The sequence below is a fragment of the Malus domestica genome, chromosome 07, assembly GCF_042453785.1.
Source record: "Malus domestica chromosome 07, GDT2T_hap1".
NCBI classification, from domain to species: domain Eukaryota; kingdom Viridiplantae; phylum Streptophyta; class Magnoliopsida; order Rosales; family Rosaceae; genus Malus; species Malus domestica.
This window is the reverse complement of record NC_091667.1, coordinates 10960934-11104610: the sequence shown is the minus strand read 5'-3', so window position 1 is coordinate 11104610 and position 143677 is coordinate 10960934. Positions and strand designations below refer to the sequence as shown.

The window sequence follows — 143677 nt, the reverse complement described above, 5'->3', positions numbered from 1 at the left end:
TACATTGCAGATACAAACTGCTCAGCCTCTTGTGAACCTTTCAGTGTTAAAATGGCCATAACTTCTTCTAGAAAAATGATATTAACAATCTGCGAAATGTTCCAGAAAATAGATATCCGTAGCTTTCCAAGCATATAAGGTTCATTCTCTAATTCATTCTGAGCTGTTCGCAAATTGCTTCCAAAGTCGGCTGATCTGCACAGGCAGTTTTGACGAATTTGTTACTTAAAATCCCACTTGTGCTATTTTTCTTTTCTTTGATTGACAAATCCTAAAAAACACAAAAACAAGGTAAATAGCTCAAAAATATAAGGAACTAAGTAAGAAAAGACAAGTGAATTTGATGTAAAATATATATAAATATGAGCTTATCATCAGTCTGGTAGGTTCCAGTAGCCTCAAGGGGGACAAGTTACAGAGAAAAGGAAAAGTTGCAGAAAGATAAGTTTTTCATTCATAACTCAAAAGGGGATCATAATGGGGATTGTATACCCACATCAGTCACTACAGACAAAAGAGTTAGGTACACTAGTGTTGAGTTACTATCTTCTATTACTCCACTACTAGACAAGGAATTAAGCAAAGGAAATAGCTGAGGTGGATTAGAATCCTAACAGGGCACCCCCCGTAGAAGAAGCTTGTCCTCAGGCATTGAATTCTAGAAAATGACTCACGATGGAGTCGGCATCTTCCCAAGTGGCGTCGTGTTCTGGTAGGCCTTGCCATTTGATCAACCAGCGAGTGACAACTTTGTTACCCTGTTTGAACATACCACGTTGCAGGATCAGTTCGGGGAACCACATGAAGGATCCATCTGCGGCGACTGGTGGCAGTGTTGTGGAGGCCACTGTATATGTACCCAGTTTAGGCTTGAGCATCGACACGTGAAAAGTGGTATGAATGCGGGATTGAGGGGGAAGGTCCAAGGTGTAGGCAACCGAGTCGACGGGGGCTAACACCTAGAAGGGGCCATAATAGCAAGGCGCGAGCTTGGGGCAGTGATTCTTGGACACTGAGGTTTGTCGATATGGTTGGAGCTTGATGAGGAAGACCCAATCCCCGACATTAAAAGCTCTATCCGATCTATGCTTGTCGGCCTGCTGACGCATTCGATGTTTGGCCACTTGCATGTTCTCCCACAGGTGCTGGATGAGAGTGTCTCTATCTTTGAGAGTGACATCAACTAGGTGTACCGGTAAGGAACCTGGAAGATACGACGATACCGTCGAAGGAGGATAACCATAGACGGCCTAGAATGGCGTCATCTTGATGGTCGATTGAAAGGTAGTATTATACCACCATTCTGCCCATGGAAGCCAACGAACCCAAGTATTCGTCTTGTCCATGACAAAGCTGCGTATATAATGCTCTAGTGTACAATTAAGAACCTTGGTTTGTCCATCCGATTGTGGATGATAGGCCGAGCTTTTGCAAAGGGATGTTTGTTGGTTTTTGAAGAAGGCAGTCCAAAATTCACTAAGGAAAATCTGGTCACGGTCACTAACAATGGACGCCGGCATCCTGTGTAACCGAAAAACTTCTTGAATGAACACTTCGGCAATTTAGGGGGTGATAAGCTCATATTTATATATACTTTACATCAAATTCACTTGTATTTTCTTAGTTAGTTCCTTAAATTTTTGAGCTATTTACTTTGTTTTTGTGTTTTCTAGGATTTGTCAAGCAAAGAAAAGAAAAATAGCACAAGTTGGATTTTAAGTAACAAATTCGTCAAAATTGCCTGTGCAGGTCAGCTGACTTTGGAAGCAAGTTGTGAATAGCTCAAAATGAATTAGAGAATGAGCCTCATATTCTTGGAAAGCTACGGATGTCTATTTTTTGGAACATTTCACGGATTGTTAATATCATTTTTGTAGAAGAAGTTATCGCCATTTTAACACTGAAAGGTTCACAAGAGACTGGGCAGTTTGTAACTGCAATGAAAGCAATAAACCCAATAAATCTAGCAGCTAAAACTGATGCAGCCAAGAACAAGCCAGCTGATACCTATTCAAATATTAGAGGAAATGAAAATAAAGATGAGGATTAAGTGGGAGTAATTGGCATAACGGGTATTGTTCGTCTAGGGAAATTTCTGTAGGGGACGTTTCCTGGCCGACGAGCACATAGCTCCCCGAGAGGTTGGTGCCGATTGATATTGTCTGTCGGTCTTCTGCTTATTGGCGAGCTGTAAGAGAAGGACAAAGTTAATTCTGAAAAGTGCCTTTGTGGGGCCTTAGGTGTAGGCCTTGAGGCTCATAATCAAAATTAACTTTAGGTGTTCAGGCGTGCCACAACCATCTTAAGCATGACAGATGTAAAACCGATGTTTAAGTTGATTATATATGCCTGAGAGACCAAGTTAGCTATGAAAGGTGCCTTTGTAAGGCCTTAGATGTAGGCCCTGAGGCTCGCAATCAAAACTAACCAAGAACTCGAACATATAGTGGTTGTGTCATTGTTGCAGAAGTATTACAACTATTATACTTTAATCACCCGAGCCCGCAGAGCAGAACGAACCCAGATATGTGCCTTTGTAGGGCCTTATATATAGGCCTTGAGGCTTGCTATCAGAATTAATTCTATACTCAAACGTCCTATGACAACCATAATATAACCGGAGTAAAACTGAGAAATAGGTCGATTACTTGCGTCCCAAGTAACTTCGGACTTCTTGTTATCAAGGATTGTCGTGGATGGGTTAAGTCCACATGAAGTTCTTTTTTATGCCTTGAGACCAAGGACTTTTGATTGATCAATCTTGGCCAACCACATACTGCTTTTGTTATGGCTTTTAAAACGGGTACAATGTTGGCCAACCACTCTACATATTTGGCTGGTCTAATGAATCTAGCTTTTACTAGTCTTTCAATTTCTTCTTTGACATTTTCTTCTATTTCTTTTGACATCCTTCGTGGCGCTTGCTTAACAGGTTTATACCCCTCCTTGATGGGCATTATGTGTTCCACCAAGATTGAATCTAAACCTGGCATCTCAGTATAATGCCAAGCAAAACAATCTTTAAATTCTTGCAAAAGACAGACAATCTTTGCCCTATCATTAGTGTCTAACAAGCCACTGATTTGTATAGGTCTTAGATCTTCTTCCGTCCCCAAATCAATGACTTCCAAAGGATCTTGAACTTCTGGTGGTGGCTTGTCAGGTTCTGTGCATAAAAATTCAACTAACTCCGGGCTTTCGGGTAAATCGTCTGTCTCATCCAAGTCATATATGCATTCAGCCATTCGTATGGCCGCATCCAGTTCCTCTCCGCAAAGCTCTTCTCTGCTTTTATACTGGCTAGTCGGAGTTCCTAGCTGCCATTCCTGCTCTTCCTTTTCTAAGAGCTCTCTTTCTTGCTTTCTTCCTCTCCCATACACTAACAATCTTTTGATTAGGGACCTGACTGCCATTACCTGATCCTTTCTCTTTTGTTCTGTCATTGATGGTGTTGAGGTGTTAGGACGATGCAGGGTCTATCGTATTCTTCTCTAGTGAGGAGCATTCCTTGTTCTAAGAGCTTTTGGGCCGTCACCTTGGTAGGGCGGCCGTTCTCATCTGTTCCTGAACATTGCAGAATCCCTACATTGGGATTGTAGAAACTTGCCTCCGCAACATTGGCTATAGGAAGAAATGGCCGTGATTCGGCCTCTACCATCTCCCAAAAGCCTGGTCCCTCTGTGCCCGCCTCATGGTAGACATCAACTTGCTGATGTAGAGTGGAGGGTATGGAGAGACTTTGGTGGATCCAGTCCATTCCGAGTAATACACCATAGGTTGAAGTGCAATCCACCACAAAGAATGCCAGCATGATCTGTTTAGACCCCAAGTTCACTTCCAAGGGCAATATCCCATGAGTTTTGGTGATAACGCCCGAGAAGCTCGAAACTGTGATGTCTGTGGGAATGAGATCTTCTACACCTCTCCCCATCTTCTTCATTTGCTTGGCTGGTAATACATTCACAGTCGCTCCACCATCAATCAAAACCCTTTTGAAAGACACCCCTTCTAAATGAGCTGCAACATATATCAGTTTAAGATGGTTGGCTAGCAACATGTTTGGGCGGCTGAACACCATTTTATCTGTGTAGATCCTGAACGGACCATCCTTGGATGTCTCAGATGATTCAGCTTTTCCCAACTCTCCGTCTCCAGCTACTCCAACACTGACATGGGCCATCATTAGCTCCGTTGTTAAATAGTCACCTTTCATAGTGGCGGGCTGATCAGGCTCGGCACCAAACATGGCGGATAACACATACGCCATGTTAACATGAAAATTGCTAGGCTCTGGAAAATCTTCTTTCTTGCTCCCGATTTGGCCCATAAATTTATTTAACCAGGCCATCGCATCTTCGGGGAGTAATGGTTCCGGTGCCACCTCCTGTTGATTTATGCCCGAATCTGGTATCCGCTTTGGCACATCGCCGAAAGGATCCACCATTGACATAGAAGGGAATCTCATTTCGGGCGAAACAGTTCCAAAGAAAATAGGTTATATCCTCCATCTGGGAGTGGGCATCATTATCATATCTTCTTGAGCTCTCCTCAAGATCATGTACTTCCCAGGGTGTAGGTTTTGTGGTACATGGTTTCTTTCGCCTTCCATTTTGCTGTTAGCCCTCTCCACCTCTTTTTTACTCCTCCAGTGAAACTGGCTACTTCCCCCCGATGATGTTCTTTCGAGCTTTTGATTTTTGGAGGCTTCAGATATTGCGGGAGTTTTTAAAGAGTTCATGTAGGCTTTATGCTGTCTCTGGTTCTAATCATGAAGGCTCCCATTTGTTTGACGGGTTGCCCATTTTTTCCCACCACATACCATTTTCGCCCGAGACGGGCAGGATTATCTTTTTTGACAGGATTTGTTATCCTATCATTCCTTCTAACTTCTTTTCCTGTATGGCCATATCGATGATGCCATGTTTCCCTCTCTTTTGAACCTTTGGCCTCCTTGTCTTCCGCCTCCTTAGAAGCTTCATGATTTCGAAATACTTCTGATAAAGCTTTAGGTTGGGAATCCCCTCCCAATCGCTGAAAAACACTTCGGCAAGTTTCCCTTCCTGCTGTTCGCCTAGCTTTCTCGCGGGCCTCTTTTCTTTATTCTTCTTCTTTCCTCCTGATCAGCTCATGATCAATGAGGACTCCAGCTGGTGGTATTTCGAGCTCACACTCGCATTGGCATCTACTACATAGAACCATCCATTTGATTATGGCCGCTTTTGGATGTTCGGGCAATCTGGTCACCCATTTTGTGGATTTGTCAACCGGCATTCCTTCTTCTGTCTTCCTTGCAACCTTTCCCTTCCCCTTCTCGGCCCATGTTAAATTAATCATATTGATTGGGGCATCTGAAAAGAGATCTGCATGTTTGTCCAAGGTCATTTCTTCATCTGGCTGGCTGGCTTCAAGTGTTTTTTGTTCTTCTTCCTCATCATCTTTTTCCCCAAGTAGGGGTAAAGATATGGGAGTAGTTGGTTCTATAACCAGGTCTGTTTTCTTTCTGAAGTCTGCGGAGGCGTTTTCCAATCTCAGCAGCATTTGCAACAAGGTTGTTTGCAAGTCTTCAGGTATTTTCGACATATTTCTGTGACAGGTAAGATTTGATCAAGTGGTCCCACTGGGCATGCCAAAACTATGTTCGTCTAGGGAAATTTCTGTTGGGGACGTTTCCTGGCCGACGAGCACACAGCTCCCAGAGAGGTTGGCGCCGGTTGATATTGTCTGTCGGTCTTCTGCTTATTGGCGAGCTGTAAGAGAAGGACATAATTAATTCTGAAAAGTGCCTTTGTGGGGCCTTAGGTGTAGGCCTTGAGGCTCATAATCAAAATTAACTTTAGGTGTTCAGGCGTGCTACTGTCATCTTAAGCATGACAGATGTAAAATCGATGTTTAAGTTGATTATATATGCCCGAAAGACCAAGTTAGCTATGAAATGTGCCTTTGTAAGGCCTTAGATGTAGGCCCTGAGGCTCGCAATCAAAACTAACCAAGAACTCGAACATATAATGGTTGTGTCATTGTTGCAGAAGTATTACAACTATTATACTTTAATCACCCGAGCCCGCAAAGCAGAACGAACCCAGATATGTGCCTTTGTAGGGCCTTATATATAGGCCTTGAGGCTTACTATCAGAATTAATTCTATACTCAAACGTTCTATGGCAACCATAATATAACCGGAGTAAAACTGAGAAATAGGTTGATTACTTGTGCCCCAAGTAACTTCAGACTTCTTGTTATCAAGGATTGTCGTGGATGGGTTAAGTCCACATGAAGTTCTTTTTTATGCCTTAAGACCAAGGACTTTTGATTGATCAATCTTGTATGCCCGCAAAGTTAGAACTTAGAAGTCTTTTACTCATAAACTTGCTAGAAATAACTTGGATACAGGTGGTAGTATACATCATATTACTAGATTTATGAATGAAAAGACAGAACAAAGAGGGTCGGGCAAGGTTTTCACCTTGTCGGGCAAGGCTGATCGTCTTGCAACTTCCTCTCTTTGTGGTTTACAAAAGGGTTTGAGTGCTAGAAGGGGAGATTGGGGGATGAGTTTACAGGAGAAATCGATACTACAGCAAGATTCAAACAAGGTAGCAGAGCTTTTACAAAGGTTTTTTGGTAAAGGTTGATCTCGAAAATGATGAAGGCTTGGTGCTGACTACAGCTTCGTATGCAAATCTGGCTTGAGCAGAGTTTGTGTATTTGTTTGTTTGATTGAGTGTCCTTATCTCTGATTTCTCTTTCTTCTTTCATAGACGATTTGGCTTGGCTACCTGGAGCACCAGTCTTGCCCGAATGCAGTTGAAGGGTAGTGACTCATCAGGTTTTTACTTGTACTGCTATTATAAAGTACTTTTGGGCTGCTTAGCTGGCTGGTCTACACCACTTGACCTCTAGGTAGGTGAGCAAGTGGCTCAAGTGGTCTGCACTTAGTCGGAAAAAGGGCTCTCTCATTCTTCTGGGCCTTGGCTGAGCCTTGGGCTTCTTTCTTTCTGGACCTCCTTTTGGGCTAACTTCCTTTCGAGCCCAAAGTTCAGGTTTTAACCCAAACAGGTACCCAAAGAGTTACAATTGTTTTACCATTTCCTCTCACTTATTGCCATCACTAAATGACTGTTAGTGGGTGAGTTAAGGAGAAGAAAATGGGGCAGCAAGTTAAAAAGGGGAAAGGGTGCAGGTTGCAGGGTCGGAAAAAAGAAGAGAAATGAAGAAAAAATAGAAAAGAAAGAGGATAAGGCAGGTTTGCCGAAAGGAAGGAAAGAATGGAGGAAATCTTGGCATTCTCTCCTCTCTGTTTTATCTTCTCAAACTCATGTCTTTCTTTTGGTTTTATTTGATAATAATGTGTAACTAAATTCTTAGTAGTTAGGGGCTGTTTTGAAGCCCCAAATATGATTGCAAGTTTGTTATGACATTTTGTTTGAATTACTTTTATGAATGGATGAAAATTGATTCACTACTTGTCTCATTGATGAATTCTTTATTTGTTTTCTGTGGATGCATACTTAGTAAGCATATATAGAATTCTAACGCTATGAATATGTGTGTGCCTGCCCTTGTCGAATGAGGACCTACATATGTTCTAGAGTAGTACTTGTTAATTGTGATTAACATGTGAACCAATTTCTAAGATAAGTAAGACAACGCCAGTACTTACGATGCCTTGTGATGACTCAAACTCTTTTCGTTCTTAATGATTTTTACTTGTTAAATCCATGAACACGCCATTCTAGATTGCATGCTAGGGACTAAGTTAAGTTGAAAACGCCGTTCTCTTAACATACTACATAAGAAAGAGTAATAGGTTGAGTTCTAACATTGAGCCAACTTGAGCATCTTCATCCGGAAATAAAAGGAATTTGAATGAAACATAACATGTTTGCATGATTATTTGGTGGTGGATAGCAATTCCCCTAACTCATTTTTCTTAATTTGTGAACTACTTAAAATTTGTTTCTGTCCTGTTTTTGTTCAATTTAATTTAAATAGCAAATCAACTCCACGGGGACATTTGTGTGCTACTTTGTCGTGTGCTTTTAATCTTATCAAATTTTTGGCGCCGTTGCCGGGGATTGTTATGTCTAATTACTTATTTTTCTATTGTTTTCTTTTCTTGCCTAATTAGTGTTTTTGTTTTTATTTCAGGTACCCTTTGTAGTATATGCATACTCGAAGGTCCAAGAGCATTGATCTTGCTTCCTACGATCCTGAACTTGAACGAACACTTCGAAAGCTTCAGAGAAAAATCAAGCAGAAGCGTGAATCGGTGTCTTTACCACCATCTTCTCCACCACATTTGAGTTCAGAAGAGGAGGAAGAACCACAAGAAGGCATGGCTGATAACCGTACTTTGAGGGAATTGGCAACGCCAAATACGGATCAACAACCATTGTGCATCACATATCCAAATGCAGAAGGAGAATTTGAGCTCAAGTCCGGCATGATTCACTACTTGCCTAAGTTCCATGGCTTCTCAACAGAGGATGCCAACAAGCATCTCGTGGAGTTTCACGTGGTATGCTCGGGAATGAGACCATCAAATGTTGATGAGGAGCAAGTCAAGTTGAGGGCATTCCCATTTACATTAGAACATAAGGAAAAAGAGTGGCTTTACAATTTACCTCTGGGATCAATGAACACATGGAACCAGGTGAAGCAAGCATTCTTGGAGCAATATTTTCTGGCCACAAAAGCTGCAAGCATAAGGAAGGACATATGTGCAATCCGACAACAACATGGAGAACCCTTTGGAGATTACTATGAGGGATTCACACATTTGGTTGCATCTTGTACTAATCATCAAATTTCAGAGCATCTTTTAATACAGTATTTTTATGAAGGATTGTGTGGTACTGATCGTGTAATGCTTGATGCAGCAAGTGGAAGAGCATTCATAGACAAGACACCAACAAATGATAAGGCATTATTAAAGAACATTGTTGGCAATACACGACAATTTGGAGGGAGAGATGAGCTACCTCTTGAGAAAGTTAATGAGGTAAGTGCTAATTCTAGTATTGAATTACAATTAGCTAACTTCACTAATCTTGTGCAACAGGTTATGGTGGCTCCAAAACAGGTGTGTGGTGTATGTTCAATGATAGGACATGCCACGGACATGTGCCCTTCATTGATGGATCAAGGTGGTTTTGAGCAAGCTAATGCGTTAGGAGGGTTTCAGGGGCAACAAAGGCAAAAGTATGATCCATACTCCAACAACTATAACGCGGGGTGGCGCGATCATCCACACTTAAAGTGGAACAATCAAGACAACGGACAACAATCTGTTCCCAACAACTATAACCGTCCACCTGGCTTCTTTCAAGCAAGATCGCAGGCACCAGTTTAGCCTCAACAACATCAAGCTCCAAGTAAGTCTCTTGAGGATTTAATTGCTTCTTTAGCTAACTAAACTCAATCTCATCAACAGAAAACAGACAAAGCAATTGAAAACCTTGAGCGCCAAATGAGTCAGTTAGCAAGTTTGATGGGGCAACAACACCAACCAGGAAGGTTGCCTAGCCAGACCGTGGTGAATCCAAATGAGGAGCAGATGAATGTTGTGACTTTAAAGAGTGGAAAAGAAGTCTTTGAGCAATCAAGGATGCAAAAGAGGACTAGAAAAGATACAAATGAGCAAGAGGAGCTACAAACCAAGAATCTTGAGCAAGATGAGGCTTCAATAGAAACGGAAAAGTCTTCTAAAGCTACAGAATTGAACACAAAAGATTCTGATAAGGTAAGTAAAGAAGTTCAAAATTCATTTAACTCATGTGTCCCTATTCCTTTTCCTCGTAGGTTTATGAAGTCTAAGAAAGAGCAAACTGATAAGGAAATCTTGGATACTTTCCGGAAAGTCCAAGTGAACTTACCTCTTTTAGATGCCATAAAACAAGTGCCCAAGTATGCAAAGTTCCTTAAAGAGCTTTGTACGAACAAGAGGAGATTCAATGATCAAGAAATTGTGGCATTAAGCGAGGAAGTATCAGCTGTTTTGCAGAGGAAGCTGCCACCGAAGTTGAAAGATTCTGGTAGCTTTACCATTCCATGTGTAATCGGAGGGAAAGAGTTTGGGAGAGCATTGTGTGATTTGGGTGCATCCATCAATTTGATGCCATATTCAGTGTATGAATCATTGAACCTTGGAGACTTGAAGAAAACAAAGGTAGTAATCCAGTTGGCAGATCGTTCAAATAGATATCCCAAAGGCCTATTGGAGGATGTACTTGTGCAAGTGAATGAGCTCATTTTTCCCGCTGACTTTTTTGTTCTTGAGATGGAACATGACCCTATGCCTACTACACTTCCTCTTATATTGGGAAGACCATTCCTTAGAACGGCACGTACGAAGATTGATGTCTACGATAGTACCTTAACCATGGAAATTGATGGGGAAAGCGTCAAGTTCAAAATCTTCAATGCTATGAGGTACCCTAGTGATTTTGAATCTTGTTTGTCTATTGATGTGTTTGACTATTTTGTGCAGGATTGTTTTAATGATGGTGTGAGACAAAATAATTTAGAGAAGGCATTAGTGCATAGCATTACACATGGAAATTTTAATTATTCAGAGCACATTGAAGAAGAATTCATCCAAACAGTGGCCGCTCTTGAGTCTCTTTCACCAATTCGTGGTAAGTCTTCTTCCTATTTTATTTCTTTTCCTACTTCTAACGAAAAAACTCTTCCTTCTATGATTCAGGCACCCAAATTGGAGCTTAAACCGATTCTTGAACATTTGAAGTATGCATTTTTGGGAGAGGATGAAACATTACCGATCATCATATCATCACAACTCACAGCAGAAGAGATGGAGAAACTGATTCGGGTATTGAAGGATCACAAAACTGCCATAGCTTGGAGTATTGCAGATATCAAAGGTATAAATCCAGCTACATGTATGCATAGGATTATGTTGAAGGAAGGTGTACAACCAACAAGGGAAGCTCAACGCCATTTGAACCCACTTATGATGAAGGTTGTCAAGAAAGAGGTTATCAAACTTTTTGATGTTGGCATCATATATCCTATCTCGGACAGCAAGTGGGTGAGCCCCGTTCAAGTAGTTCCAAAGCGATCCAGAGTCACAGTTGTTAAGAATGAAGCTAATGAGCTAGTGCCTACACGTGTGCAAAATAGTTGGAGAGTCTGTACAGACTATCGAAAGATAAACAGCACCACATGCAAGGATCACTTTCCAGTCCCATTCATTGATCAAATGTTAGAAAGGTTAGCTAGTCATTCTCATTATTGCTTTCTTGATGGCTATTCTGGATATAATCAGATTGCAGTTGCTCCGGAGGATCAAGAAAAAACGACTTTCACATGCCCATTTGGCACATTTGCATACCGGAGGATGCCGTTTGGACTTTGCAATGCTCCCGCCACATTTCAAAGGTGTATGGTAAGTATCTTTTCTGATATGATTGAGAAAATAATTGAAGTGTTCATGGATGATTTTTCAGTTTATGGTGATTCTTTTGATACATGTCTACATAATTTGTCTCTAGTTTTAAAATGTTGCCAAGAAACTAATCTAGTCTTAAATTGGGAAAAATGTCATTTCATGGTTTCACATGGATTAGTTCTAGGGCATATCATATCTGAAAATGAAATTGAAGTTGATAAATCTAAAGTAGAACTTGTTAGTTCTTTACCCCTCCCTACTACTGTCAGGGAGGTTCGTTCTTTTCTTGGACATGCAGGTTTCTACCGTAGGTTTATGAAGGACTTCTCAATGATTTTTAGACCTTTGTGCCGTTTGCTTCAAAAAGATGTAACATTTGATATGAATGAAGAGTGTGTGGTAGCATTCAACAAGCTTCAGGAGTTATTATCCACAGCTCCTGTGATCATACCACCAGATTGGAGTTTACCTTTTGAGTTGATGTGCGATGCTTCAGACTATGCTGTCGGTGCAGTTCTAGGGCAGCATGTCAACAAAGTGCCACATGTCATTTATTATGCATCTCGAACACTCAATGATGCACAGTTGAATTATTCAACAACAGAAAAGAAGCTTTTAGTTGTTGTATTTTCTTTAGAAAAATTTAGATCTTATCTGATTGGGACAAAAGTTATTGTGTTTTCTGACCATGCAGCTTTGAAGTATCTACTCACAAAAAAAGATGCAAAACCGTGACTCATTCGATGGATACTTCTACTTCAAGAGTTTGACTTGGAGATCAAGGATAAGAAAGGAAGTGAGAATGTTGTAGCAGATCATCTTAGCAGACTTGTGCATTCAAACACAGAGGAAGATCTCATCCCTTTACGTGAGAGTTTTCCGGATGAGCAATTGTTTTCATTAAAGGCTACTGACCCTTGGTATGCAGATATTATCAATTACAAGGTCACCAAAAAGATTCCGGATGATTTTACATGTGCTCAGAAAGATAAGCTTGTCAAAATCGCCAAATACTACGAGTGGTATGATCCTTATTTGTGGAAATATTGCACTGATCAATTGATTAGAAGGTGTGTCCCCGAATCTGAGTTTAAATCTATTCTAACTTTTTGTCATTCTTATGCATGTGGCGGCCATTTTGGAGCAAAGAGGATAGCTCTTAAGGTGTTAGAGAGTGGTTTTTATTGGCCTAGTTTGTTTAAGGATGCGTACGAGTTTTGAGCAACATGTGATCGTTGTCAACGAATAGGTAACTTGGGCCCAAGAAATCAAATGCCACAAACCCCTATTTTGATTGTTGAGATCTTTGATGTGTGGGGCATTGATTTCATGGGACCTTTTCCATCTTCTAATGGTTTTCTTTACATTTTATTGGCTGTGGATTATGTTTCTAAATGGGTGGAAGCAAAAGGCACCAAAACTAATGATTCAAGAGTTGTTTCAGATTTTATTAAGACTAACATCTTTGCAAGATTTGGAATACCTAGAACAATCATCAGCGATGGAGGGAGTCACTTTTGCAATAGAACATTTGAAGCGTTGCTTCGGAAGTACAATGTCACACATAAGGTGTCTACACCTTATCATCCACAAACTAGTGGTCAAGCAAAAGTATCAAACGTTGAGGTGAAGCAAATTTTGGAGAAAACTGTGAGTCCTAGTAGGAAGGATTGGAGCATGCGCTTGAACGATGCATTGTGGGCGTATAGGACTGCTTATAAGACTCCTATTGGAATGTCCCCATTTCGGTTAGTTTATGGGAAACCATGTCGTCTTCCAGTAGAGTTAGAACACAAAGCTTATTGGGCGATCAAAGCCTACAACATGGACATGAGTGTTGCCGGACAGCATAGAAAGCTCCAATTGAATGAGTTAGACGAAATCTGAAATGATGCATACGAGTCTAGTCGAATATACAAGGAGAAATCAAAGGCATTTCATGACAAGATGATATCAAGGAATAGCTTTTCCATTGGACAAAAAGTTCTTCTATTTAATTCTCGCCTTCGGTTATTTCCAGGTAAGCTTCGTTCTCGATGGGTTGGTCCATTTGTTATAACTAATATTTTTCCTCATGGTGCAGTGGAAATCCAAAGTGCAAAGACCGAAAACGTGTTCAAAGTGAATGGACATAGACTCAAGCCATATTACGAGTCTTTTGCAGAGCATGATGTGGAGGTTGTACCCCTCCAAGAACCATCTCCCCTTGGGTGATAACTCTTGGTACCGTCCGGCTGCGGACGTAAAAGCAAGCGTTTATTGGGAGGCAACCCAATATTTCTATTCATTGTCTTTTTATGTCATTTTCAATTTTCCGTTTGTTTTTGTTTTCTGAATTTTCTTCCATGCTAAACTGAATTATTTCTTTTCTTTGTAGGAAAATTTGATCGTGCCCACCATTAGAGTTGATTGCAGAATTGGAGTTTGGGGGTCATCGCTTGATTTTACTATAAATTGGGGAAGTTTTCAGTCCAAATACTTTATTTTGTTTTTTTTACTATTTTATTTTATTTTTAATTATTGTGTTTTTTTTTACATTGGGGACAATGTCCAGTTTAAGTTTGGGGGTAAGGATTGAAAAAAAAATGACCAAATTGAAAATTTGAACTGGTTTGATTTGTTTTCATGTTGTTTCTTTTTGTTTTCTTAGTTAGTTTTATTTACTTTAAACAAAAACTCAAAAACATTCAGAAAATTTGAAAATCCAAAAATAGTCTTATTTTCTTTATTGTTTTGAATTAGATTTTTGTTAGTTTCCTGACCCAATGATATAATTGGATTGAATTTGAACCACAGTGATCAAGAACTTAGTAAGCATGTGTTGTGTGAAATTCCTTATTCTCTTGTTAGCCTTGTACATGTTTAATCATCTGTGAAAAACCAAATCCACATAGCCTTGTTGATGTGAAACTAAAGTATGACTTAAAGTTTCGCATGTGAATATAGTGACCATATACAACCTATGTGAGTTTTTGATCCTATTGAAAGTGTGTGCATTTTTCATACACTCATATTCTTTCATGTGTGATGAACTTATGTGACTTACATCTCTAGAACTTGTGTAACGATCTTTCAAAATGTTTGTCATTTGATTGCATGAACTTGAAAAGGATAGAGGTATTAGGTTTATCACCATGGCCCAAATAAGCATGTTTCCTAAAGAGAAATGATATCATTAGATTGCCAATTTGAGCCGTATATATTGAGCCTTTTATTTCTTATCACCAGATATGTCTACCCTTACACCTTAAACATTTTTCCTTACCCTTTCCAAGCTAGCTAGTGAGCAATGTGAGATTGTCTTATGAGAAATGTTTGTGAAGTACTTTGAAGGAGTTTGGAAAAAGAATAAGTGTGGGGGTATTTCATGTTTGTATTTAGTTATGTGCAAAATTAGTTCCAAAAAAAAAAGAAAGAAAAAAAAGTATACAAAGCAAATAAAAAGTTTTTTAAAGTTTCAGTTTAGGGGTGTGGTTGGAGGTATTAGTAGAGTGGTTGGAGAGCTTGAGTTCTTGTAAATCTCAACAAGAGAATTGCTTGCAATGTAGCTTGGAACTTGTGTTTACCTATCCTTTCATTTCTATAACCCTCTTCCTAAGCCTCATTACAACCAATAAAAGTCCTCTTGATTTAAGTTTTGCATTTATGATTGTGAAGATGAGATCTTTATGCAAGCTTATGGTAGATTTTTCACATTTGATTCTTTGAGCGAAACACGTTAAACTAAACATATGTGTGATTGAGTGTATGTCCCGTGAGAAGGTCACTAGTTAGCATGTGGTGTTTTAAAAAAAATAACTTGAAATTGCATTAGCATGGCTATTACACACACTACACTTCATGGATGATTAAAAGGTTACTGCTAACATTTGAATAAGGAAGATGAGCTTGGATTAGCTTGTTTGGTGCTAGCTAAGGTTCTTGATGATTTGTTTTCTTGAATGAAATTCTATGAGGGTCACATAGGGGGAAGCTATTGTTTTTCATGTTGCTACTTTTTCATATTTTCTTCGTTTTGCTCGAGGACTAGCAAAAGCTAAGTGTGGGGGTATTTGATAAGCTCATATTTATATATACTTTACATCAAATTCACTTGTCTTTCTTAGTTAGTTCCTTATATTTTTGAGCTATTTACTTTGTTTTTGTGTTTTCTAGGATTTGTCAAGCAAAGAAAAGAAAAATAGCACAAGTTGGATTTTAAGTAACAAATTCGTCAAAACTGCCTGTGCAGGTCAGCTGACTTTGGAAGCAAGTTGTGAATATCTCAAAATGAATTACAGAATGAGCCTTATATTCTTGGAAAGCTACGGATGTCTATTTTCTGGAGCATTTCGCGGATTGTTAATATCATGTTTGTAGAACAAGTTATGGCTGTTTTAACACTGAAAGGTTCACAAGAGACTGGGCAGTTTGTAACTGCAATGAAAGCAATAAACCCAATAAATCTAGCAGCCAAAACTGATGCAGCCAAGAACAAGCCAGCTGATACCTATTCAAATATCAGAGGAAATGAAAATAAAGATGAGCATTAAGTGGGAGTAATTGGCATAAAGGGTACCCAAAGAGTTACAATTGTTTTACCATTTCCTCTCACTTATTGCCATCACTAAATGGCTGTTAGTGGGTGAGTTAAGGAGAAGAAAATGGGGTAGCAAGTTAAAAAGGGGAAAGGGTGCAGGTCGCAGGGTCGGAAAAAAAGAAGAGAAAGGAAGAAAAAATAGAAAAGAAAGAGGATAAGGCAGCATTGCGGAAAGGAAGGAAAGAAAGGAGGAAATCTTGGCATTCTCTCCTCTCTGTTTTATCTTCTCAAACTCATGTCTTTCTTTTGGTTTTATTTGATAATAATGTGTAACTAAATTCTTAGTAGTTAGGGGCTGTTTTGAAGCCCCGAATATGATTGCAAGTTTGTTATGACATTTTGTTTGAATTACTTTTATGAATGGATGAAAATTGATTCACTACTTGTCTCATTGATGAATTCTTTATTTGTTTTCTATGGATGCATACTTAGTAAGCATATATAGAATTCTAACGCTCTGAATATGTGTGTGCCTGCCCTTGTCGAATGAGGACCTACATATGTTCTAGAGTAGTACTTGTTAATTGCGATTAACATGTGAACAAATTTATAGGATAAGTAAGACAACGCCAGTACTTACGATGCCTTGTGATGACTCAAACTCTTTTCGTTCTTAATGATTTTTACTTGTTAAATCTATGAACACGCCATTCTAGATTGCATGCTAGGGACTAAGTTAAGTTGAAAACGCCATTCTCTTAACATACTACATAAGAAAGAGTAATAGGTTGAGTTCTAACATTAAGCCAACTTGAGCATCTTCATCTAGAAATAAAAGGAATTTGAATGAAACATAACATGTTTGCATGATTATTTGGAGGTGGGTAGCAATTCCCCTAACTCGTTTTTCTTAATTTGTGAACTACTTAAAATTTGTTTCTGTCCTGTTTTTGTTCAATTTAATTTAAATAGCAAATCAACTCCAAAAATCCCAAACATTTGTACAAGTGTAGCTCTGTGTGTCTAGTGTCTGCATATAAAATTTCGTAGAATTTAGATAAGTGTAAGTCGGTCTAATAATTATTTTTCGGTGGCTGGTCAGTAGGGACAGCAACCAGTTTTTGTGACATTTTAAGTAGTTAGATAAAACAATCTTCTGCGGGAAATACCCTTATTTTCATATGCTACAATTGACAAATCTTAGTGTTAATAAGGAAAATCAATAGGACATTTGTGTGCTACTTTGTGGTGTGCTTTTAATCTTATCAGGGGGCTGAATAAGGATGCTTGATAGGGATGAAGTGCTCGTACTTGGAGAGACGATCCACTACTACCAATATAGCATTTCGACCATGAGCCGAGGGAAGACCTTCGCCAAGGCGATATTTGTCCAGACTTGGGTTGGAATGGATAGTGGCTGCAAAGGACCTGGTGGCTTAATGGTTTCATAATGGGTGCGTTGGCACACATCACAAGCAGCTACAAAGCTCTTAACATCCTTTTTGAGGTCGGGCCAATTGAAGTTATGCGTGAGGCGCTTGTAGGTGAGCAAGAATCCGGAGTGGCCCAAAGAAGGCGAAGTGTGGAACTCCTGGAGGAGTTGGGAGCGCCACGGGGACGTAGCGGGGACAAATATACCTGACTTGTAATATAAAAGGTCTCCCTGTAGCCGGAATGAGCCTTTATTGTTTGGATCATGTTGCAACACCTTAATCACCTCGATGGTATAGGAGGCCTAAATTTCAGCCACACAATCAAAGAGCGGTTACGAGAGTCCCATCAAGGATAGGAGCTCGGGCCAATGGGATAAGGCATTAGCTACGGCATTGGAAGCTTTGGATCGGTAGGCCAAAGTGTAGTTGTACCCAAGGAGTTTCAGCAACCATTTTTGTTATGACGGAGTGGTGATGCGTTGGTCCAAGAAGTACTTAAGAGTTTGGTGGTCCGTGAGAATGGTGAAGTGGTGTCCAATTAAATAAGAACGCCACTTTTGGACGGCAAACACCACGGCTAGCATTTCTTTGTCATACACCGAAAGTGATTGGTGTTTGGGTGCCAATGGCTTGCTAAGGAACTCAATTGGGTGATTATCTTGGGACAACACTGCCACAATGCCGACGTTGGATGCGTTGCACTCCAAGGTGAAGGACTTGGTGAAATTGGGGAGCGCCAGGACCAGAGTTGTGGATAATGCCACCTTGAGGGCCGAAAAAGCTGTGTCTGCTGTGGGGGACCAAAAGAAGCTGTCCTTCTTGAGTAAGTCCGTGAGGGGCTTGGCAATTAGACCAAAATGACGGATGAACTTGCGGTAATAGCTGGCGAGGCCCAAGAACCCGCGGAGAGTATAGACGCTCGAATGAGTGGCCATTCTACAATCGCTACTATCTTGGAGGGATCTATGGTCACTCCACAATCTGAAATGATATGGCCCAAGTAAGCAATATAATTCTACTTAATGATGCACTTCGACGGTTTCAAACGGAGGCGGTGCTGTTGGAGAATATCAAAGACAGTAGTCAAATGTGAGACATGGTTATCCAAGGAGTCACTGAAGACTAATATATCATAAAAAAAACAAGAAACAAATTTTCGTAGCAGTGGCTTTAAGATGGAGTTCATCAAGGCTTGGAAGGTTGTCGGCGCGTTGGTGAGACCGAAGGGCATGACGGTGAATTCGTAGTGGCCCTCATGTGTGCGGAACGCTGTCTTATGGATGTCCGGTTTGTACATGCGGATTTGGTGGTAACCGAAGCGGAGGTCCAGTTTAGAAAATATCATCGCTCCCTGCAATTCTGCCAAGAGTTCGTCAATAATAGGAACGGGAAAGTAATCTTTAATGGTAACTGCATTGATCGCTCGATAGTCCACACAAAAACGCCATGTTGAGTCGCTCTTGGCCACTAATAATGCTGGAGAAGAAAAAAGACTCATGCTAGGGCGGATGATGCCGGCTGCAAGCATCTTGTCGACTTGGCGCTCAAGTTCGGCCTTTTGGGCATGCCCGTAACGATATGGTCGAACATTTATTGGTCCCATGCCTGGAAGTAATGGGATTCTATGATCGATCTCCCGGTGTGGGGGTAAAGATGTTGGTGGTTAAAAGAGCTCGTGATTCATGGTGATGAGTGACTGAATGCTAGTTGGTGGGAAAGAGAGCTTACCGTTGTGGTGAGCGTGGCCAGCTGTGGTACGGCTTGTAGAAGAGAACCACCCAAAGTAGTGACATTTGGCTGCACTGTGGAAGGAAGCGCAGACGAAGTGGAAGAACACACCAAACGATAGTTCATTCCTTGCATTGAGAACTCCATAATCTTAAGTAAAAAGTTCCAACCAATGAGACCCAAGGTCTCTAACCAATCCACACCCAATACCATATCGCAACCCGTCACTGCGAGAAGGTGGAAATCGCTAGTAAAAGTAAATTCCTGGAGGCACACCGGAACTTGGTGAGCCACCCCTTTGGTGCAGAAACAGCACCTCGTAGCTACCATAACTGCCTCGGTTCTAGAAGTGTCGACTTATAATCCCAAGCGAGCCGCCACTTATGGATTGAGGAAACTTTGATCAACCCCGGAGTCAATAAACACTTGAATTGGAGTGTGGATAATGAAGCCCTCCAAGCGCATAGCGCGGCCTCGGACACGTTTAGTGGCGGAGATAGTGTTGAGAGCGATGGGGTGCTCCATCTATTCTACCACGGGGGGAAGATGCAGAGTGGGGTCCCCAGGTTCTGGAATAGGTGCCTGTTTGTCATCATCCGCCAACAACATGATAATGTGGGTGTGGCGGCACCGGTGGCCCGGATGATATTGTTCGTCACAGTTGAAACAGAGCCATTTGCTCTCGACGGTTGCGCATCTCTGCTTGTGTGAGCCGTCAAATAGGTTCAGTGGGTGTAGGATTGGTGGCGGTGGGAGTGGGCCGAGAGGTAGTGGATGGTGTAGTGGGGTTGGGTAGGGAGGAAAATTATGGTTTAGAGTTATAGGTTGAGGAACGGAAACTCCCAGCAAGAGGTACCGGCCGACGACCCTGTTTGTGCTCGTAGATTCGAGCTAGTTCGATGGCACGCGCCAGAAAGGACGACTCTTGGACCACGACATCATCCTGTAACTCGTCTTTGAGACCGCCTAAGAACGCTCCCAGAAGTTGAGCATCGGTCCAGTCCGGAGTACGGCATAAAAAGTGAATGAACTGACCGACATACGCCTCCACAATGGTGGTTTGGGTGATGTGCGACAGGGCCATGTTGAAGTTCAATGAGTCGGCCGGTCCAAATCGCTGCAGTAGTTGGCCCAAAAAGAGAGGGGGAACCTCATTTTGTACCAACGGAGCCAATGGGCTGTGTCGCCACCAAGATGTAGTCCAGCCATTGTGACTCGTCGGTGCTCGGCTATCTCATGATAGTCTAAAAACTCTTCTGCCATTGCAAGCCAATCATAAGGATCTTCCCCAAAAAATCGAGGGAGGTCGATTTTGAATGTTTTGGGTCCCAAGAGGGTCGGTGAAGTGGGTGGGTATGGGTGACCAGAGTAGAGGTCGTGGGTCAAGGAAGAGGGGTTAGGTCCGGAAAAGGGTGGGGGAAGGTAACGGGAGGTGAAGGGTTGGCCCAATGAGTGAGTCGTGGTGGAAATTGGTGGTGTGAAGGGGAGGGACGAAGGGCCGATGACCATGCGTGATGCTAGAGGTTAGGTTATGGGTACGGAAGAGGAGGTGGAGAAACCCCATGTGGACGGTGGGATGAGAGTGTAGGCGGCAGAGAAAGAGGTGGGTCTGAGAGAGATGGGGATAGAGCCGATTGGGATTTGGGGGTTAGGTTAGGTGGGTTGTTTTAGGGCGCGAATCGCGTCAAGAATCATCTGTTGCACTTGGTCTTGACAGATCCGGTGGACAGAGGTCGGCGATGGCTTGTTGGAGGTCATCCTGGCGGACGGTCATCATGGAGAAAGACTCTTGAAAGTCTTGAAGCTGAGTGAGGATTTGGTGTTGCTGAAACTCACGGTCCAGCCTCAGTCACGTCGGCCACCGTGACCGACGCCTTACTTTTGCCCATGGATGCACATCTGGGCTCTGGATACCAAATGGTAGGTTCCAGTTGCCTCAAGGGGGACAAGTTACAAGAAAAGGAAAAGTTGCAGAGAAAAGGAAAATAATGCAGAAAGATAAGTTTTTCATTCATAACTCAAAAGGGGAGGCAGATTCTCTGCCCTCCCACTTCCTGTGCCCTCCTGTTTTGTGTAGTCACGGTTAAGCCACGTCAACATTTTATATTGTTTTTTTTATAGAGATAATAAGACAAAAAAGAATAGTAATATAAAATATTGACGTGGCTTAACCGTAACTACACAAACAGAATGACACAGGAGGGCACGGGAAGATCTGCCCTCCCACACAAGGGGATCACAATGGGGATTGTATACCCACATCAGTCACTACAGACAAAAGAGTTTTGTCTCTTCTTTTTGTTAATTTGGGGACTAGATGTTTAATTTTGAACTAATTTTGTGTGAGGTTGACTGGGTAGGAGTTCGTATGCTGAAACCTTGCTTAGGAGGTTTTGGGTTTCTAAGAAAGCTAAGGAAGAGATCTCCAACATCGCTCAAGATCTCTCTGTATGGAATTCTACCACCCTGCTAATTTCCACACTCTGTCTCTTTGTTGCATGCATTGTTCTTGATCTTGATCATATTGTTTTCTTTTGTTGGAATTAATCTTAGATTAATGCTGCTTAATAGGGAAGACCCATCCCATTTGATCACTTCCCCAATTTAATAATTTCTCTTAAAGTAGAAAGCTAACATGTTATATATGTACATAGCACTTAATTAGGTTTTGTTTTAGGATTGATTTTGTGGGTTTAGGATTTGATTGGTTAATGTCCTGCTTAGTCACTGAGCATTTGAAAATTTCAATTTTTCCAAAGCTTTGAATTGGAAAGGAAAATTCTTCTTATGTTTAATTGAAATGGGTATTTCAAAGATTGCATATTTTTTGGAATTTTTAGGCTTGGAAGCTCAAAAGGCTATGCCACTGGTATTTCAAATGGTAATTTTGAATTTTCTGCAAGTGATGGAGTAATTTCTTATGGATTTATTGGGTTTGGATACAATTGTTTTGGAAATTGACATACTTTTTTGTTTGTGATCAGTCCTTGAATTCTACTGCCAGAACGTATCGTCTGGCCACAATTATAGGACAGGTGTGTAATTCTTATTTTGATAATTTTTCTCCTTTCTCTCTTTGATACTTGGCATGTGTATTCACTTAGGAAAAATACTTAAGTCTAAATGATATTAATGGTGCAGGATAAATTTTCTTCTGGAGCTATAAAATCCGCAACAGATTTCCAAGTATACAAGGAGGTTGCTGGCCTTTCACCGCTTGACTTTGGTTACACAGATAACACTGCAGTTACCATACAAAGGTTTTTTTCCTTCCCTTTTGCCCCTTTTTTGGGATATTAGTTACAAAATCTGTTTAGAGCATAGGTGTGAAATTTACAGGAGGGGTTAGTAAGTTAATTAGTTAATTTGATTCTCAATGGATATGAGTTATTGCGATTTGCAGAGATAGACTAAAGACTTAAAGAAAACAATGTCTGTTTTGAGTACTTCTCACGTCATTGAGGCACAAATGTTGTTCCTGCATTAATTAATTTTCTTTATATCGAAATTGAATAAATTTAATTTTCCTTGATATCTAAATGTATTAAAGTAATTTTGATTGAAGTTTGTTTGTCTGCTTTCCAAAATTCATTTTTTGGTTACCAGATATCTCACTCCGTTTATAGTGTGCTTTTTTTAGTTAACTGAAAAAAAGGCTTTTTATTCTTTGGTTTTCAGGACTTCATTTACCGTTTACAGGTCAACCCTGCAATACCAAAGTACAAGAGAAACAAAGATTAGAGGTAGTTTTTTATCTAACTTCTTTGGATTTTAACTGAGAATAGTTTCTAAGATATGTATTGTGCATTTGGCCAGTGTTAACTACTGAATCGATTAAAAAACATTCCGTAGGGGCTGCGCCGCCATTCAATTACTCGGCCACCTGAGGAGGGTTTGATCATATGCTTCACTTCGGGTACGAGCTCTATCTACTCTGTTTATTTGATCTAAAAGATTTGTAATTGATGTTGCAGCAATGTCATTGTAGTACTAATCCCTAAATGTATTTTGTTAATGTAAAGTTTATAGAATACAAATGCAAACTGAAACACTTATTTTACCATGTGTATTCAGCTGCTTTGATTGGTTCCTAAATTATTTAGAGATTCGTATGTTCAATTGTGGTTTTGCAGAATTTTCTGAAGTAAAATATGCATTAAATGTTTTGTGAAATAGGCATTTTTGAATAGGGTAGTTATGCTACTGGTTTTTGATGATGTGCCTAATGTTTATTTTGGATTGAATTTCAACTTCTACATAGTTTATGATTAGTAATCTCTCATGGCAGTTTGGAAATGATAATTTGTTTACGAGCTTCTGTGTGTTGTAATTGAGTGTGTGTAGCGTCATTTTTCGTTCAGATGTCAAGAAAAAATTCCTCAACTGTACAAGGAATGGGGAAAGATAAATATACTAATACACTTCGTTTTCTCTTCAATATCAGTGATGAAAACATTTCGTTTACATCTTTCTTGATAATAGTTTCCCACTTTTCCTTTAAAATATTTGAAAGCGCTGCTGATTTTGCTTTTGCATTTATTTTGTTAGGAATTTATATTGGGAGGTGTTAAATGGACTGTTAAGGATTGGGTTTCAAGTCTCTGAGGGAAAGAATGAGATGGGTTTTTTATAAAAGGGTTAGGAGGAGAAGGTAGACAAGAAACCAGTATATTGGATGCACAATATCAGTGACCACTTTTCCTTTTCTTCTTTTAGAAAAAATTTGAAAGAGCTACTGGTTTTGAACGTGCCTAAATCGTATCCAACGTACAGGATTAGGGGGCATTTTAGTCATTTTGTAACTTGGGTTAGGGGTAGGTCGATTTGATGGCTCAGAGGGTTTTCTGCAACTTGGTCTGTTGCAGAGAGAGAGAGAGAGAGAGATGGGGGGAGTATGGGGTAGGGTAGAGGATTTTCGGGAGGGAGGTATGGGTTTATGGAGAAAAAGTTAGGGAGAAGTATGCGGGTAGGCTGTGCCATTTGGGGGGGGTAGGTTTAAGGGGAACGCATGTGCCATTCTTAAAACAAGGGTTGTTTTGTTCTCTTAGCTGCTCTCACAGGCTGCCCAGCTGCCGAGGTCGACTCTTCCAGGCTCCATGTTTGCCCATTCTTCTCACGATTTTTATTTATTTTCTGCCAAGAAGATCCTTCTGGGTCTCTCACATTTGACTAACTTGTGTGACTTTTTGGTTTTTTGAATTACTTTATGTATTTATGCATCTGGTTTTGCAGCTTTTTTCTGTTGTTTTCAAGAATTCAATTCACAAATCTCTCTCTCTCTCTCTCTCTCTCTTTCTCGCTAGATAAATTGCTTTGCTTTTTCCCCCTTTCCCTTTCCAAGTAATTTGATTTTGTTTTTCAATTGTTTTTGTGTTCATCTGGACTATATACCAACTGTGTTTGATAACTTAAGTGCAAATGTGGTTGTTGAAGGCGAAGCAAGAGGCGAAGAAAGCTGTGAGAGAAGCTAAGTTAGCGGCTTATGACGATATGTATAAGCGACTAGATACCAAAGAAGGAGAGTTGGATATCTATAAACTAGCTAGAGCAAGGGAAAAGAAGACAAGGAACCTAAACCAAGTGAGGTGCATCAAGGATGAGGATGGAAATGTTCTTGCTACAGAGAACGCGGTTAAAGACAGATGGAAAGGTTATTTTCATAATCTTTTCAATGAAGGACATGAAAGGAGTGCTTCTTTAGGGGAGTTGAGTAACTCAGAAGAGTGTAGAAACTACTCTTTTTATCGTAGAATCCGGAAGGAAGAAGTGGTTGTAGCTTTGAAGAAGATGAAGCATAGAAAAGCAGTAGGCCCAGACGATATACCAATTGAAGTGTGGAAAGTTTTGGGAGAGACAGGTATAACATGGCTCACTGACCTTTTCAATAGGATTTTGAAAACGAAGAAGATGCCAAATGAGTGGCGAATGAGCACTTTGGTGCCTATCTACAAGAATAAGGGCGATGTACAAAATTGCATGAACTATAGGGGTATTAAGCTAATGAGTCATACAATGAAGCTTTGGGAGAGAGTCATTGAGCATAGATTGAGGCAAGAGACACGGGTTTCGGACAACCAATTCGGGTTCATGCCAGGACGGTCAACCATGGAGGCAATCTATCTCTTACGAAGATTGATGGAAAGATATAGAGATGGGAAAAAGGATTTACACATGGTCTTTATAGATTTGGAAAAAGCGTATGATATGGTCCCAAGAGACATTCTTTGGAGGATTTTAGAGAAGAAAGGATTACGAGTAGCATATATCCAAGCTATACAGGATATGTATGAAGGAGCAAAGACTGCCGTAAGAACTCATGAAGGACAAACCGAAAGCTTTCCCATAACTGTAGGATTACATCAAGGCTCATCCTTAAGTCCTTACCTTTTTGCGTTGGTAATGGATGAGTTAACAGGACATATTCAAGATGATATTCCTTGGTGTATGCTTTTCGCAGACGATATAGTGTTGATAGATGAAACTCAGGAAGGGGTAAATGCAAAGCTTAACCTTTGGAGAGAAGTGTTGGAATCTAAAGGTCTTCGCCAAAGTCGATCAAAGACAGAATATATGGAGTGCAAGTTCAGTGCAAATGGAGGCCAAAACGAGTTAGGGGTGAGGATCGGAGATCAAGAAATACCAAAGAGCGACCGTTTTCGTTACCTAGGATTTATCTTGCAAAAGAACGGAGAATTAGATGGAGATCTCAACCATAGAATACAAGCTGGATGGATGAAGTGGAAAAGTGCATCCGGCGTGTTGTGTGACCGCCGTATGCCACTGAAGCTCAAGGGAAAATTTTATAGGACGGCAATAAGGCCGGCGATGCTGTATGGCACAGAATGTTGGGCGGTGAAGCATCAACACGTACACAAAATGGGTGTAGCGGAGATGAGGATGCTTCGTTGGATGTGTGGGCACACGAGAAAGGATAAGATTAGGAATGAGGATATCCGGGGTAAAGTAGGAGTAGCCGAAATTGAAGGAAAGATGAGAGAAAATCGGTTACGGTGGTTTGGACATGTGCAAAGAAGGCCTACTGACGTTCCGATTAGAAGATGCGACTATAGGACAGAGGTTCAGGGCCGAAGGGGTAGAGGAAGACCTAGGAAAACTTTGGAAGAGACCCTAAGAAAAGACTTAGAGTACTTGGATCTAACGGAGAACATGACACAGGACAGAACACAATGGCGTTCTAAGATTCATATAGCCGATCCCACTCAGTGACTTGGATTTTCCAAGTCTCCAACCGAGAAGTTTTCCTCACTCGGGAAATTAAGGGAACACTACCTCAACCTACATGCTACACTCACAAAGCTTCAACATACAAGCTTCAACAAAAGAAAATTCAAAGAACTTAGCGAAGAAGGCTTTGGTGTATTTAACACAATACGTTGAAATGAAGGAAAGCTTATTTATTGATATCCCCGATAAGTTACAAATATGTACATATACTTGAGTCAAAATAAACAAACAAGAGGGAGCCTTCACAAAGGTTGCTTAGGAGAAGTCTCAGCAGTCGATAGAGCCCCAGAAAGAGAAAGCACCGGAGGGGGATCATTCGGAGCCTCAGTACTGGACAAAACCCTAGAAGGAGGAGGCATCAGAGGTTAATCATTTGGAGCTTCATTACGCGGTACAGCCCCAGAAGACGAAGGCAATAAATGCCTTTGGAACAAACCCACAAATCTCTGATGATCAAGTAAAACCTGACCATCAGATTCTTTCATCTGGTCAAGCTTCCTCTTCATGTTTGTAGCATAGTCATGTGCGAGCCGGTGCAACTGTTTATTCTCATGCTTGAGCCCTCTAATCTCCTGTTTGAGACTCATCACTTCAGCCGCCAATGATTCAACTTGGCGGGTTCGAGCAAATAGGCGTTGGGCCCATATTAGACACATAACCTGCACACTGAACACTGAGAGCCAGAGAATCCTTAACAGCCAACTCATCAGACCGTTTGGAAAGAGAGGGTAAAGGAACAGTACCACTGCTGGATAATTGGAAAGTCCCTGTGTGTCAACCTTTGTGCTTCGTGGCAAGGTAGACTAGCATACATGCCCAACCTTTACTCACATTCGAGAAAACACTCCCAACAAGATTCATTGCTCCAAAATCGAAGAGGCACCGCCCTCCGAATCTCGAGAGCCAGACTCCCAACATGATTACTTTCTCAAAAATCGAAGAGAAGGTAAAGGAACAGTACCACTGCTGGATAATTGGAAAGTCCCTGTGTGTCAACCTCTGTGCTTCGTGGCAAGGTAGACTAGCAAACATGCCCAACCTTTACTCACATTCAAGAAAACACTCCCAACAAGATTGCTTGCTCCAAAATCGAAGAGGCACCGCCCTCCAAATCTCGAGAGCCAGACTCCCAACATGATTACTTTCTCAAAAATCGAAGAGACACCGCTCTCCGAATCTCGAGAGCCAGACCCCCAGCAGGATTGCTTTCTCAAAAATCGAAGAGGCATCGTTCTCCGAATCTCGAGAGCCAGATCCCCGACAGGATTGCTTGTTCGAAAACTGAAGAGGCACCACTTTCCCAACTTCAAGAGCTGGATCTCCTTGGATAAAGCTTGTCTGTAATCTTCACATGCAACATCAGCTTTCCAGATACCACAGACCACTTTTTCAAAGTGCTCTGACAGAGTTAAAACATGTGAAGCTGGCAGCTTCCACTACCGTGTTATGACCAAGCAGGGTAAAGGAATAACATTATTACTTGATGTTAGGGAGACTCCTATATATGTCGACCTCCATCCCTAACGGACAGGCAGACCTGCAAAAATGCTCAACCCTTTCTCTTATCTGAGAGAGCACTCCCAACGAAGCCTTTCGAAATATTCAGCTTTCTTTCCCCCGATAATACCTCTGTAAACAAGCTATACTAGAGCAAGAATATCTCATATCACCAGGGTTAAAAGCAAGAGTATCCCATATCATGCTTTTTCCCTGTCTTTTCCTTTGGCCTTGTTCTTACCTGCAAGACAAGGAGAACGAGAGCAATCAGTCAGCACTTGGAATCAAGCTTCCAGCCAGGAACTGACTGCCTGGAACCCCTTACCTGATTACTTACCTAGCATTGCTCTCGAGTACTCATCTTCAACATCTTATGCTTCCAGGGAAGATACCGCATCTGCCTGAGGAACAGATAGGGCAAGTGAGAAGGATACAAGGAAGCATGTGGAGACAAGCGTAACAGCACACGTGCCGATACATCCACTACTCTGTCAAAAGAAAAAGTATCCCATATCAGCAGGGTCGAACATACTCTAGATTTGATGGACTTGTTTTGACCCTCAAATTCTTCAGTCGGCCTTATACTCTGGAGGAAACCAGAAAACCCTGCAGCCCGGTTCAAGAATAAGCCTGTGGAAAGTTACTTCTTCAAAAGCAAAAGTATCCCATATCATCTCTTCTCATTTTTCTTCTCTTTATCCTTCATGCTGCCTGCAAGATAGGGAGAATGTGAACAATCAGCTGGAGCTCTGATTGCTTACCTTGTCTGTCACCTCTTTCAGCAGATCCCCTAGCCCGGTGACTTGGGGGACTCCTACTACATGGTTTGTATCGCGCTTGACCAAGCCTGAAACTACAAGTAAGCTTCAAGTGAAATTGATACATTACCTTGTGCATCTCCACCAGTTACAGATACCACCCCTGGATGGAGGAAGAGTACTTCCAGAGAAGATGCCACATCTACCTATGAGACAGATAAGGCAAGTCAAGACGATACCACACTCCGGTACTTAGAAGTTTCGTGGTTACGAGATCATTCTCCCACAATATTTCCTAATGTCATTTGTACTAAATCATTCACTTGTACTCACTAAAGGAGAGCTTGAACCTATGTACTTGTGTAAACCCTTCACAATTAATGAGAACTCCTCTATTCCGTGGACGTAGCCAATCTGGGTGAACCACGTACATCTTGTGTTTGCTTTCCTAATTCTATCCATTTATATACTTATCCACACTAATGACCGGAGCAATCTAGCGAAGATCACAAAAAGTGACCGTTTTCGCTACCTAGGATCTATCTTGCAAGAGAACGGAGAATTAGATGGAGATCTCAACCATAGAATACAAGCTGGATGGATGAAGTGTAAGAGTGCATCCGGCGTGTTGTGTGACCGTCGTAGGCCACTGAAGCTCAAGGGAAAATTTTATAGGACGGCAATAAGGCCAGCGATGTTGTATGGCACAGAATGTTGGGCGGTGAAGCATCAACACGTACACAAAATGGGTGTAGCGGAGAGGAGGATGTTTCGTGGGATGTATGGGCACATGATAAAGGATAAGATTGGGAATGAGGATATCCGAGGTAAAGTAGGAGTAGCCAAAATTGAAGGAAATATGAGAGAAAATCGGTTCCGGGTGGTTTGGACATGTGCAAAGAAGGCCTACTGACGCTCCGGTTCGAAAATGTGACTACGGGACAAAGGTTCAGGGCCGAAGGGGTAGAGGAAGACCTAGGAAAACTTTGGAAGAGACCCTAAGAAAAGACTTGAGTACTTGGATCTAACGGAGGACATGACACAAAACCGAGCGCAATGGCGTTCTAGGATTCATATAGCTGACCCCACTTAGTGGGAAAAAGCTTTGTTGTTGTTGTTGTTGAAGTGTTTTGCTAAAACACAAACACTTAGACTTGGTGGTGGCCTGCACTTTGCAGCCACAACTAAGACCAAGGGGTTGATTTTTATTTTCCTTTCCTTACCAATAGGAAGAAAAGTGCAACCCACCAGATAAGTAGTTATTGGGTTATACCACTAAAGTTACATAATGCCACTTAGCAGCTGGAAATTAACGAACTAGATTTCTTGAAATATTTTTACATTCCATGTTTTTTTGTGTGACAACTTTTTAGGTGCTGCAGTTTTGTTCTGGTTTTTCATTCTTTCTGTGAATTTCAATTGTAGTAGGATTGAATCATTTAAATTGTGGGATTGTTTTGTTTGATGGGTTTCAATTGTGTTTTCATTTATATAGTACTAATGGATTTACTGTGTTGGAAATTTCAGGAATTTGAAACGTTGGAGAGGGAAGTTGGTTCCTAGGCATTTTGAGGTATATAATTATATACTCTATTTTTATCCAAAGCCTATTTTAAATGTATGATTGGTTTGTGAGAAATGAATGAAAAAGAGAGTTAGAATACCCTATTTTGGATTTCGAAAAAGAAAGTTAGAAATGTAGCATTTTATATACCCTGTTTTGGATCAGAGTGTATGTTATTTGAAAAAGAGAGTTAGAGATGTATGATCAGTGTGTGTGTGTGTGTGTGTGAGTTGTTCATTGAGGTGGTTTTTGCCACTAGACTTGCATTATTGTTCAGGACTGACAACTGTGATAGTAGCATGTGGCATTCTCTTATTTACGTCTAGATTTGAACAGTTTATTGTATTATATAGGAAAAATGAAAAGGGAATATGAGACGATATTGAAGAAGGCCTTGCAAAGCATCTGCTTGATTCAAAAACGACAACCTCGGTTATTGTTTTGGTGAGGTGTTCTATTTCTATGAAAATCTTTGAGTCTTGAATATTTTAGGCATTGTGTCAGCAACTTGAGACAATTGTAAGCATCACATGTAGCGTTGATGCCTTTAACTTTGCACGCATATTTGTTTCTTTGGAATTAAACTTGCAATGTATAGATTTATGCCAAGGAAAAGTCATGGCCTTTGGAGCCTGATATTCTTTGTTAGAGTTTCTATTACAAAATTAGGGAGCTATCCAGTCCATTTATGCTTCTATTTAGTAAGATTGGGGTGAGAAAGATTTCTAAGGTGTTTTCTAAGTTGTTTTTGAGCTGCATTCATTTCTTGGAAGACCACATCAAGAAGCATTTTGTCAATTGATGCTTTATAAAAAAAAATTCGATTTTTAATCCTCCTTTTGTTTTAGTTTCGTGTTAGCAGCACATGGTGTATTTTGCTTTGCTTGATGGTTATTCAATGTGCCGTCAAATTTGAGTATCTTTATATGGAAATGATTCATAGCTGTTGTGGATTGTAGCAGCACTTCGTTTTGATTTGTAAACAAACTATATACTTTATCTTTGTCTTGGGTTACAGTATAACGTTTAACGATTGAATTTGTAAAACGGTTTAGCAATTTTTTCAGGAATTTACTATTCTTGCTAGATGCTCAAGTATTATGTTTCTACTTTTCTAGTTTCCCTATTTTGTGTTTTTCCTCCATGTAGTAGGCTGATTACTTGAAACTATGATATTGATGACACAATACGATCTACAAATGGATGTTTCTTATAGCATGCATATTCATATATAGCAAGCAAAATTTGATTTCGATGGTTACGTTGTCTTTTTAGTTGCTTTGTGGGGAAACTATTCAGCCTGTTGCGACGAATACATCAACGCCCACAGCAAAGCGCGGGCACATTTTCTAGTTTAATCTAATATCTGTTGCACTGATATTTATGTAATTTACACAATTTTTCAATGGGAGCCGAGTCTTTAAGAAGCATGATTTTGTTGTAAATGACAATTAATATCTGTAAATTTGACATTTATAAGCAGATAGGATGTTTTTGCTTTCCCCAATGCCAAAATATTTTCCCCCAATTCGAAGAAGAGGAAGATTGTTGACATCATTTTATTCCTTGAAAAAGTTGCATGCTAAGAAGAGGAAGATTGTTGACAGAAGAGCCTCTAATAGTCGCAAGATAAGGTATCAATAGATTCTTCGGTTCCCTATGTGAAACTGCTGTGATTTTGTTTTGGAATATCTTGGAGCATCTGTTGAGCAAACTAGACTACATTGTTCAAGGCTTATTGCATTATGCTTTTGCGTGGATAATGTTTATGAGAAGATAGTAAATTTCATGGCTCCAGAGACCATGGTCGTTTCTCCTATGCTTCTTGACGTCAATAATTTGTTCGGGTTGAAGAAGCAGAAACCAGCTTCCATAGTGTAGTAGCGATGCAAGGTTGAATCAGCTGTATAGTCCTTGAATCTCAGGCTAAGAAATTGTTTGCTGTTAATTTATTTGATATATTATTCAATCTAATATCTGTTGCACTGATATTTATGTAAGTTACACAATTTTTCAATGGGAGCCGAGTCTTTTAGAAGTATGATTTTGTTGTAAATGACAATTAATATCTGTAAATTTGGCATTTATAAGCAGATAGGATGTTTTTGCTTTCCTTGATGCCGAAATATTTTCCCCCAATTCGAAGAATTGATTCTTGCCTGGTATTGCTAAAGATACCTATGTCAAAGTCCTTCCCTTGTATGTTTAGAATCATTTTTTTTTTCACCCTAAACCCTATACCCATTGTTTATCTTCTCTAGTACGGGATTGTATGCAATCAGTGGCATGGAAGAAAAATTCGTAAGTATCGCTAATGTTGGATGTATTTTATGCAATATTTGATGATGTTGAACGCATCTGGAAACTTCGATATTTTGAAGGCAGAAAACATCTTGAAAACAAGGAGGGAACCCAAAGATGTCTGTATCGAATAAAATTACAAACTCATGGATGGCTTGTGGACTATTGTCGCTTCTCTTTCTGGGAGATGGAGGACCGAACTACAAGAGCAAGCGTGAAAAATAATCCGGCAGCTGTGACGAGCACCTTCCAGCCTCTGAGGCCACAGTTGTTACTGGCAGCCCTTGTCCTTAAAACTGTGTAATCAGGTTCATCCTCCTGCCCTTCTTTCTCTGAAAAACAAACAAATAACATAATATTTATGTTTTTTAATTGAATACAGAAGGACTTGGAAGTGTTTGGATGGAGTATAATTCATTGCATACCTGTGTCTCCTTCATCAACGTCCATGATGAGGTGATTAAACCATTTCACTTCAACAATTTTGTCATCGAAACCAAGGAAGTATATTCCTGGTATATGCTCCCACATGGACAAATCTCCACCGAAGACATTTGGATAATTAGGATCTGATTTGGTGTTATGTTGAGTACTTATCATCATATTATTCTGGTGCTCTTGCATAAGCTCGACACCAAACTCCTTTATACGAAACAACTTCTCTGGTCCGGCCATTACTGAAACCACCACTTGATCTCCACATTGTAATATTGTTTCGTTCTCCATCTTCCAATGGCTCAACCATATCATATCTTCTCCGTCACCTGGGATACCATAGAATAATGGGAAATAGATCCACTTCAAACCCTTGCTCTTGTTACTCACTTTGATTATTATTGGAAAATCATCATTATCAGAATCCTCCTCGTTTGCATAGGTAGCAAAGATGTTCAAGCCTCGGATTCTATGACTAGAAGGGAGTAAAGGGACACTAAAAGATATGGAGGACTTGGTACTTTTATAGCTGAACCGGCCTGGAACCTCCTTCCCAACAAAAAATGTGCTGAATATACCAAATTGATACAGTCCCTACGCATTTTCCATGATCATCACAACATTACTAAGTCATTTATTTCCCATTATATATATGACTTATGAGAGAGAGAGAGAGAGAGAGAGAGAGAGAGAGAGATAGGCGCACCTGGACAGGACTCACTTTTGAACATGAGAATAGATCGCTGTTCATTCGTATTGCAGGCATGGATTCCAAGTTGCACAAGCCCAAAAGTTTGATCATTTCCACATCAACTCTATCAATAAGCTCTAATTTGAAATAGTACTCCCACTCAACCATGTTGTAGTTGTCTTCCACAAAGGCCTCTTCTTGGAACCATAACGATTGATATGTTACTTTTTTTAATAATTTGCAAAAGGATACATTCATATTTTTGTGTATTCTCGGTAACCCCACAAGCGATTTGAGCCTCGTACAACTCTGGAAAGAGAGAGAATCGAGCCTCCTCAAACCTTTGATGAAAACTGGTAGGCTACAAATTGGATTCTTATCTAGATATAGTCTTCGTATTGAGGATAGATTACTTAAATCCGTAGGAAAGGCATCTTCAGAAAGATTGCACCTACTAAGATTCAACTCTACTAAAGAGCATGGAAAAGAACTCAAGATAGTTGAACTTCTTTCTGGCCATAATTCTCTTATTGGAATTTTATCTATTTCAAGAACTTTTAGAGACTCCATCTTCTTCATCATCTCCACTGGAAACTCATCAAGATTTGAGCAACCAGATAAAATGAGTGTTTCAAGTGATTTAAGAAAACACACGTTCTTCGGAAGCATCCTAAGATTCTTGCAATCCTTCATATTCAAGTACACGAGTCTCTCCAGGTTTCCAATGGATTCATGAACATCAATCAGGCTGGTGCAATCAACAAGAATCAATTCTTCTAGACTGGGGCAAAGTGAGAAGTCCATGATTTCAGTGAGGGCATGGGAATGGCTGAGGTCAAGGATCTTCAACGATGGAAGAAACTGTGTAAAATAAAAACAAAGAAGAAAAAAAAATGTGTAGGAGTTAATTTTAACAAATGCAATTGGTCAAAAAATAAAATAAAAACTGAATTGAAATGCCTAGAGTAACGTACTTTTTTTCCTTTCCAGACTTGTCTCAATCTACTGTATTGCATTTCAAGAACAATTAGACACCCCAAAGGAAACTCAATAGGTATAGAATCCAAAGGAAATTGAAGCCAACACAACCATCTTAATCCTGTAGGCAAATCTGCATAACATCCATCCAGTCGTACATGACTAAGATGTAGTAGTTGTAATTTGCGCATCTTTTCAAATGCATTGGTTTCCAAGACTGTCTCAGTTGTGTTTATTGGACTGTTTGCAGGATGCATACGCATATTCAGGACAAGACCTTGGATTTTTTTTGTACCCTAAAGGACAAAAACGAAAATGTTAGTATGGATAATTTTTACAAGAAGAAATACATATATAGACATAAAAGACATGTTTCTTACATTCTTTTCCCTCATTACTTCGAAAGAATCCTTATGGCGCCATAATCTACTACGTTTTCCAGGATCTTCTGATTCGCGACGAACAATTTCTCTTCCCATGTCACGGATCATGTCATGCATTTGCACGTTGTTGCATCCATCAATTGTCACCAAGCATCTATCAATGAGATTTTGAATGCCAACAATTGTATAGAAATCACATCCATCGAATATTCTAACAATGTGGCTTTTGTTCCTTCCTATTAGGAAACAAGCAATGTGGAGGAATAATTCCCGGTCATGGTCATCTTGTAAACTGTCATAGCTTATTCGTAGTTTATTCATGATTTCACCATTAGGGATAACTTTTAGCTTCTCCAATGCACTTTTCCATACATCTATACTTTCCCCTGATAAAGAAGAGCCCAAAACTTTTAGAGCTAATGGAAGTCCGTCGCAGTAGTGTACAACCTTTTCTGAATATTCCATGTAACCTCTAAGGGGATGATCCTGGCGAAAAGCATGCCAACTGAAAAGCTCTAATGACTCACTGTAATACAAAGTTCCAACTTTGTGCACCTTTGTAACTTGATGTGCCTTTAGCAACCTTTCACGCCTAGTTGTTATAAGTATCTTACTTCCTGAATAAAATCGATCTTTCATCTCTAGTACTGCATCTAACTGGTCCATATGGTCCACATCATCAAGAACAAGAAGCACTCTTCTAGAGCTTATGGCTCTTTCAATCTTTCTTAGTCCCTCACTAACACCATGTATTTTCACTTCTATGTCGTTCAAAATATCAAAAAGAAGTTGCTTTTGTATTTGAACCAAGCCATTTGGTTGATTTGCTGTTTCTCTGATATTTTCAATGAAACTACTTCGTTCAAAGCTTCTAAAGTTTGAATTGTAAACATGTTTTGCAATGGTTGTCTTCCCTATTCCAGACATGCCATACACAACCAGTATACCGACATCGGTTGATCCATCTTGTAACCACAAATTGATGTCCTTGACTTGAGATTTGACTCCAATCAATTTTGGTTCAACGCTCAATGGTGTGCGACCTAACTTGCCTCCAATCACTTTAACAATTTTTTCGATAAACTTTGACTCATACCTAAGAATTTACAAACAAAATGAAAAATAAATCAAACATGTTATGTCTCACAGAAGTATTGGATGAATGAATAATGAATTGGGGAATTTAGAGTGAATAATGAATTGGGGAATTTAGATAATTAATAAATCAACCAACTTTTTTCCACACCTGCTTTTGAAACATTTTAAGCAACTGGAAACCAGTAGACTAACATGGAAAATGACTAATCCTTAAGTTGAGTCAAGTGTGATTTCTTTAAGTTGACCTAAATTGGGATTATTATTCACTACTGAGGTTGAATAAAAAAAATATAAAAATCAAGGTCCCTACGGATCATATTATCAAATTAACAGAAGAAAGAGAGAAATGGAGAAAATGAAAGGTACCCATCAGCTTGATTTTGTAAGACCATGCCTGCTAGATCTGCAACCTCTGCAACTGCCTCCCTCCATCCCTTCACCTTTTTCGGCGACTGAGTTTTCTCGTGTCTAGCAAATGCTTTTCCAATACTTCCCGTCTGCTTCCTCACGTCGGACGGATCGACATCGTAGAAGACTGGTAAAACTACATGGTTCGAGGTGGTCCTCTTGCGTTCAAGGATCAGCACAAGCTCATCAAGGCACCATCTGGATGACGCGTAATCTTTCGAAAACACGACAACAGAAGCTCGTGACAGCTGGATCGCTTTCTGCAGTCCTGGCTTTATATCTTCTCCTCTCTCAAGTTCATCGTCGTCTCGGAACGTGTTAAATCCTGCGTTGTTCAAGGCTGTGTAGAGGTGGTCGGTAAAAGTCTTGCGAGTGTCGCCTCTGAAGCTCAAGAACACGTCGTGGCGATAACCCCGAATTTTTTTGGAATCAGAGGAGGTTCCTTGAGATGTTCTCACAAGAGCCATTGATGTGGATCGATGGACAAACAACTCTTTGATAGGTGCAATGCAAATGTCTGTGTGCAGGGGAAATATTTAATTGGGTCATTCCTAATTTCCTATCTACTTCCAGGAAAATTTACCAACAATTATAAAATGGGGCGTTCACATGCATTGACCCAAAAAGCGTTTCTTTCAGTCATGGTCGGCCACTAGTGGCAGAGACGAAAAGAAAAAGGAAAAAGCACTTCTTGTTTTATATGTGATTTTATAAATTACAAATTATGTTGATCGTTCGTTGCTCACCTTTTTGTGATAAAATGCACTTTTAATTGCATCCGGATTTTTTGTGATAGAATACAGCACGTTTTGATCGGTGCTCCATACTCACTTCTCATCCTTGAAATGTTGAAGCCATTTCTACCAATCGTCAATCCACCAACTAGTGTTACCAATCATCTTAAAGATGACGTGATTATAAGATAAAAATTAAAACTTGATAAAACCGCATAATAATGTGACAGTAATATTTAGTTACTTTTATAAGGTAAGTTTGGAATAACCTGAATCTGGGTACATGTATAGTTGAACTTGAGGTGGTTGATCGAATTGTTTTGCAATTATATGCTTTTTTTTTTATATAATTATAGGCTGGACCAAAAGAGAACACTTGAGGCAGTGGTTGGTCCATAATTCAAATCTTAGGGTCTCAGTATTAGGTCCAAGTTTTTAGATAGAAACAGAGAAGGAAGCATGTAAAGAAAAAAAAAATTCAGTTTGTTCACTAAGGCATTTTGTCGAACACTTGATAGACTTGTTGTCGTCAACCAAACCATGTTGCGCACATGTAGATTTTGTAAATATTGTTCTTCTGTTAGTGTTTGAGCTACACGTAAGGATCTTGTTGGAACATATGTTGCACATATATACGAAATATATAAGATGACGAGAAATGTATATAAGACTAGGGGTGGAATTTTTTCCCGAAAATCCCAAACAGTCCCGAACCCGTCCCGAAATTTGACCGAAAAATGCCCGAACCGAATTTCCCGAAAAATTAAGTACCCGAAACCGAACCGATCCCGAAAGTTTCGGTTTGGGATTCGGCCACACCTTTGAAAGTGTTCGGTAATCCCGAACCGAACCGAATATTTTATATATATATATATTTATTTATTTATTTATTTATTTTTAATTTTTAATTAGAAATCACTTGGACCGTTGGATTGGTTAAGATCTAATCCAACCGTCCATTGTGAGTTAGGTCTTTTGTTGTATTCCTCACTTCCTCAGACTCTCAGTCGCTTACTCCAACTCTCCCGAACACTGCTCCCACCGCTCCTCCATCTAAGTCACCGTGAAACTGCAACTTTTCTCTCTCTTCCTGGTGTTGCTGCAAAGTTTTTGTTTTGGGAATTTGGAGGGGAAGCTTGAGATTAGCATCCGGAACTGGGTTTCTGAGAAAAACTTTTTCTGCGTGGTTGATGCACATCATGGGCGTGGCAGCTGCATCATGGGCAGCAAGGATTCCTTTTGTTTTATATTTGATTATTGCATGCGTGCTGTAAGTGTATGTATATGTATATAATTTAGGTTTTTATTCAACTTTCTCACTCTTCCTCTTCCATGGCTGAGGAGAGAGAGAACTCTCTTGAACTTTAACATTGTCGCCTCAGTCTCCACCTGCAAGTTTTTCCATGGTTTTGGTTTGCACAAGAGATTGAGAACTCTGTGGCAGCTCCCACCCAATACCGACCCGAAATCCCGAAACAGTTTCGGGTATCCCGAATTTCGGGAATTGCATATTTTCGGTTCGATGTTGGGATATAAAATCTCATCCCGAAATGTTTTGGTTTGGGATTCGGATTGAGCGTTTCGGTTCGAGATCCCGACCCGAACTAGCCCTATATAAGACACAATATTGACGGGGTTTGACAAGTTGTGCCAACGTCCTCGGAGTAGCAATACTGATTTCTCTTTACACAAAATATAATTTACAAAGCAAGAAACAAGGGAAATTGGGAGCAATTTGCTCTTTGGCGTATTTGTATATTTTTTGAATGTTTGGCCATGTGTTTTTCTTTTCTTGTTTTTCCGTCTCTCACTCCCATTTGTAAGAAAATGGGAAACAGTTAGTAGACATAATGATGGATGTGACTTTCCTTTCCTTTTTCCCTCTTTTCCTTTTCCCTTCTCCTGTTCTTTTCTTCTTTTCCCTTCTCCTTTTTCTCTATTCTCCGAAATTTCCTCTCTTCTTTTCCCTTCTTTTCTCTATTATCCGGAATTTTCTCTCATTCCCACCCCTTCCTTTTCTACATTTCCCTTCTCCTTTTCCTTCTCTCTACTCTCCAGAGTTTCCTTCTCATTTTCCCCTCTCCTTTGACGTCATTGTATTAGTTCTAAGATGTGGACATGTTATGTTTTGGAGAGGTGAAAATTATGGTCCCACATATCTATTTTTCAAAGAATTAGCTTTTGATTTATTACACCAACTTCAGCCCATAGACCCAAACTCAAATATTTGAGTTTAAACTCAAAATTTTGCCACCTAAAAAATTGGGGTTTGGATCCAAATCTAAATCTAAATTTGGGTTCAAATTTAGCTGATCTAAGAGTTAGTGGCCAACAACTAGCCCCCACATGGCAGGAACTCAACTATCCAACAATAACTGTGGCCATTCGATTTCTGGACCATTGGTTATCAATGGTCCAGATCAAACTCCCTTTTTTGGGCAATCCCTTGAAATTGATCAAATAATCCATATTTGTTTTTGTCAAATCCAATGGTAAAAACGATCCAACGCTGAAATTTAAATTCAACGGTCAAAATAATATGCATATTTGGTATTGTGTATTGAAGTTTAGTTGGTTGATGTGTACATTGAGGTTTGGTCAGTTAGTGGTTGGTTGGTGTAGTTTGTTTCGTTTTGGAAATTTTGTTGGAATTAAAATTTTTTTAGGTTAAAACAATCGTAAAACTAAATTAAGATAACATAACTCAAAGTTTCTCTAAAACAATTAATACATTTTAAGTTCTGAAACTTAGGTCTGGAGAGTTGGGTGACTTTCACTATCTACATAGCTAAATTATGTCTTCAGAATTCTAATTTTAGCATCGGAGATTCTTCGATCAAAAACCCCCCTCATTAATCGTGGGCGCGTAAGACTTTTGACCTTAATCTGAAGCGTTATTACTTTACAAATGCATTTTTTTTAAAAGGAAGAGACGGTGAAAATTTGCATCCACAACAATCTTCACTCAAGTTCTGTCATAAAGTTACACATAAAGCCAAGGAACTTTAAGAAAATCTCAATTTTGACAAAAATTGATTGGAATTGAACACAACCGATCTTTCTCTTTATTGTGCATTGAGTCGTCAACGTGCCCATCGGCCTCTTCTTCTTTTCCCTTTTGTCCGTTACCAACCTTCAACATCACAATTGTCTCATTGTGAACTGAGACAATTAATTCCACCACATGAGTATTCTTAGATCTTTCAGATTATTTTGAGACATCTCTCTACAATCACATGAATTATCTGTGCAATTCCACTTAAAATAACGAATTTCGACTGCTTGGTGACATGATGGTCAAGAATTTATAGTCACTTCCTTTCAAATTTATGGGTGGTCGCTTGGAAAGATTTGTCAATATAAAAGATCGTTGTCCTAACCAGACACACACTTCTCTCAATCATTTGATACTCTCTCGTTTCTTCGTTTTCAATCTTTTACACGATCCTCACGCGCCACTCCATTACCTTGATGAAGACCACTGGCTTATCTCATGGTTCAAATCAAAGAGCTAAATCATTAGAAATTGGAAAATGTTCTTCACACACCCATTTTTACTTCTTACACACTCTTGTTAATTTTTTGTCATTGTTCTTCTTCAACTCATTCAAACCGACGTCCGAAAATTGAGAGTGGTGTGTGAGAAGTAAAAATGAGTGTGTGATAGCACTACCCTAGAAATTTTTATGTGTACTCCAAGGACGACAAGATTAATATGTCTCATTTTATGGGTAAATCTTCATTAGTTTGAATTGTTGGGTAGTCCGATATAGGTAAGTCTTCAATAATTCATATAATTGGGTAATCCGATTTTATGTCCATTAGATTGGAAAGTAAATAAAAATAGTATTTTCTCAGTTCAATCTTGATCGTTCATTTCTCAATTCAATCTTGATCGTTCAATTCAATCTTGACCACCTTATATTTCGAGCACACTAAGCATCTCCAATGCACCAAAAAAATTTGGACTCAAATCTTATATTTGAGTCTAAACACGAGTCTAAAGGTTCTTCAATGCACCGGAGACTTAAAACTCATATTTATGTCTCTGGCGGAAATGAGATCCAATTTGAGTTTTAGTATGAGATTTGAGTTGTGAAGCCCATGCCAACTAAGAAAATTGTTACTCAACCAAGAATAATGAAATTTGAGTCCAATCATCTTCAATACACAACAACCAAATGGTTAAAATTCAAATATGAATTTTGAGTCCAATATCTTCTTCTGCAGTGCAAGGACTCAAATTTTGAAACACAAAATGAGTTCTAGAATTTGAGTTTTTAAGATCCAAATACATCACCTTTTAAGATCCCAATATAAAAATATTGTCTAAAATCGAGTCTTTACATTAGAAATACTCTGATAGGTCTCTCTTAAAACCAAGTTGGTCATGAAATGTTTAAGCACTATGATTAGCACATGAGGGTCTTGGTCGGCTATTATTAAGCTTCCCCACGTGCATGTTAGCTGCCGCATGTGTAATCGTCCAATTGTGAATTCCACTATGATCCATCTATGATTTGGTTTTGTCTTTGTATTTCATGGGATTTGTTTCTTTTTATTTATTTTGTTTGTGTTGGAGAATATTAGTATATTTAGGTTTATTTGAATGCTTAGTTTTCTGGGCTTAGCCCGTTAGTATTAGGGTTTCGTTTTCTTGTTTATTAGGATTAGGTTAGTTCTCTATATATATGATGCTTTGTAGCTCATAGAATATCAAGTTATTCACAATGTAGTCTCTTAGGGTTTTGTAGCCGTTCCGGCATTCTAGTTTGTTTAATAATATTCCTATTATTTTGTTAGTCTTGTTCGTTGCCCACTCTGATATTCAACTTGGTATCAGAGCAGGTTTTATTCTTTGGGATTGAATCTGTTCTTGGTAGCTAGTTTGTTTTCTAGTTAGGTTTTGTTTTTAGAAAAAGGTTTGCGTCTATTTGCCCAGCCTGCTAGTACCATCGATGCTGCTCAACCCGCACCAGCCTGTCCACTACCAGATAGACCCACACCAGTTTTTGATTGCCGTTGCCATCCCCGACTCCAGATGTTTCGTTCCCTGCACCGTTACTGCTCGACCCGAGAACCACAAACTCGAATTGAGTTTGTCCTCGCCCTATCTTCGCACCGCCACTGCATCCCCTCTCTACCTCATCAGATCACCACCACGCTACCACTGGAACCACCCGCTACAGATCCACTGCATCTGCACTAGTTCGACTCGCCCTGCACGCCTGCAAAAACCCAACCAAATCCCCTGCAGTCTCCCACCGCCGCACCAAACCACGATCGAGTCGCTACTCACTGCACTCTCTCGGCCTCACTAATCTTCTGCACCATCCCGTCGTCTGCTGTGCTTGTTTTGCAGGTATGAAGAAGACCAGACCTCCTGAAAGGGAGTAAGAAAAAAAAAAGAAAAAAAAAAGGAAAATAGAAGCAAAGGAAGTGAAGGAAAAAAATATATATATTGGTTGTTTACTGTTGCTTTAGGCCCACTCGGGCAAAGACAAAAAATGGTTAAGTTTGTTTTAGGTCCACACTGAGTTGTTGGCTGTTTGGAATTGTGTTTGTGACGGTCACTCGAGTGCTTGAAGTTGTGATCATTCGAGTGGTAGTTCGTTGCTAGAATTGAGATATGAAAATCTTGTTCGTTTAGTGACGGGTTCTTCCATACTCTCAACACTAGCCAGTCAAGAATCAAGAACCAGTTTGTCAGTTGTTAGTTTGCAATCAAGAATCAAGTCAAGTCAAGTCAAGTAATCAAGAACCAGTTCGCCAGTCAAGTCAAGTTTGCATGCCTGCCAGTCCGCCTAACGGAGTCAGTCCGCATCTGCTTGTTTGCAAACCCATGTCGTATACCGCCATGAGTTTGACGGGGGGTGTTGGAAAATATTAGTATATTTAGGTTTATTTGAATGCTTAGTTTTCTGGGCTTAGCCCGTTAGTATTAGGATTTCGTTTTCTTGTTTATTAGGATTAGGTTAGTTCTCTATATATATGATGCTTTGTAGCTCATAGAATATCAAGTTATTCACAATGTAGTCTCTTAGGGTTTTATAGCCGTTCCGGCATTCTAGTTTGTTTAATAATATTCCTATTATTTTGTTAGTCTTGTTCGTTGCGCACTCTGATATTCAAGTGTTTGTCCAAAGTAAATGCAATGCTACTTAATTAATCAAATATAGGGAGGTTAACTAAGTCTCTAATCCTTAATAATCAACTCGCAAAACATATTAGATAAATTAAATCATCCATCGCTAAAGGTTGATAATCATCACATGACCCACATGTCATTATGCACTTTTTTATTTTATTTATAGTTCTATTGAGAGTAATGTTCAGAATATCGCATCACACGTATTTTTATTATAAACGGGGGGCTTATTAGCTATACAAGTAGAGTTTTTAAATTTTTTTCCTCAAGTAAATGTTTGAGCTACACGTTAAGAATCTCTTTATCAAAAGAATTAGCTTTTGGTCTATTAACACTTATCTTTTCAATTTTGGGAGAGATCTTCAATTTTAATTTAACATTTTTGTTAATATTAAAAGAATAAAATACTATCTCAAACCGGGTCAAATACAAGGAGAGGACATGTAAAAATGTATGGGGGTTGATACTAAAAGACTACATAAATATGTGTTGAAATATCAGTAAAAGAAAAAGAAAAAGAAATCTAGTCTCTCAAATTCATATTGACATGGAGATGATTGGTAAATTGGGTCGAAAAGTTTTCTAATTTCACTCGTTTAGTAAAAAAAAATTATATTAAAGTATTACGTTACGAAATCCTCATTCATTCTAGTTTTAAGCATCAATTTGCAGAATGAAGACTTTGGTGTAAGGAGTGACATACAAAGATGTATAAGGTTGGAACAACTCTTTTCCTTTTCCATTTTCGCTCTTCTTTTAACATCATTTGCATAAAGAAAAACTAATGAAAAGAACCTCAAATTTTTATCCTAAAACAAACAATGAGTTTTCTTTAAGGGGTCTTTTGAAACAGGTCCAATTGGACTAAAAATTGGACCTATTTCAAAAGTCAACATCACACAAAAATTGGACCTGTTTCAAAAGTAGGTTAGAAAATTGAACCTATTTCAAATTATCCCTTTCTTTAATTACAAAGACAAAAGACAATGACAATATTGTAAATAAGTTAAAGTTTAGGTGTAATGATAGTATCACAATTAAGTTAAAGTTGACACCAACAATCATTTCTTCGTAAAACCGACAACCGCTTTTTCAAAATTTTCATTAAAAATCATTAATGTGTTTTTCATTGAAGATTTTGTTGGGTGAAATTTTCCCATTAAAACTCACTTATATAAAATCAAAGAGTAGTTATTTGATCTAAAAGAATTGAGTAGAACCAGAAAAATGCAAAGAACAAGCTCCAGCAAGACCCACGTCTGCAGGTGTGCTTGCGTGTGCGCAAATCAAAATCAAATTGCTGCTTAAATTCCAGCTCTATTTCTCCTGCATACGTCAATGATAGCTTGGGTGGTCGTGTTTGTGTGCTAGTCTTGGAAACAATACTATACTATATTCAACTCCTTATGTAACGTATAATCATAGTATTAATACCACGTTCCATTGGGTCGTCTTGAAACGAACAAGTCGAGCTTGAACCAAGTTCGAGCTATCTCACAAAATATATGAGCTGAATATATCAAAGTTCCGTATCGACTCTTTTTTTATTTTATTTTATTTTTTTATGAGGTCGACTCATTTCACTAAAAAATTGAGGATAATTCCAATTAGTTCGAGCATGTTTAAACCCCTACATATGTGCTCACTATATAAAAACTAGGGAACTTTAATGAAAAGATTTTGGGCCAACAAATATTTAACCAAAAACCATCCAAAATGTTATTTAACGAAAAGGGCTCAAAGTTTAATAAAAAAATCATCCAAAACTATTGTCCACAGATCAAACTTACAAGTCCAACCCACTACAAATCTACACTTCCGTAAATACCCCTAAATGATTTGATATTGTCTTGACTCTTCACCAACCTCAACCCAGCACGAAACTGCCATAATAACTCCATGTCTTCCTATCAAATCGAATTCCCCCCATTTCAAAAACAACCAAATCAAAGTTGAAAAAGGAAGCATTCATCGGAACAAAGTCACCGAAACAAGTTCAAAGAAGTTTAATGGCAGAAATCAGCGAAAAAATGTCTGGAAAAAAAAAAGAACCAAAACATAAAACTGTCTCTGAATAACCCAAAACATAACACTGTTTCTGGAAAAAAAATTAGATACAATGTTTGTTTTGTCTGTGCACAAACAAACACTGTATCTGGAAAGAAAAGAACCAAAATCCAGAAACAGTGACTTAAATTCCAGAAACAGTGACTTAGTTCCAGAAATAGTCTATGTTTTAACCTTTGACTGTTTCTTTTCTTTCATACATCAGTTGATTATATTTAAGAAACATGGTGCTTATTTTGCTTTGAATCCAAATACAGTGAATTTCACTATTTCCTTTCTAGCTTACATTTAAGAAACAATGTGTCTATTTCACTTGGATCCAGAAATAGTGACTTAGATTCCAGAAACAGTAACTTAGATTCCAAAAACAACGACTTATATTCCAGAAACAGTGTTACTTAAAATCCAGAAACAGCGACTTATATTCCAGAAACAGGGTTACTTAAAATCCAGAAACAGTTTATTTTTATAGTCCAGAAACAGTGACCCGTCGTTATTATTAAATATCATGCAGATCTCAAATTTATTTTCTGGAGAAACAAACGATGAACTCCACTGACGATGAAAAATTGAAAAACAATACCTCGAATACACTATGAATAATAACGACAATCACATTTCAACAAAATAATACAAAATATAAATAAAATAGCATGATGATCTATATTTTTGTTTCAAAGAAAAAGAAGAAGGTCTGCAAAACAACGATGAATTCCATTAACGACGAAAATCTGGAACTCAACATAAAAAAGTTAGGGGTAAAATCGATAAATCATAATTTATTATAGTTGAGCCATTTTTAGTTGGACTACTTTAATATGGGTATTGTACTAATCATTAAACAAAACTTATAACATGGTTTTTTTTTTATTAAAACTAAAACTTTTCAAGCCATTTTCATTAGTTTTCCTTAAAAACTAAGGTACTTTGTTTTGAATGCGAGAAAGACTAGCATGAAACAAGCGTGTTAGGTCAAATGCATTCTAAATCCACAATAAAAGACATCTTGCCATGGTTGAGGGATTGGAGGGAAACTATTAAAATTGGCTTGTAATACATCTGGCAATCTGTCACCCCTATTTTAGATTAGTCTTTATCATTTCTTTACAGGTGTGGGGTTTGGGTTAGTCGCACAATGAGCCAAACATCATAATTTAGTATTGAATTAGCCATTTACATGAGTCGAACCTACAAACTATCATTACAAATAAAAAGAAATATCACTATATTGTAGTAGTAAATAAGTCGTTCTCGTTGAATGTGCAACAAAATAGTAATCAAATAAGATAGGTCTGGCTCAATCTCATATTGGCCTTACTAGCTCATGAAACCATTTAAGGCCCAAATGTTTTTGGTCTACGAAGGGGAAATTAGTTGATAGATTTCGGGACTTGTTTTAGCAGACGGCTTGAAAGAAAACAAGGAAACAATATCAATTTTAGAATCCTAGTGGAATTAAATTGTATAAATATTTGGGTGTTTGATCAGACGTCACAATAATATAATAGTCCGCGAGTGTAGCTATAGAAATTGAATACTAGTGCCATTTCCATCTTAGCTCGAGGCTAATTTTCAGTATCTATTTAATTTAGTTACTATGAAAGCACCAAATGGAGTTATATATGCATATGCAATTCTTCAGTTCGAGATAATAAATTAATTAATTAATTATAAAAAAAAAAAGAATATACATCTATATATAGATATAGGCTGACATATGAAGTTAATTTTGTTCTTCGTTTATTCACTCTTCCCATGCAGAGACATTTTAAAGAATCTAAGGCATCATAAGGATGAAGATCTAATTTCATAGGCCTTCTTGATGAGGATAGAGTGTAATTACATACTGCCCTTTCCTACGAGCAGCCCAGCAGGTGTGTGGGCATTTGTGAAGCTAAAAACAATCCAAAAGATCATAGAGGTGACACGTGGACTTTTGAGTAAAAAGACAAAACTATCCTCAAAGCACACTGAGATTTCCAAGCGCATGTAACGGACAATAAGGGCTCAATCTAGGAAGAGTCAAAGGTGATCAATATGGATTTATTTCATATTCCTCTCATCACTCCTAATCAATCCCTTATTGATTTTATTCAAAAGGTAACTTCCAAAACTTCCTATTTAATTTAGAAATAATTGTCATGTTAATTGCAATATATTATTTCACATAATATCTTGCAATTATTCTCCAATATCTTGCAATTATTCTCCAATCACCACCATATATGGCCGGCCACTCTCCCACCCAAAGGGCCGGACACCCTCCTATAAGAGTAGTTCCACCCCTAAAAAAATATGCCAGCACCCAGCCCATTTAATTCACTCAGTGAACAGTGATAGACCCTGGTGAACAGTGATAGACCCCAATGCATCTCCACCCCAAAAACTAAAGGGTAAATAGTCAAAATGGTCCCTGAGATTTGCATAACTCATCACTTTGGTCCCTAACATTTCAAATCAATCAAAGTGGTCCCTGAGATTGTCCACCATCCATTATTTTGGTCATTCCATTAAAAACTTCGTTAAGTGTCCCGGAGCTCTTGGCCGGAAGTTTGGGCAATTTTCAAAGCTTCGTAACTCCATCGTTTCTTAACCAAATTCGACCCATAATATATCAAAATGAAGATAGGAAAGTGTAGAATAAGATTATAACTATTTGGAAGCCCAATGGCTGCCGGAGATGGCCGGAAAATAGCCTCAAAGTTGACTGGTCTGAGGGAAAATTGGAAAACTCGCTGGAAACTGGGTAAATTAGCCATAAAAAAAGGCATCATTCTCTTTGTCTCGTCGAGAAGTATGATTTTTGTTTTTGAATCACTTGATTTCGTTGAGTATTGAAGAAGTTATGAACGTTTAAAGTTTACCCAGTTTCAGGCGAGTTTTCCAGTTTTCCCTCGGACCAGCCAACTTTGAGGCTATTTTCTGGCCATCTCTGGCAACCATTGGGCTTCCAAATAGGTATAATCTTATTCTACACTTTCCTATCTTCATTTTGATATATTATGGGTCGAATTTGGTTAAGAAACGATGAAGTTACGAAGCTTTGAAAATTGTCCAAACTTCCGGCCAAGAGCTCCGGGACACTTAACGGAGTTTTTAACGGAAGGACCAAACTGATGGATAGTGAACAATCTCAGGGACCACTTTGATTGATTTGAAATGTTAGGGACCAAAGTGATGAGTTATGCAAATCTCAGGGACCATTTTGGCTGTTTAGCCAAAACTAAATAGCCTAGTCAATTTTATTAAAATATTATTAATTTTTATTATAAAATAATAATTTGACTTTTATTTTCTAACTCGGTCTCTCTCCATTTCTCTCTATCTCTCTCTCGGTTTCTTTCTCTCTCTCGCTTGTCCGACTGCTGCATCTGCATTGCACATGCCTCTACCTCAAGGTCAAGGTAAGAAACTGCACCTTCCTGTTCGAATTGGGATTAGGGGTTGAGATTTCGAATTCAAAATCAAAGGTAAAGTTAAGGATTGTGATTTTGAATTCGAATTGGGATTAGGGATTCTAAATTGGCATTAATCAGTATATGTTATCAGTTTTAATTGGCATAGGTTTTGGCATTTTTTCAATCGTTCATTCATCCCTTAATTCTAGGATCTGTTTGTACATCATGCATGCTTTCCCGAATGCTTTCGGTTCAATTTTCAGATGGCCCTTTCATTAGAAACACAATCACACAACCAGCTCCTGTCCTTCTCCCTCTGTGGCTCCTTCCCTCCCGACACCCTATCTCGCCTCGACCAGCTTCGCTCCTTAGCCTCCACAACAACTCCTTCTCTGGCGCAAAAAAAAAAAAAAAAAGAATAAAAGAAAAGAAGAAGGTGGTTGACGTCATGTAGGCCGGGCCATGGTTCTTTCCATTATGGGCTGGCCTGGAGACCAGCTTGGTCTGGGTGCCGGCCTAAAGAGTCCCCGGTGGAACTGCTTTTAATACCCCTCTCATCCCACTAAAATGCTAAGTCATTTGATACCCACAAACTTCTAAATACATTCATTTCATAATTTTAACTTTGGATCGGAGATTCTTCAACCAAACCCGCCCCTCATTCATTGTGGGCGCGTAAGACTTTTTGCCTTAATCTTAGGCATTATTATTTTACAGGTGCATTTTCATAAAAGAAATAGATAGCGAAAATTTGCATCCATAACAATCTTCACTCAAGTTCTGTCAGAAAGTTACACATAAAGCCAAGGAACTTTAAGAATATCTCAATTTTGACAAAAAATTTGATTGGAATTGAACACAACCGATCTTTCTCTTTATTGTGCATTGAGTCGTCGACGTGCTCATCGGCCTCTCCTTCTTTTCCCTTTTGTCCGTTACCAACCTTCAACATCACAATTGTCTCAATTTGAACTGAGAAAATTAATTCCACCACATGAGTATTCTTAAATCTTTCAGATTATTTTGAGACATCTCTCTACAATCACATGAATTATCTGTGCAATTCCATTTAAAATAACGAATTTCGATTGCTTGGTGACATGATGGTCAAGAATTTATAGTCACTTCCCCTCAAATTTATGGGTGGTCGCTTGGAAAGATTTGTCAATATAAAAGATCGTTGTCCTAATCAGACACGCACTTCTCTCAATCATTTGATACTTTCTCGTTTCTTCATTCTCAATCTTTTACACGATCCTCGCGCGACACTCCATTACCTTGATGGAGACCATGGGCTTATCTCATGGTTCAAATCAAAGAGCTAAATCATTAGAAATTGGAAAGTGTTATTCACACACCTATTTTTACTTCTTACACACCATTGTTAGTTTTTTGCTATTGTTCTTCTTCAACTTATTTAATATGACAGCCGAAAATTGAGAGGGGTGTGTGAGAAGTAAAAATGGATGTGTGATAGCACTACCTTAGAAATTTTTACGTGTACTTCAAGGACGACAAGATTAATATGTCTCATTTTATGGGTAAATCTTCATTAGTTTGAATTACTGGGTAGTCTGATATAGGTAAGTCTTCAATAATTCATATAATTGGGTAATCCGATTTTATGTCCATTAGATTGGAAAGTAAATAAAAATAGTATTTTCTCAGTTCAATCTTGATCGTTCATTTCTCAATTCAATCTTGATCGTTCAATTCAATCTTGACCACCTTATATTTCGAGCACACTAAGCATCTCCAATGCACCAAAAAAATTTGGACTCAAATCTTATATTTGAGTCTAAACACGAGTCTAAAGGTTCTTCAATGCACCGGAGACTTAAAACTCATATTTATGTCTCTGGCGGAAATGAGATCCAATTTGAGTTTTAGTGTGAGATTTGAGTTGAAAGTGAAGCCCATGCCAACTAAGAAAATTGTTACTCAACCAAGAATAATGAAATTTGAGTCCAATCATCTTCAATACACAACAACCAAATTGTTAAAATTCAAATATGAATTTTGAGTCCAATATCTTCTTCTGCAGTGCAAGGACTCAAATTTTGAAACACAAAATGAGTTCTAGAATTTGAGTTTTTAAGATCCAAATACATCACCTTTTAAGATCTCAATATAAAAATATTGTCTAAAATTGAGTCTTTACATTAGAGATACTCTGATAGGTCTCTCGTAAAACCAAGTTGGTCATGAAATGTTTAAGCACTATGATTAGCACATGAGGGTCTTGGTCTGCTATTATTAAGCTTCCCCACGTGCATGTTAGCTGACGCACGTGTAATCGTCCAATTGTGAATTCCACTTTGATCCATCTATGATTTGGTTTTGTCTTTGTATTTCATGGGATTTGTTTCTTTTTATTTATTTTGTTTGTCCAAAGTAAATGCAATGCTACTTAATTAATATACGGAGGTTAACTAAGTCTCTAATCCTTAATAATCAACTCGTAAACATATTAGATAAATTAAATCATCCATCTCTAAATGTTGATAATCATCACATGACCCGCATGTCATTATGCACCTTTTTATTTTATTTATAGTTCTATTGAGAGTAATGTTCAGAAGATCGCATCACGCGTAAACCTTTATGTTAAAAATATGCGTGATGCTATCTTCTCTTAGGAGCTACACGTTAAGAATTTCTTTATCAAAAGAATTAGCTTTTGGTCTATTAACACTTATCTTTTCAATTTTGGCAGAGATCTTCAATTTTAATTTCACATTTTTGTTAATATTAAAAGAATAAAATACTGTCTCAAACCGGGTCAAGTACTAGGAGAGGACATGTAAAAATGTATTGGGGTTGATACTAAAAGACTACATAATGTACATATATATGTGTTGAAATATCAGTAAAAAAAAAAAAAAAAAAAAAAATCTAGACTCTCAAATTCATATTGATGTGGAGATAATCGGTAAATTGGGTCGAAAAATTTTCTAATTTCACTCGTTTGGTAAAACGAATTATATTAAAGTATTACGTTACGAAGTCCTCATTCATTCTAGTTTTAAGCATCAATTTGCAAAAGGAAGACTTTGGTGTAAGGAGTGGCATACAAAGATGTATAAGGCTGGAACAACTCTTTTCCTTTTCCATTTTCGCTCTTCTTTTAACATCATTTGCATAAAGAAAAACTAATAAAAAGAACCTAAAATTTTTATCCAAAAACATACAATGAATTTTCTTTAATTCCAAAGACAAAAGACGATGACAATATTGTAAATAAGTTAAAGTTTAGGTGTAGTGACAGTATCACAATTAAGTTAAAGTTAACACCAACAATCCTTTCTTCATAAAAGCGACAACTGCTTTTTCAAAATTTTCATTAAAAATCATTAATGTGTTTTTCATTGAAGATTTTGTTGTGTGAAAATTTTCCATTAAAACTCACTTAAATAAAATCAAAGAGTAGTTATTTGATCTAAAAGAATTGAGTAGAAACAGAAAAATGCAAAGAAGAAGCTCCAGCAAGACCCACGTGTGCAGGGGTGTTTGCATGTGCGCAAATCAAAATCAAATTGCTGCTTAAATTCCAGCTCTATTTCTCCTGTATATTTCAATGATAGGTTGGGTGGTTGTGTTCGTGTGCTAGTCTTGGAAACAATACTATACTATATTCAACTCCTTATGTAACATATAATCATAGTATTAATACCACATTCCATTAGGTTGTCTTGAAACGAACAAGTCGAGCTTGAACCATTTCGAGCTATCTCACAAAATATATGAGCTGAATATATCAAAGTTCCGTATCGACTTTATTTTATTTTATTTTATTTTTTTATGAGGTCAACTCATTGCACTAAAAAATTGAGGTTAATTCCAATTATTTCGAGCATGTTTAAACCCCTACATATGTGCTAACCATATAAAAATTAAGGTAGTTTGTTTTGAATGCGAGAAAGACTAACATGAAACAAGCGTGTTAGGTCAAATGCATTCCAAATCCACAATAAAAGACATCTTGCCATGGTTGAGGGATTGGAGGGAAACTATTAAAATTGGCTTGTAATCAGTGTTCTAAAAAACGGCCTAGGCGGCCGCCTAGGCGCTCCACGGCTGGTTGCTGTTCCGATTAAGGCCTAATCGGTAGAAAAATCGGATCACCCACTAGCCGGCGTTAGGCGGGACACTAGGCGGTGCAAGGCGCTAGGCGGGACAAGGCGGCGTTGGGAGGCAGCAGATCAACTAAGTTTTTGGAGCTGCACCATTTCATCTTCTCTGCCATATGGGTAAAAACAAGGTTGCGCAGGTCGAAGAGAAGTAGAAGACAATGAATAGTAACCTTTTAAAATAACCTAAGGTGTCGTCGGTTTGTTGTTTTTTTAAGTGGGAATTTAATGGGCTTTCCGCTCACTTTAATGGACTTGTCCACCCAAATAGTAAAGTCCAAAATAAATCTAGTCGATATGTTAATGAGAGTTGTCCATTAATTGTTTATTATACTACCTATTAATTAAAGAACATTCTTTGTGAACTAAAAACTAATGAAAATGGAAGTATAGTTTTTTTATGAGTAAATATGTACATATTTATAATAATAAATACTAAATTTACTTAAATCTGCCTAGGCTCCGCCTAGCCGCCTAGGCGCTAGGCCCCAGTCCACCGCCCGACTAGCGCTTAGCGTTTTTTAGAACCTTGCTTGTAATACATCTGGCAATCTGTCTCCCCTATTTTAGATTAGTCTTTATCATTTCTTTACAGGTGTGGGGTTTGGGTTAGCCGTACAATGAGCCAAACATCATAATTTAGTATTGAATTAGCCATTTACATGAGTTGAACCTACAAACTATCATTACAAATGAAAAGAAATATCACTATATTGTAGTAGTAAATAAGTCATTCTCGTTAAATGTGCAACAAAATAGTAATCAAATAAGATAGGTCTGGCTCAATCTCATATTGGCCTTACTAGCCCATGAAACCGATTTAAGGCCCAAATGTTTTTGGTCTACGAAGGGGAAATTAGTTGATAGATTTCGGGACTTGTTTTAGCAGACGGCTTGAAAGAAAACAAGGAAACAACATCAATTTTAGAATCCTTGTGGAATTAAATTGTATAAATATTTGGGTGTTTGATCAGACGTCGCAATGGAGAGAAAGGCTCGTGACAGTGACAGTGAGTTCAAGGACGATGGCGATTTCGACAGCGATGAGCTGAGTGTTAGTTTGATTTGTAAATTCTGGTATTGGGTTTCGGTAATTATTCGGTTTTGTTTTGGTGATTTTGTTGTTAGTTGATGATTTGTGATGTAGATGGAGCAGGAAGAGGATGACTCTTTCTTCTCCTCATTTCCTCCTTATGGAAAGAACCAATGCCATAGCACCGCGAATGCAATGCACTCACTGAAGCTTTTTCATTCGACGGTTTTGGTGGTGATGATGCAAATCCTGAAGGAGAAGAAGACCCTTGAGAATGAGGACTCTTTCTTTTCTTCACATTCTCCACCTTCGAGTTAAGCACCTCCGAAGACATGGAGTGCGTGAAAGAGTCTTCTTTTGGGGAAGAAGACATAGAACTAGTTTGAGAAGAAGACTCGGAAGTAAAGGACAATGTGGACTGGAAAGACCGAGTTTTCATTGATTCAAACTGAGTTTCATCAACTGAGAGTGGCCTCAAACGCGAAGGATGAGCATTACTACCTACTCTATTCCCCCTTTCCATCCTTGCAGAACGCGAACGCCAATGAACCGGGGATGGTGATGCAGCAGCTTCATTGAACTTCTGTTCTAAATTTATAGCACCCAAATCACCAAAATCCCCATTCCTAACCCTATCAGAGCTATTAAAAGAGCCCTTAGAACCTAAACTGAACTCACTCCTAGCAACAAACTCAAAACTATCCCGGTTTTTCACCCTCGATTTCAAACTCCGAATCAGCAATCCTAAAGGCTGATTATCAACCATTGATCTGGGTTTTAGCCATTCATCAAGACCATAATTTGGTTGAGCCACAAACACCATTGATTCACCCTGAAAATACTGAGAATTCCAAGCTTGAGTAACATTTTTCTCTTTATACCCACATGAATTTTCAGCCCCACTTTCACAAATCCCCAAACTGGGTTTGCATTGGGCATAAGAAACATTGCTTTGATGACAAGATTGAGCCACAGCAGCAACATGGTTACCCACAAAATACCCAGAATTCCAACTGTCACCCTCTCCTTTCTCACCATACCCACATGGGTATTCACACCCGCCGTCGAAATTTGACGAAACGGGAAATATTTCTTCTGCTGAACAAGCCGTAGGACACGGCAATGCCGACGAAGATAACGTGAATGAGCTCTAGAACTTGCTGAGTATCGTATGGTTGATAAATTCGGGAGCTTGTGAGGGGAAAAGTGGAAGAACGAAAATGAAAACGGCAAAGATTAGAGCTTTAAGGAGAAAGTGCATAGTGTAGGACTTACCGTGTGGAATCGGGTTTCGGTGAGCTTCTGGGTTTGGATCAGAGAATGGGAAGTGGGGTTTTCTGTAGGGGATGGAGTCCGCCATTGATGAGCAGGTGAGCTTCTGCGGAGGTTTTGGATTTTGTGTGAAGCAAGGAAGACTTTGAAGGCAAGGAAGAAAAAAGAGTGGAAAAGAGTGTGAGGGGAAAGGAATTCAAGAAGTGGAGTGTCGATAATTATGACCGTTTGGTTAGAATAACGATATTAACCTTGTGTTTTATTTTGATTTACGGGATTTTGTGTGTTTGGTGATCTTATCTGTTGGGGCTTGGAGGTCATTTGACCAAAGGACAAAACAAAAGCAATTTGGTGGAACAGAAACAATGTAAACGACAGCGTATGATTGAAACAAAAGCAATTTGGTGCAACAGAGCTCATTGAGCACCTAAGCAAATAGCAATGCAAACTACATTAGTCGTGGGCATACAAATTTGATCATACCCATCTAGGAAGATTTTTTCTCATGTTTTTTAAGGGTTTTTTTTTTTTTTTTTTTTCCCGATGAAAGATAAGCTATTTTCCATATTCTGTTTTTCCTTTAATACTCATCCTGTTATTTCAAGTCGTATGATTGAATAAATAAAAAACAAATCAACAGACAAAAACAAATCACTGCATAGAGTGTAACATCCCACATTGCCAAGGGGAGTGATTCTTAAATGTATATTCACATCCCTACCTAGCACGAGGTCTTTTGGGAGCTCACTGGCTTCGGGTTCCGTCGGAACTCCGAAGTTAAGCGAGAAGGTGGCCAGAGCACTCCCATGATGGGTGACCTACTGGGAAGTTGCTCGTGAGTTCCCAAAAACAAAACCGTGAGGGAATGGTAAGTCCAAAGCGGACAATATTGTGCTACGGTGGTGGACCCGGGCCAGGATGTGACATAGTGAAATTGGAATCTTAGCATGTATATATGAACCAAAATCATTTAATATTGAATTGTTATTTAGTTTCATTGGTCGTTTTTTTTAGATTTGAGCGTAACAACATTGATCAAAGTATATGTGTTTTATAATTTTACTGACTATTTGAGGGATATTTTTACTGTATAAAAATGTTCCTATTGATAAAGTATTTTTAATTTTTTATGGAGATTTTTATTTGTATATTTATATAATTTTTTTTTTGTCAAACGATAGATTTTGTTAGATTAGATGATAGATATTATTTTAATATCTTTTGATTCAAATTATAAGAGTAAAAGTGTCACAGCCCGTCCCAGAATTATTAATTCCGAGGACGTGAGATGACCAATGTGACCTTAAACGGGATTAAGGTGTGTAAATGTATGACATTTGTTTTACTTTAAGATCCTAAACTAGGGTTAGATTTATATTTGTATGTGTTAATTTGTGCTTGGACTTAGGTAGGGCCTCCTACCCTGAATTCCCTCCCTAAAACCCGTAACATTTCTTCTCTCTTCTTCTTTCATTCCAGACTCTCTCTCTCTCTTATTCTTTTCTGAAAACTCTCTCATTCTCTCTCTTACTCTCGAACTCACGGCAACCACCAAGAACCACCACAATCTTGTACCAACGTTCCATTTAAGACCACCATCGTGATCCTGGGGACTTCATGAGCACGGGGATACCAATTTCAGGTGAGTTTCACTTCGAAAACCCTAGTTCTAAAGTTGCCGTGAGATGACACTGTTCATGAGCTTTGAATTGGTTACGTTTTAGGCTAAAACAAGATCACAGCGAGTTTAGTAAGGTCCCAAGGAAGCTCGGAGTGCTTCGTTGGAAGTTTTTGGACGTAAGAACACGGAGATCGACAAGTTCAAAGTTTGGCCGGAGCTTTCGAGGCGTTTTCCGGCGAATACCCGGCGAGTTAGGAGTCGAGGTAGGTATCAATCTCTTCGTCTCGTCAAGTACTACAACTTTACTTTTTGTTTCACTCAATTTCGTTGAGTATTGAAGAAGTTATACTCATTTGAAAAATACCCAGTTTCCGGCGACCTCCGAGACTTTCGAGGCAGTTTCCGGCCAAACCACGGCGAACTAGGTGTTTTGCAAGGTACCATTCTCTTTTTCTCTTCAAGGGCTACAACTTTCGTTTTTGAATCACTTGATTTCGTTGAGAAATGACAAAGTTATGGCAATTTGAAAAACTGCCCGGAAAACGGCCGCCGGAAAAACCAGTCCGGCGACCCAAGGAAGAAGAAGGTGCTACAGTAAAAATAAAAAATAAAAATAAAATTATTTTAAAAATATGTCGACGTCCGTGACGTCGAGTAGATCACTGTGGTATATTCATATACCTAAATTGAACACCGTATGAGAAAGTTATGGAGGATTGTTGGTTAGGTGTTCAAATAACGTTTTATAGTTTTCACATTTAGGTGAAAATGTGAATTGATGATCCGACCGTTGGATGGTAATGAAATTTTAGGGTGTTGTCCTAGAGGTATAATGTGGACCTCTGGAAGTTATGGATTTAAAATCTGAGTGGCAGATCTTCCGGATCGATCAACGTAGTGACGTATTTTATATAAGTTATGTATTCTATCGATATGAATTCTGAGCCTGGATTTGATTACTATTCTAGGCGGCGATCGTCATGACGCCTTGATGTGTGGTGCTAGGGAGTTGTTGGACGAACTCCAGGTGAGTGGGCAGTTTTGTTTTCCGTATATATATATACTTGACGTTTCCCAGAAATTGAATTGAAATGAAAATATGTTTAAAATGAAATGCATATGAGTTATGTGGAAAAACGGGAAGTGAAATACCATGCATAGAATTGATATGAAAAGTATATAGAAATGTGAGTTGAAATGCCATGCATGAATTAATATATGATGCATATGTATGAATTGGTGCGGTGGACGCACATGTAAGAATTGATTTATGATGCATATGTATGAATTGGTGCGGTGGACGCACAGGTAAGAATTGATTTATGATGCATATGTATGAATTGGTGCGGTGGACGCACAGATGAGTATTTAATTACTGTTATGATGATGATGATATATATTGAGCTCAAATCCTGCACCATGGTTTAGTGCTTATAGTATTCACTGCATCGCACGCTCGCCTTGGATCCAAGTAGATGCTAGTCGTACAGTCCACGCGGAGTGGGTACGACAGACCAGTCGCGAGAGTGTTAGTGAGATTCCGACTGGTGGGTGACCTTAGATTATGTGCACAGATGATTTATGAGAAGCACTAGAGCGTAACTTGCGTGCAGAAGGCCGGACGGGTCACAGAGGTGACTCCGGTAGAGTGATAATGATAGATTTTGAGCTCTAGGTTCAACCGTACAGGGCTATTAGAGGGCCTACGGTTGATTACTTTCTTGCACCTGATATGATTATGTTGATGCATTCATACCTTATTACTGTTGAGATGATGTGGCATGGCATAATTAATATGAGAAATGTTGAGATGATGTGGCATGGCATAATTGTTATGAAAATGTTGAGTTAACGACTTGAAGTCTTGAGAATATATATGTATATTTATATTTTACATTTCTGGGAAAGTATACAGGTTTTACGGAGAGGGGTTACAACGTTTTGAGAAATGTTTGGATTTGGAAAAAGAATTGTTTTACTGACCCACTCAATTTTGGTTTTGCGCCCCTCCAGGTTCAGGAATCACAAAGGTGTGGTGACTACGAGGAATTCGACGGTGTTCTGACAGATTGGACAAAATTAGGACTCACCTTCGGGTGTATCAACTTATAAATTGTATCTTAAAGCTTCCGTACTGTGCAAATGGTTACGTCACTCTCACGTGACGGCCAGCATGCCCTCCTTCGGGACGGGGTGTGTCAGTTGGTATCAGAGCATGGTTGCAATCTTGGACATCTTGAGAAGTTTCTAGTGAATTCTGTCAGAACTACACCGCCTCGTAGCAAACCACGTAGTTAGAGGAACTTAGTCTCCCCGATTTAGCGGGTTGGGGGAAACTATTCTTATGGTGATTCAGTATATTAGAAAAATGGACATTTTAAGACGGGTTATGAGTTGAATTTGAATCACTTAAGAGAAATGATGAACCTGAGGGAACAAAGTGACGGATTAACCAATTGGAAAAGATGTTTCGGAATATGCAAGTCAAAGGAATCTTCCTTCTGACAAGGGGTCGAGACGACTACCTGGTTTTGGTTATGAATTTGTATCCTGGTGGAAACAGGAGTATGAATTGTTGTCACCAGAGGAATCAGTCGATTGAGAATTGTTTAAGGACTTGTTTAAAGGAAAAGTTTATCCCTCCGGCATTTATCGATGGTAGTAAACAAGAGTTTACAAATATGAGACAAGGAAGGTGATGATCGAGGGATATTATAGAAAGTTTTCAGACTAGCCTCGTTCCATCCAGATATTGTTGTTAATTTGGTGGAGGTGTTATGTTGTTTTAAGCTGGGTGACAAAAGGGAAGTGGTATTTTGGGTGACCACTATCCATTGTAGTTCTTATCATGAGTATGCTAGATGTTGTTGAATCTTGAGGACTCTGAGAACATGAGCAACGAGAATAAAGAAGAATAAGAAATGAATGGGAATTAAAGGAAGACGATAAAGTTAATGATTCGTCATAACAAGGATATAGAAAGATTTAGAGCTTCGAAAGAAGTGAAGCTAGAGTTAATTCTTCTAGCTGAGGTTTTAATGTCGCTGGTCAGAATAAAAGTGATGGATATACTGGTAATCCCAGATATTTGAGACAAGGTGTCTCGAGTAAAGGAAATGTACCTTGTGCAGCAGGTACAAAAAAAAAAAAAAAAAATTAACACTTTGGGAAGTGTGAAATTAATGCATGTGTTTATGTGAACAGAAGGGACACAGAGTTGTGAATCGTCCCTAGAATCAGTTGTACTCAACAATTTTCCATGATATCATAGTGTCGATTCAGCAGAGTTATGGACTTAGTAGTTTGGTCGGATTGACCGTGAGTACAAAGAGATTTGATGAGTTATATGTTCAGCTGTACAGACCATGAGAAGTGGATTCGACTGACACATGAGAAATTGGTGAGTTATAGGCTCGGCCGTACCGACCACGCGGAGTGGATCCGGCCGACGTACTATTGAGATAAGAGTTGAATCAGTCGTATTGATCATTCTAGTTGACTTCGGCTGATATATTTCTTATTATGTATGTTATTACCTTGAGAGTAGTAAATAAATGTAGTTGAGACGAGTGTATGTATTTTGCATTGAGTGACAAAATAGTAATGTTATATCTTTGTGAGTGGTTGCCTACTTATCGAGACAACGATGATTTATCAGTATTGCGGGCTGCAGACCGTAATATTAATAACTCATTCGTGGATTCGTTAAGCAAGCAAACCGGTAGGTTATTTTATGTTAATGTTGTACTTATTTAGAATGTTCAGTATTAATAAAGTATGTATTGTGTCGGTTAAATTATTTCCATTAGAGTGGTTGGTTATAATTGTGACTAAATGGATTGTTACGGGAAACCAGTCACTTTCCATCGATCTGGATGACCAGAGATTACTTTTGTAAGTATGCAAAGTGAAGTGAGTTCAGCCATTATTTATGCTGTGAAAGCAAAGAGATTGTTTTGAAAGGCTGTCAAAAATACTTAGCTCATGTGGTGCTAAATGATGTTGTTTGGAGTAGTGTGAATAATGTCGAAAGAGTTAGACTTTTCTTGATGTCTTCCTTGAAAGTATACCTGGATTGCCTTCAGGCAGAGATATGAGGTTCATTATTGATTTGTTGCCAGGTATAAATTTATATTGGAGATTGGTTCAGGATGAGTTAAGGGAATTGGAAATTCAGTTGAGAGAATTGGTTGATAAAAGTTTTATTCAACCTAGTACAACACTTTTGAGGAGCCCAGTTTGTTGGTGAGGAAGAAAAATGGATCTTGAGACTGTTCATTGATTATAGACAATGGAGTCGGGTAACGATTGAGAACCGTTATCCATGGTGATGTACTGATGTTTATTTAACCAGCTCAGAAGTAAATTGCGAAGATTCAAAGATTGAATTGAGATCTGGTTACTACCAATTGAATATTTTAAGTGACGTTGATCATAAGATGGTTTTCTGGACTTGTTATAGTCTTTATGAAGTTTGGTGATGCTATATGGATACTCATGCTGTTTTATGAGTTGATGGATGAAGTATTCCAATAATGCCTTGATAAATTGATATCATTTTCATTGACGATATTCTGGTATACTCTAAGCTAGAGCAGAGCATGTAAATGTATTAAGTCGATGAAGCAAAGATTGAGAGAACGTTGGTTGTATGCTAAGTTTAGCAAAGGCTAAAGTTAAACGAATCAAGTGGCATTCTGAGAATTGTTATATATTCTTAAGGTATTCAAGTGAATCCTTAAAAGATAGCAGAAATTGAGAAATTGGAACAACCACAAGCCATAATTGAGATTCGGAAATTCTTAACTTATCAGGCTATTTTGTATGGTTGTGAAAGAATTTTTAGTCATTGTTTTGTCATTGATGAGACTGTTGAGAAAGGAGGTTATGTATGAGTGGGAAGGAAATTGTGAGCAAAGGATTCAACAACTGAAGTATTTCCTCACTCATGCACGTATTTTAGTAATCCCAGAGAATAATGGTAATCATAAATTTTTAGTGATGTTTCTTGAATGGTATTGGATGCATGTTGATGCAAATGTTAGGGTGATTGCATACGTTTCACGATAAATGGAACCTCATGAGATGAATTACCCTACGGGTGACTTGGAAGTCATGATTACCATTCTTGCTGTGAAGTTATGGAGACATTATATTTTAGTGAGAATGCAAGATTTTACAAATCAAAAGAGTCTTCAATATCCATTACTTGGAAGGATTTTGATATGAGGCAGCGAAAGTGAATTGTATTGCTTAATGAACATGATTGTACGATCAGGGTGATCGTAAAGTTTGTTCTAGCTCAAGCACTTGGCGAGAAGACTACAGTAAGATTAATGTCTGGCACGTTTTCCAAGATTATCTTCTTGTGGATTGGAAATCAACTGAAGTAAAGTTGAGAATTGGAGATCGAGAAGAAGCTCTACTTGCTAATTTTCAAGTTAGGCCTGTTTGGTAAGGTCGTACTCGAGACTCAAATGGTATATGGATACAAGCAAACGAAAACGTATGTGCCTAATGCTGAGGATTTAAAGCAAGCAAATTTGGATGAAGTACATTGTTTAGCTTCTGCAATATTCCGGAAGTAATAAGATTTATTATACCATCCGACGTTGTATCGGTCAGCAGATTGAGGCAGAAAGAGATAAACCTTTGGATTGAGATAATTATTTTCTGTTTCGCAATGGAAATGGAAAGATATTACTTTGGATTATGTGTACAAGCTTCCTTGTACACAAGATGGTTATGATCGAATTTGAAGTGATAGTTGGTCAATGTACCAAGTTAGTACAATTACTCCAGTGCTGAGTAATAACTTTTTCCCAGACAGGGCAACGGTACTTAATGTATTTTGTGTTCGATGCGTTGTCGCTAGGTGGCAGAGTCGTCACATGAGATTCTAGTGCAACTATTGAGAATTAAATTGGATTCGACTTGATAAGGAACCAAGGACGACTTTGGATTGGAAAAAAGAAGGTCCTAAGAATTAAGACAGAGTAAGTAGTAAAAGCTTTGTGAAGGAAATCATTCAGTAGAAAATTACATGGGAGACAGAAGAACGGATGAGAGTTATGTATCCGAGACTATTTTATGAGTTTTGATGTTCTGGTTGGTGATTGGAATTTCGGGGACGAAATTCTATAAGGAGGGGAGATTGTCACAGCCCGTCCCAGAATTATTAATTCCGAGGACGTGAGATGACCAATGTGACCTTAAACGGGATTAAGGTGTGTAAATGTATGACATTTGTTTTACTTTAAGATCCTAAACTAGGGTTAGATTTATATTTGTATGTGTTAATTTGTGCTTGGACTTAGGTAGGGCCTCCTACCCTGAATTCCCTCCCTAAAACCCGTAACATTTCTTCTCTCTTCTTCTTTCATTCCAGACTCTCTCTCTCTCTTATTCTTTTCTGAAAACTCTCTCATTCTCTCTCTTACTCTCGAACTCACGGCAACCACCAAGAACCACCACAATCTTGTACCAACGTTCCATTTAAGACCACCATCGTGATCCTGGGGACTTCATGAGCACGGGGATACCAATTTCAGGTGAGTTTCACTTCGAAAACCCTAGTTCTAAAGTTGCCGTGAGATGACACTGTTCATGAGCTTTGAATTGGTTACGTTTTAGGCTAAAACAAGATCACAGCGAGTTTAGTAAGGTCCCAAGGAAGCTCGGAGTGCTTCGTTGGAAGTTTTTGGACGTAAGAACACGGAGATCGACAAGTTCAAAGTTTGGCCGGAGCTTTCGAGGCGTTTTCCGGCGAATACCCGGCGAGTTAGGAGTCGAGGTAGGTATCAATCTCTTCGTCTCGTCAAGTACTACAACTTTACTTTTTGTTTCACTCAATTTCGTTGAGTATTGAAGAAGTTATACTCATTTGAAAAATACCCAGTTTCCGGCGACCTCCGAGACTTTCGAGGCAGTTTCCGGCCAAACCACGGCGAACTAGGTGTTTTGCAAGGTACCATTCTCTTTTTCTCTTCAAGGGCTACAACTTTCGTTTTTGAATCACTTGATTTCGTTGAGAAATGACAAAGTTATGGCAATTTGAAAAACTGCCCGGAAAACGGCCGCCGGAAAAACCAGTCCGGCGACCCAAGGAAGAAGAAGGTGCTACAGTAAAAATAAAAAATAAAAATAAAATTATTTTAAAAATATGTCGACGTCCGTGACGTCGAGTAGATCACTGTGGTATATTCATATACCTAAATTGAACACCGTATGAGAAAGTTATGGAGGATTGTTGGTTAGGTGTTCAAATAACGTTTTATAGTTTTCACATTTAGGTGAAAATGTGAATTGATGATCCGACCGTTGGATGGTAATGAAATTTTAGGGTGTTGTCCTAGAGGTATAATGTGGACCTCTGGAAGTTATGGATTTAAAATCTGAGTGGCAGATCTTCCGGATCGATCAACGTAGTGACGTATTTTATATAAGTTATGTATTCTATCGATATGAATTCTGAGCCTGGATTTGATTACTATTCTAGGCGGCGATCGTCATGACGCCTTGATGTGTGGTGCTAGGGAGTTGTTGGACGAACTCCAGGTGAGTGGGCAGTTTTGTTTTCCGTATATATATATACTTGACGTTTCCCAGAAATTGAATTGAAATGAAAATATGTTTAAAATGAAATGCATATGAGTTATGTGGAAAAACGGGAAGTGAAATACCATGCATAGAATTGATATGAAAAGTATATAGAAATGTGAGTTGAAATGCCATGCATGAATTAATATATGATGCATATGTATGAATTGGTGCGGTGGACGCACATGTAAGAATTGATTTATGATGCATATGTATGAATTGGTGCGGTGGACGCACAGGTAAGAATTGATTTATGATGCATATGTATGAATTGGTGCGGTGGACGCACAGATGAGTATTTAATTACTGTTATGATGATGATGATATATATTGAGCTCAAATCCTGCACCATGGTTTAGTGCTTATAGTATTCACTGCATCGCACGCTCGCCTTGGATCCAAGTAGATGCTAGTCGTACAGTCCACGCGGAGTGGGTACGACAGACCAGTCGCGAGAGTGTTAGTGAGATTCCGACTGGTGGGTGACCTTAGATTATGTGCACAGATGATTTATGAGAAGCACTAGAGCGTAACTTGCGTGCAGAAGGCCGGACGGGTCACAGAGGTGACTCCGGTAGAGTGATAATGATAGATTTTGAGCTCTAGGTTCAACCGTACAGGGCTATTAGAGGGCCTACGGTTGATTACTTTCTTGCACCTGATATGATTATGTTGATGCATTCATACCTTATTACTGTTGAGATGATGTGGCATGGCATAATTAATATGAGAAATGTTGAGATGATGTGGCATGGCATAATTGTTATGAAAATGTTGAGTTAACGACTTGAAGTCTTGAGAATATATATGTATATTTATATTTTACATTTCTGGGAAAGTATACAGGTTTTACGGAGAGGGGTTACAACGTTTTGAGAAATGTTTGGATTTGGAAAAAGAATTGTTTTACTGACCCACTCAATTTTGGTTTTGCGCCCCTCCAGGTTCAGGAATCACAAAGGTGTGGTGACTACGAGGAATTCGACGGTGTTCTGACAGATTGGACAAAATTAGGACTCACCTTCGGGTGTATCAACTTATAAATTGTATCTTAAAGCTTCCGTACTGTGCAAATGGTTACGTCACTCTCACGTGACGGCCAGCATGCCCTCCTTCGGGACGGGGTGTGTCAAAAAGAATGCATAAAATTAGGAAATTAATTTTGTACATAAGGGCAAAATCGAAAAAAAAAATGAAAATTTAAATTCTTCGAGTTGGTGACATGGATAAGTAGGTTTTTTTTTCCCAACATTTTTTATAATTGATTGATTCTATATTAAAACACCCCTCTAAAAAAGACCAAGCTACTTAAGCCAAATTCACTTTAAGTTACTAAGAGCATTTTTGTTTCAGGAGATACAGTAAAATAACAAAATTCTATTTTAAATAGTCAAATTAAAAAAAAACACATCTCCAACAAACTCTATAAAAGAGTTTCTATTACAGCAAAATGAACAGTCACTTTTTAAATTTACAGAGCAACAATTTATCAGCTAAATATTAACAAAATAATAAAACTCAAGGGTGGAACCTTGAGCAAGAAGAAAATGAAGATAGTTAAGACTTTTTTAGAAAATGAGTTGGTTGAGTTTGAATTGTTAATAATAAAATATTTAAAATTTGATAAAATAAAGAGAGTTATTGGAGATAAAAAAAAAAAATTAAACTAGGTAGCTAAATAGTTTTTTTTTTTTTTTTTTTGTAATTTACCCTTACTAATTTAACAAAACTTTAGACAATCAAATGGTCTGAATTGAAGGCTATCTTTGGGCCGACCTAGGATCCAGCCCAATATACAGTTTGGTCCACCTGCCGTGTCACTTTCTCGGGAATATGTTTCCTCAGGTCTTTTCCAATTACCAGGTGAGAAAATCACAGTGAAACAGAGGGAGAGAGGGAGAGAGAGAGAGAGAAATGGCAGGAACAGAGGAATTTGTGGAAGCAGATAATGCAGAGGCCATAACTAATAAAATCGAACAAAAATCTCGAAAGATCGAGAGCTTACTCAAACAGTATTACTCCAAATCCTTTCCCCATTTTTACATGCAATTTTCTGTAAAACCCCTTTATGATTTGAAAATTCCCCAAAAACCTTAACTGTTTAATCCGTTTTTCATCTAGGTGCAAGACAGTCGAAGCTCTAAAAACTGCTCTTGAAGGCTCGCCTCTCAACACCAAAGACGAGCGCTGCAAGGTTTATCTTTTCTCTTTTCCTAATCTTCTGTTTGGTTGCCGAGAAAATCAATCGATGGAATAGAAATTGAATTGCAAGTTTAGAACGTTATTCTCCTTTTCTTATTGTGTTTCCAGTGGTTTTCTTGGGTACCAATCAGAATTGTCCCCCTGTGTTTAATTATAATTCAAATGGTCTGTTTGGTGTGGAATGAAAGAAAGTGATGAGATTTATTATTTTGAGTTTTGCAGTCTGCAAATTGGATAATGGTGCATACAGCTATCATGGCTATAAACGATGTGGATGCAATGTTTTCTTCTTTGGATCCCGAGTAATATGACATTCTCATGAAGTAAGTAGTTATACCTTATGAATGCTATCTGATTTTGGATTCGAGTATTTTACGTAATCTATTGATTTGAAATTTGAAATTTATATAGATAATGAACTGTGTTTTGCTTGAAGGTGGTTTTGTATATCTTTGTTTTCTGTATATAACACGGATCTCGTTAACGGTTGGTAGTAGCTGCATGATTCAATGCGCTTAAAACTATTGGAAGTTCTTTAACCAAATATAGAGTACACATGAGTCTACTAGAGGGTTCTCAGTTAAACTGGTCGAGAATTTTCCCAAACGGAGAACCAAAGTAAGTATCTTGATTTATAGAAACGAACTTGAATTTGACTGGTTACGTAGGTCTGGCTCTTTCTTTGCGTGCATTCTGTATCTTTATCTTTTTAGATGGTGTTATTATAGGCAAGTTACCGAGACTTGTGCTTTGTTAGGGTGCGAAGAAACAGTGGCCTTCACTATCCATTGTTCAGGCCTTAGACAGATTTATTTGAATCAAATATGGCAGTTGAGTATCTTATATTCCTGAAGGAATCCAATTTGTATGATTAGTGTGGGATTTTGGGAATATAGAACATGATTCCCTTGTAAGTTCGGGACAGCATTGCCTCCTGGCAAGGCCTAATCCTTATGGTCTTACTGGGCACTTAAACACACTAATGAGATTGCCATCTAGTGTGAAACAAATAGTTGCATTCTTGGGCAATCATAGTATTGGCTCGATGAATATGTAGGCTCCATTATTCTGTAAGCTCCACAAATGTGTAGAAAGTAATCTATCAAAATAGGCTTCAACGTAGAAACATGGATGTATTTTATGTAGTATAGTTCTTATGAATATCACTATATACGAAACATTTGTATGTTTCTTCTTATTTCGTTTCTTATCCAAGATGTCATTAGAGCATTTTTTATGTGTACGGCTTTGGTGCAGTGTCATATATGCAAATATTCTACCCCAAAGTTTTAGAAAATATTAGTTATGCATATTTTTTCTTCTAAGTTTGTGATTTCGATTTCTTGATGTTTTTCTCCTAAGTTATCTTTATTATTCTTCCTTTTTCCTATAAGAAAAGTTCTCCTGCCTTTCTTTTCCCCATCTTTGGTATATGCTATTGTTTAGGACATTTTACAATTTGGGGGTTTCTCTCATTGAAAGTACTTGTAAAGAGGATTGTCTACTGGAGACTGGCCCACATGCGACCAGTGCCTTCGAATTCATGAAAAACTGACAGAGAGAGCTGGTTTGGGATGCATATTGCGGTACCTTGCAGACACTGTGAATACAGTTTGATCTCAATACAATGTGGATATCCTCACTTTGCAAACTACAGCATGCAGTGCCCTTTCAGTGATTATTGAAACTTTACCGAAAATTCTACTGCAGATCTTTTTGTGACTCAATTTCAAATTTGGCCTTGGAGGCATTCTTGATTCCTGAGGACCTCGTCTTTCAAGCGTCTTGATTTTTTACTTCAGGTTAACATTTTCCTTTGGTGTTGTTTGTGTGTTTTTTTTGGGTGACTTGAATGATTATATCAAAAGAGAACAAAAGAAGCAACAAACTACAACACAACAATGGCAACAAAGGCCAAGCTACACACAAACAAAAAAACAGAAGGCTGTAAAAAACAGAAACAACCCAACCTAACAACCAACATAAAGGGAGACCTACATAGGAATTCTCCATTCTTGAAATATTTGCAGTAGAAAGCGGAATCTGCAAAGAACATAACTGTAAGCGTATAGAGTTCACAATGGCTTTAAAGACAGCAACAGAGTGGAGGTGCTCCTTTCTAAATTTACGGTTATTCCTTTCTTTCCAAAAAACATAGATAACAACTTGGAGGCACAACTTCTTAATGCTAATATCTAACGACTTACTCGTCCAATTATTAGCAGCCCAAATGATAAACTCATGCCAATCCAAAGGAGGAGGATCACAACCACACTTAGAAAGCATATGAGACCAACTATTGGCACTATACACACACTTAAAGAACAAGTGATTGTGAGACTCATTATCAGTCAAGCAAAGAGCAAATAAGCGAGGCATGAGGGGTAAAGACCATTACCCGACCTATAGTAGATAACTTACCTCTTATAGCTAGCCAAAGAATGAAGCTCCACCTTGGGACATGTGCCAAACCACAAGAGACCAACCCATGGGACCTTCGGATGGGACTCCCTAATAGCATTCCAAGCGGATGAGGTAGAGTAGCTTCCATTGGGTGGCAACATCCAAGTAACATAATCATGCCTAAACTGGTTCGGAGAAAGCTGAAACATAAAAACTCGAATTTCCAATAAATCATTAGAGGAAGAAAAAGGTCACCTCCATCTAGAACCATTCTCATCAATAATCTCTCTGACCAAAGAATTTGGTTGGAGCCTTGATTCCTCGTTGATACTAGAAGGCCATCTAAGGCTAAGGGACCCGAGTGGGTGCCAATTGTCAAACCATAGAGAGGTGGAGTGCCCATCACCAATGACATGAAAGAAGATGAGTCTAACCAGCTCTCTGAGATGAAGGAATTTCCTCCAATTCCAAGAGCAAATAGAAGGAAAAGGGGCAATCCAAAAACGAATTACCTTGAAGTAAATAAGCCTTCACGCAATTAGACCATAAATTAGAAGCACAAGAAATTAAGCTCCAAATATGGCGGATCATAAGAGCTTTATTCTAACATTGTAATCACTTTGAGCTAAGACCCCCCTCAACCTTAGGGAGACAAATGTCAGACCAAGACACTTTAGCTGCATAACGCCCTAAGCAAGTACCAGACCATAAGAAAGAGCAGAGTCTTCTCTCAACATCTAAAAGGCACTTTTTGGGGCGGATCAGATGTGAGCACCAAAAAACTTGGATACTGGAAAGCACAAATTGGATGAGTTGCAATCTCCCAGCAAAAGAGAGAACATTATTCTCCCAGCTTGTAATCCTTCAATCTTGTCAATTAAATGAGAGCAATCACAAAGCCTAAGCTTGGAAGTGATTAGTGGAACTCCTAAGTAACGGACCGGCAAAAAATTTGGCTCTTAGAGGCGCCAGAGGCTAACCTGGAAAGCAATTGAAAATTGCATAGAGATTGATAGAGAACCTGAGTAAATTCTTCATCCTCAAAGTAGACCATAAGAATATCATCCGCAAAGCAAAGGTGAGTTAACCCAATTATCTCACACCACCAATGAAACCGAAAAAGAGTAGAGGATCTTACTTTAACATTAATAATATGGGACAACATCTCCATAGCAATGACAAATAAGTAGGGAGACAATGGATCCCCTTGCCTAAGGCCACGCATACTCCCAAAGTAACCTACAAGCTCACCATTTACAACAATCGAGAACATAGGAGACGAGATGCAACTCTTAATCCAATTAATCATTGTAGGCGGGATAGCAAATGCAGCAAGAGTAGAAAGTATAAAATCCCACTCCACAGTATCATAAGCTTTCATAAGGTCAACCTTCAGAGCACACCTTGGAGATCCCTCAACTTCGTGGTAGTCACCAAGGATTTCTTGAGCGAGAAGGATACTATCCCCAATTTTTCTTCCCGGAATAAAGGCCAATTGATTAAGACTTACCATAGGAGATAAAACTTCCTTGAGCCGATTAGCCACCGACTTAGCTATAATTTTATAAAGCGTGTTGCAACAAGATATAGGTCTAAAATCTCTCATTGTAGCAGGAACAGAGACCTTAGGGGACAAGGGTAATGATAGTAGAATTGAACTCCTTAAGAAGATGACCTGAGTGAAAAAATTCTTGAACAGCATCGATGACATCATTTCCAATGACGGACCACGCTATTTGAAAAAAAAAACCATTAAAGCCATCTGGTCCAGGAGACTTATTGGGATGCATAGAGAAGCAAATAGACTTAACGTCATCCGGAGTGAAATCAGCACAAAGAGAATCAGTAAGAACATAATCCAAAGGATTGGACACTAGCCTGTTCAAACCATCAAGCCTAGAAGAGTCCTCGCCAACATAACATCCAAGGAGTGATTGAAAGAAATTGATAACTTACTGCTTGACTTCCTCCTCCGAATTGACAATAGATCCATCAATACTAGTAATAGAAACCAAACGATTCCTACTTCTATTCTTCGATATAGACTTGAAGAAAATGAAGAATTTCTATCCCCTGCCCTTAGCCATTGAACTCTAGATTTTTGCCTCAAGAAGATTTCTTCCATAGTCAAAGTTGAAGCATGAGCATTATAAAGGATTTTTTTTCTTATGCTCACAAAGAGTTGTCTAAAGGGTTAGAGTCAAGAAGCCTTTGGCACATATCTAAATCAGCCTTGGACTTAACAACAATATGGTATCACGTGAATCATAACCTTTAATGTGAGTGAAATTTCAACCAATCTCCATAGAAAAAGAAACGTAATTTGTCTTTGTTACGTTTTTAATGTAGAGAAAATAAGGTGAAGTTAAGTTTTGATCAACTTTCTTTTTGGTTCACCTTTTGGTCTAGTGGTACATGTATCTGACCAATGTTGAAAGATACCAATTATATGTATCCCTCCCTTGTTAGAAATAGAATTGCATTAAAACTCTTACCATCAGTTCACTCTGTTATTTTGTCAATAGAAGATTGCATCAAGTCCTAAGTGAAAAGTTGCCACCCTTTTAACACGATATATATTTTTTGTTACGTATATGACTGTGATTTGCAAGTGATAGCTGCTTCTTACATGTAAAGAGTTTGTGAAAGTATACCGTTTTATTTTTAACCATCATTTTATTGGTTGCTATTATTCATAATCAAGCCCCATCACCGAATACATAGCAAGAAGAAAGGGAGAGATTATAAGAGTCAAAATCTAATGAAATAAGTTAACAAATTGACATTCAAAAGGTTAACTTTTCCAGTTAGATTATATTAACAAATTCACATTCTCCTCTGTTAATTACCTTTGAAATTGTCCTACCGTTCTGGCAAAGATTTCTCTGGAGAAGGCCTGTGGACCTCAGCATAGCTCCCCAAGGGATTGGCACTTTGATGATTAGTAGTCGGGCTCTTACTTGTCGGTGTGCTACAAGAAGAGTATAAAGTTAATTTTAAAATGTGCCTTTGTAGGGCCTTAGGTGTAGGTCTTGAGGCTCGCAATCAAAATTAACAAAGTGCTAGGTGTGCCACTGCTATCTCAGTATAGCAGATGTATAACAAGTGTGTTTTAAGTTGAATACTTGCGCCCCAAGTTACTCAAACTTCTTGTCATCAAAGGATTGTCGCAGATGAGTTAAGTTTTCATTAAGTTCTTTTCATTGCCTTGTAAACAAGGACTTTTAGTTCATGATCTTGTATGTTCGATGGAGTTTAGAGCCCTTTAAGTCATTTGCTTGGTTCCAAGTTGCTCTTAATGAAAGCAGATCTATTAAGTTAACCAGATCCATATGCAAATAGGACTCTTTAAAATAGAAAACAAGTGGAAATAACTTGAATACATGCTGAAGAGCGTATTAAGCAATAGATCTACTAATTTAGAGGACAAATAGAAAGACTCGGGCAAGATTTCACCTTGTCTAGCATGGTTGAACCTCTTGCAGTCACTTCTCTTTGAGTTTATAGAGGTTGTATGCTAAAAAGAGATGGATGGAAAACAGGTTTACATGAGGGAATCGATACTACAACACTGGGAAGGTAGCAGAGCTTTTATACTAGACAAAAGATAGTTTTTCTAAGGAAACTATTGCTAAAAGAATCGAATCTGGGTTAATTTCAGCTTTTTGGATGCAAATCTGGCTTGAGAGCAGAGTTTGTATGTTTGTTTGTTTGATTGTTTAAGTGTTTAAGTGTTTGAGTGTCAGATGCTTGCCTTTCTTTTTATAGGCAATTTAGCCTGACTGCTTTTAGTTCTGCCCTTGTCTGAAAGCTCTTTAAGGGTAGTGAGTCATCAGTTGTTTACATGTAGTGCCTCTAGAAAGTGCTTTTTGGCTGATAGCAGGTTGATCTCCATCACTTGTCACTTCTGTTATAGACACGTGACTTGTGTCTTGGCTGAAAAGGCTTTAGTTTGTTTCTGGACTCGATGCTGGGCTTCGGGCAAGTCTTCATTTAATTTAGCATTCTTGGACTTTCCTTCATTCAAGCTCAATATTTAAATATTAACCCAAACACCTGCTACTTCCAAGTTTCCAGCACATCAAACAACTCCTTTTTACTTAGTCACCAACTCCTTAACTTTGCCTACCGGAAAATTAGTAAAAGCCCAAATTTTTAATCAATAAACAGAGGGGCGGGCCTTCAATTACCAAAACCATATCCGAACAAGGTCCATTACCATACACATTGTAACCTATTCCCTCCTAATGAAGCAAATGTTTCTAAGGCATAAGTTTTCACATAATTCTCCTACGTCGAACTGGAAATTATGACCGAGGGGCGGATGCATCAAGCAGCCGATGTTGGATCGGAAGTTTGGCCCATTGTGATGGGTAAAGGCCGTTGGATATTAGGCGGACCTTGTTTTATCAAAAAAGTGAAAACTCTGCTATGCAATTTGGTGTTTTTCTACTATGCACTAGTGTTTTAGACCGTTTGATATCGAAAAAGAGAAGAAGAAAAGAAAGATATATACTTGACCCTCCATTGCATGATGCATGTCAAGCACTAGAGCATGATAGAATTTTCAGCTTGGTTGTCTAACTTGCACCAGGTGAATGAAGCTCTGTAGGTTCTAGCTGTTAGCTTTTTTACCTTCAAGGAAAATGCCAAGGAGATTCTCTCAAAAGTGAGACTTCTCATAGACTTTCCGCCACCTTATATTTTGGGCATAATTCTCGTGTCAACGTTATAAAATATTGTGCTTAAAACATGATATGGTGGAAGTCCATGGGAAATCCCACTTTAAGAGAGTCTCCTTAGCATTATAGTTCACTAGTTACAAAGTTTATTTTTCCGTGATTAGTCATTAAAGATTCATAGACCTTTTGGGATCACACAAAGAATTTTTGGATAGAGCTCGTATGAAGGTCACGAATCAGAATTGTAATGAAGAAGTTATAAGCTTGTAAAGGCAGGGACAATTTAGTAAATTGGACCTTCTATATATAAGGTCCCAACGTGGGTTTCAGGTTCTAGCAGTTGACTCAGTTTCTAACTTAGGATCTCCTCCACGACCCGTGCTCTAACCCGGTTCTTGGCAGCGTTTTCAGGCCAAATTTTCTGCCATTTCCGACGTTGAGTCACCTCTCCACCACCACTATCTATCTCCTCTCATCCTATTCATCTCGACATCATCCACCACCACCACAAATTGACTCATCATTAACCAAACAAAAAAACCTGGTTCAGGCTTTTGGAGTTCCAGTGACGTGGAACCAATATTCATGAGTTTTTGTTTATCCGACGACTCATCGCCATTTTTCAGGGTTTTATCGACGAAACTAGACTCCATTGAAGGAATAAATCTTGCTCCCCTCTTCATGATCTTCATTTTGGTGTATTTTGAGACTATTTGGTATTAGTTGGAATTTCGGATGAGTTGTGGCTGCAGATCGCAACGTGCAATGGCACGTGGGTTAATGACCCGACCTTGTTTTTCTAGACTAATTTCAATACCCTGAATCCAATTTTGATGTCTGTTTGATGTGATGCTGTTGTTAACTCCTAGTTTCGTAAATGACCCCTACTTGGCCTTGTGGTAGACGAAGATCCGACCTTTGGATTGTCACGAAATTATAGTATATAGATATATGTGATATTTGAGGATCTTAGGAATTTATGAATCGGAAATTCAATGTACGGATCTCCCAGATTAGATTACTACTGTAATTAGCATTATTAGAGATCCAATAGAGATTAGTGGGCCTATATCTTGGTCCGTGCACCATATTAGGGATGTGTATTTCAGTTTATGTCCAAGTGCGAGATTTATGTGTTTGTTGAGTTTCTGGATGACAATAGTGATAATGTGCAACTACTAGTATGAAAAGATAAGTGGAAGAACATATTAGAATTATTCCGTAGAACTCGTATATTTGTATGACTAGATATTGGTTATTTAAGTAGAATCAATAGTGTATACACTTGAAATTGTGATCATGATGAATTGACGTAAGTTATAGAATGTATGATGCGACTGCACCACATAGTAGTGTGGTATATGACTGGTTTTGCATGGTTAATCCGTATTGGAAGACCATACACATTTTAGTAATCGATTCTATTGAGTGGTTCGGAATCATGTTCTGTCCGTTCTGTTGAGTGGTCCGAAACCATGTTTTGTTGGTGTTCTGTTGAGTTGTTCGAATATCCTGCTTCGTCCCAATTCCGTTGAGTGGTCCAAAATTGTGTTCTGTTGGTTCCGTTAAGTGGTTTGGAACCATGTTTGCTAGGGTTCTGTTGAGTGGTCCCGATACCCTGCTTCGTCTTAGTTCTGTTGAGTGGTCTGGAATCGTGTTCTGTCGGTTCCGTTAAATGGTCAAAAACCATGTTCTACTAGGGTTCCGTTGACTGGTCTGGATACCCTACTTCGTCTGGATTCCATTGAGTGGTCTGAATCCCTCTTGCCTTTCTGTTCCATTGAGATGATCTAGAACTAGATCCTTAGAAATCTTTACGAGTTCTTTGAGTCTGTCTAGAATGTGAAAACATAGAAGTTGTAGGCTTTGACCGCTGTAGCCTTAGTTTTCAGCATGTTATGAACGAAAGATGAGAATCTTTGTGAACCAATTAAGAAAGAACAATGGATGTCTGTATGACTCATTCAGGATATTCAGCGAGTTGTTTATGATTTTAAGTATGGTTTTGTAAATGATTATGATTTGATTGGTTGATCAATGTGGTTAAGGTTTAATATTGTGCATTGTTGGTTCATTGACATACTATATGTTGTTGAGTGTGGTTTTGTGATGGAAAACATTCTGATGTATGTAACTAATTAAATGACATATTGGTGCATCATGCATGTTCGGAGTGGTTTGGAACTTTATATTTATGGCTAGTGGATGCATGAGAAATTTCGAAACTTAATAGAATGCACGAACTACAAATGACTTGATCATTTCTTAGGTAGGCAGTCTAACACAATGGTTAGATATAGCCATGAAATAAAAGGAAAAGTTAGGACGCTAATGGACTATTGGTTTGATTTTAGTCATGATAGTTGAACAAGTACGTGATGAAATCACGTGTCGATCTTGAACGTATCTCGGGATCGGGGCATAACAATTTTTAGTTGTCACATCCCGGCCCGAGCCCCCACCACATCCCGGGCTCGACTTCATCGTAGCACGAAATTGTCCGCTTTGGGCCCCGACCACGCCCTCACGGTTTTGTTTCTGGGAACTCACACGAGAACTTCCCAGTGGGTCACCCATCCTGAGAGTACTCTCGTGCGAACTCGCTTAACTTCGGAGTTCCTATGGAACCCGAAGCCAGTGAACTCACAAAAGGTCTCGTGCTAGGTAAAGATGGGAATATACATATAAGGCTTACAGGATCACTCCCCTGGGTGATGTGAGATGTTACAATCCACCCCCCTTAGGGGCCCGACGTCCTCGTCGGCACACATCCAACCAAGGATTGGCTCTGATACCAAATTGTCACATCACGGCCCGGGCTCCCACCACATCCAAGGGCTCGACTCCACCGTAGCACGATATTGTCCGCTTTGGGCTTTGACCACGCCCTCACGGTTTTGTTTCTGGGAACTCACACGAGAACTTCCCAGTTGGTCACTGGTCACCCATCCTGGGAATGCTCTCGCGCGAACTCGCTTAACTTCGGAGTTCCTACGGAACCCGAAGCCAGTGAGTTACCAAAAGGCCTCCTGCTAGGTTGAGATGAGAATTTACATATAAGGCTTACATGATCCACTCCCCTGGACGATGTGGGATGTTACATTAGTGGTATTACAGCTACAGGTTCTAGTAGCTGTACCTTTTAAGTGTTGGGAATTGTGCCACAAAATTGGCATGTAGCGTATTAATTCGTGCGTACTGAAAGTGACTTTTCATGTAATCTTGGTTATTGATGTTTGTTGATTTTGGGAAATGGTTTGAAGTTTGTAAGGTACTGAAAATTTCGAGGATGAAATTTTTATATGGGGGTGGGGGAAGATGTGAAATACCGTCCCCGAATTTCATTAATTTAAATGTCGTAATTTGTATGTACACAAATTTATTTCGTAAAAAAATTTAATTTGAGGATTTTAGATCACCAGTTACAAAGTTTGTTTTTCCATGATTTTTCATTAAAGATTCATAGACCTTTTCGGGTCACTCAAAGAATTGTTGGATAGAGCTCGATCCTACAAGGGCATAGGCAAAAACCATTCGCGTATTGGAGTTGTAACGAAGAAGTTATAAGCTTGTAAAAGCAAAGACGATTTTTTAAATTGAACCTTCTATATATAGAAGGTCCCATAAATCTGGAAGGGGTGGGTTTCTGGTTTTAGCAGTTGACCCGGTTTCTAGCCCGGATCAACTGTAAATCATTGTATGCATTTGTAATAAAGGTTCATTCCACACTGCGCACTATCACTTCTAGTTTAAATTGGTTCTAGACTTTGGTTTTAATTTTATCTGTACTTTTACACGTCGTTTGCATGGCTTTGTTAATTTCCAAGTGTCGGCCAGCATGCCTCAATTTCGGTGCCTATAAGGATATTCTGGTCGGGGTTGTCACTATGTGGCGGTAGTCATCCATATAAGTTTTCTCCCCCTTAGAGGATGCTTTTTAATGTACTGCTTTTTAATGTACTACTTTATATTTATAATTATAAGTTGTGGTGTACTGTCTTATATTTCAAGTACATTGAGCATTTCCAATGCACCGAAAAATTTAGACTCAAATCTTACATTTCAGTATAAATACGAGTCTAAATGTTCTCCAATGCACCGGAGACCTAAAACTCATACATAAATCTCCAACAAAATGGAGACCCAAATTTGAGTTTCAATATGATATTTGAGTTGGAGGTGAAGCCGCCCATGCCAACTAGGAAAAATGTTACTCAACCAAGAATAATAAGAATTGAGTCCAATCATCTATAGTGCACAACTAAATTGTTAAAACTTAAATACGAGTTTTGAGTTCAATATTTTCTCCTCCAGTGCAAAGACTCAAATCTTAAAATTCAAAATGAGTTTTAAAATTTGAGTCTTTACATTGAACAAGAAAACCAACATACATAAATACATCACCTCTTTATGACAAATATAAAAAATATTATGGGTACAATTGAGTCTTTGCATTGGAGATGCTTTGAGAAGTCTTCTGTAAACCAAGTTGGTCATGAAATGTTTAACCACTATGATTAGCACATGAGGATCTTGGTCGGCCATGATTAAGTTTTCCTATGTGTGTGTTAGTTGTCGCACGTGTAAGTTGTAACCGTCCAATTGTGAATTGGATAATTTTAGGTAGACTAAATTTGTAAACTAAATGATGTGTCACCAATAAAAATGAGCACGTTTATCAATGTTTGAGTAATAATCCAATTATCAACTTTCATGTCATTTAATTTATAAAATTTTGTCTACAAATTTAGTCTCCCCTAACATTACCCTTCCACTAAGACCATCTCCAATGGTGATCTAAAACCTAAAAATATTTAGCCCAGAAAATTTAGGTTTTATCCCAGAAACAGCTTTTCTACTCCAACCCTTTTGGCCTAAAATTTTAGCCCCAGATTATCAAAGAATGAATTAAGGCTTTTTTTTTTTTAAATTAACTTTTTTTTAAAAAAAAAATTATGTAGACTATCCTAAATTAATTTTATGAATATTTTAACCTAAAAATATTTAAATTCCGATAAATTTTGAAAAATCACTAAATCAATACATGAAAATCATGATTTACTGTTGGATTTTAAGTTAAATATTTTTTTTAAATTATTTTAGCCGTTGGATTTAAATTTGGACCATTAGATCTTTTTTTTACTGTTAGATTTGATTATATTCGATCTAAGCCGTTAGATTCAATAAATATATAAATATAAAAAAAAGTTGAACGTGGACCGTTGGATTAACCAACGGTCCAATTAAATTGGCATTTGGATGAACACAAGTAGCCGTTAGGCTACAGTAACAAATACAGCCCACTTTTCCAACTCACGTGGGTGGGCCTTCAGCAGGAAACAAAAGGGCGCGTGAGGCGCGTGGGGCGAGTTGGGTTTTGGGGTGTGGGCTTCACAGCCCACTTTTCACTCTCACCCGTGGGTCCCATTTTATTTTGTGGGCTAAATTGTGGCTGATATTTGCCTTCTTTTTAGGTTTTAAGTTTTAGGTTTAGTTTAGGTTTTGGGTTGGAGTGGGTTTTGGGGGGGCGGGGAGAGGAATTTTAGGTTATAAGCCACCATTGGAGATGGTTTAATAGGAGGAAAGTGTGGTCCATCCTTTAGACCATCTCCAACCTTGGCCTATAACCTATTTTCCCCTTTTATTCCGCCCCTCCGCCCTTAACATTATCCTTCCACTAATAGGAGGAAAGTGTGGTCCATCCTTTAGACCATCTCCAACTCTGACCTATAACCTATTTTCCCCTTTTATTCCTCGCCCCCCCAAAAAAAAAAAAAAAAACCAAATCCAACCTAACCCAGGGGTTTAGGCCAATGATTAGAGATGGTCTTATGATCCATCCATGATTTGGTTTTGTCTTTGTTTTTCATGGGATTTGTTTGTTGTTTGTTTATTTTGTTTGTCCCAAGTAAATGAAAAAGCTACTTAATTAATCAAATAAAACGAGGTTAACAACTAAGTCTCTAATCCTCAATAATCACTTCGTATAATATACAGATGAATTAAACCATCCATCTCTAAATGTTGATAATCATCACATGACCGACATGTCATTCTTAGTTATTTTATTTAAATTTATATGCATGCTGAATCTATACATTTTTATTTATATTATATTAAGATTAATGTTCAGAAGATCAAATCACGCGTATTTCTAACATAGAGGGAGCTTACAAATAGAGTTTAAGGATCTCTTTTATCGAAGAAAAAGCTTTTGGTCTATTAGCACTTATCTTTTCAATTTTGGCAGATATCCTGGATATAATTTTTAGTACCTGCGCAAATAGAGTTAAAATCATTGAAAATACTTGCAAGAATACAATTAGTTGTAGTATAATTGCTCATGCAAGGTCGTTGTTCCCGAAGATTGTTTGACTAATTCGTAATTGTGGAGCCAAAAATATTCACAGGGCGACACGTGGATTTTTGGACAAAAATGACAAAAATACCCTTGCAGTACAACGAGGTTCCTACGCGCAAGCAGCGGGCAACCCTCTTTCAACCAAGACAGAAGTGCCCTAAATAGGTAACAATTCAAAGTCCATCTCATCAAATCCTTTCTACAAGGTAATTCCCAAACACATTCCTTTTAAATTATGTTAATTGGCTAATTAATGGGTTTATTGCCTAATTAATCCATTAATTGTCAATTAAACCATCCATTATATCCAAATAACTACAAAATACATCCAATTCAACCCTAAAACACCACATGGCCGGCTATCCCCATTTTAAAACCTAATCCATCACTTTTTTCTACCTTTTTCACCATTTCTTCCTTTTTATTACCCAATAAATTCAAAAACCACCAAAACATTCATCTTATGTTTAATAGCCAAATAAATTGGCTAATTAAACCTAAATTAAACCTAAAAACCCTAGCCACCTCCTATCCCTATAAATATACTCCCATTCTCACCAAAAAGCTAATTCCAACACTTTGGCAAAAATCCCAAAATTCTCTAAACACTCTTTCTCTCTAAATTCTAACTTTGGCATCGGAGGTTCTTATGCCAAAGCCCCCCCATTCATCGTGGGCGCGTGAGGCTCTTGGCCTTAACCTAAGGTGTTAATTGTTTTGTAGGTGCAAAATTGTCCAAGATCAAGGAGGAAGAAATTTGCATCCACAAATTGGTGCTTTCATTGAGAGTTGAAATTCATACTCGTAGAAGACTCTCGCACAAAAAGGTTTTTTCTTTATTTTCTAGTCCATTTGAATATTTTTCATACGTTCTTATTATTAGAATTTTTTACTTGCAAAGGTTCTTTGATAAAACGTATAAGCAAAATATAATGGCTAGAAATTTAGAAAATTCCACAAGTGAAAATTCTAATGTTCAAGAAATGGGATTGCGGAGATCCGTGAGGCTAAATGCGACAATAAGGGGAGCGGCATCATCATCACGAGCTTCCACCATGGGAACCACCGTGGTGGCTACCTCGATAGCCACCCGCGGCGAGGTCCATGGTGCCTTCACCACGGCCACCATGGGAACCACCTCGGTGGCTACTTCGGTAGCCACTCGTGGCGAGGTCCATGGAGCCTTCACCACGGCCCGGAGATCCGTGAGGCAAAATGCGACAATAAGGGGAGCGACATCATCACCACAAGCTTCTACCATGGGAACCACCGTGGTGGCTACCTCGGTAGCTACCCGCGGCGAGGTCCATGGTGCCTTCACCACGGCCACCATGGGAACCACCGCGGTGGCTACTTCGGTAGCCACTCGTGGCGAGGTCCATGGAGCCTTCACCACGGCCCGAGCCATGCCATCCAAGGCTCACGGTACCAAGACCACGATCCAAGCCGTGCCATCTAAGTTTACGTGGACCCAAGCCCAAGCCTCGCATTCACATGCACTGCGCATTGAGCAGCCTGCTCCCGTGATCCAGCCTGCTCCTGTCAAGCAACCCACTCTCACGGCCCAACCTGCTCCTGCCGAGCAGCCTGCTCTCGTGACCCAGCCTGCTCCCGACGAGCAGCCCACTCCCGTGGCCCAGCCTGCTTTCGTCAAGCAGCCCACTCCGGTGGCCCAGCCTACTCCTGCCAAGCAGCCCACTCCCGTGGCCCAGCCTGCTCCTGCCAAGCAGTCTGCTCTCGTGACCCAACCTGCTCCCGACGAGCAACCCACTCCCGTGGTCCAGCCTGTTTCCGTCGAGCAGCCCACTCCTGTGGCCCAGCCTGCTCTCGTGACCCAGCCTGCTCCCGACGAGCAACTCACTCCCGTGGTTCAGCCTGCTTCCGTCGAGCAGCCCACTCTCACGGCCCAACCTGCTCCTGCCGAGCAGCCTGCTCTCGTGACCCAGCCTGCTCCCGACGAGCAGCCCACTCTCACGGCTCATCATGCTCCAGTGGCTTTCCAAGCAGCCCAAGTCGACCCAAGACTATCTCAACCATCCAGACCTACCATCGAGCCGGGGGCATTCTCACCATATTTTTTCGCGGATTTGACATTTCCCAATTCAAATCTCGCGCCCGGAGTCTACCACATTTCCACTGCCCAAGGAGGCGCATTCCTTCCAAGCTCTTCCAATCCAAATGGCGAACAACACTTGTCTCGACAAGTCATAGAGTTGACGAGCGCCCTTGCACAACAGACAACTTTGGTGAATCAACTTTTGCAACGCATCGGGATCCAACATGCCCCGGACGAGGTATCCCGAAGTAGAACAAGGGCAGATGAACCTTTCCAGCAGCGTCTCGGCAAGCAGCCATTCAACCAGCCACGAGCCGAACGTTCAGACAGTGTACATTCCCGATTGGGCCCCCGAGATAGTGTATACTCCCGTCTTAGCGCACGGATGAACGTGTACTCTCGACTAGGCCCACGGATGAGCATACATTCACGGTTGGGGTCACACTCCGATAGTCAACATGAGCAACCTTCCGGACAAAGTGTTCATTCGCAGCTAAGCCCACAAGGAGCATCATCCACCTCACATCAGAGTAGGCAGCACGACAGACGGAGAGAGGCAGTCACTCAATCCAGCTCAAGTTCAACCAGCAGCCTGCGAAGAACTCGCTCGCCTGCTAGGAACGCACCACATGCACTGCATCTGCGGCGTAGACGAGCCAAACACATGGAAGAGCAGTCTAGACCAGCAAGTTATGGCTGTGGGCAGCCGAGAGCTCCGCCCCAACAAAGGCAAATTCAGGAAGAAGTAGAGAGACTCTTGACCAAGCGATTGCATGATTTCCAACGCAACGAGGTCACCGACGAGGCACTACGATGGAACATGACCAACATAAGCAGGTCACCCTTCACGGACGAGATCGAGCAGGCAGAGCCTCCACGAGAGTTCAGCATGCCACATTTCACATCTTTCAAAGGGGATAAAGACCCGGAGAGACACTTAAAGCACTACCGAAGCGCAATGATCCTTTATCGAAACAACGATGAGCTTATGTGCAAGATATTCGCCACCACTCTACAAGGCGAGGCGCAAGATTGGTTCTACACCCTGCCGCCACAATCCATCCGGAATTTCTACGAACTTTCTTTGGTTTTCACCAAAAAATATTCATCTTATCGCTCGATCAAAAAGAAATCTGATCATTTGTTCAACGTCAAGAAGAACCCAAAGGAGTCACTTCGCGACTATGTGAGGATGTTCAAAGTAGAGAAGGCAAAAATAGTAGGATGCAACGACTCAATAGCTAGAGCAGCCTTCCAAAAAGGACTTCCAGCAGACCACCCGCTATTCAGAAAATTGATCATGAAAGAAGATCTAACTCTGGCAGACTCTTTTGCTTTGGCAGAGAAGTATGCACTTTGGGATGAGGCTCGCCAATGCACATTCAAGGACTTGAAGAAGTACCCGACATCACCTCCCTAGAAGCAGCGGAGGACTTATTCACATGTTTGACGGTATCTAAAGTAGCAATAAGCTCTACCATCATGCGAGAAGAGATGGGGGCCCGACTACCTGTATTCCACAGTTACCTGTATTCTACAATTCAAAAGCTCTCCTCGATGTTATTAAAAATTCAAAAGCTAACTTTGGCGATAGTTGTTGCAACCCAGAAGCACAAGTTTTACTTTCAAACGCATGCAATCATCCTAATGACGTACTATTCTGCCCAATCCAGACGCGCGACGATAAAGGCGTAGACCCTGACGGATGTAAAGTTTTCTGACGAACGCAACACTGGAAGGACACACTCGAAAGCAAGTTTTGTCCTCGTCACCCTAAAAGATTCTACATAGGAGCAACATGTACCGGCAGTTGAGTACCATTTCTTGCTGCGCATCACACGGCCCTAGCCGACCCTTGCTCAATGATTCAACTCTAGAGTGGCCCAATACCGGCAGTTGAGCATCTCCTGTTGCGTATGACATGGCCCCATCTCCACAGCTCCCTACTGCGTCTTCACGCCGAGCCTAGGTGACGCAACAGAGCGGCCCAACGATGCCTCAGAAGTAGCCGAGCACACTCTAGCTGCGCCTACTCCACCCGATGGAGACTTCTGGCATTTGCATGTCGACGACGCAGAAAAGCCTTCATCACTGCCAGCAGAGAAGGCTCCAAAAAGATGGATCCCATCTGGGAAGGTCCGTACAAGATCAGCAGAGTAAGGGGCAAGAGTAATTACACCCTCACCACCATGAAGCGGTAAAAAGATTGAAAATAAATGGATGACCTACAATCTGAAAAAGTACCATGTGTGACCTCCCGCTACATCAAAACCCGAAGACTCAATAAGCTCGACGGGCACCACCTCACAAGCTGAGGACTATCCAGTTGTTATGCAGTTCCTACCTTACAGCTAAAGTTCTCGTTCGTTTCACCCGTTTTTCAATGAGGAATTTAGAAGTAATCACAACTTGGCTTGGCTGCATGCTTACAACAACTAATCACTCCTGCACTTCAAAAGAAGACTGCGCCCTTCTTAGGGACTCATCGCAGGAATTGCGCCCCCCGAGGGACCAACCATGCTCTCCAGTGCGAGAGGGTAAACCAATTCTCCGACACCCATATGGGTCAGCTCTCCAAGACGGGAAGATAAACTTTACACTCCGAATATCCAGACGTGGATGAGCCTGGCTGCCCTAGTATAACTAGATCCACGATGGCTTGCGCCGGGATTCCTAGAAGTAGCCACAATGGTCTTTTTCAAGGCTTAGCTAACTGAAGGATTTTGGGTCTCTTGGCCTAATCCGTGGGGAACCGGGCCCTAGAGACGGAGAGGGCACATTACGCAGTACATCCGATGGACGGCTGCCCTGGAATCCTAAAGCTGCTACCGAGTGCACTAAGGTAGCCTACGGATTCCGGAAGACTGCCTACGGCTTGCCCTTCGAGCAGTGAAGCCGCACTAGACTTATACAACCGCACATTCTTGTGAACGGTTAAACAAGCTAGCGCGCATATACGAAGTTTTATCCACTGCCGACATGCTACGTAGTTGATAAGCTTCACCTCTGCCAAGCGCGGAACAACCTACACCAAGTCCTAAAGTGTTGTGATACTTGCTACGCAACCTACGGAATTGAAGAAAGTCAAGGTTAACAGCCTAGTGGTTACGCGGACTTGTCTGCTTCTGTAAGTAAGGCATCCGGCTGCCAACCCTATGGCTAACAACTTTGCAAAGTTCTACACCAACACCTACGGCTGCATAGGCTACGCGAGTTTGTCTGCTTATAAAAAAGTAGCATGCCTGCCACTGGTCTATCAAGTCTAAAGGTTAGGGCATGAACAAAAGAAGTGAATATGAAGAAAAATGAAGGAAAACATGTTTATAAACAACTAGCAAAGGCCGAAGGAGTTCAAGCAAAACAAAAGCTACAAGGAAAAACAAAGAAAATCCTAAAGGCTACCTAAAATACTACACTACAGCAGCTTGGACATCCCACGACTACTTGGTCGCCACACCTTCAACAGCCGTAACGCTCTTAGCAGCAGCATCATCCGACGCTTCACCCCTGGCTGCCCCAGTCTGGGCACTAACTTCTCCAACTACTTCACCAATGGAAGCCTTAAAAGTAAAAGCAAGCAAGTCTTCCGGAGAAATAGAGAAGGTCTTAAAACCTCAAGCCCATCCTTCTCACCCTTCAGTTGCTCATTCTTCTTAAGTAGACTAACACGGACGTGCTGCAGCTCATCCGCTCTCTTCTTAGCATAAGTAGCGAAACGAAACTCAGAAATTGCAAGCTTAAGATCTTGAATCTGAGGCGAATCAATCTCAGCAACAAAGGGAGCAGGCTTTGGCGCCACTTTAGCAGCAGAGTCCACCTTACCACTCTTCATAATAGCAAGTCTCTACAAAGGTGAACCGGACTTGGCTCCCAAAGAACGTCCTGGTACAGACTTCGGCACTGGGGGCATGATAAAACCTTTACGCTGAGTAAATCTTATCCACAATTGTACTAGCCATTCTCAACATGGAAGACGCCACATGCTCAGATCTAGCAGCCTTACATTTCTTCCCATTGGAAGAAGTCATGTCAATCACATACCTCTTGGTAGCAAACAGACCCTCATGAGCAGCGAAAGAAGTCTTTGGTTTTTTCTCAGCCGGCATCTCTTGAGCAAGCAGAGAAGATCCATTTTCCCACCTTCACTTGCAGCAGGATCCACAACAGTGATTGGACGAGCCAGTGCATCCGCTTTGATCCTATTCCCCTCATCTTTTGGGAACAGCCCACGTTTCTCCTGACGAAAAGAGTTAAAGTAGCCAACGTCATTCGTGGTACCTAGCAGGGAAGTTCAACCCAACATTCCAGCAGTTCATGAGGTTCGCAACCTCTTCATTTCTCTCAATCACCAGCCTAGCTCGAGTCATGTCCAAAAGCCTAAAAAGACATGAGCCATGTGACTTGCCTAACACTGCGCCCCAGTGCCACAATCCGAGGTCCCAGCCACACAAGCTGCCCTTGGTTCTAGCCAAGTCGAGCAGCTTAAAGCAGTGGTCCCTGCCACAATACCTCATCGGCCCATGCCGAGTCGACTCCTGGCCCATGCCAGCCGACGTGCCGCACCACCCCGACGGCTGCCCCGCGGTAGCACTATCCACGAAGAAGACGAAGAAATCAACGAAAGACGGTCCTTTGCACGGGCAAGATGTAGAAGATTGCTAGAGGAGGGGGAACAAATATCCTCTAAGCTATCTCTCTCTTGTAGGGTAGAATAAATCGCTCTCCAAAGTTGATTTAATAACCCACTTAAGGTGGATTTAAATAGGCTTTGAGAGAAATTTATTTCCCTTTCCTAGAAGGATCTAATTTCCTATTAAAGAGAGAATCTACATCAAAATAGGAAGCAGTCCTAAGTTTCCTAAAGCAAGAAGATCTCTACACCTGCTGCCCTTTTCTGCGAGCAGCCCAACAGGTGTGGGGACATTTGTGGAGCCAAAAATATTCACAGGGCGACACGTGGATTTTTGGACAAAAATGACAAAAATACCCTTGCAGTACAACGAGGTTCCTACGCGCAAGCAGCGGGCAACCCTCTTTCAACCAAGACAGAATTGCCCTAAATAGGTAACAATTCAAAGTCCATCTCATCAAATCCTTTCTACAAGGTAATTCCCAAACACATTCCTTTTAAATTATGTTAATTGGCTAATTAATGGGTTTATTGCCTAATTAACCCATTAATTGTCAATTAAACCATCCATTATATCCAAATAACTACAAAATACATCCAATTCAACCCTAAAACACCACATGGCCGGCTATCCCCATTTCAAAACCTAATCCATCACTTTTTCTACCTTTTTCACCATTTCTTCCTTTTTATTACCCAATAAATTCAAAAACCACCAAAACATTCATCTTATGTTTAATAGCCAAATAAATTGGCTAATTAAACCTAAATTAAACCTAAAAACCCTAGCCACCTCCTATCCCTATAAATATACTCCCATTCTCACCAAAAAGCTAATTCCAACACTTTGGCAAAAATCCCAAAATTCTCTAAACACTCTTTCTCTCTAAATTCTAACTTTGGCATCGGAGGTTCTTATGCCAAAGCCCTCCCATTCATCGTGGGCGCGTGAGGCTCTTGGCCTTAACCTAAGGTGTTAATTGTTTTGTAGGTGCAAAATTGTCCAAGATCAAGGAGGAAGAAATTTGCATCCACAGTAATTAATCTAACTCTTAATTAATTATTAAAACAGATTTTTATCAAAGATTTGAGAAATTTTGAGTTCGAAAATATTAAATTAACAATAACAGAAATTTAGAAGTTTGAAAATAAAAGCAGGAAAGGAAAAAAATGTTTTTAAATTAAAATCAATTTAGGGAAAGATTAGGGTTTAGCCGTCACCGCTAACAATCCTATGTAATTTTACCAATCACTTATGAATTTCCACATACATGGTTTGAAGGTTAGGTTTTCCTAATGCATATTTTCCTTGTGATGTTTGTTTGTACCATACTTGACCAATCTCGAAACTACTGAGCACCGGTCAATGTTATACCGTCAAGGACCCGGAAGAGTTTCCCTCCAACCAGAAGGCCAATCACAATGCGACACGTGTCGACATTAGAAGCCAATCATAGCGCGACACGTGTCAACATCAGAAGCCAATCACAACACGACACGTGTCAATGTCAGAACAAAGCTAGAAACTCTCTTCTATAAAAGGAGATCATTCTCTCACAATATTTCCTAATGTCATTTGTACTAAATCATTCACTAGTACTCAGTAAAGGAGAGCTAGAACCTATGTACTTGTGTAAACCCTTCATAATTAATGAGAACTCATCTACTCCGTGGACGTAGCCAATCTGGGTGAACCACGTACATCTTGTGTTTGCTTCCCAGTCTCTATCCATTTACATACTTTTCCACCCTAGTGACCGGAGCAATCTAGCGAAGGTCACAAACTTAACATTTTTTGTTGTACCAAAATCCTCACTGATTTTCTTCATTAACATTTGGCGCCGTCTGTGGGAATCGCACTTATTCCCACTCTCTTTAGCTTTGTCAAGCTGGTTTCCACCATTTGTACACTCTTTTGACCAGGCATCTCTTTCCAACATGGGGAGCGAAGGAATCCACAGCACGCAGAATGACACCCCTCGTGCACCTAGTGCGAAACAACAAAAGAATGAAGGAAATAGGGTTGCTCTTCAAGCTAAAGTCGATGAGCTAGAAGCTCAGAACAACAAGATAGCAATAAAGAATGAGGTCCTCCAGGAGCAGTATGAGAAGCTCTTTGAGACGCTCTACGAAACTAGGCGTACTCAAACACGCGAGCTCGTTACCCCTGTGGACATCAACCATCATCTGGGTGCCCCCCAACACGGAGGGTCACTTTACATCGACATGGGTATCCCTGATGAGGAGCGAGCTAATCATCAAAACATTGATCAACATGAGACTTCTCTCAACCCAGCTGCTTCAACTCGAAGCAGGAGAAGTGGAGGAAGACACTTTCTTGCAGAAGGGTTGGCAGGATCTAAAGCCGTTTATCGTGACTGCCGAGACTTCCTAAAGCAACGTCGAGAGAATCGCCTCCACATATGCTCGAAGATCAATGACCTAAGGGTTTCTGAAAGATTTGGTCCCCTTCCACGACCTAGGCCAACTGTCAATCTAAGGAACGACATGTCTCAGAGGAACATGAAGGTACAGGGGACTCGGAGGTATTCCGACAGACTCGCCCTAGAAGTCAGTACGGCGAGTCCAAGGAAAAACCACACGCTCTTGCTCAAACTTTCCTACTTCCAAGAGGCGATGAAGACTTACGAAAGAAAATTTCAGTGGTACATGACTCCACTCAGGATCCCCTTATCCTACAACTCCTTGAGGAAGTAAACAAGTTGAAGGCCGAACATCAGGCTGAGATACCTGACTGGAACCAACCCAGGCCTGACCCTCTTACAAAGAGGATCCTTGACACCCCATTCAAGCGAAGACAAAACAAAAGCTTGGTTTACAACTCTATACTGAAAGGGAGGACCTGATTGAACACATTAACCTCTTTGAGTCCACCATGGCATATCGGATGCACGCCGACGAAGAGCGATGTCTTCTCTTCCCTTCCACCCTCTCTGATGGAGCTCTAAACTGGTATTGTCGTCTTCCACCCAAGACAGTAGACTCGTTTAAGGAACTAAGGATACTGTTTGTCTCTCAACACATCTTCCAGAACGATCGCTTACATTCTGTAGATGACTTGTACACTATTCACCAGAAGCTGGACGAGTCATTACGAACTCATGCTGGTCGCTTCAGCCATGAGTATTCTCGCTGCGCTGAGGCAGATGACAAGACCACCCTCAAAGCCTTCACAGCAGGCCTACATGATTGTTTCTTCAAGTACATGATCAATGCCAACACTTGGAAGACTTACTCTGAGGTGATGGCACAAGCTTACAACCACGCCTCAGCTAAAGCAAGGACATACCAAGGGAACCCCCATATGGTTAACGCCTATCAAGAAGTGGGAAATGGAAGTCAAGTTCTACCAAGTGAGGAGATCTTGGCCATTCGGACACCCATTGCATCATCTCCTGCCTCATTTAGCTACTTGCTAAGTCTCCAAACGTATTTGTCTCTTGGTAAAATGAATGATTTTTACTTTCAGCAAGCCCATTACAACAAGAGGGATAAAATTTCGTACCAAGAAATTAGGGGTGAACGTACCGTTGACTATTATGACTATGAGGCCAAGCCTCACTCTTTCAAAGTGGAGAACTAGGTATTGAAGGAAATGCTATTATAAGAAGGCATACACATTGCAAATGTTTTGACCCTCAACCGCTTGAGATCTTTTGTCACATAAGCCATTCGGAAAATATTTAAAGACGAGGGAATTCAGACAACTTCTTCTGAGTCTTTTGCATTCCTAGCACTGGAATACTTGGTCTACGTTGACCTACCTCTATAATCCAACTCAGAGCTTCAACATGCGTACTTTGACACAAAGTATGTGATACTAAGTGTTACAACCAACATGGTTCACATATCGAAAGCATGGATCCCTTCATGCATAGCAAAACATTCATAAGCATCACTCATGTCAATCAACATAAACATCATACATTCCAACACATTCATACATTAACATCATACATTCCAACACATCCATACATAAGCCAATTGTGCTTCAAAAGGGTTCAACACATTTTGTGTCATTCGACACTTGCTACAATGTGCCTCGACACCTTGCCCTTATTCTCACCAACTAGGTGATGAAGGAACTCATCTTCGTGCCACCAACTAGGTGATGAAATGTACAACCCGTAGTCTTCTTCATGCCACCAACCAGGTGATGAAATGTACAACCGTACTCTAATATTATTTGGCAACTTGCCACTCTTATCACCAACCAGGTGAAGAAGGAACTTACCTTCGTGCCACCAACCAGGTGATGAAATGTACAACCCGTACTCTAATATTATTTGGCAACTTGCCACTTTTATCACCAACCAGGTGAAGAAGGAACTCATCATCATGCCGCCAACCAGGTGATGAAATGTACAACCCGTACTCTCCTTCATGCCACCAACCAGGTGATGAAATGTACAACCCGTACTCTAATATTATTTTGCAACTTGCCACTCTTATCACCAATCAGGTGAAGAAGGAACTCATCTTCATGCCACCAACCAGGTGATGAAATGTACAACCCGTACTCTCATTTATGCCACTAACCAGGTGATGAAATGTGAATAAGGAACGATGAAAGGTGATGAAGGAACTCACCTTCGTACCACCAACCAAGTGATGAAAGCAACCCACCATTCATTCCACCAACCATAAGACGAGTGGTACAACTTATACATGTGAACTCCTAGCATTCACAAATAATCAAAAACCCTCAAGCTTTACAACTCAACTAGGGGAGCACTTATGCCTAACAAGAGTTATAGTCACCAACAAAGTCTTATTGCAAGCCAACAACGGCTTCAGTGCATGGTATACGAAGATCAAGCTCTTCAGCCCCCTTGCATCTGCTTCAGACATTTCTCCTCTATAACAATGCAAACACTCTAACTCATAGGAAGCTTCACACACTTTTGATCAAGATTGTTCGAAGCAAATTCAATTTATATAGTTCATCCAAACCTTCGACTACTACAAGGTGTGGATTGCATCACAATCTCTTACTCAACAGTGTGGAAGCAAAATTTGTATACGTTGTCTCTCCCACATTTTCAAATTTCTAGTTTCCCAAAAAAAAAAAAATTGGGAAATTCAACAAAGCTTCATTAATGGAGGACAACTACAAATTCTCAAAATCTTCACACACTCTTGATCAAGATAGTGTGAAGCAAAACCAATTTATGGTGGAAATCAAAATCTTCATCAATGGAGGGCAACTACAATCCTCAAAGGCTTCACACACTCTTGATCAAGATAGTGTGAAGCAAAACTAATTTATGGTGGAAATCAAAAGCTTCATCAATGAAGGACAACTACAATTCTCAAAAGCTTCACACACTCTTGATCAAGACAGTGTGAAGTAAAACCAATTTATGGTGCCAACAAAAGCTTCATCAAAGGAGTTCAACCACAATTCTCAAAAGCTTCACACTCTTGATCAAGACAGTGTGAAGCAAAACCAATTTATGGTGCTAACAAAAGCTTCATCAATGAAGGGCAACTACATTCTCAAAAGCTTCACACACTCTTGATCAAAACAATGTGAAGCAAAACCAATTTATGGTGCCAACAAAAGCTTCAACACCAAAGCTTCACCTACAACGTTTCAACACAAAAGCTTCACCTATAAAGCTTCACCTACAAAGCTTCAACTCCAAAGCTTCACCTACAAAAGCTTCAACTCCAAAGTTTCACCTACAAAGCTTCACCTACAAAGTTTCAACACAAAAGCTTCACCTACAAAGCTTCAACTCCAAAGCTTCACCTACAAAAGTTTCAACTCCAAAGCTTCACCTACAAATCTTCAACACAAAAGCTTCACCTACAAAGCTTCAACACAAAAGCTTCACCTACAAAGCTTCAACTCCAAAGCTTCACCTACAAAGCTTCAACTCCAAAGCTTCAACTCCAAAGCTTCACCTACAAAAGCTTCAACTCCAAAGCTTCACCTACAAAAGTTTCAACTCCAAAGCGCTTCACCTACAAAGCTTCAACACAAAAGCTTCACCTACAAAGCTTCACCTACAAAAGCTTCAACTCCAAAGCTTCAACACAAAAACTTCACCTACAAAGCTTCAACACAAAAGCTTCACCTACAAAGCTTCAGCACCAAAGCTTCAACTACAAATGCCAAAAGCTTCACACACTCTTGATCAAGATAGTGTGAAGCAAAATCAATTCATGGTACCCAACAAAGCTTCAACCTCAAAGCTTCACCTACAAATCTTCACCTATAAAGCTTAAATATATATATATATATATATATATATTCAGAAATTCAAAAATTCAAAAAAAAATCGAAAAAAAAAGGTCTAGGCCTCCTCTTCTTTAGGCCTAACAACTTTCATAACAAATATATATGAAGGAGGAGTTTTGGGCTACCACTTAGAAAGGAAAATGGTGAAGTTTTGTTACTTTCGAAACTTGGCTACTAGCAAAACACCTCCTTCGTAAACTCCCTCGACCGGAGACTTGGGGGACTCCTACCATATACTACTACACCTCGGTACTTGGAAGGTTCACGACTACTCAGTGACTTGGATCTTTCAAGTCTCCAACCGAGAAGTTTTCCTCACTCGGGAAATTAAGGGAGCACTACCTCAACCTACATGCTTCACTTATAAAGCTTCAACATACAAGCTTCAACAAAAGAAAAAAAAATTCAAAGAACTTAGTGAAGAAGGCTTTGGTGTATTTAACACAATACGTTGAAATGAAGCAAAGCTTATTTATTGATATCTCCGATAAGTTACAAATATGTACATATACATGAATCAAAATAAACAAACAAGAAGGAGCCTTCACAAAAGTTGCTCAGGAGAAGTCTCAACAGTCGGCAGAGCCCCAGAAAGATAAGGCACCAGAGGGTGATCATTCGGAGCCCAGTACTGGGCAGATCCCCAGAAGGAGGAGGCACCGGAGGTTGATCATTTGAAGTTTCATTACACGGTACAGCCCAAGAAGACGAAGGCAATAAATGCCTTTGGAACAAACCCACAAACCTCTGATGATCAAGTAAAATCTGACCATCAGATTCCTGCAGCTGGTCAAGCTTCCTCTTCATATTTGTAGCATAGTTATGTGCGAGCATGTGCAACTGTTTATTCTCATGCTTAAGCCCTCTAATCTCCTGTTTGAAACTTATCACTTCAGCCGCCAATGATTCAACTTGGCGGGTTCGAGAAAATAGACGTTGGGCTATATTAGACACAAAACCTGCACACTGAACACTGAGAACCAAAGAATCCTTAACAACCAACTCATCAGACTGTTTGGAAAGTAGTCTGTTATCTTTGGGAGTAAGAAGGTTCCTGGCCACCATCGCAGCGGTCATATCATTCTTCATCACAGAGTCCCCAACGGTAAGAAGACCAGTAGGGGATAAGAAAGATGGGCTCCATATGTTATCTTGAGGAGGCATGGTTGCCTCTTCGCCAAAGTTCAAGTCAAAACGAAGGTCGGATGGGCCAGACATTTTCAGAAATGATGAAGGAGAAATGAGGTCTAATAAATCTCTAAAGTACAAAAACAAGGGGAAAATTCCTACAAGCAATAACTCTCTGAACGTACTTCTTGCACACAATTGGTGCCCCTATAAAAGAAAGGGTAGCATGGCCGTTTGTTCAAAAATCGAAGAGACACCACTCTCCGGATTTCGAGAAGCAGATTTTCCTAAGTAAAATATGTCGACAATCCTCACACGCAACATTAGCTCTTCGGGTACCACAGATAACTTTGCCAAAGATCTCTGACAAAGTTTAGACACATAAATTTTGAAGGTCCAGCTACCCTACCATTACCCACAAGGGTAAAGGAACAGCACCACTGCTTGATAACTGGAAAGTTCCCATGTGTGTCAACCTCTGTGCTCCGTGGCAAGGCAGACTGGCAAAAATGCCCAACCTTTACTCACATCGAGAAAACACTCCCAACAGGATTACTTGCTCAAAAATCAAAGAGACACCACTCTCGGAATCTCGAGAGCCAGACTCCCACCAGGATTGTTTTCTCAAAAATCAAAGAGGCACTGCTCTCTGAATCTCGAGAGCCAGACTCCCACCACCATTACTTTCTCAAAAATCGAAAAGGCACCGCTATCCGAATCTCAAAAGCCAGACTCCCATCAGGATTGCTTTCTCAAAAATCGAAGAGGCACCGTTCTCCAGATCTCGAGAGCCAGATCCCCGACAAGATTGCTTGTTCAAAAACCAAAGAAGCACCGCTCTTCGAACTTCGAGAGCCATATTTCCTTGGATAAAGCTTGTCTGCAATCTTCACACGCAACATCAGCTTTCCAGATACCACAGACCACTTTTTCAAAGTGCTCTGACAAAGTTAAAACACGTGAATCTTGCAGCTCCCACTATGACCGAGAAGGGTACAGGAACATCGTTACTACTCGCTGTTGGGACAATTCCTATATATGTCGACCTTTATCCTCCACACCCAGGCAGACCTGCAAAGTCTCTGCAGAGTCTCTCGAAATACTCAGCTTCTTTTTCCCCTGATAATACCTCTGCAAACAAGCCACACCAGAGCAAGAGTATCTCATATCATCAGGGTTAAAAGCAAGAGTATCCCATATCATGCTTTTTCCCTGTCTTTTCCTTTACCCTTGTTCTTACCTGCAAAACAAGGAGAAAGAGAGCAATCAGTTAGCGCCTGAAATCAAGCTTCCAGTCAGGAACTGACTGCCTGGAACTCCCTGCCTGATTACTTACCTAGCATTACTCTCGAGTACTCATCTTCAACATCTTATGCTTCCAGAAAAGATATCACATCTGCCTGAGGAACATATAGGGCAAGTGAGAAGGATATAAGGAAGCATGTGGAGACAAGCACAACAGAACACGTGCCGATTCATCTATTACTTTGTCAACAGCCAAAGTATCCCATATCATCAAGGTCGAACGCATTCTTGATTTGATGGACTTGTTTTGACCCTCAAATTCTTGAGTCGGCCTTACCCTGGAGGAAACCAGAAAACCCTCCAGCCGAGTTCAAGAATAAGCATGTGGAAAGTTACTTCTTCAAAAGTAAAAGTATCTCATATCATCTCTTCTCATTTTTCTTCTTTTTATCATTCCTGCTGCCTGCAAGATAGGGAGAATGAGAACAATCAGCCGGAACTCGAAATCAAACTTCTTCTCTAGGACTAATTGCTGGGAGCTCTGATTGCTAACTTTGTCTGTCACCTCTTTTGGCAGATCTCCTAGCTCGGCGACTTAGGGGACTCTTACTATATGGTTTGTATCGCGCTTGACCAAGCCTAAAACTACAAGTAAGCTTCAAGCGAAATTGATACATTACCTTGTGCATCTCCACCTGTTAAAGATACCACCTCTAGATGGAGGAAAAGTACTTCCAGAGAAGATGCCACATCTACCTATGAGACAGATAAGGCAAGTGAAAACAATACCACACTTCGGTACTTAGAAGTTTCGTGATTACTCAGCGGCTTGGATCTTGCAAGTCCCCAATCGAGGAGCTTCCCTCACTCGGGAACTTAGGGGAGCACTGTCTGTACCATACTTGACCAATCCCGAATTGGTGCATGTCAATTTATAAATTCTGACTTTTATCCAAATTCCAAGTTTATTTCCCTCATCCAAACATAGTGTCAAGGATTTTTGTTGTAGTGTAAGTTGGTTTTAATGTTATGGCCATTTGATTCTATTCAAGTACTTTTTTTGTTATAATTGACATTTTTATAAAGGAAATTGTTATTAGCACTCCAAAAATCTCATTCTACACTCCAAACTTTCTATATTAGAAAAGAAAAATACACTTGTGAGGAGTGTAAAATGAGAATTTTGAAGTGTCAATAACACTTCCCTTTATAAAAAGGGATATTTTTGAAATTGAAGTGTATGTTTTGGCTATATATAATAAAATCTCTTGTAGCCAGGACTTCATCCGGGCATCTCCTAATTTTCTTTTTGATGGACTGGGAAGATTTGTGGGGGAGGGGAAGAAGGAAGATTTGCAGCGGTTTGCAAATTTTTATATTTTTTTTATCTTTTTATTTTTTGATTTTAAATGTTTGAATTTTATTTTTTATTTTTTATTTTTTAAATACCTACGTGGCGCCCAATCATTGTCCACGCAAGAATCATATCACATGTTAACGGTTGTTTTAACACAAAACTTAATGGATGTATGAAAGTGTTTTAGAATTATCACCTTAAGTACCAAATTTGGATGAAAAAAGAAAACTTAATGTATGAAATGTTGAAAACAAAAAAAGACTTTAGAGTAATATACTAAGATTAGCCCTATAATAATTTTAGGTGTTGTGAGGTTATTGCCTACGCGAGGTTGTCCATGAAAACGTATTGGCTTCGCCTCACCTTTTAAAACATGTTCATTGGACAATATGTCAAAATAGATATCCATTTATATTCTCTCTGTAGAATATACAAACCTAAGAGCGTGGAATGTACCAAAATGGTGAACTAACTAATGCTCTCTTGGACACCAATATGAATCACAATGGAGTTTTTCTGTATAATTTGGAAGATATAATAGGACAGGAAATTACTCAAAAGACCAGATAAATAAAGAAAAATGGATAAAAAAAAATGTCCCATACAAAGTCTTATAGGATGCAATTATGGTCACTTTCATTGCACACACGATAAACTCCCAGCGCCGGGTACAACTTACAACACGGAATGCGAAGACAATCACCAGACTGGGAGTTATCTGAAGAGAATATGATGCATACAGTCAACACATTTAAATAAACTTTGTGGCCCAACTAATTCATCCTTAAAGTCGACACCCCTAAACCACTGAGGAAAAACATTTCCAGGATATAAAACCAACCATTTTAACTCGCACTCCATCCCTAAACCGTGTGGAGCAAAGATTTATACAAGCGATTAAGAAATGCATTTATGTGTGCATGAGAGAGATGGTCGAAGAGAGAGAGAGAGGACCTGCAGGATAATTTCATCACAAGCGGTGCACCCTTCAATGGGAATCCTTGTCACCGAGTCTGACAACTTATCCATGCCTGGAATCTCAGTCCATTCGGGAAAGTGATTCTGATGCAATCCCATCACACTCAACATATGTGAAAAATCTGGCACTTTTTCCTTCGCAGCGCATTCATCCGGTTCCAAGATTTCCAATTTTTTTGGTAAATCTGGGATTGCCTCAAGGTTTTTACAGTTATCCCATTGTAAAGGTTGAAGCTTGGAAAGGCCACTGAGGGTGGGTAGCACATTAAAATTATTGCCACGTAGATCTAGAACTTCTAAAGAAGATAGACCCCCAAGATCCTTAGGAATTGCATCATTTTTTAGATTGCAGTTCGCAAGAGATAAATGTTTAAGGTTCTTCAGTTGTACTATGGAAGGGTGAATCCTAGACAAACTCTCGCAATCATTGAGTAGCAGCTTCTCGAGATTTGGGAGTTTTGAAAAGTCTGGTGATCTTTTCAGGCGACGGCAATACCCAAGATTAAGAAACTTCAACTTCTCAAGCGGCTGTCAGAGAAAAAAGAACAGAAATCAATCCAAATAGAAGAGAGAGCATAATGTTGGTACTTACAAAAATGGAGGAAAGAATCAGTGGTTTGGCTGGGATTATACTGTACCACGTCTGAATCATTCCAAAATTGTATTTCGCTATGACTCAGGTCAATATCAACTAGGTATGATTGATTAAAATCTTCTGGTATGATCTTTAGAGGAAACTCAGACCAGCACAACCATCTTAACTTTTTGGAAAGATGTTGGCAGTTTCCAGTGAACTTTACGCCTTTCAGTTTGAGCAACCTCAGTCCCTGCATCTCCTTAAGTGCTTCTGTACAGAAGATAGGCTTGTCGGATTCTTGCAAATCTAACATGAGTCCTTCAACTTCCTCTGTTCCCTTTTAAAAGAAAATAAAAAAGAAGAAGAATGCAAAGTTAACTAAGTAAGAAAAGGGTTATATCATTGCATATGAAAAGAAGATTTATAAACAAGCAACAAAGTCATATAGTTGTTCTTAGACTTAATTTCTCTTTGCATTCAACATGTAGTTCCGTTTAAATTAATACATATCATCGTATAATTTGACAGCAATTACTTACAGATTTGTTTCTCAATACGTCTTTGACATCATCCTGATCCCACAATCTACAACGTTTTCCGGGGATTTTAGGGGATTTTGCGCGTACGATTTGTCTGCCCATGTCTCGAAGCAAATCATGCATTATCAGGTTGTTCCCTTCATCAATAGCTACAAGACATCGATCATGTAGTTCTCCAATTCCTATTTCTGGATTAAAGTCACAGCCATCCAATATTGTTGTGACATGGTCCTTGTTCATTCCAATAAAGAAACAAGATATATCAAGGAATATATCCTTCACATCATCGTCAATCAGCCCATCATAGCTTATTTTAAGCTGTTCGTGAATTTGCATATGAGGATATGTTCTCAATTTACTCAAGGCACTTTTCCATTCACTTTTGAGTTTTGTACATAAATAAGAACCTAAAACCTCAAGTGCTAGTGGCAAACCTCCGCAGTAATCAACAACTTTGCTTGAGAGTTCAAGATATTCTTTATCAGGAGGACAACGCTCAGTAAAGGCATGGCAACAAAAGAGCTCAAAAGCTTCTTGTTTATTCATTATCTGTGCGTTACATGTCTTATCCACTTTAAATATCTTTAGCAATTGTTTGACTCTTGTTGTTATAATAATTCTACTCCCTGGGCCAAAGGTGTCACGTTTTATAGCTAACTGATGTAATTGTTTCGCACAATCAACGTCATCAATTACGACAAGTACCTTTTTGCTGCCAAGTCTTCGTTCTATCTCCTCGGTCCCTTGATTGACAGTACTTACCTCTACATTGGCTGGTTTCAAGATATCACAAAGAAGTTTGTTTTGCAATTTAACCATATCCCCTTCCCTCACTTTTGAAAGGAAACAAGTAGCGTCAAACCTTTGTCTAAATCTGCTGATAATGGCTTGTGCAACCGTTGACTTACCCGTTCCACCCATACCCAAAATTCCAATAATGCGAACATCATCTGATCCTCCAATATCTAACTCATTGATGATCAGTTGCACACGAGAATCTATTCCAACTTGGTTGGCGGCTACACCTGAGTATGTGTTGTTCAGTCTTCTAGTGACATCGTCAACAATTTTCCTTATAAACCTTCCTTCATACCTATCAGTTAAAATACAAAGGTAAGCAAAATGTAACTCTAGGATGAACTCAACTAACACATTATTCATTATTATGATACCAGATTTTGGGATCAAATAAGATTTCAATAAATACATTGTTCAACTTCTGAAAACATTCATTCAAACACATGCAAATATGTTGATCCATGTGATTAGCTCAATTTGCCCACATTGATAGTTAGATCAGCGTTTGCAGATTCTCACTTTTCAGGATTTCTAAGCTTTGCATTGCAATGTGTAAATGAAAATTATGAGCCTTACTTGAGAAGCCAACAAATGACATTTCGCAAAAAATGCAGATCTACTAGAATGATTAAAAATCAAATTTTAACTGCTCAACTTATCAAAATCAAATATCCATTACATGGCAATCAAATAGTGACAACGTGTCGATCATATATGTACCACATATTGAATACTAATCAATTTAGTATTTGAAAAATGATCATGTCCGCCAATTTTTCAATATGAGAAAGTTAAAAAGTAGATTGTCCAAGGAATTACCCATCAGTGTTTTCAAGATTCCCACCAGCCAATCTTCCAGCTTGAGTCAAAGCATCTCTCCACCTCAGCACCTTATCTTTAGGGTAGCACTGTTCATATTTCTGAAATGGCTCTGCAAAACTATCAGTTTGACTCCTAACATGTGAAGGATCAATATCATAGAATATCGGCAAGACCGTTTGCCTCATAGTTGTTCTGCACTTCATGATCGTCTCCAGCTCCTCAAGACACCATCTCGAATCCGCGTACCCTTTTGAGAAGACAATAATGGCGATTTGAGACCGTTTGATTGCTTCCACTAACTCGCCTCTTATAGTTTCGCCTCTTTGAAGATCGTCTTCGTCTCTGAAGACGTTGACGCTGTCGTGCTTTAATGCCCAGTAGAGGTTGTCGGTGAAGGTCCGGCGCGTGTCTTTACCTCGGAAGCTTAGGAACACGTCGTGTTTCCATTGTTTTGAAGAGGAATCTTCAAGGGCTGCCCTGGTATCCATTAATTAATCCTTCTTCGCTGGCAGAGGTTGGGGTTTTGCCCAAATGGTAGAGAAATACCATGTTAAAGTCAACTCAACAGCTCAAGAACACGTCGTACCGTATTTCTATAGTTTTGATAGTTTTGAAGTGGAAGCTTCAAGGACTGTTCTGGTATTGGGAGTTAAAAAAAGTGTGTAATATCCCACACTCTATTTTACTTCTCACATATTTTTTTAATTTTCGATCGTCAAATCGGATGAATTGAAGAAGATCAACGGACAGAAATTATCAAATGGTGTGAGAAGTAAAATAAGATGCGTGGATAGCACACCCCTAACAAAAATGTTACTCTACTTATATTTTTCATATTATATTTATATCATTTCTCAAATTGAGATAAAACTCCCATGTTGATGGCTAGTGTAAAAATAATTTGGTCTTTTATTACAATATAAAATCATAGACAATAATATAATTTTGCACCAACCAAAATTTATTTATTTTTTTCCCTCAACATCATATCATCATTGCATATGTTTAATTTTTAATATTAAAAAATAAAAAATATAAATATAAACATCTTGCACATTTCTCTGTCACCATCTCTTTCACATTTCTCTCAAGCATCTCTCCTCCGCATATTTTTTTTTCCTTTTAAATTTTTTATATTTACACACATATAGTATGTGGGGTTTTCTAGAAATTACTTAAGAACAATTCCACCCCTAAAGATTTTGCGCCAGCATCCAGCACATTTATCCACTCAAGTGAACAGTAATAGATCCCGATGAACAGTAATAGGTCAAAGCATCTCTACCCCTAAAAAAATGCGCTGGCACACAGTCTAAAAATGTGCTGGCACAAACGATCTCCACCCTTACAAAATGAGCTGGCACCCAGCCCATTTAAAATATTTTATAATTTTTTTATAAAAGAATAAATAAATAAAATAGTTTTAATTTCGGATAAGATTTTTAACCAATCTCGTAACGCCACGTGTCATTATCCGAACGTACTATTTTGTGAATAGATTTTTGCTAAGATTTGCAACCAATCCCGATGCACCACGTGTCACTATCTGTTTACAATTATTTAGCCAAGATTATGATAAGATTTTCAACCAATATTATTACGCCACGTGTCATTATCCGAACGTACTATTTTGTGGATAAATTTCCGATAAGATTTTCAACCAATCCCGACGCGCCACGTGTCACTTCATGTTTGCAATAATTTAGCCAAGATTTCGATAAGATTTTCAACCAATTACGTAGTGCCATATGACATTGTCCAGAACATCATCATTTCTTTTTTTGTCCATATAAACCCTACATCTCTACATCCATCCTCACACTAAACTCAATCCTTATTTTTAGCTTAGAATCCTTCTTTATTATTTTCGAATCTTAAGTTTTTTTTTACAATGTCTTCTTCAAGGAGAGTGCATCAACAATTTGTGGAGGAAAAGAAAAGATTGTTGGCACAACAGGAAGAACTGATCAATCTCGAGGAAGGTGGAGGTGGAGATGAGGCTTTCACAATGGATGAGGACTCGGATGATGACCATAGAAGGCAAAAGGCCTCACGTTCCCGCTGTGTCATGGTAGCTGTGGGTCAGATAGCTAAACCCAGACGTGCCGCAAACTTTGATAGAAAAAGGGGAAATACGAGGTAAAGATCTCTTGGAAGATTATTTTATTCCCAACAGCGTATTCCCTGATCATGTTGTTAGACGTCATTTTAGAATGCAACGAAGTTTATTCAACAAAATCATGAGTGCTATTTGCAACCATGATCCATATTTTGTGCAAAAAGATGATGCTTTTCGTGTTCTAGGTCTTATTCCAGAGCAAAAAATTACGGCTGCCTTGCGAATACTTGCATATGGAGCATCTGCAAATCAAGTGGATGAGATCGCGAAGATGGGAAAAACAATTGTTCTGGAGTCCCTGATGCGGTTTTGCTCTGCAATTAAAGCCCTGTACACCAATGAGTACCTCCGGACACCCACGCCAAGGGACATGCGAAGGCTTTTGAGGAAGGTTGAGATGCGAAGCTTCCTTGACAGGATTGGAAGCATCGACTGCATGCACTGGACTTGGAAAAATTGTCCAAGTGCATAGCAAGGAGCTTATGGCGACAGAAAATGAGCTAAAAGTATCATTTTGGAAGCAGTGGCTTCATTTGATAAATGGATTTGGCATGCTTTTTTTGGTGTTCCAAGAGCTCAGAATGACCTAAATGTCCTTGCTCAATCTCCAGTGTTCGACGATCTGCTGCAAAGACCATACTACCTTGCAGACAACATTTACCCAAGGTGGTCTACGTTTGTCAAAACAGTGTCACATCCACATAATGAAAAAGAAAAACACTTCGCAAAATGTCAAGAGGGGTGTAAGAAGGATGTGGAGCGTTGTTTTGGTATCCTGCAAGCTCGTTGGGCAATTGTCAGGTATGCTGCTAGACTGTTTGATGTCGAGGCTTTTCAATCCATCATGATGACGTGTATTATTCTCCACAACATGATTGTGGAAGATGAGTATGATTATGATGTCGTCGATGAACAACTCAAGAACATTTATCTACTGTGCTCATGACCGGACCGAAGATCACGTACAACACAAGCCGTTGAAACAGGATGGACATTACAATGAATTGATCGTTTGGTACACTGATGTGCAAGAGCCATACTAGCATGTAACTCGCCAGAATGACTTGATTGAGCACCAATGGAGATTGCAAGAAGGTGAAGATAATTAAAATGAGCATGTGGTTAAAGAATAAAATGTATTTGTTTTTTTTTAATTTATGTAATTTTTTAAAGTTTATTTGGTGAGGTTATGTAATCTTATTTGATGTGTTTAAATAAAGTACAAAAAAAAAATTTGAAATTGCATAAAATTCTAAAAATAAATAAGAAATTACATAAAGTACTAATAATAAATAAGAAATTACACAAAGTACTAATAATCAATATGAAATTACATCCATAAATAAAAATAAATAAGAAATTACATAAAATACTAAAAATAAAGACGAAATTACATAAAAATTACATAAGAAATTAAATAAAGTACTACAAATAAATACGAAATTATACAAAGTCTCTGGAGCTAGGATATGTGGTGCTAGGATCTTCGTTGCTAGGATTTGTGTAGCTATAACCCCGTCGACTTGTTTCCGCATCTCTTTCACGCCTCATTTGCACGACGTCTCTTTTTTCCGATGTCCAAAAATATTTTGAATTTAGAGACAGTCATACTAGAGACTTGTTCATAATGTCACAATTTGCTTGAGCTATCCTTTATTCTCTAAGCATCTCATTTTCTCGATTAAGTGTTTCTCTAATCATCTCGTTCTCTCGATTAACTATTTCTCTTTGTCTCTTAACCACTGCATCACGTCTCTCAGTAGTTGCTAATATTGCTGCCATAGCAGCAGCTTTTTCCTCATCTCTAGCCGCTTCCCGCGCCATGTTTAGTTCACCTTGGCAAGCAAGTTCCTCCATATATTTAGTGTAGTCATTTTTGGAAGAACTAAATTTTTTCTTTGATGCCTTTTTACCTTGAGGCATGAGGGACTGACGAGTCGGTTGGGTCTCCGACACTTCTTCAGGCGTCCCTTCCATGTCTTCAAATGTGTCGCCTTCTTGTTTGGCCGTGTCTGGTTTTGGCGAACTGTGTAGACCCATGATGTGCATGACAACTTCTGGACCGGTTGACACAATTTTGTATCTGGGGCAATCTTTGACAATTTGCCAACATTCCCATTTGTTGAATGATTTGTTGTGGTTCTTCGCATTGTAGAAAGCTTGTGCTTGTAATGTCTATAAATGTGGGATAAGACAGTATTATAAAAAAATGTGGGTGTAACACAAATAAATAAATTAAAATATTGATGCGGGTGGAATACATATAAATAAATAAAAATATTATCATCTGATCTGCTAAACTTGTCCCACTGTGTAGATTACCGGAAGCATGATAGATGGCGTTTTTCCAACAAGTAAAGGACGTGTTGAGTTTTTTCCAACGACCTTGACTACTTCTGGCGTCTTTTTCATGTACATGGCAAAACACTTTCGTAATTTTACTCCATATTTTTCGCTTATCCATCTCATTACCCCTAATTGGGTCATGAGTTGTGTGAACCCAACATTCACACAATATAACATCTTCAATGAGCTTCCACGAAGACATTTTTTTCTCTCAAAGTGTAGAAAATATTGAAATGTAGAAAGTGCAGAAAGTGCAGAAAATATTGAAATGTGGTGTAAGGTGGAAGATGAAGGTTAGGTATAAAAATTTTTTTCTGTATTTTTAATAAATTTTCTATATTTTTTCATAATTTTTAATAAATTTTAATTTAGTTAATTAATCTGGACTGTTGGATTTGAAAAATATTCAAATCCAACAGCCTATAAGCTACCACGTGGCCAACGGTCATAACTCTGACCGTTGGGCCTTTTTATTTTTATTTTTTTTAATTTTTGGGGGGAAAACATGGACCATTAATCTGTGATCGGATGGTCCGGATCAAAAGTGAAATTCAAATTTTTTTTACCGTTGGAAATCCAACGATTTAGAAAAACTAGCCATTGGAAATCCAAAGGCAGACAGTGGGCCACGTCGCCTACCCAGGGTACGATGTGAGTGCGCATGCGCCGCGGGCCTAGCCTCTGAACGGCTGTCGACTACTCGCGCCCACAACAGTGTGAAAGCCACGCGCCAGGCAAATAGGCTGGTTCTTTGGTCAGTTTAGTTTGGGTTGGCCTGGAGACCAGCTTGCGCTGGGTGCCAGGCAAGTTTGTGGGCTGGAGGGGATTGACAGAGTCCCAGCTTGGTTTTTTGACTGGGTGCTGGGCTATTCCACCTCTGATGGAAATGCTCTAAGTTTAAAGTAGGGGAACAATGCACTGTAGATGCCATCAGTTCTTTGCCACTCAATTTCATGACATTTACAACAATGTCAACCAAATGGGGTCAGGTTGAGAAGGTAATTCTCAAAAGTTCAAAGGGTAATTTTGTCCGTCTGGTTTAGCACGAAGCCACTCGATTTCATGCTATTTACAACAATACCAGGGCTGGGTTGGGAGGGTAATTCTCAAAAGTTCATAGGGTAATTGTGTCCGTATGCTTTAGTACTGATAGCTGAGTTACTGGTGCGCTCTCCATTGCTGGGTTACTCGTGCGCTCCCCTCTCGTCTCTCATTCTTCCTCTTTCTCTCCTACGCGAGCGCTCTCTTATCTCTCACGCTTCCTGTTTCTGTCATTCTCAAACCTTAGCAGCCACAACACCATATCTGGAATAGCATCGGCTCTGCTTCCTAAAACCAAAACCACACAAACTGGCCTCCATTTCTGTAACTCGAGAGCATCGGTGAGATGAATGAGAGTAGCAGGAAGATGGGCTGGAGTCCGCCAACGGCGGAAGAAATCTTCAGGGATTACAGTGCTCGGAGAACCGACGCCGTCCACTCTTTACTCCGATCTCTCTCTTAATTTCCTTTTTGTTTTATTTGATTTTTTTTTGTTGGTGATTTTGGTTAACAAATGGATTTTGTGTTCAAATTTCCTTTTTGTGATTTTGGAGATTTTATATGTAGAGCGTCCATCGTTGAAGATGCCTCTTCTCGAGTCATCTGCTTCATTCCATTTCTCTCATCCAAAAAATTAATAACTGCTTCTCAAACTATCTCTCTGTGTCTCGCACCGTCACACCAGGCGCCGCAGCCGCTCAAAAGCTGGGTCTCCAAAGGCGGCGTTTTGTAAAACCCTCCCTACTCAAGGCAAGTAATTTCATGCCCAATTTGGAATTTAAATCTATTTATTTTTTTAAATTGATTTGGGGTTACTGAAATCAGCTATGGAAAATCTGCCATTGTCTGAGAAAATCGCTACAGAGCTTCCTGTGAGTTAAAGTTTTAAAATTTTGTTTAAATTTTTTTAGAGTTTTTATCATTTTCGTTATCTCTGCTGATGTTTTGGATTTTTTTATTTATGCTTTTTATGCGATGTTTATGTGTAATTAGTGTTTCTATGTTCATTGTAGCGATAATCTTAGATTTTAATTAGGCAGGTTGAAGAATTTGGTAATTAGGGTTGTAAGCAAATGTTGATAGCATTCGTTTTGTTTTAGAACTCAAAGCCATCAACAACTTAATCGGAGTTGAGTTTGGTATTTTGTTTGTGTTTGATTATATTGAAATTGGAGTTTCAGAGGAATTCTGTTTGGGTTTGATATTTTCCCACCGAAGGTATCCATCTGTGCACCGAAATCACCAACTACAGCACTGTGTTGCTCAAAAACCACCAAGCCGTTAGAAATCTCTTTGATTCTCTCTCTCAGAAACTACAAAGCACAGGGACCTCTTGCTCAAAAACCGTGAATTTGGTCCCAATTCGAAGGAAATTTTAAGCCCAGAAAAGCCTGGGTCTCCTGGTGAGTTCTCCGGCCGATTTGGGGTTGGTCATTTTGTGATTTGCAGTTTATTTTGGGGGATGATTGATGGGTTGCAGTTCATATTACGATTTATAGAATATTTGCAGTTCTTTTTTTTTCTTTCATTTTATGGTTTTTTTTTTACTGTTTAGTTTTTGGGTTTTGTCTAATTTTTGTGGTCTGCTTTATAGGGTTTCGTTATCTTTCATTACAGTGGACGGATACCTGAAGCAAATTTGATGGCACGATCTTACCTACCAAGCCAGGTTTCAGAGAGAGTTTCAATTTGGAGAAATGACCTGAACAAGGTTAGACTTTTGCAGTGTTTTTCTTTATTCATGAACATGATGCTTTTCTTTCAAGTGAAATGTATATATGAGATGTAGAAGTCATACCAAAGGAAAATTGTTATGTCTTCCACTTTATCGACCAATTGAATTGAAGCAAGGAAAGATTTTTGCATATATTTGGCTATTTCAAGTATTTTTAATTTTGTACTTTTAATTTGCAGTATGGCAGGTCAATAAAAAAGCTGTAGAATCATTGGACGATCCGCAAGAGTGTCCTAATTTGTTTGAGGACTGGCAGGTTTCTCTTGCCCTTGAGTGTAAAGATGCAGAAAATAGGTACCCACCCTTCATTTAACTGTTCAGCACCAGGGCCATGAAAAATCTACTGTTTAGCGCTGCAGTAGATATGACCATAATTACTGACTGGAAAGAAATTGTGCTTATTTGTTGGATGATTGTGGATTGCTTTGTTGTCTTTTGCAGGGGCATTCATCCTCCTGTTGATGTAAGAGATGAACGAACATTCGTCCTTGTATTTTTTTTGGGCTTTTTCTAACCTATCAATTTCTTTAGAGTCAACCAAATAGTCCTAGCTTGCACAACTTATGTTGTGAGGTATTATTGTCTGAAAAATTAAGTATGCATGTATATTTTATGTGTGTGTGCGTGCACACCTCCGCATGATGTTAATCTGTGTGTCATCTCCTGAAGAAGGCTAATTTGGTGGTCGGAAATGTGTTGCCTCTCAGATCGATCCCGGAGGGAGCCGTCGTCTGTAACATTGAGCACCATGTTGGGGACCGTGGAACCCTCGCTAGGGCGTCTGGTGATTACGCTGTTGTTATCAGCCACAATCCTGACAACATACCTCCAGGTCTTTATACATCTCTCTCTGTTCATATTATTTCCTTTTCATTCTTGCTAAATTATTGGGTTATATATTTGTGTGCATATATTAGTGTATTAATTGGATTTCAATAATTGGAGTTCAAATATTACATTGTTATAGAGATACCAATTTCTCATATGATTGCAATTTGCATGCAGATATGTGATGTCTGATTCAATCACAAAATTTGTATCCCTTTAGCTAATAGCATGTTCATTTGCTGAACTGGGTTGGCTTTAGTATCTTCTGTTTCTTGTGCTGATTCACTTCTTTTTCGCCAAACGCACTCTGTGCTTCCTGTACGATGTGGATTTGAAGAAGATTTGTGAAGTCGCTGTGATTTCATGGTGAGTTGGTTTGAATGGATTAGTTTTTCTGATTAGTGAAAAAACCATGGTTAACATCTCTGTCTTCTCTCTCTAATTAAACTCTTCTCCAAAGCTCTCCTTTTTCAGCTCTCTGATTAATCATGTTTATTGAAACTTTAATTCAACTACATAATATTTCTCTCTGTTCTGGGAGTTAAGGTTCATTCTCTCTTTCTCTATATCGATATATCTATCTATCACTTTTCCTTCTGCCAATTTCTCTGCAGAATTTCATCCTCAAATTACGATATGAAATTATAAGAAATGAGTGTTTTTTTCTGTCAGTTAAATTGAAGTTACTTAATTGTTTGGGACTGATGCTTTTTCTTTTGGGATTATCTTCTTCTGGTTGTAGTTGTTTCTGAAGAGAAGAAGAGAAAGTTGCTGGGTTCAGTAAAACAGAACTGACTTTCTTACCTTTTTAATAATTTTTATCTTCTGGGATTTGATTTAGATCTTTCTTAGGGCTGGTTTGGTATTGCTGTGCTTTGAAAAAAAACTGCTTTTGCTGTGCTATGAGAATAAGCTCATTTTTGCTGCTTCACGTTTTCAGCTTTTTTTTCACCCAAAACTGTGAAAATAAGCTGTTTTTAAGTGTTTACCAAACACCTTTTTGAGCTCAGCTTTTTTTGATACCCACTTTTTATAAAAGCACCTCAGTACCAAACCAGTACTTATTCCCCCAACTTTTTGTTTTGGGGTTTTGTTACAAATTGCCCATCTGGGGTATTCTGTACATTTCAAAATCTGTGGGAATTTTCCCTTTTTTCTTTTATTTATTTTTATTGATTCCACTCAATTGGATCTGATCAGTGTGTTGCCAAACAAATTGGTGGGTTGAGAACTGGGAATCTTTAAAGGAAATGCCTCATGAGACTTTCGATTTTAATATTCATTATTTAGCTGTTGAAAGTTTGCAACTTTTTGTTGGGGTCTCAAAAAAGTTAGGACTGTTTCCCCTTTGTCATTTTTTGTACGGTGAGAAGTGAGAACCTTTAGTTAATGGGGTTTGTTTTGTTTCAAATTAATTTGGTTCATTTGCTGCTAGGATAGTTGCAATTTTAAGTATCTTTTCGATCTCTGCTTCACGATCTTCTAGCCACCTCATCCTGCACCCAATTTCTATAGCCTTCAAGAAGTACTTAAATCTCACTTCTTTCTATGATTTGTGCCTTATTCTCACTGTTTTTCTCGAATTGTTTGTTTTTCTTCAATATTGTGGTGTTTCGATCCCAAAAATTTTCATATTTGAAGGGATCTTATTTCTGCTATCTGCTTTGTGGAGGGTTTTTGATCCTTTTAAACGTGGGGTTGTGGGTGTTTTGTCCAGCTTCATAAAACTGGTCTCTATTTCTAGAGTTGTGATCCCTCCCCTTTGGGGGGGGGGGAGATTTGGCCCTTTTTGCATTCGAATCCGTCTGGGATTGACGAGATTCAGATTAATTCTTATCAAATTGGTCGCACGGACCACGAGGAAGACATCCTCCAAACCCTCTACATAAGCATCGAGGTAAATCCCGCTTCTGCTCTGCTTCACAAATTATTTGTTATTTTCCGTAATATATTTTGATTTCTAGAACTGTAATTTCAGATTGTTGCCCATTTGATTTTTGTCAGTTTGGACCAAACCCTAACCATTTGGTTTTGTGATCAGTTGCAGTTTTTGTTATCTCAGTTCATAAATCTTGGATTTGGCAAGAATTGGAAGGGCGCTGTTATTTTTTGGGTGTGTTATCTCTGCTTCTGTTTATCCCAATTTTAATATGTATTTGCAATTGTTGGATTAAAAGGGTTTGTGATTTGTGAAAAAAGATGAGTCAAACGACTCCAATTTTTAAAAGTTTTCTGGTTTTGGTTTGTATTGAAAACAGGGAACACTGAGAGGGAGATGATGACATAAAGTATAAAGTTTAATTGTGATTTAAATTTTTTTTATGCTGTGAGTGGATGAATCCATCTGTTGGTTGAAGTGATAGGTATAAAAATGAATATGGCAAGGAGTAAATAGTTGGAGTTTATGGTATTTTGCAGGTTTTCTGTTGGTTCATGGTTTTGGCAGTTTTGATTTCGTGAGAGGCATAGAGAGTATACACTGAGACAGACAGGTGGGAAGGGGAAAATGAGAGAGACGGGTTGGGGCAATTTTTTTTTTAATTGATTTCTGTTTTGTTTGGGTTTGGGGTTGTGATGTTTTTATATTTAATTTGGTATTTCATAGTTTACAGAGGTCGCACTTGGTGCGATGGCAATTGCCTTCGCCCATGAGCGGTAGGTCTCGGGTTTGAGACTTGGGAGCAGCCTCTCCATAAATGGGGGTAAGGCTAGCCGACATTTACCTCTCCCAGACCCTGCGTAAAGCGGGAGCCTTGTGCACTGGGTACGACATTTCATAGTTTAGGTTACGATTGTCATCAGTTTTCTTAGACAGGGAGGTGATGTTCAATTGATGGAATGCTTTTAAAAGATATTGGTTTTAGAAGGTTATTATGTTTTATATATAAGTATACTTTATACTTTAATGGAATTTTATATGAATGTTGAAATGTTTAGGATCTTAGACAGGCTGGTGAAGGGCACGTAGAGTGCAAAGGGAGACAAGTCGAGGAAAAGAGTTGGGGTGTGGAACAAGTTGGTGATGAAATTCCTGCTGAAACCCAAATTAACATATTTTTTTCCCTGTTTGACCATGCATTTATGAATGTTGGATTAAAATGTGTTTATTTTTGGGAAGAAATGAGACGGTTGGTTTGGGTTTTAGAAGCCTTTGTTTTTCTGCCTTTTATGGCAATGATAAAAGGGGGGGAGGGGGGGGGGGAAACATTGGTCTTAATTGTAATTCCCAATTCTTTAAGCTGTTAGTAGTTAAAATTAGGGGAATGGCTCCAATTTTGTTACTCAATTAATTTAATTTTTGGTGTATTTCAAGCTTCTAATTCATTTCCTGCATCATTGCTTAGTTTTATTCACTGAGATTTGAGTGGTTAATTTTTTGGACCTTATGATCTCATTTGTGATAATCAAGTGCATAATGGTTAATTGTAATTTTCAATTCTTTATGCTATTAGTGGTTAAAATTAGGGGAATGGCTCCATTTTTGTTAGTCAATTAATTTAATTTTTTGTGTATCTGAAGCTCCTAATTGATTTCTTGTATCATTGCTTAGTTTTATTCACTGAGCTTTGAGTGGTTAATTTTTTCCTTGTGACTTCATTTGTGATTATCAAGTACATAATGGTTAATCGTAATTTTCAATTCTTTATGCTGTTAATGGTTAAAATTAGGGGAATACTTCCAATTTTGGGGGCCAATATTTAACTTTTTGTATATCTCAAGCTTCTAATTGATTTCCTGCATCATTGCTTAGTTTTATTCACTGAGATTATTCACTGAGATTTGAGTGGTTAATTTGGATCAAACTCTAATGATTTTCCTTTGTAACAATTGTGGTCCTCTGTTAGGATTTTCCTGGCAAAGAGTATATCTTGCGTTTTGGTTTCTCAATTGCTCAATCACAGATTTGCAAATAGCTTTGGTGGTTTATATTTTTTATTAGTTGCAGATAATATATTGCTGTGGAACTTTGAATCTTTGCGGTTGTTTCAGTGGTAGTTCTTGGGTACCTTGACATTTATCCATAAATAAGTTAATGACTTTGGTCATGAAACAATTTTTTGTTTAGGAGAATGGGGTTGGTTCAATGAGATTTGTATTCATGAGTAATAGACCCAGATTTATGAATCTTTCTGTTGTCTTGATATGTATGAGTGTGCGATGGAGATGTAAACAAATAGAATGAATGAGAGGGTTGAAATAGAATCAACCCTGTGGCTGGGGACTGAACGGATGTAAAATGTTGGATCTTGGTATAAATTGGATAGTTGAGCAGCCCAGTGTGGTTCTCTTTGGTTTTTTTTTTGAGAGAGCATATATGTTGTGAGTGTGCTATACTGACTGCTTTAATTTTTGATGACCCTTAACGATGGAGATTGAACTACAGTGTTGTGGGGTGAAAGGCTATCTGAAAATAATGGAAAGAAAATTTTCTGCATTGTGATTCTTTAATTGTATGATAATGTTTCCAATGTTTTAGATTACATTGATCTGTATTATTTTAAAGCATATATAAAGATTAGTTTATAGATGTATGCACTTAATATTGGATATATGGTATTTTTCAGGGTATTTGACATACAATTGCATATAATCTCAAGTTTCTCATGCAATTTTTGTCTGATCTTTGGAATCGTTGAAAAATTTGTCTAAATAATTAATTGATTGAAATGGCTATTAGTAATGAATGAGATGTTTACTGTGTTTTTGTGTGTATAGAGCCAACGATATGTTGTTAACGAAGGCAAAAACAAGATGCAGTTTGCTGCATATAGAAAACGGAGGTTAGTTTGATTCCAACTACTTTTTTTAGTTTATTTGAATAAAAATTTGGCAAGTTCGAGTCCAATTTGATTACGTCTTGCAGATTCTTTAATCAGTGACATTCTTAACCCTCATCATATGTATGGATCCTTTTTGATAATGAAATAACATAGTTATTTTAGTTATAGTAAGGATTAAAAACTCTTTTATCTGTCCAATTTTTTCAAACTTAATAAATTAGGTTAGTTTTTAACACCTTTTTTATATTGATCAATAAAAAATTTGTTAATCATTTTAATACATATAAAATAAAATTTGTTAATCATGTTAATCAGTAATTTGTTGTCAAACTCTAAAATCACTAATTAGGCAATCCTAATGACACACATGAATCCCAATAAACAAAGAAATCACATGGTTGTCATACTGATAGTAAAAACTAAGAATTCCCTTTTTTATCTCTCCAGTTTTCCACAACAAACAACAACAACAACAAAGCCTTTTCCCACTAAGTGGGGTCGGCTATATGAATCCTAGAACGCCATTGCGTTCGGTTTTGTGTCATGTCCTCCGTTAGATCCAAGTACTCAAGTCTTTTCTTAGGGTCTCTTCCAAAGTTTTCCTAGGTCTTCCTCTACCCCTTCGGCCCTGAACCTCTGTCCCGTAGTCACATTTTCGAACCGGAGCGTCAGTAGGCCTTCTTTACACATGTCCAAACCATCGGAACCGATTTTCTCTCATCTTTCCTTCAATTTTGGCTACTCCTACTTTACCTCGGATATCCTCATTCCCAATCTTATCCTTTCTCGTGTGCCCATACATCCCACGAAGCATCTTCATCTCCGCTACACCTATTTTGTGTACGTGTTGATGCTTCACCGCCCAACATTCTGTGCCATACAACATCGCTGGCCTTATTGCCGTCCTATAAAATTTTCCCTTGAGCTTCAGTGGCCTACAACGGTCACACAACACGCCGGATGCACTCTTACACTTCATCCATCCAGCTTGTATTCTATGGTTGAGATCTCCATCTAATTCTCCGTTCTCTTGCAAGATAGATCCTAGGTAGCGAAAACGGTCACTTTTTGTGATCTTCGCTAGATTGCTCCGGTCATTAGTGTGGATAAGTATATAAATGGATAGAGATAGGAAAGCAAACATAAGATGTACGTGGTTCACCCAGATTGGCTACGTCCACGGAATAGAGGAGTTCTCATTAATTGTGAAGGGTTTACACAAGTACATAGGTTCAAGCTCTCCTTTAGTGAGTACAAGTGAATGATTTAGTACAAATGACATTAGGAAATATTGTGGGAGAATGATCTCGTAACCACGAAACTTCTAAGTACTGGAGTGTGGTATCGTCTTGACTTGCCTTATCTGTCTCATAGGTAGATGTGGCATCTTTTCTAGAAGTACTCTTCCTCCATCCAGGGGTGGTATCTGTAACTGGTGGAGATGCACAAGGTAATGTATCAATTTCACTTGAAGCTTACTTGTAGTTTCAGGCTTGGTCAAGCGCGATACAAACCATATAGTAGGAGTCCCCCAAGTCGTCGGGCTAGGGGATCTGCTGAAAGAGATGACAGACAAGGTAAGCAATCAGAGCTCCGGCTGATTGTTCACATTCTCCCTATCTTGCAGGCAGCATGAAGGATAAAGAGAAGAAAAATGAGAAGAGATATGGGATACTTTTGCTTTTGAAGAAGTAACTTTCCACAGGCTTATTCTTGAACCGGGCTGGAGGGTTTTCTGGTTTCCTCCAGAGTATAAGGCCGACTGAAGAATTTTAAGGTCAAAACAAGTCCATCAAACCTAGAGTACGTTCGACCCTGCTGATATGGGATACTTTTGCTTTTGACAGAGTAGTGGATGTATCGGCACGTGTGCTGTTACGCTTGTCTCCACATGCTTCCTTGTATCCTTCTCACTTGCCCTATCTGTTCCTCAGGCAGATGCGGTATCTTCCCTGGAAGCATAAGATGTTGAAGATGAGTACTCGAGAGCAATGCCAGGTAAGTAATCAGGTAAGGGGTTCCAGGCAGTCAGTTCCTGGCTGGAAGCTTGATTCCAAGTGCTGACTGATTGCTCTCTTTCTCCTTGTCTTGCAGGTAAGAACAAGGCCAAAGGAAAAGACAGGGAAAAAGCATGATATGGGATACTCTTGCTTTTAACCCTGATGATATGAGATATTCTTGCTCTAGTATAGCTTGTTTACAGAGGTATTATCGGGGGGAAAGAAAGCTGAATATTTCGAAAGGCTTCGTTGGGAGTGCCTTCTCAGATAAGAGAAAGGGTTGAGCATTTTTGCAGGTCTGCCTGTCCGTTAGGGATGGAGGTCGACATATATAGGAGTCTCCCTAACATCAAGTAATAATGCTATTCCTTTACCCTGCTTGGTCATAGCACGACAGTGGGAGCTGTCAGCTTCACATGTTTTAACTCTGTCAGAGCACTTTGAAAAAGTGGTCTGTGGTATCTGGAAAGCTGATGTTGCGTGTGAAGATTACAGACAAGCTTTATCCAAGGAGATCCAGCTCTTGAAGTTGGAAAAGTGGTGCCTCTTCGGTTTTCGAACAAGCAATCCTGTCGGGGATCTGGCTCTCGAGATTCGGAGAACGATGCCCCTTCGATTTTTGAGAAAGCAATCCTGCTGGAGGTCTGGCTCTCGAGATTCGGAGAGCGGTCTCTCTTCGATTTTTGAGAAAGTAATCATGTTGGGAGTCTGGCTCTCGAGATTCGGAGGGTGGTGCCTCTTCGATTTTGGAGCAAGCAATCTTGTTGGGAGTGTTTTCTCGAATGTGAGTAAAGGTTGGGCATGTTTGCTAGTCTACCTTGCCACGAAGCACAGAGGTTGACACACAGGGACTTTCCAATTATCCAGCAGTAGTACTGTTCCTTTACCCTCTCTTCGATTTTTGAGAAAGTAATCATGTTGGGAGTCTGGCTCTCGAGATTCGGAGGGCGGTGCCTCTTCGATTTTGGAGCAAGCAATCTTGTTGGGAGTGTTTTCTCGAATGTGAGTAAAGGTTGGGCATGTTTGCTAGTCTACCTTGCCACGGAGCACAAAGGTTGACACACAGGGACTTTCCAATTATCCAGCAGTGGTACTGTTCCTTTACCCTCTCTTCGATTTTTGAGAAAGTAATCATGTTGGGAGTCTGGCTCTCGAGATTCGGAGGGCGGTGCCTCTTCGATTTTGGAGCAAGCAATCCTGTTGGGAGTGTTTTCTCGAATGTGAGTAAAGGTTGGGCATGTTTGCTAGTCTACCTTGCCACGAAGCACAGAGGTTGACACACCGGGACTTTCCAATTATCCAGCAGTGGTACTGTTCCTTTACCCTTGTGGGTAATAATATGGTAGCTAGACCTTCAAAATTTATGTGTCTAAACTTTGTTAGTGTTGTTTCTTTGCAATTCTTTTACCCTTCTTGGTCAGAGCGATGTAGCGGGCTGCAAGCTTCACGTGTCCCAACTTTGTCAGAGAACTTTGGCAAAGTTATCTGTGGTACCCATGAGTTACTGTTGCGTGTGGGAAGTGGGTGATTGAACAGTACGATTCATGTGCTTTCTACTTCGCCAGAAATCTTCGACAGAATGCCCATAATTTCCGCAAAGCTGATTGTGCGTGTGACAGATGCTGACAAGGCTGGAAAAGTAGGTGCCTCTTCGATTTCTGAGATCGGCGCTCGTGGTCTCTGAGCAGCCCAGCTTTTGAGAAAGCAAGCCTCTTCGATTTCTGAGATCGGCCTTCGTGGTCTTTGAGTAGCCCAGCTTTTGAGAAAGCAAACGCCTATTTGATTTCTGAGATCGACCCTCGTGGTCTCTGAGCAGCCCAACTTTTGAGAAAGCAAACGCCTCTTCGATTTCTGAGCAGGCGCCTCTTCGATTTCTGAAGCTTCGTCGAGTGCAGATTTTTATAGGGGCTGGCATTAAGTTCCAAAGCACACTTGAATATCCACCAGTAGAAGCTCCATTCTTGCACTTCTAAGATCTTGATTTGTCCGACCACTTCTCTCTTCAACACCTTTGAAAATGTCTGGCCCCTCCGACCGTCGTTTTGACTTGAACCTTGTTGAAGAGGCAGCCCCGCCTTCTCCAGACAACATATGGCGCCCATCCTTCGTCTCCCCTACTGGTCCTCTTACCGTTGGGGATTCCGTGATGAAGAATGATATGACCGCTGCGGTAGTGGCCAGGAACCTTCTCACTCCCAAAGATAACAGACTACTTTCCAAACGGTCTGATGAGTTGGCTGTTAAGGATTCTCTGGCTCTCAGTGTTCAGTGTGCAGGTTCTGTGTCTAATATGGCCCAACGCCTATTTGCTCGAACCCGCCAAGTTGAATCATTGGCGGCTGAAGTGATGAGTCTCAAACAGGAGATTAGAGGGCTCAAGCATGAGAATAAACAGTTGCACCGGCTCGCACATGACTATGCTACAAACATGAAGATGAAGCTTGACCAGATGAAGGAATCTGATGGTCAGGTTTTACTTGATCATCAGAGATTTGTGGGTTTGTTCCAAAGGCATTTATTGCCTTCGTCTTCTGGGGCTGTACCGCGTAATGAAGCTCCAAATGATCAACCTCTGATGCCTCCTCCTTCTAGGGTTTTGTCCAGTACTGAGGCTCCGAATGATCCCCCTCCGGTGCCTTCTCTTTCTGGGGCTCTACCGACTGCTGAGACTTCTCCTAAGCAACCTTTGTGAAGGCTCCCTCTTGTTTGTTTATTTTGACTCAAGTATATGTACATATTTGTAACTTATCGGGGATATCAATAAATAAGCTTTCCTTCATTTCAACGTATTGTGTTAAATACACCAAAGCCTTCTTCGCTAAGTTCTTTGAATTTTCTTTTGTTGAAGCTTGTATGTTAAAGCTTTGTGAGTGGAGCATGTAGGTTGAGGTAGTGTTCCCTTAATTTTCCGAGTGAGGAAAACTTCTCGGTTGGAGACTTGGAAAATCCAAGTCACTGAGTGGGATCGGCTATATGAATCTTAGAACGCCATTGTGTTCTGTCCTGTGTCATGTCCGCCGTTAGATCCAAGTACTCTAAGTCTTTTCTTAGGGTCTCTTCCAAAGTTTTCCTAGGTCTTCCTCTACCCTTTCGGCCCTGAACCTCTGTCCCATAGTCGCATCTTCTAATTGGAGCGTCAGTAGGCCTTCTTTGCACATGTCCAAACCACCGTAATCGATTTTCTCTCATCTTTCCTTCAATTTCGGCTACTCATACTTTACCCCGGATATCCTCATTCCTAATCTTATCCTTTCTCGTGTGCCCACACATCCAACGAAGCATCCTCATCTCCGCTACACCCATTTTGTGTACGTGTTGATGCTTCACCGTCCAACATTCTGTGCCATACAACATCGCCGGCCTTATTGCCGTCCTATAAAATTTTCCCTTGAGCTTCAGTGGCATACGACGGTCACACAACACGCCGGATGCACTCTTCCACTTCATCCATCCAGCTTGTATTCTATGGTTGAGATCTCCATCTAATTCTCCGTTCTTTTGCAAGATAAATCCTAGGTAACGAATTAAATTTGTTTTCTATACCTTTTTCATTCAAAAAAATATTTTTTTAGCTTTTTGAATCCATTTCTAATCTTTATAAATTACTTGATTTAGTATTGTTATATAGTATATAAATTGGCATGTTAAGTGTATCACAGTATCAGTTTGTTGTTTTGACAGTTTGATTTTGAATTACTCACTTTCCTTTGTGTTATATCTTTGCATTTTAAATTGAAGTTGCTTACTAGAGTAATTATGTTTGTTTGATTGTAGGGATCTTATTGAAGCAAGGAACAAGAATTGAATTATTTTATTGCAGAGCTCAGGATAAACTTTGCTTCTTTACCAGAAAAATGTACGAAATAAGAGTTGGATAAGATGGTAAGTAGATGGCTTTGATATTCAATGTGGCTGAGTTTAGTTAATTTCTGTAGATTATTAAATGTTTGAATACGTTTATCAGGCTGCAGTAGAATCTCTCATTAGGAAAGAGAGGCTAGACTTGAAATTGAGCGATCATGAAATTCCCTCTCGGATGTGCACATGACAAGACTAGGTACTTAATTTTCTATAATGAAATTGCTCTATATTCTTACTTTCAATATTCAAAGATGCAGTCAACCCTTAAATACATTTTTACACTATTCTTTTTTGGTTTATATGTTCCTCTGGGTTTATTTAGAGTCATGAAACTTGACTGCAGCAAGAAGCATAATAGTAATGGTTGGTTTGTGTTAGAGTTAGAATATCCTGTGAGATGACTGATTTAAGAACCCATTTTTAAATAAAACGTATCATTAAGTGTTGAACGGAGAGCGAAGAGATTCTTTGCATGGAAAGCAGATTTCACTTTGTTTTCTTTACTCAAAGTGCTCTTATTTAATCTGGTTTTGTTTCGGTTGCGTAGTCAGTGGTTCGCAGCGACTAAGAATCGTTTCCTAAGAAATCTATTGAACTAAGTTCTTTTTGGTAGGAAATTAGGGTTGCTGATGTTAGCAATGGATTGAGTCTTTCTGTTCGGTATGATTATATCTCTGAACAAGCATTAATAAATAGAACGATTTCGATCAATAATTTTATTCGTCAAGATTCAAACTCCCATTGTAGATCAAACTATAACTCAAACTCCCTTTGCAGATCAAACTATAACTCAAACTCCCTTTGCAGATCAAACTATAAGTCAAACTCCCATTGCAGAGCAAACTATGAGTCAAACCCCCATTTCAGAACAAACTGGGAACGAGGAGGCACAATAGGGCATGGCTATTTCCGGGGCATCGGTCATTTTGAGATTCTGGTAACATGTATACAAGTTAGCTTATTTTTAGACCTTTGTTTAGGTGTACATACTTGTTTAATGGCTTTGTACCTTTCCATTTTGTCAGCTATAGATGTTTAAAAGATACACATACCCCTCCATGGAGAATCAAGTTCATTAGTTTACATTATATATCATTTTTGTGATGTACCCCTCCATGGAGAATCAAGTTCATTAGTTTACATTATATATCATTTTTGTGATGTAAGAAACCACAACCATCTAAAAGTTTAAAGTGAAGTTGTATTTTAAAGTCGGGTTGGTAGGACAAGTTGCTATATATATTTTTAAACAGTTTTCAACTTCGAATTTTGTGATGTGTGATTGCAGAGCAAGGAGAATGTGACCCCGATTAGCTTCAAGCTTGCGGTAAACTTTTCTTTTTGTTGAGGGTTATGAGCAGTGGCGGATCCAGGATTTTAAACTCGGGGGTCCCAATAATAAAGGTCAAAAAATTTATAGACAAAAACAACATAGAAAATTTAAATATAATACATTTCATTCAAAAATCATATGCAAAACAACATAACAAATTATGAAATCATAATTCAAGTGTCCATTACGATGTTTCATAAGTTACTAGGGAGTACCTAAGTTATTGATTATCTAATATGGACCACTAAATTTAAAATACCGGTCAAATAAAACTCTTCCCAAACTCCCACTATCTTTCTAAGCAAACACATAATTTTTCTCTTTTACTAGTTTCCAAACATCCATTTTCTCTCTCACTAAGAACACAGCTGTCATACCTCCACCAATTGCCTCTCTCCCCATTCTCCCGAATCCATGGCAGCTCCACCCCCAAATTTCACCAACCCATGACAGATCATATCCATCTTACTAACCTTATGTAGGAAATTTCACCCATAAGAAAAATTACTAAGGTGGTTGAAATAATTTGGGGAAATTTGGGCTTATGTACTGCCCTGCTAGACGACAAAGAAAGGTTGGAGGAGAAGTGGGTGGCACCGATGGATGAGACCATGGCAGAAGCAATGAGGAGAGAGGCTGGAAGGATCCCTATTTTCTTTCTTCTCCGTGCGCGGTCATCTTCTCCGAGAAGAAGACAGTCACTGAAAGCTGCAACCTACAACCTGCACACCTCATGCTCGAGTATGAGGGGTCCTCGGAAAATTTCTAGCAGTGATTTAGGATCACCGACGGGTCCTGGGACCTCCCAGGTCCCTATGTGGATCTGTCCTTGGTTATGAGAATTCTTACAAAAGGAACTAGAACAACTCAGATTTTAATTTTCGGTTTAAAGCTGTTTTTAATTTGGTCTGCCATGTTATGTTTGTTAATAGGAACCCAGAAGAGTCTTGAATTCAGTTTCCAAACTCTGATTGAAAATGGAACTTGGTGCTATTAAGCTATCGTCCTCAGCCCACAGAATTCAGTTTCCAAATTCTTGAAGATCCAGAATCATAATTGCTATGTTTGAAAGATTGATGTTATCGGGGACCAAAAGTAACTGTCCCCCAAATGATCTTCCGTCGAGTGCCACCACTTTAGCACCAAGTTGTCGCTCAAGACATTTCTGAAATCTTGATGAAAGTAAACTTTGTGGGAATTCTGATAGGTGATATTCTAACGAGTGCTGCCACATGATCAAAATTATATATGATTTCCTAACCCAAAAAGGTTGGTAATGATGATTGGATAGTCGTATTGGGATAGGTTGATAGATCTGCGGTGGTATAAAATTACCGACACACTAGCCCTGCTTCAGGGCCAACAAAACTTCTTCATTTCGAGTGTTTTCCTTGGCAATGAGGTTCTTTGTTTAAGTCTAGAGGTGGTTGCCAAAGCGTTCTTCTGGGACGTTGGTAAGACGTAGAAAAGTGTCAACAATAGTTGTTCCAAGTTGAACAAAACTCATAAAAAGTTGGCATATTTCGTATTTGACGAGGTGGCATAAATATAACGTAAGAATTTTAGAATTGAGATTGCTTACATCACATGTGTGATGATTGTGATACTGCTTAACCTATGCTCTGATACCAAACTGTCACACCGACCCGGAATGTTCACCTGGACACTCGAATCGAGATGTGATGGCCGACACCTGAAGGGTGACGAAGCCAAAAGTGTAATGATGTGGAGAATGTGAATAAATTAAAACCTAAAAGTGACTAGTTTAGAGTGCTCATGTGAGCGGGATTGAACCCATATCACACAAGTGATGTCAAAGCATAGATAAATTGCACTAAAACAAGGGTAATCAAATTTATACCAAAAGGAGAAGTCTCCTATTGTCAGCCATCCTCGTCGTTACAAAACTTCTGCCAGTAAATTCCTGGAGGGGAGAAAAATAAGGGTGAGTGGGCCTGAAAATAAAGTCTTGTAAAACATTTTCGAAAAATATATCCCCTCGCTGTAAAAAAAGTATATAGTTTTCCCAACAATATTAAAACAATAGTAAGTAATAGATATCATGCACCACAAGTAAGCTATTGCATGTGGGCACAATAAACAGGTATCTCAACATCAAACTCAATTCATCATTATAAGAAGTCACTGCTCATTAGTTCATGTATGCACAACAAGTCATACAGGGATCAACTGCATGAACATGTTAGGTGTAGGTTTTACATTCTAGTACTACATCGTCGCATCACATACAAATCCGACACAACATAAACAACATACAAAAGGACAGGCTAGCACCTAACTCTAGATCCAAAGCGAATGTAAATGGTGCATGTGAACTACAAATGAAGCTCTTCCTTGGCCCAGGACAGTAAAAACATCTAAGAGACACCGTGCAACATGTAATAATGAGTAGGTAGAATACAATAATGTCATGCCATAAGTTTATGCTCACAATTATTATTTAAAACATAAAGTGTGCGGAAATGTCTATTTGTAAAGCTAAACATGACATGTCATATTGTAATACACATATATATATATATAAGTAGTTGTTGGGAATAATCACACGCGCACACACACATATATATATAAACAAAAAGACTCGCTCACAGTTACTTGCGATGCTACATCCTTTTGGGCTAAGAAGGTTGGAGTCTTCGATAGAAATTGCACCTAAGCATAATATTGTGTCCCGTTAGTGAAACTCAACTAAAACGATTAAATTTGGAAAAACGGATGGCGGATTCGGATCAACGCGTCGAAATACGTTAAGGAGGGTTTCCGAGAAAATTTCGAAAAAGTCAACAAAAGTTAACAATTAACTTTAACGGAATATTCTCTCATCACAAGGAATATTCTGTTAAAGTTAACTAATAGCAATATCTCATTCGTTTCACAACCAAAATTGTCCCATAATATACCAAAACGAAGCTAGGAAAATGTACAACAAGATTATACTTATTTGGAAGCCAAAGGTTGCCCGAGTCGGAGTTTTCGAGTTTGATGTCAGAAACTCAGTTGTTCCTGATTCTATTTATATGGTTGAGTTGGTGAGGATGAGAGGAATATGATGATGGTGATTTGAAGTCCGTTCTACGATGTTTGATAAATTTCCATGAGTTGCAGAGAGGGAGAGGAGAACACGGGTTTAAGAGAGTGTGAAGATGAGGGAGAAGGTTAGAGAGAGAATGAAAGTGTCTGGATGGTGAAGAAGTGTCTGATTGGTTAAAAAAATAAAAAATAAAGGAATGATTGATGACATAAATGATGAGAATAATTGCTCACGAGGATGTGAGCCTAGTTGTGGTGGCACTTGAGCCAAAGAAAGAAAGGGTTAGAGAAGAAAACCCATAAAATGTGAGAGAGGGCGTAAAAATCAAGGTAGACATTAATGCCTTGTCAACTATGATAGGGTTAAAATAGGAAAACACAAATATTTCTAGTGTTAAGTTTTTTCTGGTCTTCTCTAGCCACGTGGATATCTCCAGTGATGGTTACTAGGGGTGGAAAAAAAATACCGAAAATCTCAAACCAAACTGAAAAATTCCCAAAACCAAACCAAAAAAAATACCAAATTGAAAATCCCGAAATGTACGGAAATCGGTTTCAAGTTTTTGGTTTTTCGGTATTCCCAAACCGAACCGAAAATATATATATATTTGAAATTGTAACAGCCGTCAGATTCGATTGAGATTTAATCTCAACCGTTCAATAGAAATCAAACCCTACACTTACACCATGTCTTTCCCGTCTCTCTCGACACTCAGTTCTCACTCACTCTTTCTAGTGGCTCGCCTCAGACTCAAACCCTCATCTCACCACCCTCGTCGCCGATTTGTCTATTCGTTTTCGAATCCGGCCACACAAGTGACTCACCTGAGTCACATCTCTCTCGACTATCACCTCTCTAATCTCTCTCTCAGTCTCTCTCGACTTCTCATCCCTCACAGAGTCACAATAGAAGAGCCTTCCTTCACGAATCACGGCCACCGGCGCCGCTCTCCTTCTCAGTCTCTCAGCCTCTCTCGATTCCAGTCATCCAGTGCACTGTGCAATTCTCCCCCAAATCAGGTAAAGTTCACAAGCTAATTTAGGGTTGGAATTCGAGATTAGGGTTTGTGAAACTTAGTACTTGGAAGATAGAGTATATTTCATATTGAGGGTTTAGGGGTTGAATTGGTGGTTGGAATTCGAGATTAGGGTTTCTCTTTTGTCACAGACTCACAATTGAAGCATAAATTTGTTACAGGTTGGTAGTTCATAGTTCATAGTTCATAGTTGTAGCAATAATTGCAGTTGCTAAAATGAATTTCGAGAGTTGTTATAAATTGATGAATGGAGTTCAGAATTAACCGTTGGATTTTGGGATGTTTGTAATGCAGCACCATAAATGTATTTACAGTTTGTTTAGTTGTTCTTTTATATATGAAGATGTTGAACTGATGAACGGTCAAATACCCACATAATTGCACAACATTAGGTTAAGGATTCTTCAATTGCAATGCTAGATCATATATCTTTCCTCAGTTGTTTTGTTGTTATTTTTAACTAGGCAGAATTGGGAGTCTGGTAGAAAACGTCTCTGCCTCATTGAATTCAACACTTCACTTCTTTTAAGTGCCTCATCGAACGTCTCTGCCTATATAAACAGTACGGTTGCAACAGTTGTTTTGATAATAGTATTTCTTATTTTTCTTAAAAAGTATTTGTTTCTTAAAAACATTAGTTAGCTATGAATAATATGATTTCTCTTTATGAATAGATGAATCTTTAATTGTGTTTCCTCTTTATGAATATATATGAAGCTAGTCCTACGCTTAAGGAGAAAACAAAATTTTCTATTACATTTTGTATTGTCCTAGTCCTACTTTATTAATGGAATCCTTGTAACGGGAATACACATCCTTTTCTTTTGATGTTGTTGGCTACCTTGTGTATATAACGTTTGCAATTGACACTAGGAGGTCTTTCACCAACAAGAAGGGAGCAACCACAACCATCAACAAGATCAAGGGGCCGAAGAGGCCAACAGTCTTCCATAAACTTTAAGCTTTTCATTTTGCGTTTGGTTTGTAACGTAATTTATTTTGAAACTTTGGTTTGTAACTAATTTTTTTGCTTTTGGGTTTGTTACTTCATTTATTTTGAAACCTTGGCTTGTAATTAATTTTTTTGCTTTTGGATTTGTTACTTAATTTATTTTTGTTGCATGCATGTGTTGTAGAATAGGCAGATCAGATTGGCTATTGTGGGTACAGGATATATGCAAGGATTTTGGTTTGATTTTATTTTTACAGAATAACTTGATCACTTCATTCATGCCTTGGGAACTATAGATATGCAGATTGGCTGCACACTGCACAGCAGCACATGCAAGTTATTAAAGCCCAAAAACTGAAAAGCCCAAAAGCCAACAAAAAAGCCCAAAAGCCCAAAAACCCAAAATTATTTCGGGATTCCCGATTTGTCCCGAAATCCTGAAACTATTTCGAGATTTCCGAAAATTTTGTTTGGGATCGGTCTTGAAATTGTCTCATTGGAGAGGAAGAGGAGAGCACGGGTTTGAGAGATAGTGAAGATGAGGGAGAAGGTTAGAGAGAGAATGAAAGTGTCTGGATGGTGAAGAAGTGTCTGATTGGTTAAAAAAAAAAATAATAAGAGAATGATTGATGACAGAAATGATGAGAATAATTGCTCACTTAGGAGGATGGGAGCCTAGTTGCGGTGGCACTTGAGCCAAAGAAATGCCCGCCTCACCCAGGTTCCACCCCCCCAAAACAGAAATGCCCGCCTCACCCAGGTTCCCCCTAAAAATGAACTTTAACGAGAAGCTTTCGGTACTGTTCATTTTAACGAAAAATTACATTTTTACACTAAAAAGTCAATCTTAGTACTATTTACTTTACCCTTTATTTTGTCAATATCTTTAAAACTCAAATTTTTCAAACCATTTTTATTAGTTTTTCTAAAAAAAAAACCCCACCCCCCCAACAAAAAAGCCTGACAATTGTCCAAAAAACAAAAAATGCTCACTTAGTGCGGTAGGAAGAGACCGTGATGACAGTGGGGAAGGATCCCAATTCCTAATTTAAAACTCCACAGAAACCGAACCCACTAACATACTAACACGGCTCGCTAATACGGCATAAATAGTACGCCCATGTAAAATCTTACCCGTTAATAACGTACTTTAATAAGCATAACTTCTTCATTTCAAACCCAATTTGGGTCTATCGCGCTTAAGTGTTCGTAATAATAAGTACTATTTAATTACGATAGCACAAAAATAAATTAAAAGTTGGTTAATAACGTACTTTAAGCATAACTTCTTCATTTCAAACCCAATTTGGGTCTATCGCGCTCAAGTGTTCGTAATAATAAGTACTATTTAATTACGATAGCACAAAAAAAATTAAAAGTTGTATAAAAACATCCATGTCTGATTCCATTATAACAATAAGGACAATAACATCATTTTATATAGGAAATTTGGGACGGGTCTTCACATATACTATTTATGAGATTGAATGATATTGCACTATTTATTGGTCCAGATTTATAAATAGTGCCTACCTCTTGGTTTACTTTAAAAAATAGTGTATAGTAATTTGTACAGATTCAGAAATAATGTCTCATTCTTGGTCTAGTTTCATAAATATTGCCTAGTTTTTGGTCCACTTTCATATATAGTACTTAGTTCTTGGTCACGTTTCATAAATAGTATTTAGTTATTGGTCCAATTTCATAAATAGTGTATAGTAGTTAGTACAACTTCATAAATACTCTCTTTTTCGGTCCAGTTTCATAAATAATGCCTCTTTTCTTGGTTTAGTTTAATAAATAGTGTTTCTTTTCTTGGTTCATTTTTTTTGCTCCATTTTAGAAATAGTGCATTCTCCGGCTTTGCTGCATCCTCTAAGCAACAACCACCTTCATGATTGTGATGATGGTGGTGATGCCCATACCTATGCACATAACGTTCTTCATGAGATACCCAGTCGTTCCTCCCTTCTTTTCCACTTTCTGTTCATGAGATACCCAAATCAAACCAAACCCTCGTTACAAAGCTGCAGAACTTTGTAATTCATATAAAAGTCAATCTCAATACAACAACCATCGCATCTTCTTGGTCAGCATTGCCTCTGCATCTCTTGCTCACTGGGGGCTTGAATTTTCTCTGAATCTCTTCAATTTCTTAGCTTTCTACACCATACTTAATTTTCTTCCCATATCAATTTACAAAACAAGAACTAAAAAAATGTATCATAGGACTCACTTGCTCAATCATTGTATGCGTTCGTTTTCGAGCCGGCTGTAATTTCCCTTCTCCTTGAATAGTTGGATGTTGTGGTGTTTGCAGTAGAGTTTTCCTTCATGTGCAATGTAATTGGATGGGCTTATGGCTTGAGGTAGGCTTCACGGCTTGAGAAAGAGGATAAGATGCCATGGAGGACTCGGACACTGATTCATGAAGTTGGATTGATTGCAAACTGATGGTGTGCACAAATGTTGGAGACGACGGGGAGGGAGAAGTAAATGAGTTGGTGTGGTACGCGCTTCTAGCTAGTGTTTTTTTTTCTTTTTCTTTCTCGTTTGTCCTTATAACTAAATAAAGTTAGTAGATAGTTTTTTTTATTAAAATTCAAAGTTTTGAAGTCATTTTCATTAGTTTTTTTTCAAAATAAACAACACTATTTTTGAAACTATAGCAAAATAACTAACATTATTTCTGAAATTGAACCAAAACAACTTATAATATTTTTAAAACTACAACAAAATAACCAACAATATTTCTGAAACTTAATCAAAATATTCCGCACTATTTTCGGAACTAAAGCAAAAGTACCCATTATTTCTAAAATGGACCAAAACAACTCACACTATTTATGGAATAGAGCAAAATAAACACTATTTATGAAATTATAGCAAAATAACCTATACTATTTCTTAAACTAATATATAAGTAACTCACTATTTCTGGAACTATAGTAAAATTACACTCTTTCTGAAAATCAAACCAAAATAACTCATACTATTTCTGAAACTACAACAAAATAACCCACACTACTGCTTGATGTGGAATTTTACTTTTCTTGACAATAAAACATAGGGAAATTTTATTTAAACCCATTTAACCTATTTATACACCCAACTTACTCTTTGCACCCATTTGATTTTTAACTAAACTATTAATATCTATTTAAACCCAAATTTAATACCTAATATACCCCCATAAACCCAATTCAATATGTAGATTTATTTTTACACCCATTGAATTTTTAAGTCAGAAGCTGCCGCTTCAATAGATGTAAGATTGAAATGAAGAAGAAGACTAAGAAGATGGAGAGAAAATGGGGTTTTGGTTGTGAGTTTTGGAGATTGATTTTGGGTTTAAGCTTGGTTTATGTGGTGATGTGCGGGTTTTATATGATGGTTTCGGGTGCATTGAAACCAATTATGTCGCCGGAGATGGTGAGAAATGTTAGTGAAAAATCTTGGGTTATGGATGATATGAATGGCAGGCTGAGGTTCTTGCAGAAAGAGATGCAAGGTCTTGTTCCTGGGAGCAGTAGCGGTGCCAAGGTGAGGGCAATGGGATTCCTTGACCCCAATAACCTTGTGCTGACAGCCCCAAATAAGAAGAAGAAGAAGAAGAATGAGCTTGGTAAGTTGTGCGATGCGCGTAAGGTGTTTGAGGAAATGTCTGAACCATGTGTGGTTGCATGGAATGCGATGATTTAGGAATAATGGGGATATGGGTTATGCTGTTTTGCAATTTGAAAGCATGCTGGAAAGGGACGTGGTTTCATGGACAAGCGTTATAAGCGGGTTTGGGAGAAATGGGTGTGGTTGTTGTGCTGGAATCGAAATGGGGGTTTGAATCCTTGACTCGAAGTGTGAATTTAATCAAGGGAATGAGAGGGGTGGCATTGTGCTTGTTGATGTTTTTCATGGGGGTTTTAGGGTTCTGCAGTTGGGTTTCGGCATTGGATTTGAAAGGGGATACTGATGGGTGGAAGAGCTAGGCGTTTGTGGTGCAAATTGTGGTGACTGCGACTTCTCTCGTGCTGCTGATGCTCTACAATGCCGCTACGAATACGGTGTTGTATATGTATTGCCGGGCTGTGAATGGTGAGCTTGCCATGGAAATTGTAGAGGAGTTTGCTAGGGAGTATGTGAGCTTGCCCTTGGACAACGAAAATGTCCCTCATGTTGTTTCGATTACACATGCTTGACGAGGATCATGAGGTCAGTCAGTCACCTTTGTGATGGCTAGTTCATCAGCGTCGAACTTTATTTGTAAATAAACTTGTAAATACAAATGATGTTGCTTTATTTTCGTGTTTTGATGACTCTGGCCGCAATTAAACTCTCATCAGATTAGACAATACAAAAGTATATGCATCTCAATTAAAAGTTCGAAACCAAACTCTTGAGAAAAATTTCTATACATGGCATGCCATCATTGCCATGCCTGGTTCCTTGCTGGCCTCACAAATGAAAGAATTAAAATTAAAATCACAGTTGATGACGATCAGAGCTTTCATGTGTTAGCCAGACCGGAGGAAGATGATTGAATTGAACGAATTTCACGTTCATGTTTTAGTAAGTAGAATGAGATTTAATCTCAAACGGAGAATAGAGTTTACCAATAGTCTTTACAAGAAGAAAAACCATGTTTTAATCATCTTCAAGATCCACAACATCATTAGTGGCTACATTCTCTAGTCCTCGAAGTTGCTTGAATTGATCCACACGCCCCTGATATTTTGAGTACAAGTTTTTCACTCTAATATCACTGCTCGTTTGACTCTTTTTGTGCCACATGGTAGAAACTGGTGGCATAGGGTGATCTTCACACAAATGTACCTACAATACACAAAGTCATCAATCAATTTAGAGTTATCAAATAAGATAAAATAAATATATATGTAAAAAGAAAAAACATATCTTATACCTGGATAAAATGATGATCTTCAGTTAGATAACCAATGGCAACCTCATGTAGGTCAGTATCACCTGATTGAGATGATGACTCTAGAGAGTATGGAAGAAACGTAATGCATTGTGTCATGCTCAAGTGTATCAAAATCACGTTATAACATGTAGCAATTATATGCCCCATATCTGGCATGGTCAACCAATTATACTCTAGTGCAAAACCATCTTCAAAATAATCAAGTGCTCGCTCAATCTCCGCATACCTGTCATTCCCTACAAAACACTCTTGAAAAAGAGAAGATTTTTGACGTAGTTGATGTAGTAAATCTCTTCGTACCTTACGCCATCCATTATCAATCCCAAAGTCATAGATATGACTCTGTATCCACAGTTTCCATCAAGATTAACATCAGTTTGACAGATAATATATGTCCTGATAGCCTCAGGGAATTCTTCTCTATATATCTATGTCGGTAATGGATCAATAAATTCAGGTGTATAAATCTAGTATGACATAAAGAAAATAATGAAAAAAAAATGAACATTAGTTTCTTCAAAGTAATGAAGGAAAGCTTTATTGTATTTCAAGAGATGCTCAAATTTTTACCTACCTTAAATTGTTTACGTTGTGGCAATATATTAGTCTCTGGTGTTTGAATGTCACAACTTAGTTGATCAAGGACAATGTCAATCAGAGGCATCATTGAATTCTTGTTGGTAAAATATAAATGACAAAATTATGATTACAATAAAAAAACCCTCATGTTATGATTAAAAACAAATTGACAAATAGCTACATTGATGTAACTGGTGTTTGGGGTGTAGTCAGACTACGCCGACAGAGAAGAAAAAAAAAACATAAAAACAAAAGAAGCAATCCTTGCAATATCTGCAAGTAAGACTTTTTTGGGGTGCAGACTTTGTATTAGGACTTTTAGTTTGCACCAATAGTGATGTCATGATTTTGGGCTGACTGAGAAGAAAAAAAAATATAAAAAAGAAGAAGCAACCGATGCCATCATTTTGGGCTGACAGAGAAGAAAAAAATATAATATAAAAAAGATGAAGCAACCGATGCCATGATTTTGGCCTGACAGAGAAGAAAAAAAAATGGGACTTGGATCCTCTCCCGAGTCCAAGGAGAGGATCCTCCTGACCAAATAACTTGGGCCGTTGGATGAAAATCCAACGGCTACAAACAGGGGAGTCCCTTTAAAGTTATAATAATTATAGCCGTTGGATTTTCATCTAACGGTTCAAATCCTTTGGTCAAGAGGATCCTCTCCTTGGGCTCATGAGAGGATCCAAGTCCAAAAAAATGGACAAGGATTGTCTGCCCTCCATTTCCGGTGCTTTTTCCGTGTCCTCCTGTTTGTGTGGTCACGGTTAAGCCACGTTAACATTTTATATTACTATTCATTTTTGTCTTATTATATCTATAAAAAAAATATAAAATGTTGACGTGGCTTAACCGTGACCACACAAAACAGGAGGGCACATGAATGACACTGGAAGTGGAGGGCAGACAATCCTTGTCCAAAAAAAATATATCTGCAAGTAAGACTTCTTTGGGGTGCAGACTTCGTATTTGGACTTTTAGTTTGCACCAATAGCGATGCCATGATTTTGGGGTGTGGTCAGACTACACCGACAGAGAAGAAAAAAAATAATATAAAAACAGAACAACCAAACGGAATCCAAGTTTCTTTGGAGTGCAGATGGATAGGGAAACCGACTGCATCTATTTGCTGTTGCAGAAAGATAAACAAACTATGCAGGATTGATTGAAAAAAAAAATATAACCAAAATACTCATCTTCTAAACTCTAAAAAATTGAAATCAAACGAACAAAAAATTCATAAATTGAGTCATACCTTGGTTGGAGGATTCAAAACTTCAAAATCATCATCCATCAATAGAAAATTTTATTTTTCTCTATGAGAGCTATTAAGGTTTTAGCTAGAATGAACGTAGGATAAACAAGAATGATCGTAGGGTTTAATTATAGTGTTTGGGTTTATTGATAAATTTGAGTTTTATTATTAATTTCATTTTGTACTTAATAGTAATTATGCAATAGGGTAAAATAGACAATTAACATTCAGAATTTTAAATTTGGTGTAAAAAGAGGTTGCATGAGTTTAAATAAAATTTCCCTAAAACATATAATGTTGGATTCTATTACAAAGATAGCGCATCAAGTTTCACAAATGAAATTTATCATTCATTTTGTACCTTTATTTGTGCGAATTATTCTGATTTAAAAGTGAATTATATCATCGATTTTGTAATTTATTTTATAATTTTTTGTTGTATTTTATATAAAGAAGATTGCAGGGTGAATTACATGAAGAACATTAATTTCCCACCTTTCATATTCTCCCTCCCTCATCCTTTCTGATATGGTCCTGCGTTCTCTTCCTTCTCTTTGTTTCTTTTACTCCTCTTTTTCGTCCAACATAACAAATGTAAATTTTGATTAGTTTTGTTAAAGTTTGAAGCATCTTAAAACCTGCAGCAGCAACATGAGTTACATGATAAAACTGGAAGAATTTGGTTGGTTTGTCAAAAAAAAAAAAAAAAAAAAAACTATAAAAACCAACCGAGATTCCATGCTTCAAATTCCATATATCAAAAAACCACCAGCACTATGACAAATCTTGTGCATAACCTCTAAATTGTTGGGCATAAAAACTAAAATGCTCTAAATCTGTGTAACAATTTTCTAAAAAAAAAAGAAGAAAATAAATTGGTGGCAAATTATGCAGATTCATGGAGGAGAAGAAAGAATCAAGATCCTCTCCTAATCCTAAAAAATTGAGTATAAGGATCAGATGATTCAGGCTGTTGAAATTTAATTCAACGGTCACAATTATTATAACTTTCAAGGAGCCTCTTTTTGTAGTCGTTGAATCAAATTTCAACGATCCGAATTATTTGATCTTTAGGTTCAGTTTGTGAGATTAGGAGAAATTCTTGATCTGGAAGTAAGGGTTAGAGAAGAAAACCCAAAAAATGTGAGAGAGGGAGTAAAAACCAAGGTAGACATTAGTGCCTGTCAACTATGATAGGGTTAAAATAGGAAAACATAAATATTTCTAGTGTTATGTTTTTTCTGGTCTTCTCCATGGAAGAAAATATCGATAATATCGGCGATATATCGCCGATATTATCGAATTTTGCCCAAGCCGATATTTTAACTGGTATCCAAGGGGTTTTCGTCCAAATTTCGCGATATTATCGATATTATCGCGAAATATCGGAACTGTACAAGTCGGAGAAGAACGCCGGAGCTTCTACAGCTCCGGCCGACTGTAAAACAACCCCCTAGACTTCGATCTAGGTATGAACATGAAATAGAAGACGAGAGGAACATTTTTATAACGTCTGTTTGCCGTGAAACGGCAGGAGGTGTTCGGAAAGTTCTTCGACACCCACGGCCTCGCCGGAGATGGGTGTGCCTATTCCCGAGTCGATTTCATCCGAAAATCCTTGCAAAAAGACGAGATAGAACTTCAATTTCATATCTAAGCTTCGATCTAGAACATAAAATGAAAAACCCAAAGCTTACCTAACCGGAGAAATTGAAGGAACTCGTCGGAGCAGGTGTGATGGTGTGCGTGTGGGTCTCGGTGCAGAGATAAAGGAGAGGTGTATGTGGGTCTCGGTGCAGAGAGAAAGGAGAATGAGGAGCAGAAGGCCGTGGTGTGTGTGTGGGTCTCGGTGCAGAGAGAAAAGATAGGGATGAGAGAGATCGGAGAATGGAGAAGAGAGATCGAGAGATCTGTGTGTGTGTGTGTGTGTGTGTGTGTGTTTGGGAGAAGGGAGAAGAGAGATCGGAGAAGGGAGAAGAGAGATCGGAGATCTCTGTGTGTGTGTGTGTGTGGGAGAAGGGAGAAGAGAGATCGAGAAGGATCGAGAGAGAGAGAGACAGAGGTCGTGACTCGTGTCTACGTGTGTGATGTTTGTGTGCGTGCGTTGTGTGCGTGTGTGGTTGCGTGCGTTGTGTGTGTGTGTGGGTTCCTCCTGTCAGGAGGACACATGACTTACTCAGGATTCCCGACAAGTTTTACAATTATTTTGACAATTTCAGACCACTTTTACAATTATAACTTGTATTCTTTTCAGACCATGGATGGTGGTTTCATTCAAAACCGTGTGCCGATATTCTTTTAAAAGATGGAGTATCAGAGCCATTGTGATATTCTTTCAAAGCTGCCATTGTGATATTCTTTCAAGAGGTGGAGTATCAGAGCCATTCAAAGCATTTTCGTTTCTTCTTCTTCCCTTACCCTTTTCAAAGTCATTCCAGATCCATTCCAGAGCTTGAACACAAAGGGTTCCATATTTAAAGTAAGTTTACAAACTTATATTTATATTCTTGTAATTTATACAACAACAAAAAAATTTGTGTGGACTCGTATGTTAATTTTTTTAAGTAATTAATACTTGCATGTTAGTTTTTGTAAGTAACTAAGTAATGTTAACAATTACATGTTAATTTTTTTAAGTAATTAATACTTGCATGTTAGTTTTTGTAAGTAATTAAGTAATGTTAACAATTACATGTTAATTTTTTTTAAGTAATTAAGTAATGTTGTATAATTATTCCCTAGGATAATTTTAATATGTTTAATGTTATTTATTATTTTATTTCCCTTACCATTTTCAAAGTCATTCCAGATCCATTCCAAAGCTTGAACACAAAGGGTTCCATATTTAAGGTAAGTTTACAAACTTATATTTATATTATTGTAATTTATACAACAACAAATAAATTTGTGTGGACTCGTATGTTAATTTTTTTAAGTAATTAATACTTGCATGTTAATTTTTGTAAGTAGTTAAGTAATGTTAACAATTACATGTTAATTTTTTTAAGTAATTAAGTAATGTTGTATAATTATTCCCTAGGATAATTTTAATATGTTTAATGTTATTTATTATTTTATTAATATTAGGTTTTATTATCAAATTGGATTATTATTCATTAATATTATGTTTTTTTATTATCAAATTGGATTATTATTCATTAAATTAGATTATTATCAAATTGGATTATTATTCATTAAATTGGATTATTCATTAAATTGGCTTATTATTAAATTGGGTTATTATCAAATTGGATTATTATTCATCACTATGTTTTATATTAGGATTATTTTTTTATCAAATAGGATTATTATTCATTAATATTAGGTTTTTTTTATTATCAAATTGGATTATTCATTAAATTGGATTATTATTAAAGTGGATTATTATTAAATTGGATTATTATCAAAAAGGAATATTATTCATCACTATGTTTTATATTAGGATTATTTTCATGAAAAATAATTATCATCATTTATATTAGGATTATTTATATTAGGATTATTATCAAAAAGGAATATTATTCATCATTTATATTAGGATTATTTTTTTATCAAATTGGATTATTATTCATTAATATTAGGTTTTATTATTGCATATTATTTTTTTAATTACTTAAATTTTTACAATCATTTTCTTTACTTCATATTTAATTCTTCTGTAGAATAACTTTATTATTTAGGTTCTCTTATATAACCGTAATCACTACTACATTTTTTGGCCAAAAAATATTTGTCTAATTTTCATGAAAAATAAATGTAGGTACATTTACGATGTCTAGTGGAGCTACTAAACATGATCCAGCTTGGGAACATGGATACCCAATAGACGGAAACAAACATGGCACAATTTGCAAATATTGTGGTCGGGTAATGAAGAGTGGCGGAGTGACACGACTTAAGTACCATCTTAGTGGATTAGATCCAGCAAAAAATGTCCAACGATGCGATAATGTCCCCCCAGAAGTGAAGGCATTCATCAGCACATTATTAAAAAATAAAAAACAGCAGAAGGAAAAGATAACACAGGGAATGGAAAATATTCGAGCTGGGCTACGGGGAGAAGTCTATGGCCAAGCGATTGACAGTGATGATGATGACGATGAGGACGAATGTGATGATGACATGGGACCTGAAGAACGACGCAGTTTGAAACAAGCATTACGTGCCTCCAAACAGTCAGCATGGGAAAGAGAACACCTTCATAAAATTCCTAATAGAGCACAAGGTTCCGGGACAAGTGGTGGTGCACAAATGAGACGGGGAGGCAGTCTTAGAGAATCACAACCAACACCACCAATAGCCCCAAGTTTATATAAGTCATCCAAAGCACGTCAAAAGAGTGTTTGGAGTTATTTCACTGGAGGTAATGTGAATGAGGGAATGAGGCGTCTAATTAGCAAGTTCTTTATCTATGAAAATGTCCCTGCTGCGAAGGCATCATCACATCATTTCAAAAATATGGTAGTGGGATGTCAACAGGCCGGTGTTGGAGTACAACCTCCCACTCCCTATGAGATAAGAAACAAATATTTGGGTATGGAGTATAAAGACATTGGCGAGTATGTTAACAAGTTGAGGTCAAAGTGAGAAACTAATGGTTGCACAATCATGTGTGACGGATGGATCGGCCCGACCAGATTGCCTATCATAAACTTCATGGTATACTCCAAGGGAAAGACAATTTTTTTGAAGTCTGTTGATGCTTCAGACCATATAAAGAATTACAAGTATGTTTACAAATTATTGAGGGATGTAATCATGGAGGTGGGAGAGCATAATGTTGTCTAAGTCGTGACCGACAACGGTTCTGCATTTGTCAAATCTGGAAAAAAGTTAATGAAGCATCATAATGTGTTTTGGACATCATGTGCAGCACATTGTATTGATCTCATGTTTGAGGCAATGGGGAAGAGAGAGAATGTTGCTACTGTGGTCAAAAGAGCTAGAACGATCACAAATTATATTTACAATCACGGTTGGTTGTTGGCAAAGATGCGTGAATTTTACAAAGGAGAAATTATTCGTCCAACTACCACTCGATTCGCCACCAACTATATTGCATTAGACAACCTACTCAAGAAGAAAGCAGGGTTGAAGCAACTGTTCACTAGTGACGATTGGGCCAACCACAATTTGAGCCGCTCAAATACAGGTCGTATGGTGGAAAGTATAATGCTTGATCATGCTTTTTGGACTCAATCAGAACATGTGTGTCAAGTGTTTGAACCTCTTTACAAAGTTTTACGGATCGTTGACACAGAAGTGTATCCTACTATGGGGGCAGTATATGAGTTGATGCGTGTAGTGAAGGATGAATTGGAAAGAAAACATGGTGCAATGTGGGTCATAAAGATAATTGAAGACCGATGGTATAAAACATTATACCACGATTTGCATGCAGCAGGTATAAATTATGTCATAATTTGCAATTCATTTCTTTAGTTGCATGAGTATTATTTCTCTTATTAGAGTATGTGTTTCTTTGAACATCATATTATTTGAATCCCCGATACCAATACAGACCCAGTGTTGGAGATGATGGTAACCTTATACATGTTGTACATAATGTATACTCTAAATTAGACCCTGCATCACCAGCAGTTGGCTAATTTGGAAATGAGGTACATAATTACTTAAATTATAATAATTACTTTGTTGGATTAAACTAACACAATTTATTGAATTCAGCTAACATGGTTTAAAGATGCAAGAAGAACTTTTGGAGAACCAACATCAGTTGCTGCTCGAACAAATATGTCTCCTAGTGAGTATAAACATATTTCACTATAAGTTTATAATAGAATTTGTTGGAGTTATTAGGCTTATCAACATTGTTTTTCATTGTAGCTGAATGGTGGATCATGTATGGGACCGATGCACCAACTGTGAGAAAGTTAGCAATCAAAGTATTATCACAAACAACTTCCTCATCTGCTTGTGAAAGAAATTGGAGCACATTTGCACTCATACACACAAAGCAAAGAAATAAGTTGGCTCATAGTAGCTTGGAAAAATTAGTTTATTACTACTACAACATGAAGCTTCAAATTCGAGATAAGGAAGCAGAAATAGATCATGTCGACCGTGGTGACCCACTAGATGTGTTTGATATTGTTGGTGAAGATGATGATACAGAGGGTAACCAACTTTTTCAATGGATTATACCTCTTCATTTAGATGATGATGAAGGCAACCCAGCTCCCAGAGTTGCTGAAGAAGCACGTAATGAAGGGATAAATGTAGAAAGAGTATTAGAGGAGGAGGTGGGATCTAGCAGCGCTGACTCTTTGGAAGAACTTTTATGCCCAAGACCAAGAAACACTGGAATTCCACCTTCTTCCAATCCTACACAACCACAACATCGTGCTGATACTAATGATAGCTCTAGTACAAGATCAGGAGACTCACCTACCACCGGAGGTGGGAATGATGAAGGACATAGTGGAGCTGGAGGTAGTGGTGGTGTATATGGAAACTATTATGGACCACCTCCCGGATTTATGAGCCACTTCACTGGTAAGGCAAACTTCACGCATGCAACACATGATGATGACCATGGCAGTAGGCGGGCAGGACCAGGAATTGGTGCCATAGGGAAGGACTATACTCGCAGAGAAAGAGGCAAGGGGATTTTGTCAAGTCAAGAAGATGACTCGTTATCTAGAACTTCGGACTCTGTTGGAGTGAGAAGTAGTAACTATGGTAATACTCATAACCAACCATTTCCCTACCCTTCATATCCCATTCCTTTTGGGATGGAATCGAGCGACTCATGGAAACAATTCGAGACTCAATCTTCAAATGATTTTGCTTATGGACAAGGTCAACCAATCTCAGATCCATATGGGTGGCATGTTAACAATTACATGCAAAATTATTTTGGGGATTTATCATTTGATAACTACTCTTCACAATACACTCACTCTACACATAGAGATGATGAAGATAGTCAAAATTTTGAACCTCATAGGAACTCTATGTGGTACTAAGTCACTCATGTATCTTACCATGCAATGTATAAAGTGTAAAATATTGTACTAATTCATTATATATAAATGATTATGGTGTGTTTAGACTTCTTTCATTAATTACTACATATTTTCTACACTCACAATGTTTGTCAGCTCGCTATATAATCAACTTGATAATGTTAAATCCATCATGCAATGTATTTCCTTCCAATTTTTTGTGATAAACTAATAGATAATTGACTAAATAAACATCCTGCAAAGTTTCAATAAAAATTTCCAAGTTTTTCTTACAATTTCTGTGGTTTCTATGTAATTTTTATCGATATCGATATTATCCCGATATTTCCATCGATATTTCCGTGTTTTCGAACTACCGATATTTCCGATATTTTCCTCCTTGGTCTTCTCTAGCCACGTGGATATCTCCAGTGACGGTTACCACGTCTCTTGGTACTTTTCTACGATGTGTTCTCCAATGCACGTGTCACACACACAACCCATCTCTGTCCATAACATGTAGAGAGAAAGGAGAGAGAAAGGGAGGCAGATATTGGTACATCTCCCCCAACACAACACAACACTGTAATCTGTCACGTCACATTGCCCTCCAAACCCTTCACATAGGAAAGAGATCCTTTTCGATCCCTGCCTTTTAATTCTAGAAATTCAGTAATTTGCATCATTAAAATTTAATTAAATAATAATTATAATTTTTAAAATAAATTTTTATTTGTAATCATCGAATTAAATTTCAATGGACCGAATTCATAGATCCCTAAAATTTGGAAGAAGAGATCCGAGAGGATCCCTTTCCCTTAATAAATTTTTTTGAGTCTGAATAGTTTTTTATGCATGGAAAAAGCAACATGGAATTTTAAATTTCAATCACAGACGGATTTGAGTAGAATAACGGCTCGGTTTGGTTCCGTTAAATTTAGAAAAAGCATTTACGGTTGGTTGGGCTTTTAATTCAAACAGTAAGTTGTTATGTTTCTAAGGCTTAGTATATGAATAGTTATGTTTTTATGATTAAATTTTAAACTCTTTTGATTAATTAATAATTTTAGGATGATTTTTTTATTAAATTAAATACTCAAATTATTTTCATTAAAAGAATTGCATTTGACATTTTAAATTGTTCTGTCGTTGGATCCTCTCTCATACCCTCCAATAATTGTCATATGCCTCCGTCTTTCTTTCTCCTTTTCTTCATCCTCCGTCCTTTCGTCCCTCCGTCCCACGAATTATTTCTGTAACTAGGGGAATTAGCTTCTATTTATCCGTCAGAGGCTGAGGATCGTACAGGTTTTTCCTCTCTTTCGATCGTCTTTATTTTTCTTCTCTAGTTCTGGAATTCTCATTTAATTTTACTTGGGTGTTGGATTTGTCTTTGATCGAGCAGTTTCACTCTGTTATTTTTTGGGCTGAAACCAAGGGCTTTGGCTTGTAATTCTGTCTGCTTGTAATTTGGTCAATAGTTCCCTCCTCCTGAGACATCGTTTGACTGCAATAATAGGGATCGATTATTCTTGTTATTATTATTCTATTTAGTTATCCTTGTGAATTAAAGAAAATGTTAAATTCAATATAAATTTAATTTTTTGTGAGGTATTATTAGAAATATTCCACTGCTTTAGAAAAGGTCGAAGGATTTCATCTTGTTGTTATGTCTCTGATAAAACTGAAAATTAAAAAAAAAAAAAGTCAATTTATCCTAAAACTGAAAATTTGATGTATGTTTTTGTGTCTAATCTACGTTTATCCTAAAACTGAAAATTTTATGTATATTTTTGTAGTCTTATGATATGAGTATGTTACAACTGGACTATTATCTGTTGGCGGACGAGAAGGATGGACGTATAATTCTTCCTACTTGCCTTCCAATGAGTATGATATGAATATGTTACATACGGTTACATAAATTTTCTTTTGAATGTGTCGGATTGAAACTATGAAAGTAGCTGTGTTATCTATCTGTGCAATACAAGAATACAAGTTGGAAGACTGTTAATTTTGCCGTTTTAATCGTAAAAGGTGCAGCAACAATTAATGTATACCAGTACAGCTTTTGAAGCCTCCTGTCCATCCTCACCTTCCTCCCCCACAACCTCCTCCTCCTCATTAGAAGATGAGATTTACGACGTGTTCTTGAGCTTTAGTGAAGATACGCGCAAAACATTCACGGACCACCTCTACTGGAAATTGAAAGCGGCCAGACTCGACACCTTTATCGACGAGAACGAGTCAATGCGAAGAGAGGAAGCTATATCAGACAAAGTGAAGCGAGCAATCCGAGGGTCTAGAATTGCTGTCATCATCTTCTCAAGGAGGTATGCAGATTCAATCCGGTGTCTTGAGGAGCTGGTGAAGATCATGGAGTGTAAAAGAACAATGGAGCAAATGGTTTTGCCAATATTTTATGATGTTGATCCTTCGGATGTCAAGAATCAGTCTGGGACTTTTGCAAAAGCATTTAAGAAACACGAAAACCATTTCCATCAAGTTAAAGATAAGGACGAAAAGCTATGGCTATGGAGAAATGCTCTTACTGAAGCTGCAGATTTGGCCGGTGAGGATTTTGCAAAGACTGACGGGTAATTATTTACTTATATCTTCCTTTTTTCTTCTTTAACCTTGCATAATATATTTAATTTCATTTAACATAAGTTTTGGTTTTTTAAGCCTCTATTTAGCAAATGTCGAAAATATTAATTAAAAAAATATTTATTTATTTTACACATTGTACTGCAGAGCTTGGAAACTATGATACGAGATTTTGTGTGGTCAGATATGGAGCTAATAACATGGGTCAACGTAGTACATAATGCTTTCAGAAGTTTTCAAAATTTTAATCGTAATCCACGATTTTGATACATTAATTACTAAACAATTCTTGATCTAATTTAATCTGGCAGTTGCAAAATAAATCTTATTTAAGCTTAATTTTGGGTTTTAACTACCAGGTATGAAGGAGAGTTTATCAGGAAAATAATTGACGGGATCACTAGAATACTGAAGAACACATCCTTAGGCGTAGCCACCGGACAAGAAGGTAATCTAATGATGCATGATATGATTCGAGACATGGGCAGAGAAATCGGGCTTGCTGAATCCTCTGGCAACCCTGAAGAACGTAGCAGATTGCGGGTTCCTGAAGATGTAGCAGGTGTATTGAGGAACAACTCTGTAAGTAACTCACAATCAAATTCTGTTAAATTCTTGTGCACAACAAAAGAGAAGTACATGCACATCCTCATCAGATAAATTTCAATACCGATGTGTCAACCATATACTATACAATACGTTGATTGGAAATTAATGTTGAAAAATCGCACACTAGACCTTGTTCTTTAATGTAACAAACGGCAATATATTAAACTAGCAAATATAGAAAACTTAGAAACACACAAGACTTATACTGGTTCGGCAGAACTTTTGCCTACGTCCAGTTATGATTTCTCTAGGTAGAGAAATCACCCTTCCTTTGATTAATAATAGAGAATTACAAAACTTTTGCAAAACCCTAGAACTAATATCTCTCTCTTATCTTGGCTGTCACAGTTTTTCTCCCCTACAATTTATGCCTTGTCGTAGCCTATTTATAGGCATAGGTTCAGCTTCTATGTCCCAAGGCTAATTGAATTCCTATTCTAAGTGGATTATGAAAATACACTTATCCAAATCCAATAGACTTCTAGAAATCCAAACCTAAATTGAATAAGGAAAACTGAAATTCTTTCCTAAACCCTCTAGGACAAGAATCGGTATACCTTTCATTTTCCCTAAAACAATCCTAAACCAACTGGGACACTTTGACGAGCCAAAAAACATAACAATCTTCACCTTGGTGAGTCAAACCAAGTCTTGATCGTTGCACCCTAGAGCACCTTTGAACCTTCTTGAAGCAGCTCTGGAAATCTTCAAGAGCCGTCACCTTGGCAATCGTCTTCTTGCCTTATTGCACCTCAAGTGAGGAGGTGCTCCACTGTAATCAATCAACGAGATTGATCAAGTTCAAGCAATGCTTGAACTTCTTGGCCGGCACTATCTTTGTAAGGAAATTTGCAGCATTGTGATCTGTATGGATCTTTTCAATCCAAATCTCCTTAGACTCCACCCAATCTCTGATTCTATGATACCTTGCTTCAATGTGCTTTGATCTTCCAGAAAAAAAACCTGATTGTTTACCAAGTGAATGGCACTTTGACTATCACACTTCAACTTCACACAATCTTCAGTGATTCCCATTTGACTTACCAAGCCACTAAGCCAAATTGCTTCCTTTCCAGCTTCGGCCAATGCAATATACTCTGCCTCTGTGGTCGACAAAGCTGTAACTGGTTGCAGTAG

At 38.8% G+C, this 143677-nt stretch overlaps 8 protein-coding genes and 3 long non-coding RNA genes across 28 annotated transcripts in view; 8 read left to right on the top strand and 3 right to left on the bottom strand.

The window, feature by feature from the left end:
• The first annotated feature begins 21436 nt into the window (after positions 1-21436).
• Positions 21437-23144, top strand: LOC114825769 (uncharacterized). 3 transcript variants are annotated; one of them, XR_011582722.1, is made up of 5 exons: positions 21437-21538; positions 22075-22125; positions 22232-22350; positions 22769-22833; positions 22907-23144. XR_011582722.1 is itself a non-coding variant. In XM_029104799.2 (5 exons), the coding sequence occupies exons 1-5, from the start codon at positions 21891-21893 to the stop codon at positions 22975-22977; spliced, it is 351 nt and encodes a 116-aa protein (XP_028960632.2). In that variant the 5' UTR covers positions 21694-21890; the 3' UTR covers positions 22978-23144. The 3 variants fall into 3 exon arrangements, 2 of the variants coding, with proteins under 2 accessions (XP_028960632.2, XP_070680746.1); XM_029104799.2 differs by lacking the exon at positions 21437-21538 and adding an exon at positions 21694-21971 and having other exon boundaries at positions 22943-23144; XM_070824645.1 differs by lacking the exon at positions 21437-21538 and adding an exon at positions 21694-21971.
• A 6881-nt stretch (positions 23145-30025) lies between these two features.
• Positions 30026-30985, top strand: LOC103433516 (uncharacterized). Its single transcript, XR_011582721.1, has 2 exons — positions 30026-30163; positions 30508-30985. It is a non-coding gene; the product is annotated as an uncharacterized lncRNA (long non-coding RNA).
• Positions 30986-32460: 1475 nt separating this feature from the next.
• LOC103433514 (disease resistance protein RUN1-like) lies at positions 32461-37187 on the bottom strand. Its single transcript, XM_070824643.1, has 6 exons — positions 36407-37187; positions 34940-36038; positions 34556-34855; positions 33597-34442; positions 32881-33484; positions 32461-32787 (listed from the first exon to the last, which is right to left on the bottom strand). Exons 1-6 carry the CDS (start codon positions 36913-36915, stop codon positions 32618-32620), a joined length of 3528 nt encoding a protein of 1175 aa, XP_070680744.1. The 5' UTR covers positions 36916-37187; the 3' UTR covers positions 32461-32617.
• A 19423-nt stretch (positions 37188-56610) lies between these two features.
• Positions 56611-59963, top strand: LOC139197365 (uncharacterized). Its single transcript, XR_011582719.1, has 5 exons — positions 56611-56872; positions 56955-57114; positions 57220-57288; positions 57820-57878; positions 58865-59963. It is a non-coding gene; the product is annotated as an uncharacterized lncRNA (long non-coding RNA).
• Positions 59964-62369: 2406 nt separating this feature from the next.
• On the top strand, positions 62370-65460 carry LOC139197366 (uncharacterized). Its single transcript, XR_011582720.1, has 5 exons — positions 62370-63402; positions 63485-63644; positions 63750-63818; positions 64350-64408; positions 65395-65460. It is a non-coding gene; the product is annotated as an uncharacterized lncRNA (long non-coding RNA).
• An 809-nt stretch (positions 65461-66269) lies between these two features.
• LOC103433512 (uncharacterized) lies at positions 66270-87505 on the top strand. Of its 5 annotated transcripts, none has more exons than XR_011582718.1 (4): positions 66270-66462; positions 66572-66644; positions 66875-66975; positions 68250-68409. XR_011582718.1 is itself a non-coding variant. In XM_070824642.1 (4 exons), exon 4 carries the CDS (start codon positions 81031-81033, stop codon positions 83572-83574), a length of 2544 nt encoding a protein of 847 aa, XP_070680743.1. In that variant the 5' UTR covers positions 66270-66462; positions 66572-66644; positions 66875-66975; positions 80148-81030; the 3' UTR covers positions 83575-87505. The 5 variants fall into 5 exon arrangements, 1 of the variants encoding a protein (XP_070680743.1); XR_011582717.1 differs by having other exon boundaries at positions 68146-68409; XR_011582716.1 differs by having other exon boundaries at positions 68135-68409.
• Positions 87506-97349: 9844 nt separating this feature from the next.
• Positions 97350-101158, bottom strand: LOC103401922 (disease resistance protein RUN1-like). The gene is made up of 4 exons (XM_029105568.2): positions 100494-101158; positions 98877-99969; positions 98399-98674; positions 97350-98288 (listed from the first exon to the last, which is right to left on the bottom strand). The coding sequence occupies exons 1-4, from the start codon at positions 100982-100984 to the stop codon at positions 97680-97682; spliced, it is 2469 nt and encodes an 822-aa protein (XP_028961401.2). The 5' UTR covers positions 100985-101158; the 3' UTR covers positions 97350-97679.
• Positions 101159-102387: 1229 nt separating this feature from the next.
• Positions 102388-103087, top strand: LOC139197685 (uncharacterized). The gene is made up of 2 exons (XM_070825636.1): positions 102388-102635; positions 102709-103087. Exons 1-2 carry the CDS (start codon positions 102388-102390, stop codon positions 103085-103087), a joined length of 627 nt encoding a protein of 208 aa, XP_070681737.1.
• Positions 103088-106163: 3076 nt separating this feature from the next.
• Positions 106164-120174, top strand: LOC114823352 (uncharacterized). Of its 10 annotated transcripts, none has more exons than XR_011582711.1 (13): positions 106164-106752; positions 107184-107405; positions 107597-107713; positions 107917-108031; positions 108179-108200; positions 108445-108569; positions 108743-108931; positions 110283-110462; positions 110607-110678; positions 113282-113346; positions 119121-119228; positions 119311-119403; positions 119985-120174. XR_011582711.1 is itself a non-coding variant. In XM_070824641.1 (10 exons), exons 3-7 carry the CDS (start codon positions 108019-108021, stop codon positions 110452-110454), a joined length of 417 nt encoding a protein of 138 aa, XP_070680742.1. In that variant the 5' UTR covers positions 107186-107405; positions 107597-107713; positions 107917-108018; the 3' UTR covers positions 110455-110462; positions 110607-110678; positions 113282-113346; positions 119121-119201. The 10 variants fall into 10 exon arrangements, 1 of the variants encoding a protein (XP_070680742.1); XR_011582706.1 differs by having other exon boundaries at positions 106206-106752; positions 120015-120174; XR_011582707.1 differs by lacking the exon at positions 106164-106752 and having other exon boundaries at positions 107280-107405; positions 107620-107713; positions 120015-120174.
• Positions 120175-130221: 10047 nt separating this feature from the next.
• LOC139197684 (uncharacterized) lies at positions 130222-131183 on the bottom strand. Its single transcript, XM_070825635.1, has 4 exons — positions 131094-131183; positions 130820-130947; positions 130499-130745; positions 130222-130410 (listed from the first exon to the last, which is right to left on the bottom strand). The coding sequence occupies exons 1-4, from the start codon at positions 131181-131183 to the stop codon at positions 130222-130224; spliced, it is 654 nt and encodes a 217-aa protein (XP_070681736.1).
• Positions 131184-140445: 9262 nt separating this feature from the next.
• LOC103418429 (uncharacterized) overlaps positions 140446-143677 on the top strand; it is an 8070-nt gene continuing 4838 nt past the window's right edge. Inside the window, exons 1-4 of one of the 3 annotated variants that reach the window (XM_029105564.2) lie at positions 140463-140632; positions 141124-141214; positions 141362-141921; positions 142291-142513. In XM_029105564.2, the coding sequence (XP_028961397.2) occupies positions 141377-141921; positions 142291-142513 (768 nt within the window). In that variant the 5' untranslated portion in view covers positions 140463-140632; positions 141124-141214; positions 141362-141376. The other 2 variants (XM_029105561.2, XM_029105565.2) reach the window with 2 other exon arrangements.

Bases quoted from the DNA above. Each gene is read 5' to 3' on its own strand.
- LOC103401922 (XM_029105568.2), bottom strand. From the start codon at position 100,984: ATGGATACCAGGGCAGCCCTTGAAGATTCCTCTTCAAAACAATGGAAA. The intron at 99,970-100,493 runs GTAATTCCTTGG...TTTAACTGATAG, and splicing joins AATCTTGAAAACACTGATGG to GTATGAAGGAAGGTTTATAA. The intron at 98,675-98,876 runs GTAAGTAATTGC...TTCTTTTAAAAG, and splicing joins ACGTATTGAGAAACAAATCT to GGAACAGAGGAAGTTGAAGG.
- LOC139197684 (XM_070825635.1), bottom strand. From the start codon at position 131,183: ATGCCTCTGATTGACATTGTCCTTGATCAACTAAGTTGTGACATTCAA. The intron at 130,948-131,093 runs GTAGGTAAAAAT...TTACCGACATAG, and splicing joins CACAACGTAAACAATTTAAG to ATATATAGAGAAGAATTCCC. The intron at 130,746-130,819 runs GTACGAAGAGAT...AGGGAATGACAG, and splicing joins TTGATAATGGATGGCGTAAG to GTATGCGGAGATTGAGCGAG.
- LOC114823352 (XM_070824641.1), top strand. The intron at 108,201-108,444 runs GTAAGAGATGAA...GTTGCCTCTCAG, and splicing joins GCATTCATCCTCCTGTTGAT to ATCGATCCCGGAGGGAGCCG. The intron at 110,091-110,282 runs GTACTTAAATCT...TGTTTTGTCCAG, and splicing joins ATTTCTATAGCCTTCAAGAA to CTTCATAAAACTGGTCTCTA.
- LOC103433512 (XM_070824642.1), top strand. From the start codon at position 81,031: ATGGCTAGAAATTTAGAAAATTCCACAAGTGAAAATTCTAATGTTCAA.
- LOC139197685 (XM_070825636.1), top strand. From the start codon at position 102,388: ATGTCTTCTTCAAGGAGAGTGCATCAACAATTTGTGGAGGAAAAGAAA. The intron at 102,636-102,708 runs GTAAAGATCTCT...ACGTCATTTTAG, and splicing joins AGAAAAAGGGGAAATACGAG to AATGCAACGAAGTTTATTCA.
- LOC114825769 (XM_070824645.1), top strand. From the start codon at position 21,891: ATGGGTATTTCAAAGATTGCATATTTTTTGGAATTTTTAGGCTTGGAA. The intron at 21,972-22,074 runs GTAATTTTGAAT...GTTTGTGATCAG, and splicing joins TGCCACTGGTATTTCAAATG to TCCTTGAATTCTACTGCCAG. The intron at 22,834-22,906 runs GTAGTTTTTTAT...GCATTTGGCCAG, and splicing joins AAGAGAAACAAAGATTAGAG to TGTTAACTACTGAATCGATT.
- LOC103433514 (XM_070824643.1), bottom strand. From the start codon at position 36,915: ATGGCTCTTGTGAGAACATCTCAAGGAACCTCCTCTGATTCCAAAAAA. The intron at 34,443-34,555 runs GTACGTTACTCT...TATTTTACACAG, and splicing joins AAGTCTGGAAAGGAAAAAAA to TTTCTTCCATCGTTGAAGAT. The intron at 33,485-33,596 runs GTGCGCCTATCT...GAAAATGCGTAG, and splicing joins CAAAAGTGAGTCCTGTCCAG to GGACTGTATCAATTTGGTAT.